The sequence below is a fragment of the Macaca thibetana genome, chromosome 4 (assembly GCF_024542745.1).
Source record: "Macaca thibetana thibetana isolate TM-01 chromosome 4, ASM2454274v1, whole genome shotgun sequence".
NCBI lineage: Eukaryota > Metazoa > Chordata > Mammalia > Primates > Cercopithecidae > Macaca > Macaca thibetana.
The window spans coordinates 151,533,829-151,678,007 of NC_065581.1; positions in this window are offsets into that span (position 1 = coordinate 151,533,829).

Below are 144,179 nucleotides of genomic sequence, written 5' to 3' on the forward strand. Positions count from 1 at the left end.
AGGGTAGCAGACTCACAGAGGTGCTAATCCTACTTGCTCCGGAATTGTGTCAGGGGCCTGATTTCTTGGAGATAGTTTACCTCCCTGCCTTACAGATATGTGATGTCAGGCAGGTGTTGAATGGGAGATCTGGACACCTTTCAGATAGCTTTTCCTCTTGGACCACTTGTTTTCAAGATCCCTGAGATACGCTGGGTGAGGTGCCTCATGCCTGTAATCTCAACACTTAGGGAAGTCGAGGAGATAGCTTGTGCTCAGGAGTTTGAGACCAGTCTGGGCAACGTGGCAAGATCCTGTTTATATATATATAAAAAAAAAAAATTAAAAAATTATGATGGTGTGTGCCTGTAGTCCCAGTTACTCAGGAGGTCGAACCAGGAGAATCACTTGATCCCAAGAATTCAAGGTTATAGGGGTTGGGGGCGGGGGGAACAATTTCACCCCTAATAGTGATCTTTCCAATCTCCTTTATATTACATGGTCTTAGACAATCACTCACATCTCCTAAAAGTATAGAAATCAATTCAATTCTGAAATTTTTCTACATGGAAGCAGCCAGAGTATTGATTTCCAAGGTGCTAAGAGGACATGGCCAGTCATTGGCAGCTCTCTGCAGTGACCAGACATACATATTCCTCACCCCACAAAGAGGCTAGAAAAATGTGACATTCTCCCTTGGGAAATCACAGAGCGGACAGGAGTCAGGAGTCACTACTGTTGAAGACAAACTGCGAAAATCTTCCCTGTGACAAATGCAATTCCAGGTTGGTTTTGACTTGCTGTGCAGGGGGAGAGGGCAGAAGGGTAAAGAGCAGTTTTCCCATCCACGGGAGAGTCATGGTCCCACCTGACCCTCGCCCTTTCAGCCCCACCTTAAACACACACAGCCAAGCAACTCTCAGTTGTGGAGCCGACACTAGCTTTTACATGCTTACCCTGGATTTTAGCAGTGAAATTGCTGGGTGTTTGTATAGTGTGTTATTTACTCTACAGCACTTTGTCTGTGTAGATTGCATATAAACCATCTAGTTGGTTTTCCTGCCAAATTCAGTGTGAGATAATTAAAATTAAAAAAAAAAAAAAAAGAAAGAAAGAAACCAAATGACAAAGTCTGAAGTTCTCATCCATAAAACAAAAAGGAAAAAACAAAAAACAAAAAGCCACAACTGATTGTATAAACTAAAAGATGTTCTATCTGTTGTAGAACATTTCTTCCTTTCTTTTTTTTTTTTTTTTTTTAAGAAAAAGTCTTGCTCTGTCACCCAGGCTGGAGTGTGGTGGCACCATCAGGGCTCACTGTAGCCTTGAGCTCCCTGGGATCTAGTGGTCCTCCCATCTCAGCCTCCCACTCCAGCTGAGACTACAGGTGTGAGCCACCATGCTCAACTAATTTTTTTATTTTTTGTGGAGATGGGATCTCCCTATGTTGCCCAGTCTAAACATTTCTAAAATAGCTTTTGAAACAAAATCAGAACAAGAAAATATATTTTTAATTACCAAGGAATTTTGCACAATTGATGGAATATAACTGCATAAAATCTTATGGTCATTTGATTTCATTAATGTTTCTTATCTATTTACCACATTACCTTACACCACAATCTATCAACTTGAACAATTAACAATGATCTAAGATTGTATATAGTACAATTAGGTAAAAAGAAGTTTTAAATGTATTTGACTGGTGAATTTTCAACTTTAAAATTTTTACCATAAAATCTACGTAAAACTCTGTGTCAAGAATTCCATATTTCCCCGGCCCCTCCTACAAATAAGACCATGTCAGTCTTCTACCTGACATGCTTCTTTAACTTACTTCTTTTTCCAAATTGCATTCCATGAGTTTGTTTTCATTTAAGCTCTGCACAATCTGTAATCCGGCTTGATCTATTTTATTTCTTAGTTTTTTTTCCTCATGTCTGCTTTTGGGAATTTTTTCCTTTTTATATATTATTTTCTTCATGCTTTATTTTTATATTACTTCTATAAAAGACAGCTGTAATTTATATGTCCCGTAGTCTCTTTTTCAGATCTTTTCAATGCTAATCCCCTGAACAGTTCTCTGCAGCTCTGCTTTGCTTGCTAGACACTCTAGCCTTTGTCTAACCTAGATTGTGTAAGCTCCTCAGGGCAAAGTTCTTGTCACTCGGTGCTTTGTAATGTGTTCTAGGTACTTCTTACCAGACTTTGAGTAATCATAACATGCAATCTGGTATAATCAGATTGTGAATGATAGTATATCCTGCAGATAACATTCTATAGCTAGGTTAGGGTGTGGCCACACGTAGCACCGATGGCCTGAGGTAGAGAAAATAATTAAGCATAGGTAAAGTTAGAAATAAGTTTATTTGGCCAGGTGCAGTGGCTCACGCCTGTAATCCTAGCACTTTGGGAGGACGAGGTGGGCAGATTGCCTGAGCTCAAGAGTTTGAAAGCAGCCTGGGCAACACGGCAAAACCCTGTCTCTCCTAAAAATACAAAAAACTAGCTTGGCATGATGGCACGTACCTGTAATTCCAGCTGCTGGGGAGGCTGAAGCAGGAGAATCGCTTGAACCCAGGAGGTGGTGGCTGCAGTGAGCCAAGATGGTGCCACTTCACTCCAGTCTGGGTGACAGAGTGAGACTCTGTCTCCACACACAAACAAACCACCAATGAAACAAAACAAAACAAATCAAAAAAGAGAAAGAAATAAGTTTATTAAAAAGGTACAGGAACTCAAACCTCTTGCCATGGGCCTATTAGTGTCAAAGAGAAGTTTCAGGCAAACTCTTGAGCCCTGGAGAAGACTTAACACTGTCAAAGGTGTGCAGTATAGGCTAAACAAACAAACAAAAAATAAATAAATAAGAAAGCCTCTTTCTGCTCATCTGGGCCTTGCTGGAAACTGTAAAAGAAAAACTATCCTGCCTGGTGTGGTGGCTCATGCCTGTAATCCCAGTACTTTGGGAGGCTGATGGGGGCGGATTACCTGACGTCGGGAGTTCAGGATCAGCCTGACCAACATGGAGAAACCCAGTCTCTACCAAAAATACAAAATTAGCCTGACGTGGTGGTGCATGCCTGTAATCCCAGCTACTCAGGAGGCTAAGGCAGGAGAATCGCTTGAACCCAGGAGGCGTAGATTGTGGTGAGCCCAGATCGCGCCATTGCGCTTATGAGCAATGAGAATGAAACTCTGTCCTAAAAAACAAAACAAAACAAAACAACAACGAAACAACAACAACAAAAAGAAAAGCTATTCCTTGGGTACAGAAAGTCAATAAATGTTGAAAAACATAGTGGTAATACACTGCCCCACTTGGAAACTGATCTGACTAGTCTGTGGTCCAAATGAACTTCTTTCCCCTCTCTATGCAGTTATGGCTATAATCGCCGTGTCTCCTAGGAGCCTGGAACGTGACCAGTCAGAATCAGAAATTCAGAAGCATTCCTCTCATCTAGTGTCAGGTCATTTCTGGTCACTTCCTCACAGACTTTATTAAGTCTAGTGAACAGCTATGCCCCAAATCCTTATTAGGTATCTGGGGATCAATATTTGTAAATATCCAAAGAAGCCATCTTCATTCCCCCTCAAAAAAAAAAAACAAAACTAAGATGGATGAATATAAAATAGTCAAAAATTTAGAAAAGTAAAGAGAAGAAATTTAAAAATTAATAATGTTTATAGGAGGAAAAAAGCCCTCGCATGGAGGTTACTTATGGGACTCAAGGGACCTGTGGCTTCTGGAAAGTCACTTTCTCTGTGCTGTTGCTGCAGTCACTCCCTGTGGAGTGTGGATCAATATCAAATCCCCACAGCTCCGAGGGAGCCCTGAGGTTAAAAGAGCTGTTCCTGCACCGAGGCTCTGATGCCAAAGCAAAGCTATGTGCTCGTTGTTTGGCTGTGAAGGGCTCCTGAATTTCAGTCTCTCCTGGGGGTTTCATGCTCACAAGGAGTTAAAGGGGTGACAACACAGGGTCCGGAGGGGCTGTCACCTGGGCTGACTTGGGTGCAGAAGTTAGTGACCCCTCACAGAACAATGTGAAATGGGTGGGAGGGTGTTCGCAGCTCTGCCGAGTTCTGGGGAGGTAAAGGTGGCAAAATGAAGGACGTTAACTTTTCAGCTTTCCTGGCAAGCTTTCTGAGAGGACAGGGTTAGATGAGATGCATCAGGCCTGTCTGGCACATCTCCATGATGCTAGCTCTTGAAGGGCTTTGGTCCACTTTTCAAGATAGCCTAAAATAAAATAACATAAAATAAAAACAAAGGCCAGAACACTGTGGGAAAATGTTATACTTTTTGGTGGTTCAAGAAAAGGTGAGAAGCTAGCTTTAATATCTTTGGGACAAAATGAGCATGTTTCAGTATGAACATTAAAATAAGGATTAAAACCGAGGAAACACTGATTTAATATCTTTCCTATTTATTGTCTTTCTATGAAGCCACTTTTTTTTTTTTTTTTTTTTTTTTTTTAGGAATCTTACTCTGTCACCCAGACTGGAGTGCAGTGGTGCAATCTTGGCTCACTGCAGTCTCTGCCTCCTGGGTTCAAGTAATTCTCCTGCCTCAGCCTCTCGAGTGGTTGGGATTACAGGCATGTGCCACCATGCCTGGCTAATTTTTGTATTTTTAGTAGAGAAGGGGTTTTGCCATGTTGGCCAGACTGGTCTCAAACTCCTGGCCTCGAGCGATCTGCCTGCCTCGGCCTCCCAAAGTCCTGGGATTACAGGTGTGAGTCACTGTGCCCGGCCTTACCTATTGTTTAAAAAGATCTATAAAAATAAATAAATAAATAAATAAATAAGAGGATCCTTAATAAACTAATAAGGAGAACATCAAGAATGTCAGAAAAACAGAACAGTTTTCTCTCACTATAGTCTTTGTCCTCTCATATCAAATGTTGCTAGTTTAAAAATTTTTTCTTGGTGGCTTTATATTATTGTTTGTTACATACTGTAATTTATTTCTTGTAAAACAAACCAAAAAAATGCACGACTAAGTTGCTATTACTTTATGTCTTTGAAGTGAAGTCTAAGCAATTGTATTTTAAAATTCTGAAACATAAGTATTAAAATTGAGATTAAAGCCGCTGATCTCATGTGACATTAGGTTTGAAGTGTTGAAGTGATACTTATGTGCAGGATTGTCACCTGTGAACTAAAGGTACATGTAGACGTTGATGAATACTGTGTAAATGTGCATATACATACACATGCAGTATCATACATTTTCTTCTTTATCTACTTAACTTTTTTTGTTTTTTGAGGTAGGATCTCACTCTGTTGTCCATTCTTGATGTTCTCCTTATCATATATAGCACTGAGTCAGAAACAATGATGGAATTACTAATCCCACGTAATGTTTCAGAGCATGAATTCACTGGTTAGTTTATTAAGGATTTTTAAATTATTATTATTATACTTTAAGTTCTAGGGTACATGTGCACAACATGCAGGTTTGTTACATATGTATACATGTGCCATGTTGGTGTGCTGCACCCATTAACTCGTCATTTACATTAGGTATATCTCCTAACGCTATCACTGCCCCCCTCTCCCCACAATAGGACCCAGTGTGTGATGATCCCCTTCCTGTGTCCAAGTGATCTCATTGTTCAATTCCCACCTATGAGTGAGAACATGTGGTGTTTGGTTTTCTGTTCTTGTGATAGTTTGCTGAGAATGATGGTTTCCAGCTGCATCCATGTGCCTACAAAGGACATGAACTCATCCTTTTTTTTTTTTGAGACGGAGTCTTGCTCTGTCACCCAGGCTGGAGTGCAGTGGCCGGATCTCAGCTCACTGCAAGCTCCGCCTCCCGGGTTTACGCCATTCTCCTGCCTCAGCCTCCCGAGTAGCTGGGACTACAGGCGCCCGCCACTGCGCCCGGCTAGTTTTTTGTATTTTTAGTAGAGACGGGGTTTCACCGTGTTAGCCAGGATGGTATCGATCTCCTGACCTCGTGATCCACCCGCCTCGGCCTCCCAAAGTGCTGGGATTACAGGCTTGAGCCACCGCGCCCGGCCGAACTCATCCTTTTTTATGGCTGCATAGTATTCCGTGGTGTATTTGTGCCACATTTTCTTAATCCAGTCTGTCACTGATGGACATTTGGGTTGATTCCAAGTCTTTGCTATTGTGAATAGTGCCGCAGTAAACACACATGTGCATGTGTCTTTATAGCAGCATGACTTATAATCCTTTGGCTATCTCCCCAGTAATAGGATGGCTGGGTCAAATGGTATTTCTAGTTCTAGATCCTTGAGGAATCGCCACACTGTTTTTTACAATGGTTGAACTAGTTTACAGTCCCACCGACAGTGTAAAAGTGTTCCTATTTATCCACATCCTCTCCAGCATCTGTTGTTTCCTGACTTTTTAATGATTGCCATTCTAACTGGTGTGAGATGGTAGCTCATTGTGGTTTTGATTTGCATTTCTCTGATGGCCAGTGATGATGAGCATTTTTTCATGTGTCTGTTGGCTGTATGAATGTCTTCTTTTGAGAAGTGTCTGTTCATATCCTTTACCCACTTTTTGATGGGGTGGTTTGTTGTTTCTTGTAAATTTGATTGAGTTGTTTATAGGTTCTGGATATTAGCCCTTTGTCAGATGAGTAGATTGCAAAAATTTTCTCCCATTCTGTAGGTTGCCTCTTCACTCTGAAGGTAGTTTCTTTTGCTGTGCAGAAGCTTTTTAGTTTAATTAGATCCCATTTGTTAATTTTGGCTTTTGTTGCCATTGCTTTTGGTGTTTTAGACATGAAGTCTTTGCCCATGCCTATGTCCTGAATGGTATTACCTAGGTTTTTTTCTAGGGTTTTTATGGTTTTAGGTCTAATATTTAAGTCTCTAATCCATCTTGAATTAATTTTCGTATAAGGAGTAAGGAAAGGATCCAGTTTCAGCTTTCTACTTATGGCTAGCCAATTTTCCCAGCACCATTTATTAAATAGGGAATCCTTTCCCCATTTCTTGTTTTTCTCAGGTTTGTCAAAGATCAGATGGCTGTAGATGTGTGGTATTATTTCTGAGGGCTCTGTTCTGTTCCATTGGTCTATATCTCTGTTTTGGTACCGGTACCATGCTGTTTTGGTTACTGTAACCTTGTAGTATAGTTTGAAGTCAGGTAGCATGATGCCTCCAGCTTTGTTCTTTTGGCTTATGATTGTCTTGGCAATGTGGGGTCTTTTTTGGTTCCATATGAACTTTAAAGCAGTTTTTTCCAATTCTGTGAAGAAAGTCATTGGTAGCTTGATGGGGATGGCATTGAATCTATAGATTACCTTGGGCAGTATTGCCATTTTCACAATATTGATTCTTCCTATCCATGAGCATGGTATGTTCTTCCATTTGTTTGTGTCCTCTTTTATTTCATTGAGCAGTGGTTTGTAGTTCTCCTTGAAGGGTTCCTTTTAAACAATAGGGACCTTTTAAATGTTAGGTAAGGCCCGGTGCAGTGACTCGCACCCGTAATGCCAGCACTTTGGGAGGCCAAGTAGGCAGATCACTTGAGGTTGGAGTGCAGTGGTATGATCTCAGTTCACTGCAACCTCTGCCTCCTGGGTTCAAGTGATCCTCCTGCCTCAGCCCCCTAAGTAGCTGGGACCACAGGTCCATGTCAAAACACCCAGCTAATTTTTTTTTTTTTTTTTTTTTTTAGAGATAGGATTTTCCATGTTTCCCAGGCTGGTCTCAAACTCCTGGACTCAAGCAATCCTCCTGCCTCAGTCTCCTAAATTGCTGGGATTACAGATGTGAGCCACCATGCTGGTCCTCCATTTTTTCTTAATTCTCTCCACATGCATGTTGTGAACCTGACCACATGTTCCTTTCTTGGGATTCCATGGAATACAAAGTATGTAAGAATTCAGGAGGAAAATTTTTGGTCTTACATTTGATGATGGATCCTTGGGGAAAACCCAGTACTTTTGACATATCTGGAGTCCCTCAGTTGTACAGAACCAGCAAAATTCCCAGATTACCTTTAAAATTAATGTTAAGATTTCTTTTCCCCCTCTCAACTCAGCTATTCCTAACTTGGGGAAGAACTGAGAAGAGAAGGCCTATGTCAAGATCTTACCTAGGGGTCAAGATGCCATAAATCTATGCTTCACCAGGCCTACTCCAGTAGGAAACCTTCTTTGACTAAGTTCACCCCTTGGAAATAACTTGTTCTTTTTCATCCCTTCAGCACATATAAACAGTTTCAACTTGGATCTGCCTTTTTTGACATAGTCATTTTTTAACTATCACGAGGTGGTTTTGTCTCCACGACTCCCCTAAAATTGTCCTTTTCATGGTTACAATCATCCATTTTCTTGTCATAAATCCAACAAACATCTGTCAGTCAATATCTTGTCTGTCCACAAGTCATCCATATTGTTGATCACTCACTCAATCCCCTTGTCTTCTGTTTAACATTCAGTGTTTGTTTACCTCTTATCCCCATGGGTTTTCCTCGCTCTTCAACTCTTCTATGCAAAGTAGCCTCCCAAACCTGTTCTGTATTCAAAATTTGCTATCTTAATTAGTGACAGGCCCCATCTGCCCAGGAGGTATGATGTTATTGCCTGAAAGATAAGGTAATTAGACATAGCTACCTCCAAACCCTGTCTTTGCCATTTTGTGTACTCTTGTAAAAATGATTTCTCTGACTGTAAGCTTCTTCATCTACAGTTGAAGTAATAATAACTATGTCATGGGTTTATTATAAAGATTTAAAAAGGTCATGAATATATACAACGAGCATAATACCTAGTGCATAGGATGTATTTAATAAGCGTTGGGTTCCTTTGTCTTAATTTTTTCCCAATTGCTTCAGTCAGGAGCTTGGAGTCATCATAGGCTCTTCTCTATCTACCACTGAACTCATTGAGTTTCACAAAGTGTTCACAAAGTGCTGCTGATTCAACTTTCCAAAATGTTCTAAAAGTCGTGATATACCAATTCTCATGGTCTCAATATTCATTGACTGGATCATTGCCACCTTTTTCCTGGTCTGGTTAAATAAGCCCCTACAGCCAGGCACGGTGGCTCATGCCTGTAATCCCAGCACTTTGGGAGGCCGAGGCAGGCGGATCACCTGAGGTCAGAAGTTCGAGACCAGCCTGACCAACATGGAGAAACCTCGTCTCTACTAAAAATACAAAATTAGCTGGGCGTGGGGGCACATGCCTGTAATCCCAGCTACTCGGGAGGCTGAGGCAGGAGAATCGCTTGAACCCGGTAGGTGGAGGTTGCAGTGAGCCGAGATTGCGCCACTGCACTCCAGCCTGGGGAAGAAGAGCAAAACTCCATCTCAAAAAAAAAAAAAAAAAAAAAAAAAAAAAAAGCAAATTTGATTTTGACTGAACCCAGTGTAAAGGCTTCAGTGGCTCCCTGCAGAGGTCGCAGTCAAGTCTATCTCCATAGCATGGTGGATGGAATATTTCCTGTCTGGGTTCTACACTGTATCTTCAGACTTAACTCCTGCTACTCTCCACCACTAATCATACCTGGATTTTCTTGAAAGACCCTTACTCTCTATACCTTACCACATATGATTCTCATGCCTTAAACTCTTCTTTCCATTCCCCTCTTCTGATTCAATCGCTTAACCCCTGGACTTCCTTCAAAGTCATCTCAGGCTTTGTCTCCTCCAGGGAGTTTCCTGATGAGCCAGCCTGGTTAAAATGCCCTTCCTTACTCTGTGCTTCCCATCACTGTGTGCGTATTGTGCTCATAACATGGATTACATACTCTTTTTTTTTTTTTTTTTTTTTTTGCATTAATGATCTAGCTTTCCCACTAGACTGGAAGCCCCTTGGGAATGTGTTATATCTTCTGGATATAACCTATTTTATTTATACTATCTCTCAGTGCATGTATGTTGAAGGAATGGAATGTTAAATAATTCATTAGATTGAAATGGATAATGTTCAAGAGCTATGATTGACAAAAGAAGAAAACCCAAATGTATTGAGATCAAAGTAACTCTTTCATCTGAGTGATGTTTTGTCTTAGCTGAGATATTACTTCTTTTTTCCTTCTTTTCTTTCTTTCATTAAGTCTTTGTTTCAAATCCCTTTTTTCTATCATATTAAAAGGAGGCTTCTAGACAAAGGCCTTCTTTGGGTGGTTACTGGCCTCACCCGGACAAGTTCCCACCTTATCTTTCATATCCCTTTTGTAGTATAGACAAATAAAACTGATGGCGAACACTGTTGTGAGCCAAAGAACACAGTGCAGTTGGAAATACTTGCCTCATGTAGCCAGAGCTGTGTTTATTGTTGTTCTAGATAACAGATGTGAATGCACTACAGAATGGAAGATAGGGTCCTCTGAACATACTGCCTTCTTTCTCACATCCACACCTTTGGTCCTTCTGAGACCTCTGTATGGACTACGCTTCCCCTTTCTCTGCTTTGTGAGCTCCTCTTCATCTTTAAAATTTTCACTCCTCTAGGAAACCCTTTTTCATTGGCCCCCACAAGGGAAGTTGCTTTCTCTTCTGAGGAGCACACTTTGGCTATAACTCACAGAGGTATCTACCACCCTGCATAATAGCTGTCTCTTTGCCGTCTTATTAGGTTGTGAACTCAATAGCCTGTGATTATTTCACAATTGAATTCTCAGCACTAAGTTCAAGTTAAACCTGGCACATGTAGTTATTCAAATGTTTGTTGAATAAGTATTGAATGAATGTGAAGATTTGTCCCTAGTCTGAGATAATGTAATATTTGTAATCATTGAGTCAGATGATAATGTCCTAAGCAGATCAATTTGGTAACATTAAGAAAAATGGTAGACCGGGCGCGGTGGCTCACACCTGTAATCCCAGCACTTTGGGAGATCATGAGGTCAGGAGATCGAGACCAGCCTGGCCAACATGGTGAAATCCTGTCTCTACTAAAAATACAAAAATTAGCGGGCATGGTGGTTCACGCCTGTAATCCTAGCTACTCAGGAGGCTGAGGCAGGAGAACTGCTTGAACCCATGAGGTGGAGGTTGCAGTGAGCTGAGATTGCACCACTGCACTCCAGTCTGGGGGATAGAGTAAGACTCCACTTCAGGAAAAAAAAAAAAAAAAAAAAAAAAAAAAAAAAAAAAAAAAAAAAGAAAGCAAGCAAAGCAAAGCAAAGCGAAGAAATATGGCTATGGCTGGGTGCGGTGTCTCACGCCTGTAATCCTAACACTTTGGGAGGCCAAGGTGGGCAGATCGCTTGAGGACAGGAGTTTGAGATCAGCCTGGCCAACATGGTGAAATCCTGTCTCTACTAAAAATACAAAAATTACCCAGGCAAAGTGGCATATGCCTGTAATCCTAGCTACCCAGGAGGCTGAGGCAGGAGAATCACTTGAACCCAGGAGGTGGAGGTTGCAGTGAGCTGAGATCATGACACTGCACTCCAGCCTGGGCGACAGAGGGAGACTGTCACAAAACAACAACAATGATAACAACAACAAAAATAAACAAAAAACTAAGATTCTGTGTGTTTACCCAAAGTGTGTATGTATGTGTATATACACATATATATACATATATATATATTTACACACACGTATCTGTATATAGTTTGTTTTTTATAATTTCAGCTTTTATTTTAGATTCAAGGGGTACATGTCAGGTTTGTTACATGAATGTATTGTGTGACACTGAGGTTTGGGGTGTGAATGACCTTGTCACCCAGTTAGTGAGCATAGTACCCAACAGGTAGTTTCTTCAGCCCATGCTCCCCTCCCATTCTGCCCCATCTAAGACTCTCTCCCCAGCGTCTATTGTTCATATCTTTATGTTCATGTGTACACCCCTGCCCCCCCTTTTTTGGAAATAGGGTCTCTCTATATTGCTTAGGCCAATTTCAGACTCTTGGGTTCAAGGAATTCTCCCATCTTAGCCTCCTGAGTAGCTGGAACTAGACGCATGTGCCACTGCATCTGACATCCAAAGTGTAGTGAGTATAATTGTTTAAAAGTCTGGATAAGCCAGATAAGCACTTTGACTGAAATGTGTTAGCTCTATAGAACAGGTTGGAGGTATGGAATGGTATAGTCACTGAGGATGGGACCTTGGAATCAATACGCCTATATTCAAATTCTATACTAGTTTTGTCACTTAATGAGATTTTAACCTCTCTTGCCTACTTCTATAATCTGTAAAATGAGCACAATAATGCCTACCACACAGTTAATTAAAAACTCAGAATATGGGCCAGGCGCGGTAGCTCACACCTGTAATCCCAACACTTTAGGAGGTACAGGTAAGTGGATCACGAGGTCAGGAGTTGGAGACCAGCCTGGCCAATATGGTGAAACCCCATCTCTACTAAAAATGCAAAAATTAACCGGGCATGGTGGCGTGCACCTGTAGTCCCAGCTACTCAGGAGGCTGAAGCAGGAGAATTGCTTGAACCTGGGAGGCAGAGGTTGCAGTGAGCCGAGATTGCGCCACTGCACTCCAGCCTGGGTGACAAAGCGAGACTCCATTCCACTCCCCGTCCCCTCAAAAAAATCAGAATATGTCAGCAAAACTCTCTGCAGATATTAAACAATAAATAAATAGTTCCCATTATTTAGTAGGCAATGTGTTTGTGAAGTTCATCTTTGTTATAATACTGTAGTGTGATTTTGGTCTGAATGTTTTGTTTTGTAATTTTCCCTAGTGTATCCCTGGTTTGTAGGTGCTGAGATCTGACCTTATTCTTTCTGACATGGAGCCCCACAGGGGCCATTTAAAATGAGAATACAATTGACATTTTAAAATCCAGGCTTTTACACTATCTTCTTCCCTTTTAATCCACTTCTCTCCCGGCTTTCTTCCTATTGCAAGACTTTTATCATAGTATTTGAAGTTGGGGACAGGAGAGTGAATAGATGACCATAACTCTGCACAGAAGCCATTACAACCTTACATACACATGCAAATATTTCTATGTGAGGACATCTGCTCAGCAACTGCCTGTCCAACCCTGGACTAGTGTCACCTTTGTTATTGATTCTTGTAGCCAAGGATAATGATCTCAAAAGCAATTATGTAACTCTCCTCATTTTTCCTTTACAAACCTTTGTCTTCCATTACCTCCCTAATATACTCATAGCTGACTATGGCGCACACATTCCCATTGAAAGGCCCTATTTCCAAATATTTGTGTGTGTGTATACACATATATATCTACATATACACATACATATTTATTTAGAATTCCTCTCTGTTATTTATATTGACAAAGGCATAGTATTTAGAGAAGTTGATACAGAAAACTAGGTAGACAGTTGAACAAGAATATCAATTCAAAGGCATTCTGCGTAGGAGCAAAATTATCTGAAGTAACATGATAAAAACTGGGAAAGGCAGAGCTGAGAAATAAGGTTAAAGGAGAACAGAATTTTGTGTTTGGAGAGATTCCCTAATCCATGGGTCAAAATCACAGGAAGGTAGCATGGAATAGTGGAAAGGGCAGAGGCTTTGAGACCAGACAGGGTGTATGACCCTGAAGCAACCAGTCTCACCCCTTTGAACCCCATTTGCTACATCTATAAAATGAGGATACTAGTGATCACCTTATTGGTTTGTTCGGATGATTGAGGAAGCAAATGTGCCTAAAGTATCCAGCGCTTCCCAAGTACCCAACCTTCACCTTTGACTATGGGAAGGGAGGGAACCATTAGGTAGCGAAATCCAACAGAGCTCAGGGTGAAAGCAGGCTTTTCATCCGCATAATCTCCAGTCCAGTCATTTCTTTTGACTCAGGGTTGTTTTCAAGAGATAAAATGAAAAATCAGATGAAGCATTGTTAATGTTTAAGACAGAAGGTGTCAACAAGTTTAGAATTTGCATTTGTTAAGAACCACTAAGAGAAGAATTGGTTCTAATTGGGTGCTGCTGATCTCATTCTCTGATCTGATTCCTGGTTCTAATTGAGGTCAGAAGGGCAACTATGCGGATCTAGAGAAAACATTGCCTCAGAATACACCTGTTCTTTCCTTAGAGGCCTTGTGTCCACTTTTTCTGATGCAGTGAGAAACTCTAGTTTGTCTATTTTGAAGAAACCACAAAGTTTGCAATACTCAGATTCCCTTCATGTGCAGGAATGACCACAGACACTTAGTCATGAGTATTTAATCAAAGCATACTGAACATATGTTGAGAATACGGTTGAGGACTTTGGACATATAAATAAGTGACAATACTTGTATAAAATAGCATTATATGAATGATAATGTAAAATTCAGTTGTTACTGATTTTATTTAATGGCGTATAACTCCTTTCTTGGAAATCAATTCAATTTCCTTCAACCTAATTGAGGACACTTTACTGAGGTGCTTAATTCTTGACTAACTTTAGTGTTCAGCTAGGTGCATGCTGAAAAAGACAAAATAAAACTGATAATAAACAGTAATGGCACTCTCTATACATGTACATAAAGCAGAAATGTCTTACTGCTTTTTCATTAGTCACTCATCTTTGTAACTGTAGGAAATACTGAGGACTACGTGTAGAAAGAGGAAGTGGATATTGATAACTCAGAAATGATCTCAATTCTTGAGAAACAAATGTTTGCTTGTTTCTTGCTTGTATTTTTAGAGGCACTTGCCAGACTATTAACTGGGGTCTTTAGAGGAACTGTCTCATATGAGAGAAACAATAAAATGGGAACAGTTAATGATCAAAATTCAGCAGAGTTCTTTTAATTTATTCTTTTTCATTGAGTCCTACAGAAGGCATGATAGTGAATCAAGGGAAAAATATTTTTAAAATGTGTTCCTCACACCTTTTCCTTAAACAAATGGTTGTTTTGGCTATTTTTGCACCTTGACTTTCTTCCCACTCTTCTCTAGATTCATATGTTTGAGTACTGGAAATCTGTCTGCTTTTTGTCGTCTTTCTAGCATGATATAACTCTTGTAAGGCAACATTGTTTTTATCTGAAATAATTTACTTACATAAAAAATATTTGAGGTATAGTTATTAGAATAAACTGCTTTAACCCAATTGTGGAGAGAATCTTAGACTATGAGTCTAAACATCTGTGCTGGAGTCTTGACTCAGCCTCTATTTTGTGATCTTGGGAAACTGACTTATCCTCTTTGAACCTCAGGTTTCATATCCATAAAATAAGATGATGACACTTCACAATCATGATGAGGACTAAATGAGATAATGCACAAAAGCAGAACTGCTTGCAAATCCAATTGTAAAAGTTTTAGATTTTTTTCCTTCCAGAGTGCAGGGATAGTCTCAATAATCTTTTTAATCCTCAGCAAGTAGCAATGAGCAGGTCCACAGTAGGCCCACAAAAATCTGTGTTGAAGGAGTTACTGATATTTTCACGGGTGCTTGTGTTTATATGAAGGCTTCCTAACCCATCTGTGAGCTCCTTAGGAACCAAGGTTGGACTTGCATATTTCTTCCAAATCCTGACTCTATGCCTGGCATATAGACAACAGTTGCCTCCTGAGAATTCCAGAATGAGCTGGGCGTGGTGACTCACGCCTGTAATCCCAGCACTTCGGGAGGCTGAGAAAGGCAGAGCACGAGGTCAAGAATTCGAGACCAGTCTGGCCAACATAGTGAAACCCCATCTCTATTAAAAATACAAAAAATTAGCCGGGTGTGGTGGTGTGCACCTGGTTTTAATCCCAGCTACTTGGGAGGCTAAGGCAGGAGAATCGCGTGAACCTGGGAGGCAGAGGATGCAGTGAGCTGAGATTGCACCATTGTACTCCAGCCCGGCAACAGTGTGAGACTCCATCTAAAAAAAAAAAAAAAAAAAAAAAAAAAAAATTACAGAATGAAAAACTGTGACCCATGTTGGCAGCATGCTCTGCTTCTGAGGGAAGTAAAATAATCTGCTCTATCATATATATTTGGCCATTCTTTGTTTGTAGCTTGGTCAGTGAACACAGAGGTCTTGAAACTTCTTTAATGACATGGAAACCTAGACAAGCATTCATAAAAAAGAATCATACATGATATTGGGAATAATAAATACTCCCACAGAGATCACAGATGTTCTTCAATAAATTTATAAAACTGTGTCCAGAATAAAACCATATTCTCTAACAGCAGTCATTAGAATGACTAAAAACTAAAAACAAACAAACAAACAAAAAACAAATAATTGGATGACATCATTGATTGTGGATAAACACACTAGTGGCATTTGCCTAGCTGCATTTTCCAGTTACGTAAAAGACATATGAGTCAGGGTCATGGCACAGGAGAAAACTGTGCTGTATTCTTAAACCAAGCCCTACAGAGGTCACCTCATTAATTTCTCTGTTGATCTAAAGTCCAGAGCAAGGGTAGAGATGCAGATTCTAATTCTTTTTCTGCCAGCAATTTATAAAGTGAAAAAAAGCAAGCCATTAACCCCTATAGTTTCCTAAACTCTAACATGGGTGTTACAATGTTCGCCATACCTATCTCTCAGGGTGGCTGTAAGAATTAAATGAGGAGGAAATATATGAAAGTATTTGGAAAACCAACATAAAACTCTCTTTACCCAGACGTTTTGCAATGATTCTGGATATAGCTGTTGCCATTTACAAGCTGCTATGTATTCTTTCATAATCTTCGGTTAGGACATTCCAACAACTGACATGCCTTCAACTTCAGTTGCTATGTTTTCTTCCTTAATAACCACATTGTTTCAGTGGTAAAAGTCTGTTATGAAAACTACCTGTTCATCTTCTTGTGAAAGTTGGAGCTTGGCTGTTGAAAACTATGGTAATAATGTTTATTTTATTTTACTATTTTATTTTTTATTTATTTTGAGATGGAGTCTTGTAAGGCCCACAGAAATCTGTGTTGAAAGAATTAGGCTGTCCCCAGGCTGGAGTGCAGGGGCGTGATCTTGGCTCACTGCTACCTCCACCTCCTGGGTTCAAGAGGCTCTCTTGCCTCAGCCTCCAGAGTAGCTGGGACTATAGGCGCCTGCCACCATCCCCAGCTAATTTTTGTATTTTTAGTAGAGATGGGGTTTCACCATGTTGGCCAGGATGGTTTTGATCTCTCGACCTTGTGATCCGCCTGCCTTAGCCCCCCGAAGTGCTGGGATTACAGGCGTGAGCCACCGTGCCCAGCCATTTTTTTTTTTTTTTTTGTAGCCCTTATTTAAAGTTTTCATTCTCCTAGTAAAGAAAGCATCTGTCTTGTTCATTACTTTTTTCTTATCTTCTGTCACAGGGCTGCTCACATAACACATGCCTAGTCAATAGTTCTTAAACAAACGAATGAAAACTATATTGTTAAGTGATTTTTCCAAAGGAGTTTGGTATTTGGAAGTTTCTTTGAAACTGCAAGTTTCTTTGGAAAGTCAACAATTTAGAAGAAGAATGTTTTAGAGGATGTAATCCAGTCATGAGAGAAATATTCAAACTAGTAGGTTAAGAACATGCACATGAATTGCTGATTTGACGGATACCACCTGAACTGACGTTGCTGGTGGCTCTGTTGTGGGCAGGCCAACAAGGCCTGGAGTTGAAACTGAGATCAGATGGCACAATGGCTCATAAGTGAAGTTGTTTGGGGACATGTGAGCTCACAAAATTTACTGGTTTTTTTTTTTTTTCTCCTCTGTTCCTTTCTAAAGAATGACATTTTCATAAGATTTTCAGAAATGTGGTTGTATGTTAAGTGGAGGGTTTTTGAAGTATGAGTCTTCATTTATTCAACAATATTTGAGTGCCTCATGAAAAGGAGTCACGCTACATATTCATGGTCAAAGGTAACTCAGACATGTTTTCTGCCTTTGTCATCTTATTGTAAACATGTGATGCAGATAAACAAAAGCAACCTTCGTGACAAGGACAATGGGGGCACATAATATTGTCCTCTTACGGAGCTAGGATAAGAGAGAGTGTCAAAATAGGCCTTCTAGAAGAGATAATGTCTAAGCAGAAAAGGGAGAAAAAAGATTGCCAGGTGTCATGAAAAGTGGACAGAGAGGCTGGTTCATGCAGGGGCGTGGGGGTGGGTGGAGTGAGAATTATTCCTGTAAGAGTCACCTGGACTAGGCCATACAGGGCCTTGAAAGCAGTTTCACAAAGACTGGATTTCACTGGACAGCCAGTGAGACTATAGATGTATACCACCACACTTGCCCACCTTCCCTGCTTTTAGAACCTAGGAGGTAGGTGCCCAACATGGAAAGAGCCTGGACTTTGGAGTCACTGAAAACTTGATTTGAATTTCACTTCTACCAGAATAAGCTGTGTGAATTTGGGCAAGTTATTTAACTTCTTTGACCCTCAGTCTCCTTATTTGCAAAAGAGGTGTAATAATGCCTATCTCACAGGGCAATTGAGAAGATGATATAAAAAATGACCAATACACACTAAGAACTCAGAAATGGCAGCTACAGCCAGGCGCAGTGACTCCCAGCCTGTAATTCCAGCACTTTGGGATGCTTAGGCAGGCAGATCACTTGAGGTCAGGAGTTCGAGGCCAGCCTGGCCAACATGGTGAAACCCTGTGTCTACAAAAAATACAAAAAAATTAACCAGATGTAGCGGCGTGTGCCTGTGTCCCAGCTACTTGGGAGGCTGAGGTGGGAGGATCTCTTAAGCTCAGGAGGTGGAGGTTGCAATGAGCCCTGTTCATACCTCTGCACTCCAGCCTAGGTGATAGAGTGAGACCCTGTCTTAAAAAAAAAAAAAAAAAAAAAAAAAGACTACTGTTCTAAATATATTCTGCATTTTCTTTTTGAAACGACTTTTTTATTTTTATTTTAAAACTTGTTATAGAGGTGGAGTCTTGTTATATTGCCCAGCCTGGCCCTGAGTTCCTGGCCTCAAGTGATCCTTCCTCTTCTACCTCCCAAAGTGCTGGTATTACAGTCATGAAACCAGCACCCCTGGCTTAAATTTCCTGCAGACAGCCTGTTCTTGACATATTTCTCTGACTCTTCCAGATAAAGGCTGTGCTTCTTCAGTATCTCTTTGCTTACTCACCACGCTCACCTGTACTTCCCGCCTCCATTCCTGATTCGAATGCCTTTCTTATTCCACCTGTGGGAACTCTAACTCACCTTCAGATTTTTACCTCATCTGTGGACTTCCCTGAAGACATCTGGTGACACTTCTATCAGCCTTCTCTGAATTGTTGCTGTACCTCTTGTATAAATCATTTATTGAGCATTATCTTACATTGTTGTTTTCAAATTTTCTTATATTATTCTTATGAAACAAGAGGTAGGCTCCATTTGGGCAAAGGCGACACTTTGAGAGCATAATGGGTGCCTGACAAATATTTATTCATTGTTTAATTTAATGAATTAAAGTGTATAAATTAAAAAAAATTCATCAAGCACCCATTATTCTCTCGAGAGTAATTAATATAAATTTATTAATTTATGAATTGATGATTCCATTTACAGCTGTGTGTGTCTTTGAGTAACAGTGACATTGTGCTGACTCTGTCTTTTAACTAATCCAGGCGTTGTCAATTAAAAAAATCAGTTTTTACAACTAACATATGTCCATCAATTGCACTCACGGTTGCCTAGTATCATTGGTTCGTCTTTGTCAAAAGATACAAATTCACTATTGAAGTCAATATCAGGAGAAGCAGTTTCATTCAGGCAGAGGTTTCAAAGCCAGCTGGATGCCAGGTACCAAGACATCATTCAGGCTGCTCTGCGCTTTGTATGATTCAGATGTTTAAGTAATTGAAATAACTGGATTTTCACATGGTTGGTTTTGTTATTTAAACTGTATTATTGTGTGACTTGTAGAGACAGTATACTCCCTCAACTGTTTTACTTCTGGATTGATATTGTTTAAAGAATGAATTGATATTCTAATAAATTGAACTAGGCTAAATATACTGGGTCTGTTAACAGACGTAAATTTCTTAAAATTGTAGATCTTCCATAAGATTCTGTTGTTTAGCTAGCCATCACACATTTCTTAAAACTTTTAATAAGACTTACTTCCCTTTTTATGGGAAATGGGGACATTTGAGCCTATTCGTACAATATTTTTTATACGCCAAGAAAACTTTCAGTCTTCCCAGACAGCACAATTTGTATAGTCATAAAATGATTCCATTTTGGCTACAAAAGTTTGGTTACAATAACAGGAGGTGGTTTTCTTTAACTCAGTCTGGTTTTTTTTTTTTTTTTTTTTTGAGATGGAGTTTCTCTCTTGTTGCCCAGGTTGGAGTGCAATGGCATGACCTCGGCTCACTGCAACCTCCACCTCCCGGGTTCAAGCGATTCTCCTGCCTCAGTCTCCCGAGTAGCAGGGATAACAGGCATGCACCACCGCACCTGGCTAAATTTGTATTTTTAGTAGAGATGGGGTTTCTCCATGTTGGTCAGACTGGTCTTGAACTCCCGACCTCAGGTGATCCGCCACCTCGGCCTCCCAACGTGCTGGGATTACAGGTGTGAGCCGCCGCGCCTGGCAACTCAGTCTGTTTTTACTTGTGCTCTTGAAAGGAGTTTGTTGTTTTCTTCCCCCAAGTTTTGATGTTGTTTTGATTGATGTATTTTCAGAAATCACAAATAAATTAGTTCCCAGAGGTTGAGGGAAGCCCTCTTAGCAGCATTCAGAGAATGCATGTCTTGCTTTCCACATGCCAGTGCTGTGGCAGGTGGATGTTTGAGTCACCAGGTGACCTCCTTGGAGCCAGCACCTCCTAGCTGTGGACCTTACTACACTCTTTTTTTTTTTTTTTTTTTTTTTTTTTTTTTTTTTTTTTTTTGAGACGGAGTCTCACGCTGTTGCCCAGGCTGGAGTGCAGTGGCGCGATCTCGGCTCACTGCAAGCTCCGCCTCCCGGGTTCCCGCCATTCTCCTGCCTCAGCCTCCTGAGTAGCTGGGACTACAGGCGCCCGCCACCGCGCCCGGCTAATTTTTTGTATTTTTAGTAGAGACGGGGTTTCACTGTGGTCTCGATCTCCTGACCTTGTGATCCGCCCGCCTCGGCCTCCCAAAGTGCTGGGATTACAGGCTTGAGCCACCGCGCCCGGCCCACTCTTTTTTTTTTTTTTTCTTCCTTTCTTTTGTTTTTTGAGATGGAGTCTTGCTCTGTTGCCCAGGCTGGAGTGCAGCAGCTTGAGCTTGGCTCCTTGCAACCTCTGCTTCCTGGATTCAAGCGATTCTCCTGCCTCAGCCTCCAGAGTAGCTGGGATTACAGGCACATGCTACCACACCTAGCTAATTTTTTTTGGTATTTTTAGTAGAGACGAGGTTTTTCCATATGGGCCAGGCTGGTCTCAAACTCCTGACCTCAGGTGATCTACTCACCTTGGCCTCCCAAAGTGCTGGCATTACAGGCGTGAGCCACCGTGCCCAGCCGACCTTACTGCACTCTTGCTCTCTGTATCGAGGAAGTCTGCAATATTCTGCACACAAGAACCTGATGTTGAAACATACAAATTGTGTTTGACTTTTTTCCTATACCCACCTAAATTTAAATTCCACCAAATTTAGTTAAAAAAAAAAAAAAAGCAAACAAATATGATGGTTTTAAGCCAGTCATGTTCATTAATTTTATCTAAGTGATAGTCATAAATAATCAGTTTGACTAAAGTTATCATGGTTCAACCAGTTTTTGTTTTTTTTTTTGTGAGTCTCATCCTGTTGCCCAGGCTGGAGTGCAATGACATAATCTTGGCTCACTGCAACCTCTGCCTCCCAAATTCAAGGGATTCTCCTGCCTCAGCCTCCTGAATAGCTGGGATTACAGGCGTGCACCACAATGCCCTGCTAATTTTTGTGTTTTTAGTAGAGACAGGGTTTCACCATGTTGGCCAGGCTGGTCTCAAACGCTTGACCTCAGGTGATCCACCCGCCTCGGCCTCCCATAGTGCTGGGATTACAGGCGCGAGTCACTGCGCCCGGCCTTTTTTTTTCTTTTTTTTTTGAGATAGTCTCGCACCGTCGCCCATGTTGGAGTGCAGTGGGCAAACTCTGCTTCCCAGCTTCAAGCCATTCTTGTGTCTCAGCCTCCCAAGTAGCTGGGATTACAGGCATGTGCCACCATGCCTGGCTATCTTTTGTATTTTTAGTAGAGAATTGGTTTCACCACATTGGCCAGGATGGTCTTGAACTCCTGGTCTCAAGTGATCCACCCACTTGGCTTCCCGGAGTGTTGGGATTACAGGCGTGAGTCACTGCACCTGGCCATGACTTCACTTTCATGTTGATGTTAATACCAGGAACTAATAAGGTTGCGTTTGCATACCTCTTGGGGACTTCAATTTTCATGCTGAAAACTGTTCTTCTAACACTTAAATTGTGGTGAGCACTTTAAATTATGTGAGCAGTTTAACTTTTAAAAATTCCCTAAAATGCTTTGGTATTGAACTTAGACTCAAATAAGACATACTGGGCAGAGAGAAAATTGGAATACTTTGAAATTTAAAATAATCAAAATTTACTGAACAAATATACTTTAATATAAGGTCAAATAACAGAGGAAAGGTAATACTTTATTTTCTTAGTGATTATTTGAAGATTGTTCATTTCTTCTTTCCCTTGCCCTCCTTTGCCTTTTCTACATCACTTTCCATGAAAAAAGTAATTTACTTCTTGGAACAATCAATTATGTATGCTTTTTCAGCTAAGGATTGAAACAAGGGCATTCTTATGCCAAAATTATTTTTTTTTCCTTTCTTTTGCCTACCTGTCTCAAGTCACCCAAGCCGTAATGCAGTGGTACAAGCTCAGCTCACTGCAACCTCTGCCTCCCGGGTTCAAGTGATTCTCCTGCCGGGATTACAGGCATGCAACACCATGCCCAGCTGATTTTTGTATTTTTAGTAGAGACATGGTTTCACTATGTTGGCCAGGCTGGTCTCTAACTTCTGACCTCAAGTGATCTCCCCGCTGTGGCCTCCCAAAGTGCTGAGATTACAGGCGTGAGCCACAGTGCCTGGTCTTTTATTTTGAGATGGAGTTTTGCTCTTGTTGCCTAGGTTGGAGTGCAATGGCACAATCTCGCCTCACCGCAATCTCTGCCTCCCAGATTCAAGCAATTCTCCTGCCTCAGCCTCCCAAGTACCTGGGATTAGAGGCATGCGCCATCATGCCCAGCTAATTTTGTATTTTTAGTAAAGACGGAGTTTCTTCATGTACGTCAGACTGGTCTCGAACTCTCGACCTCAAGTGATCTGCCTATCTCGGCCTCCCAAAGTGCTGGGATTACAGGTATGAGCCACTGTGCCTGGCCACTTCCATATATTTTCTTTCTTATTTCAGTAATTTTGGGTTTTTCTCACTCAATCCCCCTCCCTATTTGACAATAGCCTGTCCACGTATTTTTCATTATCCTTATCATTATCTACATCTTCATAACCACTTATTGATACCTATGTACCAGGCATGGTTTTAGGCCCTCTCTCTGTGGCATGTGTGATTCTTACAGCAGCCTACAAGGTTTCACAGATTAGGAAATTGAAGCTAAGATAGGGTGGTAGGCAGAATAATGGCTCCCAAAGATCGTCACACTCTACCCTCCAAAACCTGTGAATATGTTACCTTACCTGGCAAAAAGGACTTTGCAGTTGTGATTGATGTTCAAAGTTTGAGACAAGGAGATTGTCCCAGATTCTTTGGGTGGGCCCAGTCTAATCACATTAAATGGAGAGAATATTTCCTGGCTAAGTTATAGTGCAATGTGAAAATGAAGGAAGATGGCTGGCTTTGAAGCCAGAGGAAGGGGCCACAGCAAAAATGCACGCAGCCTCTAGAAACTATAAAAGGCAAGGAAACATGGCCAGGTACAGCAGCTCATTCCTGTAATCCCAGGGCTTGGGAGGCCCGGGTTGGAGTTCGAAATCAGCCTAGGCAAAATGGTGAGACGCCTGTCTCTACAAAAGCATTAAAAAATAGCTAGGTGTGGTGGCATGTCCCTGTAGTCCCAGCTACTAGGGAGGTTGAGACGAGAGGATTGTTTGAGACTGGGAGTTCCAGGTTACAGTGAACTGTGATCACACCACTGAACTCCAGCCCCGTCGCTAAAAAAGAAATAAGAAACAAAAAGAAATTGAGTCAAAATGTCATTTGCTGATTGAATTATGTGGCTTTCTTCTATGCCATGCTGCACTCTTAGTAGTATCTAGAAGAGAATTGATGTTTCTCTCAGCATTCAATGAATCTAAGCAAGTTCTCTTCTTGATTCTTCTTTCAGTCTCTGGGCTACTAATTCATCTTTGCTCTGCATCTATATCTAGCACAGTGTGTCTGCTTCTCAATAGAACCCACATTATGAATGACAGTGGAAAAATTATCAGTCTATGTGAATGTCCTGTAGTCCTCCATTAACAGTGAGTTTGAAAAGCAAAAGATGAAAACTGAAAAACATAAGCAGATCCTATGACACCTATGTGGTATTTGCTAACTATAAAAAGACCTTTGGTTCTATGTAGTTACAAGAAAAGCCATATTCTATTCTATTATGACCAGCTTGAGGTTAAAATGCAAGTTAAATTAGTATCCAATTTGTTTCACAAGGCTGTAGCTAAATTTCATACCCATGCACCATCTTCCACTCTTACCGTTTCACTGTCTCTCTCTATTGTTCTATTTACGGAACAAAAAACAAAGAAGGTGATTTGTAAATGTTGACTAAACAAAGGACATTTGAGAAAGGATTCCAAGAACTCTCTGTACTTTCATTACCCTTACACTGAAGTGGTCTTCTAAAGAAGCAAGTAATGTAGCTGAAAACATTTCTTCAGCCTACATGCCTTGAGAGATTGGTTTGCTGTAAGCTGAAATTCAAGACAGAAAATGCAGTGAAGTAGTGGAATGCAGAAAAGGATTAGATGACTGAAGTTATTGTTAAAATAGTACTGAACATCTTGTTTTGCACAAATATTTATGGAATAAAATATCTTATTTTCCACTATAGGCATCCCTGAAAATTATATATGAAGGCTGAATAAATGCTTTGAGATAAAGGATTAACAGAGACATAAATATCAAATAGTTTTTCTTCTCTAAGAAAAAAGATTGCTAAATACTGGGATGGAATACTTAAGGAAATTATGAACTACCTCTTCACTTAAGTGTTCTTTTAAAACAAGATATGTTCTTTAATCATCAGTGATTATTAAAGTAAGGCCAATTCTGAATTTTGGAGAATGGCCTGGTTGAGTTCTCAAGATTTTATTTCTGTATCATTATTCCATGATCACTTGTGCGGTACTACAATTGGATAGCGAGCTATCCTGACCTTGAGAACTAAGAAGGTTGTCTTCTTCATATATAAAGGCATCTTCCTATCAGCATAAGCCTTTAAAAAGAGCAACATTTTTTTTTTAAGTCAACCAGTTTATTTAAAAAATAATTTCTGGTCCCAATAATTCATTACGTAAGACCTGTCATCTAAACTTTTCTGATGTTAGCTGGTCACTTTTTCCAATTTATGATATCAACACACGAAACATGATGCCAGGCAAGAGATTTGCCATGGTTTTCGGGTGAGAGTGGAGGTTACAGCAGTGGCGATGATGATCTTCTCTTGGTTTTGCCAGCCTTTGTAAACTCTGTAGCAAAAGTTTAGACTTAAGATTGACCTGAGGACTCTTTAACCCTTGACCCATTTGTAATTTAACCCTTGATCCATTTGTAATTTAACATTTTAGAGCTGGAGCAAAGAGAAAGCAACATAGAAGTAAATATTTGGATTAGTCCAAAACCACTTTTATTCTCAGATAACTCTGAATACATTTATTCACCTTGAATAAATGCCTGTTGTCATTATGTATTTTAACTTGAAAATAATTATTTATTATCTATTTTTAAATCAAACTACATATCTTCTTTCCTATACAAGGTTGAGGTTTGGGTGTCTTCACTTTCTTTCGATCTATAATTAACTTTAATAAATATAGTATATACTCAGAGACAAATGTATTCTATTTCTGGGCACTTGAATGGCAGCAACTTCCTCTTTTAAAACAAAAGAGTTGATTTCTTTTCAAAACACTTCATGGTGCCAGTTCTACTGCATTCCCATTGTGCTGACTTTTTGCTACTAGGGTTGATGAGCCAATAAATGATGCATCTATACAGATTAGGCTAATATGTTCTACTACTGCTCTCTTCTCACCTGTTAAGTAGGAAGACCTTGGTGTATATATGTCTTGTTTTGGCTTCCCTGTTTACATTCTTCTGCTAACCACATCCTGATTATTCTTTGGATAGTCACCCTTGTCCTAACTGATGTTGTTCTTCGCATAGAGCAGATTTCACTTCCTGGTGTCAGGAAGGGCCTGTGTCTCAGATGGGGGCATCCTGTGTGGTTCATCTGCCTGGCTGTAGTGATTGTTCCAGCAAAGGTTATGTGATCCAAGATATCAAATGTGTCTGCTCTAAGCTATTTGCTGCTATAATTGGGAGATATCCTTCTTGCTGGTTGTTAAGCCAGCAGGACATAAGCCTAAAACCTCTGAGAACAATCTTGCTACCATAAAGATGAGACTGCTATAAAATAAAGCCCCAAGTCTGTTAGAGCTGAGGATGAAGGCAATTCCTAATGAAACTATCAGAGAACATGTATCCAGACATAAATTTTCACTGGACTTCTGAGTTATATGAACCAAAAATTGTCTTATTTCCCATGTCTCTTTGAGTAGCATTTCTCTCACTTGCAACTGAGTTAAGTATTATTTGATAATTAAAAGGTAATGAATCGCAGAGGTATTTTAGGGTATCACAAAGATCCCAAAGTAGATCAGAAATCAAACAGTTTCCTTGTTTATTTCAGGAAATAGGCTAGGCGCAGTGGCTCATAGCTGTAATCCCAGTATTTTGAGAAGCCAAGGCGGGTGTTTCACCTGAGGTCAGGAGTTTGAGACCAGCCTGAACAATATTGTGAAACCCCATTTCTACTAAAATTAAAAAAAAAAAAAAAAAAAAAAAAATTGGCTGGGCATGGTGGCCTGCACCTATAGTCCCAGCTACTTGGGAGGCTGAGACAGGAAAATTGCTTGAACCCAGGAGGTGGAGGTTGCAGTGAGCCAAGATCATGCCACTGCACTCCAGCCTGGGTGACAGAGTGAGAACCCATCTCAAAAAAAAAAAAAAAAAAAAAAAAAAAATTCAGGAAATAGACTCTGGTATAGTGTCAAGAACGTTATACTACTCTTGTACCCACAGCAGACATTGCTAATCAGTTGAGCTCTGAGTCCTGCATGGAGCCTCATCGTCATGATTCAAGAAGTTGGAACAGCATATACAATGATGCCATCGTGGTTCTAGTGTCTTCCCGGTCAGAAAGAAAGAGGCACAACTTAGGAAACAGTCGCCTGTACCACCAAGGTGCCACTTGTTTGCACCAAGTGGTCAACCCAGTCTGATCTCACAGACTGTGGAAGACCCTAAAACTTTCTCCTCCCAAATCTCCCTCTGCTGCTTCTGTGCTCTCTGACTTCTGAAATTTTATTTATTTATTTATTTATTTATTTATTTATTTATTTATTTTTTTGAGACGGAGTCTCGCTCTGTCACCCAAGCTGGAGTGCAGTGGCCGGATCTCAGCTCACTGCAAGCTCCGCCTCCCGGGTTCACACCATTCTCCTGCCTCAGCCTCCTGAGTAGTTGGGACTACAGGCGCCCGCCACCGCGCCCGGCTAGTTTTTTGTATTTTTTAGTAGAGACGGGGTTTCACCGTGTTAGCCAGGATGATCTCGATCTCCTGACCTCGTGATCTGCCCGTCTCTGCCTCCCAAAGTGCTGGGATTACAGGCTTGAGCCACCGCGCCCGGCCGACTTCTGAAATTTTAAATCAGGGCTTGCATTCATTGTCTTTACATCTTGGTGGCTGTTTATAATACATGCATAGAGCTTTTTTTATTTCTTTTGCAGGAAACTTGAGAAGCTGTGACTTCCTTTGGGGAAAAGATCTAGAGAAAATGAAATGGCTGGCTTTTATTTCTCATTTTGTCATTTTTCTTCGGTTGAACTTACTAAATACACTTAAAATTAAAGTGTAAAAAGTTGAATTATTATTATTATTTTTTATTTTTTTTGAGCTGAAGTCTCGCTGTCACCCAGGCTGGAGTGCAGTGGTGTGATCTTGGCCCACTGCAGCCTCTGCCTCCCAGGTTCAAGTGATTCTCTGCCTCAGCCTCCTGAATAGCTGGCATTCCAGGTGTGCACGACCACAACTGACCAATTTTTGTATTTTTAGTAGAGATGGGGTTTTGCCATGTTGGCCAGGCTGGTTTCAAACTCCTGTCCTCAAGTGATCTACCTGCCTCTGCCTCCCAAAGTGCTGGGATTACAGGTGTGAGCCACTGCGCCAGGCCAATAAGTTTAATTTTTAAACTTTATGAATGAAGTCTTTTTTGCCAGCTTTACTGAGGTATACTTGACAAATAAAAACCATGTATATTTAAGATGTGCAACATGATCTATTTCAATATACATGCACATTGTGAAATGATTACCTAAGTAACATATCCATCAGCTCACACAGCTTTTTATATGTGTGCTGAAAACATTTAATATGTACACTCTTAGCAATCTTAAGTATACAATATAGTATTCCAACTATAGCAGTATGACTGTATAGTAATACAACTGTAGTCACCATACTCCATATTAGATTTCCAGAACTTACTCATCCTGCATAACTGAAGTGTTGTACTCTTTAACCAAGATCTCCCCATTTACTTCACCTCTTGGACTGTGACAATTACCATTCTACTCTCTGCTTCTGTGAATTTGACTGCTTTAGATTTCTTTCTTTTTTTTTTTTTTTTTTTTTTTTTTTGAGAGGGAGTCTCTCTCTGTCACCCAGGCTGGAGTGCAGTGGCATGATTTCAGCTCACTGCAACCTCCGCCTCCCTGGGTTCAGAGATTCTCCTGCCTCAGCCTCCCAAGTGGCTGGGATTACAGGCACACATCACCATGCCCGGCTAATTTTTGTATTTTTAGTAGAAATGGGGTTTCACCATATTGACCAGGCTTGTCTCGAACTCCTGACCTTGTGATCCGCCCGCCCTGTCAGCCTCCCAAAGTGCTGGGATTACAGGTGTGAGCCACCGTGCCTGGCCTAGATTTCATATATAAGTGAATCATGCAGTATTTGTCTTTTTGTGCCTGACTTAGCATAATGTCTTCCAGATTCACCCATATTGTTGCAAATAACAGGATTTCCTTCTTTTTTTACGGTGGATAAGATTTCACTAAATACACACACACACACTTTATTTATTAATTGGTAAACACGGGTTGATTGCATATCTTGTCTATTGTGAATAATGCTGCAATGAACATGGAAGTCTACCTATCTCCATGAGACACTAATTTAACTTTCTTTGGGTATATATCCCGAAGTGGAATTGCTGGATTATATAGTAGCATTATTTTCGATGTGTTAAGGAAACTTCATACTATTTTCTGTAGTGACTGTACCAATTTATATTCCCGCCAAAGGTGTACAAGGGTTTTCTTTTTTTCCACATCCTTACCAACACTTGATATCTCTTGTCTTTTTGTAATAGCCATTTTAACAGGTGTCAAGTACGGATATCTCATTGTGGTTTTGATTTGCATTTCCTTGATGATTGGTGATGCTGAGCGTTTCTCCACATATCTGTTTGCTATCTGTATGTCTTCTTTTGAGAAATACCTATTCAGATCGTTTGCCCACTTAAAAATTGGGTTATTTGGTTTTCTTTTTTGCTCTCCAATTGCTTGAGTTCCTTATATATTTCAGATATTGACCCTTCACCAGATGTATCCTCTGCAAATACTTTTTCCCATTCCATAGGTTGTCTGTTCATTCTGTTGATGGTTTCCCTTGCTGTGGAGAAACTTTTTAGTTTGATGCAATCCCATTTGTCTATTTTTTTTTTTCTGTTGCCTGAATTTTGGGGGCTATATCCAAAAAATCATTGCCCAGACCAATGTCAAGAAGATTTTCCTGGGTGTTTTTGTCTGGTAGTTTTACAGTTTCAGGTCTTATGTTTAGTCTTTAATCCATTTTGAGTTGATTTTTGTATATGGTGTGAGATAAGATTCAATTTTATTCTTTTGCATGTGGATACACAATTTTCCCAGCACCATTTATTGAAGAGACTATCCTTTCCCTATTGTGAGTTCTTGGCACCTTTGTCAAAGATTAACTGACCATAAATACGTAGATTAATTTCTGAGCTCTCTATTCTGTTCTGTCTGTTCTGGTCATTGTTATCTCCTTCCTTCTGTTAACTTTGGGCTTAGTTCATTCTTCTTTTTCTAGTTCCTTGAGTTGTCAAGTTAGATTGTTTATTTGAAACCATTTTTTTTTCTTAATGTAAGCTTTTATTACCATAAATTTCTATCTTAGAACTGCTTTTACTGAATTCCATAAATTTTGGCATGTTGTATTTCCATTTATTTGTCTCAAGATATTTCTTGCTTTCCCTTTTGATTTCTTCTTTGATCCATGGTTGTTCATGAGTGTGCTGTTTAATTTCCACATATTTGTGAATTTTTCAAGTTTCATTCTGTTATTGATTTCTAGTTCCATACCATTGTGCACTGTGGGCAGAAAAGATACTTGACATGATTTCAATTTTCTTAAATTTGTTAACATTTGTTTTGAAACCAAACATATGATCTCTACTGGAAAATGTTCTACGTGCACTTAAAAAGAATGTGTAGGCCGGGCGCGGTGGCTCAAGCCTGTAATCCCAGCACTTTGGGAGGCCGAGACGGGCGGATCACGAGGTCAGGAGATCGAGACCATCCTGGCTAACACGGTGAAACCCCGTCTCTATTAAAAAAATACAAAAAATTAGCCGGGCGTGGCGGCAGGTGCCTGTAGTCCCAGCTACTCGGGAGGCTGAGGCAGGAGAATGGCGTAAACCCGGGAGGCGGAGTTTGCAGTGAGCTGAGAGCCGGCCACTGCACTCCAGCCTGGGCGACAGAGCAAGACTCCGTCTCAAAAAAAAAAAAAAAAAAAAAAAAAAAAAAAAAAAGAATGTGTATTCTAGGCTAGTTGCAGTGGCACATGGCAGGACTTTGGGAGGATAAGGAGGGCAGATTGCTTGAGCTTGGGAGTTCGAGACCAGCCTGGGAAATACGGTGAAACCCCATCTCTATTAAAAAAATTTAAAAAATTAGCTGGGCATGGTGACGTGTGCCTGTAGTTCCAGCTGCTCCGGATATTGAGGTGGGAAGATTGTTTGAGCCCAGAAGGTCGAGGCTGCAGTGAGCCAAAATCTGCTATTGCACTTCAGCCAGGGTGACAGAGTGAGACCTTGTCTCAAAAAAAAAAAAAAAAAAAAAAAAAGAGAACATGTATTCTGTTACTGTTAGACTTGTTAGATGGAATGTTCTATACATGTTTGTTAGGTCCATTTGGTCTGTAATGTTCAAATTTGCTGTTTCCTAGTCGATTTTCTGCCTGTATCATCTACCTATTGTTGAAAGTTGGGTATTAAAGTTTGCTGCTCTTACTGTATGCCATCTATTTCTTCTTTCAGTTCTATTAATATTTACTTTATATTTAGGTGCTTCCATGAATTTTTTTTTTAATTAAAAAAAGACAAGTAGATAATCTATGTTCTTATTTGTATCTCTTTGTATTAAAAAGCCTAATACATTGCCAGGCACGGTGGCTCATGCCTGTAATCCCAGCACTTTGGGAGGTTGAGGAGGGAGGAGGGAGGATTGCTTGAGCCAGGAGTTTGAGACCAGCTTGGGCAACATGGTGAAATCCCATCTCTACAAAAAAAAAAAGTCTAATAAATGTTTTAGTTTCTATATGCATATAATATACTCATTCATTTATTTTTATTTTTCATTTTTTTAGGAACAGGCAAACAATGTCTCCCTTTGTTGCCTAGGCTGGAGTGTAGTGGTGCAGTGGTTGCTCACTGCAGACTTGAACTCCTGGGCTCCAGTGATCCTCCCGCCTTGTTCTCCCAAAGCACTGGGATTATAAGTGTGAGCCATTGTACCTGGCCTCCTTCATTTATTCAACAAGTGTCTGAGCCTGTACTTTATACTGGGCCCCGCTCCAGGTTATGAGGCACAGCCATGAGCGTGGCAGTCTGTGTGTTCAAGAGGCTTACATGCCAATGTCTATACTCTTGAGCTTTTATAGAATGTCACCTAGATTTTCTCATTTTATCTTTGCCACATGCTTAGAAGATGTTTTTATTTTACTAATGAGGAAGCTGTAAATGTCGAGGTGCTAAGTCCTTTGACCCAGTCACACAGTAGTAAGTGGAAGAGGTGGAATTTGAGTAGCGGCAGTCTGACTCTAGAGCTTACAGATGGCGTCAGGACACATAAATGTCTCACAGTATCTGGGACAAAGACTCTCATTAATACTTGTTAATGCATAAATGTCTTTGGGAAAAGCATAATTTCAGTTGTTATTCAATCACTTTAATTTGGCCAAAGACTGTGACAGCAGATTTTTCTTTCTTTTCCTTGAGACAGAGTCTCGCTCTGTTGCCCAGGCTGGAGTGCAGTGGTGCGATCTCTGTTTACTGCAACCTCCGCCTCCTGGGTTCAAGCGATTCTCCTGCCTCTGTCTCCTGAGTAGCTGGGACTACAGGTGCCGGCCACCGTGCCCAGCTAATTTTTGTACCTTTTGGTAGAGACAGCGTTTCGCCATGTTGGCCAGGCTGGTCTCAAACTCCTGACCTCAGGTGATCCACCCGCCTTGTCTTCCCAAAGTGCTGGGATTACAGGTGTGAGTCACCATGCCTGGCCAGAGAGCAGATTTTTCTGAGCATAGAAAGCAAAGAGCGGCCGGGCGCGGTGGCTCAAGCCTGTAATCCCAGCACTTTGGGAGGCCGAGGCGGGCGGATCACGAGGTCAGGAGATCGAGACCATCCTGGCTAACACCGTGAAACCCCGTCTCTACTAAAAATACAAAAAACTAGCCGGGCGAGGTGGCGGGCGCCTGTAGTCCCAGCTACTCCGGAGGCTGAGGCAGGAGAATGGCGTAAACCCGGGAGGCGGAGCTTGCAGTGAGCTGAGATCCGGCCACTGCACTCCAGCCCGGGCTACAGAGCAAGACTCCGTCTCAAAAAAAAAAAAAAAAAAAAAAAAAAAAAAAAAAAAGAAAGCAAAGAGCAAGAGGACTAGAACCAGGGTAGTGGTGACTGGTGGAGGGAAGAGGAAGGAGGATGAAGCAGCCACCTCACTGAAGGGAGTGGTGATGTAGCCAACACCAGTTCAGCACATTTTTGGTGTCTGCTACCTTGGCCATTGGCATGAAACACACATTATATAGTTTAATCTTCACCACAGCTCAGTCTGGCTCCAAAGTCCATATTCTCGGAGCTTACTTCCAGCTCCATCACGATTTTGTCTGAACTTACTTCTAGCAGGCCCCGAAGTGAGAATATGAGAATTCAGAGTCATAACATCCAGAGAGTCCATGCCCTCTCTGGGAAGAGCATCAAATAAAAAGGATACCTGCTTTGAAACTTCATTTGTTTATTTTTAATTTTTTTGAGACAGGGTTTCACTCTGTCATCTAGGCTGGAGTACGGTGGTGCAATCATGGTTCACTGTAGCCTTGACCTCCCTGGCTCAAGCAATACTCCCACCTTAGCCTCCTGAGTAGCTGGGACTACAGGCACACGGCACCATGCCCAGCTCATTTTGATTTTTTTTTTTTTTGTAGAGATGAGGTCTTGTCATGTTGCCCAGGCTGATCTCAAACTCCTGGCCTCAAGCAGTCCTCCCACCTCAGCCTCCCAAAGTGCTAAGATTACAGGCATGAGCCACCATGCTCAGCCTGAAATGTTAGTATTATTTGATGATGGCGTTCTGGGTGCAAAATTGTGGTGAGCTCCAAGTCTGGATTCTGTCTTTTCTCTATGACAATAGCAGAGAATTAGGTCTGCTGCCTGAAAAAGTACCTCCTAATTACAGAGGCTAATGGGGAACAGAGGAGGACTCCCTTGAATCAAGGCTTCCTGGATACGCTCAGCCCTCAGAAATCAGAAGCAATTTTTTGGTTTGTTTCTGATTTAATGTTGGGTATAAGCACGTGTGTGTGTGAGTGCGTGTGCGCGCACATTATGTGCTCTATATGGTATTTCATTATGTGAACTATATGGTATTTCAGGGAAATTGTTCCCTAGGGAAGTATTAGTTCCCTCCTGGGCTGAAAAGTCTATTGCCAAGCTGTTTCTTAGACAGTAGCATAAGGAACCAGACAATCTCTATTTAAGCAGTTGTTTTCTCTTGATCTCAGGTCAGATGTAGAAAAGTTCTTCTGCAACTATTTTTGAATTACCAGGACAAGAATTCCAGGCATATCCAGGCCATCCTTAAAAGCCTAATTCCACTTTTAGTTATAATAGTTGCGTATGAGACTAAACATGACCTCACTTAACTATTAATTCTATCAGAAAGGAGTCTAGTGTCCACAATGATTATTTTCAAGTGGATTACTTTAGAAATTGGGTTTTCATGGATTTTTAGCAGGAAATATACAACCTTTTGTCTGAACCACAAATTATAACTCTGTATTAATTATCTGCTACTATAACAAATCACTCCAAAACCTTAGAGATTAAAGCAATAAACATTTATTATTTCAATTATCTGTGTCGGGAATCCAGGAGTGCCTTCTCTGGGTGATTCTGGCTCAAGGACTCTCACAGTCTGAGATTGAGGTCCTGGCCAGTGCTGCCGTCATCTCAAGGCTCAGCTGGTGGAGGATCTCCTTTCAAGCTCATTTCTGTAACTGTTGAGAGGCTTTAGGAGATCTGCTTCCAAGTTCACTGACATGGGTCTCTCAATAGGGAAGCCTTAGGAAGGACAACTGGCTTCCCCCAGATCCTAGAGAGAGCAAGGGAGAGCCCTGAGGCAGAAGCAGCAGACATTTTACAACCTGCTCCGAGAAGTGGCACCCCATTCATTCTACTATATTCTAGAAGCAAGTTTCTAGGTTCCGCCTGCACTGAAGGGGATGGACTGCCCAAGGGGTGAATACCAGGAGAGACGAGGGGAGAACATCTTAGGGTCTGCCTACCACAAGCCCCTTACAGAAACCTGCCTGTCTGTGGATATTCTTGTTCACCAAATACAGGCATTTAGGTTCATTCTATTAAATAGTTGGTGAGGGCTGGGCATGGTGGCTCAAACCTGTAATCCCAGCACTTTGGGAGGCTGACGGGGGTATATTGCTTGAGGCCAGGGGTTTGAGACCAGTCTGGCCAACATGATGAAACCCTGTTTCTACTAAAAATACAAAAAATTAGCCAGGTGTGGTGGCACATGCCTGTAATCCTAGCTACTCGGGAGGTTGAGGCATGAGAAATCTTTTGAACCCAAGAGGCAGAGATTGCAGTGAGCCAAGATTATGCCACTGTACTCCAGCCTGGGCAACACAGCAAGACCCTATCTCAAAAATAAAAAGAAGTTGGTGAGACTGAAAAAATGCTGTTAGTAATGTAAAGCAGAGCTAACTTGTATTTTTACTAAACAGACAAAAGTAAACAATGGGAGGTGTGTGCGAGAGACCCAAATTCTGAGAAATTTGCTTCTGAGAGCATAAAGATAGCAGAGCCATTTCAATTAAATCAGCACTTTTTGATACCTACTGTCTTAGTTCGTTTGGACTGTGATAACAACATACCTTAGACTGGGTGATGTATAAACAATGGAAACTGATTACTCACAGGCTGGAGGCTGGGAAGTCAAATATCAGGGTGCCAGCAGATTTCGTGTCTGGAAAGAGCCCGTTCCTCATAGATGGTGCCTTCCCTGGGTTTTTAAATGGAAAAAGGGGCAAACAAGTTTCCTCAGGCCTCTTTTCTAAGGGAATTTACCCATTCATGAGGGTGAGGCCCTCGGAACTTTTCACCTCCCAAAAGGCTCCTTCTCTTACATTGAGGATTACATTTTAACATATGAATTTTGGGGAGCACAAACATTCAGACCATGCTACAGCTACTTCTATGTGTACTGCAGGCTCTGCTCAGTTTGAAGTCTTCTGATCTCCCCTCACAGAAAAAGTGCATTGTTTTATTAGGAAAGCAAGGCATATAGGAAATGATATAATAGTATAAACCTTTACGTTAATATAAAGCACTCTTGCTAGTATGAAGGCATAGTGCTCTAGAATGGAGCCAGCAAACTTCTACTGATTTTTTTTTTTTCTTTTTAGACGGAATCTCGCTGTTGTTGGCCCAGGCTGGAGTGCAATGGCGTGATCTCGGCTCACTGCAACCTCCGCCTCCCAGGTTCCAGCAATTCTCCTGCCTCAGCCTCCTGAGTTACTGAGGTTACCCGCCACCATGCCTGACTAATTTTTATATTTTTAGTAGAGATGGGGTTTCACCATGTTGGCCAGGCTGGTCTCAAACTCCTGACCTCAGGTGGTCCACTCGCCTCGGCCTCCCAAAGTGCTGGGATTACAGGCATGAGCCAACGCGCCCAGTTGATTTTTTTTTTTTAGAGACAGGATCTTGCTCTGTCACCCAGGTTGGGATTCAGTGGTGTGACCATGGCTCACTGCAGCCTTGGCCTCCTGGGCTCAAGCGCTCTTCTCACCTTAGCCTCCCGAGTAGCTAGTACCACATGTGTATACCACCACGCCAGGCTAGCTCTTTTTTTTTTTTTTTTTGAACGATGGGGGTCTCACTATGTTGCCCAAGTTGGTCTTAAAATTCTGGGCTCAAGTGATCCTCCTGCCTCCGCCTCCCAAAGTACTGGATATATAGGCGTGAGCCACCAAGAGCAGCCAGACATTTTCTGTAAAAGTGGAAGCCACATAGGATATACTTTTGGTTGTGTGACCACATATGTTCTCTGTTACATATTACTCATTTTTTTTCTTGTACAACTTTTTGAAAGTGTAAAAACCATGACAGTGCATGGCCTGGTACTCTTCTGCGGACTACTCGTTAGGTAGCGCAGCTCTAGGAAGTCAGACAGACCCTGAGAAATAGCCATGTGTTGTCTTACAGAGAAGCTGAGACTGAGATGGTCCGTGGGTGTGAGCACATGCACACACCTGTGTGTGAAACTGATGTTCTGGAGTCAGGTGCCTATTTAGGGAGTTATTGAAATAAGGTGAGTTAGGTTAAACATTGAACTCTTTTGAATAAAAAGAGAGGAGTTTGGGTTGGGTGTGGTGGCTCATGCCTATAATACTAGCCCTTTGGGAGGCCAAGGCAGGAAGATCTCTTCAGCCCAGGAGTTTGAGACCAGCCTGGGCAATATAACGAGACTCCATCTCGATAAAAATTTTAAAAATTGTATTTCACTTTTTAAAAAGAGAGAGGGGTTGACTTGAAATCTGTAGGCAGTGAGGGATGACTGTAGGTTTTTGAGCAAGGTAGTTATCAACATGATGAAAACAGTGTTGTTTTAGGAATATTAATCAAAGGCAGTGCATAGGGTTTCTAGGTTGTTGGTGTAGCATTCTTGGGCATTAGGTGGGTGGGTAGTGAGTGAGGACACTGGAAATGTAGAGGGTGGCCATATTATGAAGCTAAGGAGTTATAAAAAGTTTTTTTTTTTTTTTTTTTTTTTTGAGACGGAGTCTTGCTCTGTTGCCCAGGCTGGAGTGCAGTGGCCGGATCTCAGGTCACTGCAAGCTCCGCCTCCCGGGTTCACGCCATTCTCCTGCCTCAGCCTCCCGAGTAGCTGGGACTACAGGCGCCCGCCACCTCGCCCGGCTAGATTTTTGTAGTTTTTAGTAGAGACGGGGTTTCACCGTGTTAGCCAGGATGGTCTTGATCTCCTGACCTCGTGATCCGCCCGTCTCGGCCTCCCAAAGTGCTGGGATTACAGGCTTGAGCCACCGCGCCCGGCAAAAAGTTTTTTTAAAGTAGAGCCTATCTTGACCCATTAAGATGAATGAAGAGAATTTTAATCCAGGTATAGTGCAATAATGAGGGCCTGGACTGGGCTGGCAGCCAGGGCTCTATTCATGTTGTTTATTCAGGGTTGGCTTATTAAATAATTAAATGGCTCCAAATGGCGATAAATGAATACTTCAGACCTGGAGATAGTTGAGTGTCTTGTCTTAGACTGACTTGCGTGTGAGTAATAATGCATATCCGTAAGTTGTATATTATATACATGATAGTGTTTGGGGCTGGTGATCTTTATATGCCAGCCCCAAAGATATAAAATATTTTTTATATCTTCTAATATTCAAAAAGGCCCCCAGGACAATCCTCTTTTGGTGCTTAGATCTATTATGCAAATGCCATTTTATAACTAGATTTTATCCCTTTGATTAACAGACTGCCTCCTAGACTAGTTAGAATCTATAGACCTCAAGATATGAACTAGATGATGTAATTTAGTTATGATCCAGAAATTCAAATTTATGTGAAAATGTTTGAAATACAAGATTATGATTGACTTGTAGTAATATGATTTGGAAAAATTGGTCCATAACTTGGGTTTGGAAAAACAGCTCCTTGCTTTTCTAGTAACCATTAAAGAAGTTTCTTGGAGTTCTCTTTTCCAGTCTGTGTGGTACCTAATGCACTGGAGCCCACTGGCAGCAATGCTCAGACATGGCCTTCCCAGCTCCTCCAGGGGCCCCTCCTTCCACTAGGTTCTCCATCCATCTTTCCTGTATTCGTGGGAGCTGTCATTTCCTACTCTTTTCTAGAGAGGGAACAGTCTCCAGAAACATTCTCTTTCACTTCTTCTGAGTTTAAGAGTGCCTGGGCTGGTGCATTAAAGCCAACTATTTCTGTGCACACCTGCTGAGTTTTTGTACTCAGCATGACAGCCAATTTGTTTAGAACAGTAGTTCTTAAAGTGTGATCTCCAGACCAGCAGCATCAACATCACCTGAGGACTTGCGAGCGCTGCAAATTCCGGGGCCCCATACCAGATCAACCAAATCAGAAGCTGTGAAGATGAGGCTCAGTTATCTGTGTTTTAACATGCTTTCCTGATGATTTGTATGCCTGCTAGTTTGATCATCACTGAGCAAGAGGAAAACTTCCTTCTGAGTGTTCCATCTTTGAACCTGAGATTTAGTCTTAAACCAGATCTCTGCATTTGTTGTAGCAAGAAATAAAGCAATGCATAAAGGAGTCAGTTATGAGCAATGTCAAAGACAGACTGAAAGGATGATTGGGTATAATAATGAGGGAATCTGCTCACTGGGAATTCCTACTCAAAGCTGTTTGGGGATACTTCCAACACAAGCTTTTGCATGCCATACGGGAATATTTTGCACATTGGAAAAGAATGCGCATCTGATAAGCAATAATGCGTTTACTTATCAACAAACACAATCTGTAGTTCCCAAGGCGCATGCAGTCAGCTGTAGCTGGTCAGCCTTGCCTGGTCCAGGGACACCAAGAGGAGGGGTGCCTGTACCTGGATGGGCTGGCCTGGCGGGAAGCCCTGGGCACCCTAGCGGACCCATGTTTGTTTCGGTTTGCTGATGGCACTCCCCCTTCCCCTTCCTATGTCGTAGTGCTTTTGAGAATAGGCTGTTTAAAATGAGATATTGGCCAAATCCAAATGCAGGGAGAAAAAAATATCTCGCCTCTTTCTCCAAAAAAATGTTATTGAGGCAGATTTTCCCAGAATCTAAGCTGTTCTTTGGCTGCAAATGTACCTTTGGAAGACACCCGGTGGGGTCTCCAGGCACAGAAAGTAAACCAGCTGGGTGTGCTCCATACGACAGACAGATTTCCACCGCTTGAAAAATCATACTTTTGTAAATCAAATTGCATTTTAAATTCAGCAGAGAAATTGCCATCTAAAAGGAATTACCCGGCAGATCTTTTGCCAAGAATGTAATTCTTTCAGTTTTTATTTCTAAAAAAAAAAAAAAAAAAAAAAAAAAGATTTCCATGTGCAATAAAATTCAGTTCAGTAGAATTTTCAAGTAATTGGGGGATTCTTGTTATTTATCTTCCTCCCTCCCTCCCTCCCTTCCTTCCTTCTTTCCTTCCTCCCCTCCATTTTCTTCATTCCTTCCTTTTCTTTCTCTCTTGACAAAGGCTTAGCTGAAAACAAATTCTGTTCCCAATGCATAAAATTGATTTTTAAAAGTAGTGGACAGTGGAAATCATCACATTGTTTTTGATGATTAAAGATTTTGCAGCACATTTATATTAGCTGGATAATGATAAACAGAGATTAGGTTGAATTTGTGCTGAAGCTAAAAGGAGACATTGAAAGTGTATAATTACTGAAATATTAAATTAAACTCCTAGTTTTAGCTCTTTTCACTTAGTATTATACTTAAAAATTCAGCAGAGAAGAATGTTGCTTTACTTAGAAACTTTTGCTGGTTGGGTCCCGCAAAGTTTAACTCCAACAAGTTTACCTAATGAGAGTATATCTATATTTAGAAACACTAATAAATAGGAAGTGAACTTAGTTAAAACATCTGTAGATTTAACATGTAATCATGTTCTCACTACAAAGCAAACAAACAAACAAACAAACAGCTCTTTAAGCCAGATTGCCTTTGCTTTAAACATTTTATGTTGTTTAGATAAAAGGAGAAGTGGCTCACAAGCACGCTCTGTTCAAACATGTGACTCAGGGCAGCCCTCTGTGGATGGATGGGATGGGAAGGAAAGACAAGTTCACAGCCTAGTTCACTCACGTACACTGGGATCAATTTAAATTCGGCAAAGTTTATTATACACTTACTGTAACTATGACTTCCTCACTCGTGGTGCCACTGAGGATACACAAATAAAAAAGAGACAGCCTGAGCCTTCAGAGAGCTCACAGAGTAAGGTGGGAAGACTCCTCTGAGATGCTTGGGTGGGGTAGACATGTGTGGAGTCCTACCCAGAGAGAGGCATCCTCAAAGCTGTGTAGGTGGTAGAGGGTGTTGTTGATGCTACTGAGGAACACTATGAGATGCTGATATATTTTATTTCACCACAAAAAGTAGACTTGATCTTACAAACAGAAAGTACGATTGCTTAAATATATATTGTACTGTAAAATCACAACTGTGAACACCCAGGCCAAAAAATAACTCCTCACCGTTGAGCTAAACAGGATCGATTGTTTCTCCATTTTCCTGCTATTGTTAATATACCGCTAGTTAATTAACTGGTTCATGTTGTCATCTGCTAGCACGTGTCACCAGACAAGCAGTAACAGGTGCCAAAAGTCTATGGAAAATGAAGACTTGAGAACATTCTATTCACTAATTTAATTTTAAAGCATGATTTGGGAAATGATGATGTTTCCACAATTTCTATAGCAGGTTAGTGACCCCAAGGGTTCTGTTGGAAGGGTATGGGAGCATTGGGGGTGGAGAGGGAGCAAGCATTGATGTCCAGAAGGACTTATTGCCATTCCAGTCAAAGCTGGAAGCCCCTCCAGCAAACTCCCCCTCTGCTCTTTGGGGTGGGGCAGGGATAGAAGTTCCTACATGATAGGGACTGCACCTGCTTAGCTTTATACCTACCCTTGGCATTATTAATATTGCTTTAGAAAGTAGCTGCTCAGTGGCCAGGCATGGTGGCTCACACTTGTAATCCTAGCACATTGGGAGGCCAAGACAGGTGGATCACTTGGGGCCAGGAGTTTGAGACCAGCCTGGCCAACATGGCAAAACCCCCTCTCTACTGAAAATATAAAAATCAGCCAGGCCTGGTGGTGCATGCTTGTAGTCCCAGCTACTCAGGAGGCTGAGGCAGGAGAATTGCTTCAGCCTGGGAGGCGGAAGCTGCAGTGAGCCAAGATCCCGCCACTGCACTCCAGCCTGGGGGACAGAGCAAATTTTCATCTCAAAAAAAAAAAAAAAAAAAAAAAAAAAAAAAAGAGAGAGAGAGAGAGAGAAAGTAGCTGCTCAAGCTAGAAGCTAGAGTTGGGAACAGATTTCTCTCTAAAAATAATGTTATAATGACTATTAGGCTTAAATGAAGTGGTGTTAAAATAATAGCTAAAAAAGATAAGAATGGGTTAAATAGGTTTGTGGGTTGATCTTGGAAGTTCTCCCCCTATTTCCGACATTATTTATATGGAGTAGTACTTTCTTACCTTTAAGAATTCAATTAGCAAATATTTCTCACAGACTAACATGTGCCAAGCACTTTCTAGACACTCTGGGTTTCAGTTTCCTCTTCTGCTAAATGGGGATAAAAAGTGTTCTTAATTCAATAGGGTTGTTATGAAGATTAAATGATTTATAATACATCAACTGCTTTGGTGGGTGCCTGACATATAGAAAGTGCTTAAGAAATATTAGCTAGTCATTCTGAGTATTATTGTACACCAATATGATACAGACACAACTACAAACAACTTTCTAGAACAGAAAATCCTGGTGGCCTGGACCGTGTTGTTCGAGTTTCTTGGTGTTCTGGTCTTTAAGGGAGCAGCTGCTCTCCTGCAGTTGGGGCTGGAGTACTTGATGAGCAGTTGTTATTGTCAGTGTGGTTTGTCTGGTAAGCAGAACCCTTTCCACTTTTTCCGAGGCTGGAAGACAGCAGGGCAGGGAAGTGGTAGAGACCCACCAGTGGCCTTGCCTCCTGGGAATTTGCAACCCCAGCCCCCTGCATGTTTACTTTAGGAGCTAGGGAAGGGCTGAGGCCCAAAGATGGGAGGGCTGCTGACCTGTGCACCTATTTTCAGGGGCTCCTAGCTTTGTGAACAGGTGGGTCTCTTACCTCCTGGGCAAACTGAACAAAGGCAAAGACTGACAATTTGATATAAAGTCTTTGTGGCCTAATCCAGAGGAAGCAGGGAAGAGGAAACATTTGACTTCTTTCCTTTTCAAAATATGTCAAAGTCTTGCAGTTAGCTTCTTCATTTATGAAGTTTCAGAATTGTTAGATACCCTAAAGTAAACAGACCAGCTTCTGAAGCTGCCAAAAACTGGGATGAAATTTTTACATGCTTCCTGCTACTAAGCCCTGCATTGCTCAAATTAGTCCCAAGTGGATTGAGGGGCGAAAGAACTACACTTTCACGCTTTCGAAAAATTCGGTAAAATAAAGCTTATTAATGCCTAAGTAAATAGTGAGGTGCACAGCTCTGAAATGTTTATGACAACTGTGACCAGGGTAAATAGAAACTGTCTTTTGTACAAAAAAAATGAGAGACCGTCCTCCATAAGTGATATTCACTTCACCAGTTGGAGGCCACTTTTACCTTATTTGTCATATGAAGGACAAATATGAAAATAATGAAATGAGCCCCTCACCTTTCAGGGGCCCTGTGTTCATTTTGGATAGGGTTTCCCTATATGCCCACTGTTTGTCTTACCTCATGATAGAATGATTTGCATTCATTCAACAACCTCTTTGTGTTTTCTGTCTTCCCTAGTTTACCCATAAGAACTGGCAAACAGAAAGTGTAGGGGAAAAAAGAGTATTTAACTTAACTGCTGAGATCACGCTTTCTGTATTAGTTCTGTTTCAGTGTCAAACGTCTCAAAAGACTATAGGATGAAAATAGAGAACTTTGATGCCTCGATGGCAGCAGAGTATTCATAGGGTTCTGGAGCAAGAATCTCAGTAGAAAAAGACGGAGGCACATGGGGCACACTCCAGTGGAATCTTCCTTCCACTGGCTAGATTCAGTGTTCAGCAAGAACAGGTCAGCTGTCATGGTAAAGTGACTATTGGATATATTTGGGAAGTGCTTGAACTCTGTGAGATACTCAACAGAGCAGATTAAGGAAGAAGTCCAATGACCTCTACTCAAGATTGATGACCTGCCTTGAGTTGAAATGATTGAGAATGAGATTGAGAGGCTGTATTGTGCCATAGATTCACTGTGCATTTGGGATCTGTCTCATTCTAATCCTAGCTGTGCAACACTGGGCAAGCTGCTTAACCTTTCTGACCTCATTTTCCTCACTGTACAATGAAGATATATATATATATACACACACACACATACTGATACATATATAGGTGATACATATATAAGCTGCTTGTAAAATAAAATTATAAACACGTAAAGGCCTCACACCAGTGCATGGAACATTTCAAATACCCAATAACCGTTGGTAATATCCTTCATAGTTTTACCGATATTTCAAAAATAAGAATTAACATGAATATGAATGAACAAGAATAAGAATTAACATGAAACATGAAACAACAATTTTTTTTTTTCGAGACGAAGTTTCCCTCTTGTGGCCCAGGCTGAAGTGCAATGGCACGATCTCGGCTTGCTGCAACCTTCGCCTCCCAGGTTCAAGCAATTCTCCTGCCTCAGCCTCCCGAGTAGCTGGGATTACAGGTGTGCACCACCACGCCTGGCTAATTTTGTATTTTTGGTAGAGACAGGGTTTCTCCATGTTGATCAGGCTGGTCTCAAACTCCCAACCTCTGGTGATCCACCCACTTTGGCCTCCCAAAGTGCTGGGATGACAGGTGTGAGCCATCATGCCTGATGAAACAGCAATTTTAAGAACAGGGAAGGAAGGAAATAAGTATATTTTTTCTCTATTAAGATGTAAAATTAAGATGACTAATAACGTCGTACATGGAAATCATTTAAGATTTTGATTGGTATCCTTTAAGGAAAATGCCTGTTACTTTTACTTTCTTAAAATACAGTTTCACACATCAAGGTCGTTTTATTTTCAAGAGTCTAAGGAAATGAGGAAATTAGAAAGGAAATAGCATATGAGCGTGACTGTATTATAAAACAAGTAGCAATCATGAGTGTGCGAATGCATTTACCTTCTTAGTTTTTGTGGATATATGAAGATTTTATGAATACAAAATAAAAAACTCAATATCCTTACTATTTAATTCTTTGACGTAAAGAAAGATATTGTTATAATTAAGCTATAATTTTCAGTGATATTATATTCCTTTTTAAATGTTAAAGCTAGATGGCTAATTATGTTATAACATTTATTTTTTAACTCTAGCATTGGCAAAGTGCTTTTAAGATATTTTGAAACACTTTTATGAGCTCCAGAATAATTGATCCCCAGAATAATTTTGTAAGATAGTCAGAGCAGATATAGTACTATTTTTTACATTCTACAAGTGGCAAACAAGCAAACGAGGTTGAATGACACAGTAGGTGGTGGCTGGATTGACATTCAAAAATCCTTAGGTTTAGAACTTAAATTTCTTTGGTTATTTGCAGTCTAAATCAGATAGTTTAGATTGATCCACCCAGCAATCTTTCATGGGAGACAGAATATTTTTGTAAATCTCCATTTTAATCTTTAATCTCTATCAGTGACTCTTCTCACCAAATCATAGTGCCTCAGTATCAGTGTTATGTATACATTGTATTTGTTTGGAAAATGATGTCTTAATCTTCGATTTGATTATGTGGCAACTGTATACTCTTTCTTTCTTTCTTTCTCTCTCTCTCTCTCCTTCCTTCTCCTTCCTTCTTTCCTTCCTTCCTTCCTTCCTTCCTTCCTTCCTTCCTTCCTTCCTTCCTTCCTTCCTTCCTTCCTTCCTTCCTCCCTCCCTCCCTCCCTCCCTCCCTCCCTTCCTTCCTTCCTTCCGTTCTCTCTCTCTCTCTCTTTCTTCTTCTTTTTTTTTTTTTTTTTTGACATAGTCTTGCTCTGTTGCCCAGGCTTGAGTGCAGTGGCGCAATCTCAGAGCAAATCTCAAAGTTTGCTCACTGCAAACTTTGCCTCCCAGGTTCAAGCGATTCTTGTGCCTCAGCTTCCCAAGTAGCTGGGATTACAGGCACCCACCAACATGCACAGCTAAATTTTGTATTTTTGCTAGAGATGGGGTTTCCCCATGTTGACCAGGCTGGTCTTGAACTCCTGACCTCAAGCTATCCACCCACCTCAGCCTCCCAAGTGCTGGGATTACAGGTGTGAGCCACCACACCTGGCCAACTGTATACCATTTCTAACAAACACTTCTTACTGTCAAATTGCAGCCAGACCCCAAAAGTGTCAAATTTACTGACTAGCTGAGTACATACTACAAACTCCAAACCCACATTTGGGTGAAAACTGAAATTTTCAGTCATCCAGATATTTGTAAACACTAGGTGGTACAAATAGATTTACTTTAATTTTTATCTAAACATATACTTTTATGTGTATGTGATGTGAGTGAAACGTTTCTGAGTGCCCTGTCGTGAGTCTGTTTGTTTGGGAGGTTTCCCTATGCTTAAGTTCTTTTTGAGGGAGCTTTCCTTTACTCTTCGGAGCCTGGCGACGCTTGGGACCTGCTGTAGGACGCATCCATCTGCTGGTCCCTAGTGGGGTCCCAGCTGGCATGACTTTCACAGGTTCCTAGAGAGAACCCATCCACAGAATGTGTGGAAAACTGTGGTGGGAGAAAAAGTCCAAAATCAAGGCAGCAGCTTTCTTGCCCAAGGCAGACTAAAGATAAGACTTTTAAAAAATTTTCTTGTGGCAGGGCGCGGTGGCTCAAGCCTGTAATCCCAGCACTTTGGGAGGCTGAGGCGGGCGGATCACGAGGTTTGATCGAGACCATCCTGGCTAACACGGTGAAACTCCGTCTCTACTAAAAATACAAAAAACTAAAAACTAGCCGGGCGAGGTTGTGGGCGCCTGTAGGCGCCCAGCTACTGGGAGGCTGAGGCGGGCGGATGAGGAGGAGAATGGCGTGAACCCGGGAGGTGGAGCTTGCAGTGAGCCGAGATCGCGCCACAGCACTCCAGCCTGGGCAACAGCGCGAGACTCCATCTCAAAAACAAACAAACAAACAAACAAACAAACAAAGAATATTCTTGTAAGTTTGTCATTCAGAAATAAAGGGTAATCACCTCTTATATTTATGCTACTTCAGAAATACTTCTCCCTTCTTACACCTACCTTGCCTAAATCAGTTGAGTTACTTAAGTGATGGAAATTAAATGTGGAAACTGGAATAAACATTTAAAAGAGTTTGGGAGATCTTACAGCCTCCTTGCCTCGAGGTAAATATGAAAATAGTCAGCCCTTCAGCCTTTGGCGATGTCTGGCTTTTTATGAACACCTGTTACTTTATGGCCTGTGACAATTACTTTGAGGTTGGTTACCTTGTATTGTGTCATTTCTGTGCTTACGTTTTTTATGCACATGACTTACTTTCTGAATTGAGGAATAGGACACTTTTTTTTTTTTTTTTTGAGACGGAGTTTCGTCCTGTCGCCCAGGCTGGAGTGCAATGGCACTATCTCGGCTTACTGCAACCTCCGCCTCCCAGGTTCAAGCGATTCTCCTGCCTCAGCCTCCCGAGTGTCTGGGACTACAGGCGCGTGCCTCCATGCCCAGCTAATTTTTGTATTTTTAGTAGAGACAGAGTTTCACCATTTTGGCCAGGCTGGTCTCGAACTCCTGACCTCGTGATCCACCTGCCTCGGCCTTCCCAAGTGCTGGGATTACAGGTGTGAGCCACCGCGCCTGGCCAGGACACATTTTATAGTTGTCTATCTTTTTGGGTTCTTGCATATTTAACCTGGCAATTATGCAGAGGAGATACTCAACTCAGTGGTTACTACCGATAATAATTGCAAATTCCGTCTTGGAGTTCCTAATACTTACTACCCCACAGGGTCGAACGAAGGTGGCATATCACATTTCTAAAAAGACATTTATGATTTTAGTACATTGACACATGAGTGTATAAACATGATTGAGCTGTAAAAGAGGAGTCAGAAATTATTTTTAAAAATCCATTCATGTTAAATATCAAAGAGTTATATTATTTCCCAGCTCGAGAGTTCCAGTGAGGTTCATCAGTAACTTACATCCCAAACTGAGTTCAATCATGAAAGATAGTTGGATTTTTTTTCTTTGTTGTTAGTTCACTACACTTTGGCCAGATACTTAGAATAAGAAACTTTTTGTGGGAGTTAAGATAAATTGCATAGATGCACTATTTTTTCATTTGGAAGAAAAGATGGAGAGTTCTATTACTCAAAAGACCAAGAAGCACTGAGGCCAAGAGATCCACACAAACTTCACTCAGTAGCCTAAGTAAATAGTACCTTACTTATTTCTCAAAACAAGCCGTAATTGTTTTGTATATAATCACAAATACTTTCCATGCTTGTGTGATAATCACACATAGGAAGTTGCTTTAGCTACCAGCACCAAATACAGTACTTTTAACAGCTCTTTACATCCACCTCTCTTGTGTCCCTCTCCAAATTCTCGATTTGCCTCCATCTTTATGGGAGAGGCAGCTTGACTTGTGTCAGCTAATAGTTCATTGAAAGCGGCCAATCTGGGAAGCAGCAAGTGAGAAGGTCCTACAGAAAGTGGAGATTCTCCCTGCATGGGTTAAACTTTGAATCAAGCTATGCAACATTTATTCTCTTTTTCGTTGCTCAGGCAAAAAGAGGGATTTGGCTGCACGAAATCTTGTGTGTGTGTGTGTGTGTGTGTGTGTGTGTGTGTGTGTGTAGCATATGAAATCAGCAAAATAGCAGCACAGACAGTTCCAGGAATTTTTTTATTTTTTATTTTTTATTAAGAGACAGGGTCTTGCTGTGTTGCCCAGGCTGAGTGCAGTGGTGTGATCATGGCTCATGGCAGTCTCAGCCTCCTGAGCTCAAGATATTATCTTGCTTCAGCCTCCCAAGTCACTGGGACTGCAGGCACATACCACCACACCCAGCTTATTTTATAAAATTGTTTTTGTAGAGATAGGGTCTGGCTATGTTGCATGAGCTGGTCTCAAACTCATGGCCTTAAGTGATCCTCCTACCTTGGCCTCCCAAAGTGCTGGGATTACAGGTGTGAGGTATTGTATGTGGCTAGTTCCAGGGATTTTTAAAGACTATAGCAACAAAGTGGCCAATAGACTTAATTACTATATTTGGATAATATGGGCCAACTTTCTCTCGAACTGTATAGATAGTATATATATATATATATATTTTTTTTTTTTGAACAATTGTCTTATTTTGCCAAGGCAGTTTGTCTACACAACGCATACAATCTTAGCAAATCTAAGGAATGCTACATATCAGGATACTATCTGTTTCCCTGTTGTGTTCATAATGGCATTTAGGAATAGTTTTATGGATTTTGAATTTTGAGATATGTTTGCATACTCTACATACCCTGAAAACAACTTCATCACACGTATAAACACAGTGTGTTTTGAAGGACATTGGAATTTCTGCCTTTCCTAATATATCTCTGCTAAACCTCACATCACCTTGGGTGGAAATTCCTTTCATTAGTGACCAGTCTAATTCCTCAGATACCAATTTGCTGAGTGCACTGCTGTATAATTTAAATGGTCTCAGATTCACTTCCTCATTTGTAAATTAAGGAGGTCGTATAGACCCTGCTTTCTGTGATCTGATTTTCTGTGGTCCCTGCCTTCTCTCTCCCAACTAGAGAAGTTTTGTGTTTCGTGTTTTCCTGTATTCAACTTGCAAAGTGTTACAGATAATTGTAATTATACTGCAATCAAAATGTCAACTTCTAATCTTAGGAGAACAGATTCTAATTGATTAGGATTGCTCCTAAGCACTTTCTTATCAAGAAATTTTTCTCTATGCAAATCTCTGATAACCTTTCTCCTGTTGTACACAGAAGTTCTTAGCCTCCACTTGAACTTCTTTGCTCCTTTTACATCTTCATTACATTCTATGCTTCCACTAGGCAAGCTAAAGTCTACCAAAGTCTAGTTGATACAGCAACGCAGTTCTTCTCTCAAGAGAGCAGAAACTTGGCTGAAAAGTTTGGAAAGCAACAGCAGTATACATTTATACAAGTGCTCAACTGATAGTTTTAAAGACAGCATTGAGATCTCATTGGAAATAACTGCTGAATTAAGGATGGTACCTTACTTGGGATTAACTCAAAATCATCTGTTTCTAAATTGTCACTTCTAAAAGTGTCACTTCTAAAAGTCTTTTTCTAAAAAAGACTAAACTTGGCACTTTTTGCCTGGATTGTGTACAGTCACACATTCTAAAAGTGAATCATATCTACCCCTCACCCAGAGTCACCTTCCCTTAACCCCACAGACTTTATCTTCCCCTCCCTGTCCCTGCCACACCTCTGCCACAAAAAGTGAAGCACAAAGTGGAGTTTTGATGATTTCTTGGACTGTCTCTAATATATATTTCATAATATGTAGTTTCATTCTGATTAATAAAGAAAGTGCACAATTGGGAGGAGGGCTTCTTCTGGAAATCCCGACAGATTATACTAATATTTATAGCCGTTATAAGGAAGGAAGCAGGAGCGGGAGAGGGACAAAAGGAGGAAATGTTTTTTGTTTTTCGTTTTTTTTTTCTTTTTGCAATCATTCTCAACTTAGATAGTGATTTGAAGCTTTCTCTCTCCAAACTCTTTGTCTGGGTGTCCATTTTATTACTTTTCTAAGCTCATGCTTCAACTGATCAGAGCTTTCTCGAGGCTTACCTTTCATTGAGCCTGGAACTTGTGTATTTGTATGAAAGCCAAGTTCTGAGTAAACCTGAGGCTATTTAAAATTTCGGGTGGAAATTATGTGCTCTTCAAGACTAAACTTGGCACTTTTTGCCTGGATTGTATACAGTCACACATTGCTTGACAGCGATACATTCTAAGAAATGAATCTTCATGTGAGTGTCATAGGGTGAACTTACACAAACCTACATGGTATGGTCTACTACACACCGAGCCTATATGGCATAACCTATTGCTTCTACACTATGAACCCACACAGCATGTTACTGGATTGAATTCTGCAGACAATTGTTACACAATGGTAAGGTTTGTGTATCTAAATATAGAAAAGGTACAGTAAATGTATGGCATAAAGAAAAAAAATGGCCAATATGGTAACTCACACCTGTAATCCCAGCAGTTTGGGAGGCCAAGGTGAGAGGATCGATTGAGGCCAGGAGTTCAAGACCAGCCTGGGCAACATAGCCATATCCCATTTCTACAAATAAAAACCGAAAAATATAAATACATTAATTAAAGATTAAAAAATGTTACATTTGTATAGGGCACTTACCGTGAGTGAAGCTTGCAGACCTGGAGCAGCTCTGGATGAGTTAGTGAGTGAGTGTGAAGGCCAAGGACACCACAGCACACTACTATAGATTTTATAAACGCTGTACACTTAGGGTACGTTACATTTACCAAGAAAAGTATTTCTCCAAAACTAAATTAACCTTAGTTTACTGTAACTACTTTACTTTACACATCTTTATTGTTTTTAACTTTTTGACTTTCGTGCCCACAGTGGTGGGCAGAAAAGCTAGGCTTTTGCTAAAACGCCTCCTCTAAAACTGAGTATCTCTCTCTTATATAAATATGTGCCTACCAGCTCAAGATAATGTAAGAAAGTAGAAAATATATTACCATACCTTACAAAAGATTAGCCAGGCATGGTGAAAGGCACCTGTAATCCCAGCTACTCAGGAAGCTGAGCCAGGAGAATTGCTTGAACTGAGGAGGTGGAGGTTGCAGTGAGTGGTGCCATTGCACTCCAGCTTGGGCAACAAGAGTGAAACTCCGTCAAACAAAACAAAACAAAACAAAACAAAACAATACAAAACACCAGAAGGAAGGAAGGAAAGAAAGACAGACAGATACAGACAGACAGAAAGAAAGAAAATATATTACCATACTCAATCTGCTCCAGCTTAAAAAAGAAGTGAGACCTGGGCCAGGCACCGTGGCTCACGCCTGTAATCCCAGCACTCTGAGAGGCCGAGGCGGGCAGATCACAAGGTCAGAAGCTGGAGACTATCCTGGTTAACACAGTGAAATCCCATCTCTACTAAAATATACAAAAAATTAGCTGGGTTTGGTGGTGGCGCCTGTAGTCCCAGCTACTCAGAAGGCTGAGGCAGGAGAAGGGTGTGAACCCGGAAGGTTGAGCTTTCAGTGAGCCGAGATCGCACCACTGCACTCCAGCCCAGGCGACAGGGTGAGACTCCATCTCAAAAAAAAAAAAAAAAAAAAAAAAGAAGTGAGACCTGATAAAATTGAGGTCATCGCTGTATGAACTACTAGTAGACTTTAGCTTGCCTAGTGGAAGCATAGAGTGTAATGTAAAGGCATAAAAGAAGAAATAACTTTCTATCTAGTGAGGATTTCTTCTCTGCTTTCCACTAGAAGTGTGGTTGTGCATCTACTTTTTGGTATTTTGCTAATTTGTTTCTCTTTACTATTTCTCCTGAATTTAGAAAACCATTGAGGAAATACCCTTAAGGGCGTATTAACAAATAGGACAGAGAGCTTTACACTAAAAATCCATGTGTTGACCTCTTTCTACAGAGACTGAGGAAGAGGATGAACTGGTTATGGAGCTTATCACCACTTGTGACCTTTGACTTAGACAGGTGATCTGTTGTGATTTCTAGATATCAGGGAAATAAAACACAGATCCTTGTGACATTCTCATTATTATTCTTAATTCCAGTGGATGTCTGTAACATTGATTCAGTTGTTTCAGTTCAGCCTGTTACAGATATGTAGTTGATGCGCCCAGACCAACATCAATAACCTGTATTTTCTGAGGCTGTAGAACTGTTATGTTTGCAGAAAGAAAGCACATTCCTCCCTATTTTGTCAGCATGATCAAACACCGAAGATGTGTATCTGTGGAAAATTGTTCTGAGAAAATTGAGGATATCATCTTACCAACACTATTATTAAAAAGATGAGAGGAAGAAACAGAAAAGCTTTTCCTAGATTTTTTCAATCTCCTAAAAACAATAGAACTTTAAACTCCCCACAAATGATTATTTTAGCTACCCTAATGGCTTATGAAGATTACACAACTTTGAACAGTTTCACTCACTGAGACAGTTGAAAAAATAAAATGAACTGGGTGATAGTAAGGTTGCGGTAATTTGCATTTGACTGTGGGACTTTGTCGTGAATGTATGGTGTGTGTGTGTGTGTGTGAGAGAGAGAGAGAAAAAGAGAGAGAGAGGAAATGAGAGAGGTGACTCTTGGGTTCAGACTTGAGCAATTGGCTGGGTGTGATACCCTGTATTGAGATAAGCTCCAGAGTGAACCCATGTGGAAGATGAGGGCGCGACTTCTGTTTGGGGTCTATATTGAGTTTGAGGTACTTAGAGATATGGGTCTGAAGTCCATAGAAGAGACTGAGATTAAAGATTTGGGGGATTTTGGAATCCTAGGAATAAAGAAAATAATCCAGAGAATGTATGTAAAGCAAGAAATGCTAACACTTACTCTCTAAGGGAGAAGATAGGAAGGGAAACTTGTAAAGGAGACTGCACAGGAACCATCAGAAAGGTTAGTAGTAAACCCGCAGACTAGGGAGCAAGAGAAACCATAAAAAGATTATTTTGAAGAGTGATCTGCAGTGTCAAATACTGAAGAAAAAAACCACTGAGAAAATGACTAAAAATACCCAATGCATTTAGTCTTTTATAGACTATGGTGGTCTTCCTGCAAGAAATTTTGGTAGAATCATGACAGAGAAACCTCTAGACTATGATGGACTTAGGAGGATGACTGGGAAGTGAGGCAACAAAGTAGGTACAGTCAAGTTTTTCAAGAAGTTCAATTATGAAGAGTAGAAGTGCTATAGGGCATGAGACAGAAAGGATTTGGAAAAAAAGGAGGTCTCCCCCAATTCCTCACCATTAGATTTGAGCTTGTTTAACTACTGATCAGAAGAAGTAAGAAAGAGAGAAAGTTGAACATATAGAGGGAAGGATTAATTAGAGATCAGTGTCCTTGAGAACATTGGGACAGGAATTTATAGTACACGTTGAGGGACTGGCTTTAGATAAAAATGATGGATATTATTATTTTTTCCTTATGAGAAGAGAAAAGGAGAGTTGAAAAAGAAAATAGATTTGGTACTCAGAAGTTGACAAGTTCCCTTATTATGACTTCCATTTCTTAGTGGAGTAGGAAGAAGGGTTATCTGATGAAAGTGAAAGGTAAAGTGTAGCTGTCAGAGACGTGAGGGGAGGGGAGAGAATTTAAAGCAATTGTGGAAAATGGGAGCATGCTAGGTAATCACGGTAGAATTACAGCCAGATTGGAGAGCCCAGCTGAGACTACCAATCACAGATTTATGATACCAAATTGCCCAATTATTATTTCTCTCTTGCATCATGCAACACTGAACCAGACCTGATTAAGTTACATGGAAAAAGCAAACAGTTAGGTTCATCTAGGGCTGGGGTTTTGCCATGTATATGCTCTGTAAAGATAACGGGAAAGAGGAATTTAGAGTATTGGTAAAAGAGGAGTAAGAAGGTTCAACTATGAACCTAAGCAGCATAATTATGGAAGTGAATATAGGAAGGAGTTGTTGAGAAAAGAACAAATGAAAGAGGACTGGAGGTCCTGATAAAGTTCAAACACTCATTCTAGATATAATATGCTTTTGATAGACACTCAGTTGATAGTGTGGAAACACAGTTGACGAGTGCCAAATTCAAACACCAAAGCTCACTGGTCCCCTGCCCATATATTCCATTCCTCCATTACCAACACCTGTATTCCAACTGAAAAGGTCAATTTATGAAATCTTTCAAAATATGCCACCCTACCTCTATGCCTTGTGTCCCACTGATATCCTGTCTCAAAGTTTATCCATTTCTTTTTTTTTTTTTGACTTTTCAAATGTTATCCATCATTTAAAGCTTAGTTCTCACCATATTCATGAAATTTCCAGCTGAAGAAATCAAGGAGAATAAATCTCCTGAAATTTATTGAGTACCTATTATATGCCGGGAAATGTAAATGTACTTGTACTTTTCACATGCAGTTCTAATTCAGTTCAGGTATTGAAGCTATCTTCTTCCTTTTGAAAGTGAGGTATCTTTATTGTCTTTGGTACTATGTAGCATTCCTTTTTGCTTACTTGTATTGGGAGATTTTTATGTCTATGTCTTGACCTCATTCTCAATGGCAATTTTTTGATGGCTTAATTATGCATTTTCCATAGCACATTTCAGAATATATTGCACATGGTAGGCATAAATTCTTGCTTAACTATGAACAAGAAAATATAGATCACAGAGTAAGGAATACGGAAAAAGGAAAAGAAATGTAACTGCCAATCATCATGTTTTGTAAATTCATGATAAATGCTGAGGATCGGGAAAAATGGAGAAATATTGTCCCAGTGTCCCAAAATAATTAATATTCCTTTTAAAAGTAAGTAGCTTGCTACTCTACTCAGACCTGATATACTTTTTTTAGTTGTTGTTTAAATTTCTTTTATTTATTTTAGAATGAGACAGTGAGGCCAGGTGTAGTGGCTCATGCCTGTAATTCTAGCACTTTGGGAGGTTGAGGCAGGCGAATCACTTGAGCTCAGGAGTTTGAGACCAGCCTGGGCAACATGGTGAAACCCTATCTCTACAAAAAATACAAAAATTAGTCAGGTGTGGTGGTATGTGCCTGTAGTCCCAGCTACTTGGGAGGCTGAGGCAGGAAGATCGTTTGAACCTGGGAGGTCAAGGCTGCAGTGAGCTGAGATCACACCACTGCACTTCAGCCTGGGTGACAAAGTGAGATCCTATCTCAAAAATAAATAGATAAATAGAATAAATAAAATGATACAGGGTCTTGCTATATTGCCCAGGCTGGTCTTAAACTCCTGGGCTCAAGTGATCCTTCTGTCTTAGCCTCTCAGTTAGCTGGTTTTATAAGCAAATGTGATACAGTTGTAATGAGTAGAGACAAAGATTGATTTTTATTGGTTGTGTTTCTATATATTTACATGGGCTGATAATTCAATAAAATATAATTCACTATTTGGCTTAATTTTGAAAAATTAATACTATATATTTTGAGTAGCTTTATATTAGAAGTTTATGTATTATTTAGAAAAATGATATTTCAATTAAAGTTAGCTACAAATTTCTTAAAAAGACCTGACCCAAATAAAAAATAGTGGTGTTTATAAGTCAGCCACGAATGCCAGTAGTTTAAATTTTAGCAGCAGCAGCATAGTAATTTGTTGGAGTTAAAGCACTGGAATTGGCTCATTAAATAAGTTTTGTAGCATCTAATTAAGAAACAGCTAGGAAATTCTGTTCAATAAACCATCAAAGCGTGTTCCTCTTCCTTTTCCAAATTCTGCTCTTTCTCCATTTTTAAGAGGTTCATAAGAATTTTATGTACATACGTTAAACTTCATTTAAAGGCTTTGCCAACATGATGTTCACTTCATAGACAAATTAAATCAAGTACAGACAAGCTATACATGTCTGAGGTACTGTAGATAGTTTCTGCTGGATCTAGTAACAGAGTTAGAGTTTCTTATTTGCAAATGTAGTAACTGAGAACACTGTATGACATATTTGTAGGTGAAAACTATCAAGCTTGTTATACAAAGATAAATGTATCTCTTGTACAATATTCATCACCCTCTGCATAGATATCATAATTTTCAACCTCAATTCAATTTACTAAAAGAATGTTCATTTTAATGAAGTTTTACAAGCTATTTCAGTATTTAAATGTTTAGTAGTCTCTTGCCATGGAAAAAGGAGAAGCTTTCTCAATTTTTCAATCACAAATTTATAGTGACAGATACACCATTGAGACGACAAAGGCTAGGCCATTTCGTAATTTACATGAATATATAATACCTAGATCCCTACATATGCCATAAGGGTAGTCTACAGAAGCTACCAGAACATAATAGTACCTTGTACTCGTAAAACAATTACTACAACATGTTTTCATATAATGTATTTTACTTCTTATGTGTAAATATATTTTTCCTTATTACAATAAAAATACCTACACAATATAAGAAAATTGGAAAACAGACACATAAATAGAAGAAAAATAAAACAACATTACTTTGAGTCAAACCCTTTGGACCTCTTGGTGAGTATAATTCCATACTCCCACCCTTTTTCTTTCTCTGTGTGTGTGTGTGTCATTATATATACAAATTTGTGATTTGTTTGTATATTTAATAACTACATTTTGTACATCAAGTACCAATGGCTACATTCTTTATTTTTACATTTTTTTTATAGCTGTGTGGTACTCTACTATGTAGGTATATTCTAATTTATTTACCCAAATCCTATTATTAGACACTTTGTTATTTCTAATATTTGGTTATCACAAATAGTACATTGGTAAACATCCTTTTATTTACATATTTCTGCACTTTCTTAATTATTTCCTCAGGCTAAATTTCCAGAAAAGGAATAACTAGGCCATAGGTGTGTACATTTTTATGTTTCATAATTACTGCCAAAAAGTACTGTAATCTATACTCTGACTAATGGCATATGAGAATTCTCTTTTCCCTCACTAACAAAAATTAAATGATTAGTTTTCATTGTCTCATTCCGATTCTTACAATAATTCTATGAGATAGACAGAGCAGATTAGGAGAAATGCTAATAGTCACACCTCCAGAAAGTAACAAGACTGGGAGTCAAGTTTCCTGACTTGCCTTACTACATACTTTTCTATCACATACTTCTTGCCATTATACTGTCAATGGTGGCAATTCCAAGTGAACTGTCAGGAAAGAACCTAGACCAGGAATTCTTATACAAGCCACGGCCTGACTCATGTCTGTGTTGCTGGCAGTGCCCTGGCCTCCAGCCATGGGACTGTGGGTGGCACAATTCTTGTATTCTGAGAAAAAGGCAGTGTTGGCACACTGCTTGTCCAGGCCAGTGCTTAAGCCAATGGAGATGGGAGGAGGTAAGGAAGTTGGAGTCAGAGGCAGTCGAGGGTGAGCAAATTATAGACCTTGTAAGAACACGTCCTTAAAACTTTTCAATTCTTGCTCTGTATTATAAGTAAAATAATTCAGGCTATCTATCTTACTGAATATTTTAAAGATGAGTCTGTTTTTATTATTTTTTAATTGTTCGATTCCTTTATATCATTTAATTGGTAGAATTCTGTTTTTATTTTTACTTGTACAAAACACACAGAGTCAAGTTCCCCTAAGTCAAAACAGAAGAGAAAGTGAAGAAAAAATTCCCTTTTGAATAGAAAAACAAGAGTTTTTTTCTTTCTTTTTTTGCATATCCTATGGTTTAATAAATTTTATTCAAGTACTTAAAAAATTGAAAAGAAATAGCATTGAGTGCAATCATATAGGTGTTTGCAAAGTTCTGAAAACTATTTGGCTATAGTATTGTGTAAGAAAACTGTCATGCAAAAGTGAAAGCAATATTTTTTAAGGGTAAATAAACCAGGTATAGTAGCAGACACCATAGGTCACTAGGATGAAACAGTTATAGGTTCTGTTTCAGGAACATTCGTCTTGTAGAGGTAAGAGGACTGCTTCAAGAATCTTCCTGACCACTAACGTTCGTTGGGTCACTCTCTTCTCTGCTTGAACATCACTGTTTCCCCCCCTTCATTAAATCTGCTTCATAAATTGAAGTAATTCATTTATTCGTCTGTTGTACCAACTAGACCATAAACCCCTTGAAGGCAAGGATTATGCCCTACTCCTTACAAGAGGCTATGTGAAAGGCGGACCATAGAAACTTAACAGACAGAATATAATTATACTATAGGAAATTTGTTCCATTTTATCATTCAGGGGCAGTGATATGGTTTGGCTCTGTGTCCCCATCCAAATCTCATGTGGAATTTTAATCCCCATATGTCACGGGAGGGACCTGGTGGGAGATGATTAGATCATGGAAGATTTCCCCCATGCTATTCTCATGATAGTGAGTGAGTTCTCACAAGATCTGATGGTTTAAAAGTGTGGTGCTTCCCTTCTCTCTCTCTCCTGCCACCATGTAAGACATGCCTTGCTTCCCTTTCGCCTTCTACCGTGATTGTAAGTTTCCTGAGCCCTCCCTAGCCATGCAGAACTGTGAGTCAATTAAACCTATTTTCTTAATAATTCACCCAGTCTCAGGCAGTTCTTCATAACAGTGTGAAAATGGACTAATACAGGTAGAAATTATTTTTTATCATATTCATTGTCTTTCAAAAATATTGGAATATACTTTTCAAATTGATTAAGGTAAGTTGATATAACATATAATCAATTCCAGGTTTTTATTAATTTTGTAAACTTAGGCAAATCACTTAATTTGTGGCTTCAATTTTTCTCATCTGTGAAGTAAGAGTGTTAGACCAGACCAATAATTCTCAACTGATATTGAGGAGACCTACCCTGATATTCAGGGACAGGATAGAATACATTAGAATCTTCATTAGAGTATTTGTGGTTTGAAAAAATTTATTCAATGTAATTATATAATTTTATAGTTAGGAAGAAAAAAGAAAGGTACTATTAATGTAATATTAAACTGTAGAAAGAAAGATCCTGGAAAATGTTGGCTCCTGGGTTTCTCAGAGGTTGAAGGCTAAACCATTCCAGGAGGTTGTGTAAAATCTTTGGGGTAGCTGGGGTAGGGGCTCTGACTTACTCTCTTTTATGTCATTCAATGAACTAAATAAAGGTGAAAGACACTGCATTAATTCTAGGAAGCTCCTATCACCTAACATTTCATCATGACTCACATATACCTGGTTTTTCTTTGGATATATTGGAGGAACTCAGTAACCCCTTTTTTTTTTTTTTTTTTTTTTTTTTTTTTTCTGAGTTGGAGTTTTGCTCTTGTTGCCCAGGCTGGAGTGCAATGGCATGATCTCAGCTCACCGCAACACCCGCTTCCCAGGTTCAAGCTATTCTCCTGCCTCAGCCACTCGAGTAGTTGGGGTTACAGGCATGCGCCACCACGCCAGGCTAATTTTGTAATTTTAGTAGAGAGATGGGGTTTCTCCATGTTAGTCGGGCTGGTCTTGAACTCTTGATCTCAGGAGATCCTCCTGCATCAGCCTCCCGAAGTGCTGGGATTACAAGCGTGAGCCACCGTGCCTGGCCTCAGTAACCTTTTTATTGTTTCTTTAAATTTGTCTTATTTTGAAGAATGGCAGAACTATAAATCTCATTAATATTAGGCTCAGAAACACCACGAAGGTAAGTAAACCAGACATTGTAAGTTATCCAAGTGTCTCCATGTAGACATGTTGTTACTTCATTTACCTGCCCACATGATCAAAGAGAGGCTGACAGTTTAGTTTAGGTGTGGCTTAGAAGACTCTTTGAGAGAACTGAAACTCAGCCCAGCATGTTTGGGTGACTCAGTGCTCTATTTTTAAGGAACTAGAGGCTTTGTTCTCATGGAGCTTGGGGTCTTCATGTGAAGGAGGTTTTTTAAAGCATTAATTAACTATTTGCTGTTTGGCATCTCAAAGATTTCCCCATACAATAAAATGCTTCCAAGTCACAACCCTCATATTTACATATATTTCTGGTATGAATATCCACAAACATAACAAAAGTATAAAGTGGTTTGAAATACCTAATTAAAAAAAAAGTATATATATATATATTTTGAGATGGATTCTCGCTCTTTCCCCCATGCTGGAGTGCAGTGGCGTGATCTTGGCTCACAGCAACCTCCACCTCCTGGGTTCAAATGATTCTCCTGCCTCAGCCTCCTGAGTAGCTGGGATTACAGGCAGGTGACACCACACCTGGCTAATTTTTATATTTTTAGTGGAGACAGGGTTTTGCCATATTGGCCAGGCTGGTCTCGAACCCCTGACCTCAGGTGATCTGCCAGCTTGGCCTCCCAAAGTGCTAGGATTACAGACATGAGCCACCGCACCCGGCCAAGATACCAAGTTAAAATTTTAAAAACAAGGTAACAATGGAAGCATTAGCCCATTTCAGGGGTTGATGCACAAGTTAATTCTTGCTCTCTCCTCTTCTCTGTGGCTCTCCTCAGCTGATTAGTGGCAGAGGCAGCTGTGTTATTTATATTCTGTGGCTGTCAGAGGTCTGCTCCGTGCTCCTCAACCCATGTGGTACCCCGATGACTTGGCCACAGTCCAGTTGTCACAGGATTCCACAGCAGCCTGATCCTCCTTGCGCCAGTGGCAAGCCAGCCTGGGCTCCTTTACCCCTCCACTTCGCTTGTGTGTACCACAGATGTGCAGAAGCAGAACCTCTTTTTCTGTCTTGTATTTTAAGCTCTAATTCCAAACTACTACACAGCTCAAGACTAAGTAGGGCATTGTTAAATTTTGGATAGTGGTCTACAGATTTTGAATGGCATTCAAAAAATACACTTTTAGCCCTAAATCTTGAAGTATCTCTGTCAGTCTGGGTCCTCTAAAAAGCAGGTGTCAAAATGGGATTAGATGGGCAAGAGATTTCTTGGGAAAAACGGACAGGGAACATGAGGAGGTGGGGATGGCCTTCAGCCCCTGATGCGGGTCTGAGAAAGGAGAGCAAGAAGGAAGGACCGAGTTGGGAGGAGCCTCAGACCTCAGCGCAGTTCTGAGAATGTCCCTGGCAGGCCAGTGCAGATCCCTGGGCTCCAAGACCTGAAGCTTCTCATTAGAGGAGTTCTGTGTCAGGCAGAGGTGGCCTGGTCCTACTCTCTCCACTGCACTATGCGATTATCTGGGAGCAGCCTGTGGAAAGTAGCTTGAACACTGCAATCAGCTTAAAGGTGGGACATCAGAAGGCTGTCAGTCAGCTCTCTTCCCTGCTGTGGGTTCTCTGGAAGGAAGATTTGAAAGGTGTACTTCCATGGTCACCACAGTACCCACAGGTATACCCTTATATCCTAGGACCCTCCACAGGTATACCCTTATATCCTAGGACCCTAGGCCTCACTCCCTCTGCTCTTTACTCCCCTCTCTAGACCAACCCATGGCAAAGTGTAAAAGGAGGTGACTCATCCCCTTCCTAGACACTCAGTCCCCACAGAGCAAGTTTGGATAGGGAAGTTACACCTCTGAAGGCTCACCTCTGTTTGCCACTATTTCCTAGCCAATAAAACCGTTGCTTATTACATCCTAATTCCACAAACATTGCAGTGCTGAAATTCCCAGCACCAAGTTAAATATAGAGGACTCAAGATGACACCTAAATGTGCTCATATCCTATAGAGGGTTATGCACACTTTATCAGAAATTTTAATAATGTGATAAGAAGAGAAATAGACTGGATAGGAAAAGGACTCTCCCGACCAGTCTGGGAAAAGTCTGAGCAGAGTTTTCAGGGGCAAATGCAACTTACTCAGACAAAAAAGGCAGTCAGCGGCAAGTCTAGGCAGAAGCCAGGAGGTGTTAGGAACAGACTATAAGAAATGGTTGTTCTGGAGGAAAAAGGGTAAAACTTATGAGGTAAGCAGTATACAAATTTATGCTTGGGAATTTCTTTTTTCTTTTTCCTTCCTATTCAAAGGTCAATGCTTGGAAACTTGTACGTAGTTTTGTCAATAGTGTCTCATGTTCATTTTCTGAGTGCGAAGAGGATTTGGGTAGGCAAGACTAGAGAACAGCAGGAAGCCATTGCCTATTAAATTTTTTATTTCTAGCCATTCACTGATGTATTGGTAAGAGGACAGGAGTCCTGGGGAAAGATTGCCTCATTTACACTCCAAAGACTTGGGTTCTGATCTCCATGTCATGGCTTATGATAGTGTGAGCCAGTTATGTAACTCTAGAAATGGACGTTTCTGCTGTTTATAAACTGGAAATAATGATACATGTCCTGACTCCTACTGGGTTTGTTGCAAATGAATCAATTGAAATAAGACAAGACTTTCTGAGAGCACTTTGCCAACTTTCAGAAGTGTAAAAATTAAGGGACTGCTCCCATGTGCTGTTCAGGAAATAACAGGCACCTGGGAAAACCCATGAAGTAAGGTTTTGTAAGAAGTTGCTCTGCTCCCCGGGAGAAAATGCCGAGCTCAACACTGCCAAGAGGAACAAGTCTGGGAAATTACCACATGAGGTAAAGCAAATGGGGCTTTTCGTTTTGTTTTTGGATACCACAATTTCTTACATGTCGTTCTTATTGTTTACCCTTCCTCACCAGTGGTGGTTTTGAAATGAAAGGAGGTTGGGTTAGAGAGTATTAATAAAGCAAGGGAGATGGCTAAAATTTACTTGATGTAAAAATAAGCCGAATCACTTTAGTGTGGGGAGAATCAAATGCTACACATTCATTATGTGGAAAACAAATTCAACTTTGCGGTGAATCAGAAAACTTTTCGACTTTCATGGAACACTGTCGGCTCCCCATCCTCTCACACTCTCTGGGAGAAATAGTAGTACATTATCAGATAAATGTAACTTGCCCTAATGCTTCTCTGCTGAAAGATTTCTAAAAATCCCTCCTCTCTTATTAGCTGTACTTTGTTGATGGTTTGTTGGACTCCCTATGAGAAGACCAATGAGAATATTATCAATATACTCAATACTGATGAGAACCAGAGGCCATAAGCATTCTTATCAACATGTGTGTAAGGTCATGGAAAGTCTCCATGTCAACAGTCCTGCTAAAGCGGCCACTCCTGGAGTAGCAGTAATCTTCTACATTAATTGTCTATTCTCTAAGCATTTTTTAATAGAGAAATCAGCAGGAATATTTACATGAGTTCACCCAACTGGTTGATACATATAAGGAAATTGCTGATAGCAATGTTAATTACTTTTTCTTGAATACTCATTCACAGGACAGGTTGATCTTTGCCATTTTACACAAACAAACAAAAAATGAAATGACATCTTTTGGCCTATCATATAGCCTGTAAAAGATGTTTTGAAAAATAATTTTCAAAAGAAGTGGGTGGCTGACACTAGAGATTGACTCGCTTAATATAAACAACAATCACTTCTGGCTTCTCTTATTGAATTTTAGAGTACGGAAAGCTAGCAATGTAATTCTTCCAAAGCTCTTGCAGTTTGAATGTGAGGAGTAAACTGGGCTCTGTCATGCAAAGGCAAATATTAATTTTCTATTGCTGCACGCTCAGATTAAGCAACTTACAATAACATCATTGTTTGGCTCACAGTTTCTGCAAATCAGGAGTATGGGCATGGATTAACTGATCCTCTGCTCAAGCTCTCGCAACACTTAAATCAAGATATTGGCCAGGGATGAGCCGGGTGCCGTGGCTCATGGCTGTAATCCCAGCACTTTGGGAGGCCAAGGTGAGCGGATCACGAGGTCAGGAGTTTGAGACCAGCCTGGCCAACATGGTGAAATCCCATCTCTACTAAAAATACAAAAAATTAGCTGGGCGTTGTGGTGGGCACCTGTAATCCCAGCTACTCAGGAGGCTGAGGCAGGAGAATTGCTTGAACCCGGGAGGCGGAGATTGCAGTGAGCTGAGATCACACCATTGCACTCCAGCGCAGGCGACAGTGTGAGACTCCATCTCAAAAAAACAAAAACAAAAACAAAAACAAAAGATGTTGGCTGGGGCTACAGTCTTATCAGTATCATTTTCCAGGGTTTTTGGTTGTTGGCAGAATTCCGTTTCTGCGATTGTAGGACTGAAGTCTTTGCTTTCTTGCTGGCTATCAATCAGGGATCATTCCCAGCTCCTAGAGGCTTCTTGCCATTTTCTGCTACGTGGCTCTCCCCCACAACATGGCAGTTTTCTCCCTTAAAGCCAACAGGAAAGTGGCGTTGGCTTCGAATCTCTGTTTTGTTTTAACCGCTCACCTGATTAGGTCAGGCTCACCCAAAATAATCTCACTCTTGATTCATTCACAGCCAACTAACTGGACACCTTAATTATATTTTCAAAATCCTTTTTTGCCATATAGTAGAATGTGATTATGGGAGTGACATCCCACTGTATTCACATGTCCTGCTCACATTCGAGGAGAGGGTACTGTAAAGGGTATATATGTCAGGGAGCAGGAATCTTGGGGAGCATCTCAGAGCTCTGACTACTACAATGTGCTGCTTGAAGCAGAAGTGAGCAAGGTGAGGTAGTGTACACACGTGGGGAAATTGTGGCTTTGAGCAAGCACAGTGGCATGCGTAGTGCTTCCAGGGGTGCTTTAGTGGAGTTTTCACTTCTGTTTTCTGGTGCCATGTGAGCCAAAAAGTCAGCAGCAACCGCAGAGGTGTTTTTGGTAGGAAAATTGATGTGGTTGGGCATTTTTCCTGGGTTTTCCTTGGTAGCATTCAAGACTAGTTTTTTGGTCTTCAATTAAATGGTATAAATTGGTTATAAAAAATACCCTTCTGCTTAAACGATCTATAGCGAATACGTTTATATGCAATATACATCCCTTATTGCTACAACAAGATCATCAACTGGACCTCTTTTTCTATCTCCAATAAAGTGGGTAATTCTGCATTGTTTCTGTAAATTCATAGAACTTTAGAGCAGGAAGAAAACTTCTGCTTCTAGAAAGAGGTTTTTTGAACTATATTCTATAGAAACTTATAGCTCAAGTTATAATAATAGGCTTTTATTGGGGTGGGGGAGTATTCAGTAGCCATGCTAACTTGGGGTGCATTATACATGCGTAGAACTTACAATAGTACCCATTAGCGTATTAAAGACTCAGAGATCCTACAGAGAAAGAAATAACAAAAAAACTAAACTCAACTATCTAGGCTGGGTGCAGTGGCTCATGCCTGTAGTTCCAGCACTTTGGGAGGCCAAGGCGGGTGGGTCACTTGAGGTCAGGAGTTCGAGACCAGCCTGGCCAACATGGTGAAACCCCCTGTCTCTACCAAAAATACAAATTTAGCTGAGCATGGTAGCACGTGCCTGTAATCCCAGCTACTCAGGAGGCTGAGGCAGGAGAATCGCTTGAACCTGGGAGGCAGAGGTTGCAGTGAGCCGAGATCATGCCACTGTTCTCCAGTCTGGGTAACAGAGTAAGACTCTATCTAAAAAAAAAAAAAAAAAAATCTATTAGACTCTTCTCATTCCAACCAAGGCTTCCCAAAGTAAAGTGCAGATAACAAAATCTACTGGTTGGTTAGTGGTAAAGTGAAGGCTTTAAACCATGCTAACTAGACTTCCTGACTCCCAGGACCATAAAGCTTGTTTATTACTCCCTACATTTGCCTGAGAAGTGAGCTTCAATGAACACAAACACAGCCTCAGGAGGAAGCACACCATATTGATATAACTAGTTCTGGCAAATCTATCCATGATATATCCATGAGACCTGTCTTATCTCTTTGAGGAACTTGCAATCCCATATATGTTCACCCACACACCACTCAACAGAAGGTAACTGCCCAGAGAGTAGGCCAAGGGGGATGTTCTCTTGCCTCAGTTACTCACGAGTGCCCTACCTAGGTACCAAGGCCAAGGGCCCCCTGACCTCAGGAAAATGGGACTTGTGAAGTTAGGCCCCAGGACATTTTGCTAACTGTAGTGCAATTATTTTCCATGTAAACATTGTAGGTTTAGGATTTGATAGAAAATAAATTGCTCTAAAATAAGTCCAAAATTTAAAAAAAAAAAAAGTATTAAGGTCACCGTAGAAGGCAATAGAAATGGAGTCCATAATAGAAACCTAATTCCTGAATCAGAATGCCTGTGAGCACATGCCCCCTGCATTCCATAATGTAAATCACATCACACACATCTGACCAAGAGAGAAGAGCTTCCAGGAGATGCATATTTTCAGCATGAAAACAAGGAGCCGTTGGTGTGATAAGCATAGCTTATGGTCAGGGGGCTGGCCTGATACACTTCGGCTTTTATTGTTCCCCAAGGCCACATGGTTGCATCTTGCAGAGGCCAGGGGTGAACATGGACGTGCCCAAGCAGTTTTAGACCTCGAGGCTCCCCTTTGCTGTTCTTGGAAGGAACTTCAACTGAATAAAGATTCTAGGCTCCACCACATTTTTATTACTGGGAAAACAATTTCCCCTTCAGGGCAGACAGGTACAATCACAAGTTAGACTTCTGCTGGTCTCCTCCCTGCTCTGCAGATTTCTCGTCCTTTCTTTGGGAGATGCATTTCTAAAAGGACTGGTACACTGGTTAGAAACGAAAACAAAAACCCTGCAAACAGTCCTCACGGCAATGTTTTGTAGCCACTCAGACCAGTAAAAGAAATGAAATCTTGGTCAGGCGTGGTGGCCCATGCCTGTTATCTCAACACTTTGAGAGGCCGAGGTGAGCAGATCACCTGAGGATAGGAGTTCGAGACCAGCCTGGCCAACGTGGCGAAATCCCATTTCTACTAAAAATACAAAAATTAGCCTGGTATGGTGGCTGGCGCCTGCTATCCTAGCTACTCAGGAGGCTGAGGCAGGGAGAATTGCTGGAACCAGGGAGGATTGCGCCACAGCATTCCAGCCTGGGCAACACAGCAAGACTCTTGTCTCAAAAAAAAAAAAAAAAAAAAAGAAATGAAATTGTAAACAAACCAGCCACTACGTTAGTCATAAAGGGACTCGAACCACAACACACACCTACTACAATTCTATGGGAAAAGTTTCCACATACGTGCAATTCTCTGAGGTTTGTGGTATTTCCCAGGGCTCCAACTGAGGAGTGACTACAGCCATACCCTATGAAAGGCTCTCAGGCTTTGTGGAGTTGCATTTATTGCTCTTAAATAGTTAGGAAAAGATAATTTAGGAGTTTTGGTAACGGCAGAAAGCAGTTTTGTTTTATTCTTACATGCCTTAGTCTGTTGAACAGACCATTTTCTGGCTTTTTGTTTCAGCTATTGAGCCTTGACTCAGAGGCTTTCAAAGCTATCAGGCCATTTGAAGTTGGTTGTAGGGATACTCTTGAGGACTACAAATAATAATAATAAAAATAAAATAAATAAATAAATAAATCTTGCTTTTTTGAAAACTTGGTAATGTAAGCCTCCAAGAAATGGGACCTATTTCAGCTTTTAACTCTTCTGTGATATGTTTAGAGAGGAACAAAATAATTGGTAAAATACTTTCCAAGCCCTAAATATTGGCTTGTTATTTATCAAAACATAAAATCAGATTGTAAATGATATTTTCCTTTATTATTAATCCTCAAAACTCGGCTGAAACTATATTTAGTCTGTAATTGATGAAATGCTATGAATATTTAAAGCACAAAGGTTTAAAACATAGTCAATTTTGCTTTGTTAGATTGTATACAACCAGTAGACACACACTAGATTTGTAGACACATATTTTTCTGTTTAGCTGGTATGTCTGATATATACAGCAGGAAAGCCCAGAAAACTGAAAGTGTAAGTCGCCCACTGCCTGTAAAATGCTTCTTTTTTCAGTATTAGACAAAAATTCACCAGCAAGTGTCTGGTACCTACTCCTCATTCTAGTAAGACATGAGGCTCCACTAGTTACAATATTCTTTTTTTCTTTTTTTGAGACGGAGTCTGGCTCTGTCGCCCAGGCTGGAGTGCAGTGGCGAGATCTTGGCTCACTGCAAGCTCCGCCTCCCGGGTTCACGCCATTCTCCTGCCTCAGCCTCTCGAGTAGCTGGGACTACAGGCGCCCGCCACCATGACCGGCTAATTTTTTGTATTTTTAGTAGAGACGGAGTTTCACCATGTTAGCCAGGATGGTCTCGATCTCCTGACCTCGTGATCTGCCTGCCTCAGCCTCCCAAAGTGCTGGGATTACAGGCGTGAGTCACCACGTGGGGCCTTACAATATTCTTTATTAGAAGAAATGTGGGTTTATGTTTCCCTGGGAATTATTTGTGCTAAATTTATTTTTAAAAATGATTTTTTTTTCAAGAGTAATGTTTCCAGACTTGGGGTAGTATAGGATGAGTACATTTCCACTCCTTCTCTTTCTTTCATCTAATGGCCTAAATTAATTTCAATCTACCAAAACCAAAATGAAGTTACTCTCTTTAAAATCCTGATTCATAATGATCTAAAGAATGAAAGAAAGATGTGTTGGGGGTTCCCAGAAGAATGTCCGGGTATTTTCCGTGTTATTACTGCATACCAGGGTCTCCAGTTCAAATTCTGGGAAGGAAACAAGAGGTGTTGATGGTGTGGATAAAAGTCCTCAATTATTTTTCCCCTTTCGTCAGTCTGTAACTTTAAATGTCTTCCTGGACCAAAGCAGGAATGGGTGCTTAGGATTTCAAATGAGCACTCAAACAATTTTATCTGGCCCAGTAATGGACATGTTTGTGATAAGTGAATGAGGAGAGCTGATAGCTCCATTTCAAAGGAGCCGGCAGAAGGCCAAGAGAGTCAGCTCTTAGGAACTTCGAGGGAAATACTCATAAAGCTTGCTGATAGCCCTCCATGGTTGCCTTGAGCCTGGACTTTGAACTCTTCACTGCTGTTCTAACAGGTAAAGCCCCAGATGCAAATATTTGGTTTGACTCTTTCTTACTGTAAACACTGCAGCCCTCAGGATGATGTGATCTATAGAATTTGCAGCTGTTTGCACAGACGTTATCAAAACAATTTCAAATCTACTTTCTTGTTATTTTTCAAGAATTACTAGCTTAGCTGGTATTTTGGGGAAGAGTTTTGGTAAGGATAGGTGAGTAAGGAGGTTAGGGAAGAAAAATGACAACAATACGTGGGGATCCCAGGACTCTGTATACACATTCAGAAACAAGGTCAAAGAGAGCGTGGAGCAATCATCCAATAAATCCAAATTCCATATCAGCCCAGGAAAGGTAAATATTAATGAGCTCAAGGCGGGAACATCAAAGCTCACCTCCATCCAACTTTGGTTGTTCCTCTTCTTTGCTTTTTGTCAATGGCCATGCGTTATGTTTCTTGACCACCTTCCTTGTTGCATTTTACTGTACCCTATTTGTATTTGCTGGTTTCCTTTTTTTAAGTAGACCTTTTCCCCCCTTTTCAATGTAAATCTTTCCTCCCCCTATGGATTTTCAGCATCTTCAGGGCGGTCCCATTTGGTGTGAGAGCAGAGTTCAGCAAGTGGAAAGGATGAACTGTAGAATCAGCCCAGCTGCTTTCAAATTCTGGGTCTTTCACTTACTAGCTATGAGAATGTTGGAAAGTTAATGAACTTCTCTGAGTCTCTGTTTATCGCTCAGAGATAGTCATACCTACTTTGCAGTTTTGTTTTAGACATTAAATGAGTGCATATGAGGCTCACAGCTCAGATCCAGTTCCTTAAATACATTTCTTTCCTTTCTTTTATTTATTTGATATCCCCTTACCCCAGAACCCTCTGCTCCCACTTAATATATATACTTAGTTAATTATAAATCTATATACTTTTAGCGAGTAGATTAGAAGGTTTAGAAATGATGTGATATCAGCTTGCATCCTTTTGGAGAGACTCAGTGCTTAAAAAGCCCCAGCCATCTTTCCCGGATCAGGAAGTTGTGATTTCTTGCTGACTGTTTCTCAAGATATTTCCTTTAGCTCCCCCAACTGTTGTTTGTTGTTGTTGTGGTGGTTTTGTTTTTGTTTTTGTTTTTTGAGACAGAATCTCGCCCTGTGGCCTAGGCTGGAGTGCAAAGGTGTGATCTCAGCTTACTGCAACCTCTGCCTCCTGGGTTCAAGTGATTCTCCTGCCTCAGCCTCCTGAGTAGCTGGGCTTACAGGTGTCTGCCACCACATCCAGCTAATTTTTTGTATCTTTAGTAGAGACAGGGTTTCACCATGTTGGCCAGGCTGGTCTCGAACTCCTGACGACGTGATCTGTCTGCCTCTGCCTCTCAAAGTGCTGAGATTACAGGCGTGAGCCACTGCGCCCAGCCTTAGCTCCCCTCTTTATGGGTATGTTTACATCAAGAAATAGGTTTGTTGAGAGACAATAGTAAAGTGAGGAGTGGAGAAAGAAGACAAAGAGGAAAAAGCCTGGCAAAATATCAATGAAAATAGAAAGCAAAGTCCTAAAAAGCACACCAAATGGAATACACTTAAAATAACACAATTTCATTTAGCGATGTGATTCTCATAGCATAGAACCCAGGTCGAAAACTTGGGCAAACATTGTCAAGTCTAGTGTGCACTTGGGAATTGAAGAGTATCTGCAGATGTAGATTCGCAGTGATCAGAAAGCTGAGGGATAGGCCAGAAAGTTTAATAAATATTCTTAATTAGTCCTGTGAACTAAAAATATGTACCCACATGACTGAGTCAGGAGTGTAAAGGACTTGTTGGAACAGAAGTTAATAAGCAGCATGGAGAAGCAATGTTTTTGAGTTAATGACTGAAATCTAGAGATAGAGTCTTATTTAGAAGATTTGTATATAATATGTGTTTATATTCTATATATTTTAATAATGCTATGTGTGTATATAGGTACTGTAATCCTCTTTGTATCAGCTCTATATGTTACTCAGTTTTTATTTTCTTTCAAAGATATTTTTTCCAATTAAAACACCACAAATAACCTTTCTTTTTTTTTTAGATGGAGGCTCACTCTTGTCACCCAGACTGGAGTGCAGTGGTGCAATCTTGGCGCACTGCAACCTCCGCCTCCCGGGTTCAAGCGATTTTGCTGCCCCAGTCTTCTGAGTAGCTGGGATTACAGGTGCCCGCCACCATGCCCCGCTAATTTTTTGTATTTTTAGTAGAGATGGGTTTCACCATGTTAATCAGGATGGTCTCAAACTCTTCACCTCAAGTGATCCACCTGCCTTGGCCTCCCAAAGTGCTGGGATTACAGGTGTGAGCCACCGCACCTGGCCCCTTTTTTTTATTTTTAATTTTTTTTAGAGATGGGGTCTTACTTTGTTGCCCAGGCTGGAATGCTGCAGTGGTATGGTCATAGCTCACTGCAACCTCCAATTCCTGGACTCAAGGGATCCTCCCACCTCAGCCTCCTGAGTAGCTAGAACTACAGTTGCATGCCACCACCCCCAGCTAATTTTTAAATTGTTTCGTAGAGATGGGTTCTTGTTAGATTACCCAGACTAGTCTTGAACTCATGACCTCAAGTGATCCTCCTCCCTCGCCCTCCCAAAGCACTGCAATTACAGACATGAGCCACTGTGCCCAGCCCATAAACATCTTTTCATTAAAATAAAAAAAAAACTTCAATAGTTAATTTTCCTAAAAATTTGGGAAAAAACATTGGAAATATATCCAACCTGTTCACTGAAAACTCCTGAGGACTGAATGAATACACTGCCCATTAGATCATTTTCTCTTCTCTTGTTCCCACTGGTCCTTGCTTACTAACCCTGTTAATTTTAAGTGTTGGGAATATAGAGTCGGAGATGGAAGGAAGGAGTATTAAGATCCTTAAAAAAGAAGAAAAGACATAGGCCCATCAAACATGGTAACAGCCAGGTGCCTATTACTATGGACTTTTGTCCCCAGAAATGGTTGCTAAGCTGCATTTCCAAGGAAGTCATGAGGTATTTTGGCTCACATTAATCTGGCCAAGGAATCAAGTGCTAGTTGCTCAGGTAGGAGACCAGACAGACACCTCACAGACTTCTACAGGGATCTACTTCTCAAGGATACTGCTTGTCAAATAACCAGCATGAATATTTCCCTCAGTGAAACCCTTCCTAACTATTCCACAATTTGGCATTTCCTCTTCTGTGATTATGTGCTAATCCTAACTTTTATGTTAGGATTATGTGCTTCCCAAGCAATTTGTATATTTGTCCATTGAAACACTTACTATATTGCAGTGATTACCTGTATAATGTCAGCTCCCTACAACACGATACCTGGCTCATATTGGGAATTGACTAGATGAGTAAATAATCTAAAGAAAATACCTTTTTGAGTAGCCAACTTTGATTACTCTAGGATGTAAGAGATCTCCCAGTCAACCCAGGCTATCAATAGCAACTGGATGCCTATTGTTTGTTCTTTAGAGCAAGTCTATTAAGTGCTCCCATTGTCGTTTGCTTCTGCTTTTTATGATTTGCCATTTTATCAAGGTGCTCTTGACCTGGAATTTCTCTAAAATATATTTCATTAATGTGAGAAGAAATGAGATCATTGCCTACGAGGTCCTGAATTTTTAGGATAAATTTATGAAATGTAAATTCTGTACAATAAATTTATATTAGAGGTAATATTTTGATACTTATGTCCCTAATAGTAGTTGGAAAAGTATTTTTCAATAGTCTTTTAAGGCTGTTTAGATATTGATGGAACATAAGAAGAAGAAAATGCCACACTAAATGCTTAGTAATTGAGTATGCATTCTACTTGTGTCCTAACTTAGACCATGCTATGGAACAAAATAGACAACTATTCTGTATTATTTAAATTTGCTTCTTATTTTTTTTTAATTCTTTTTTTTTTTTGAGACGGAGTCTCGCTCTGTCACCCAGGCTGGAGTGCAGTGGCCGGATCTCGGCTCACAGCAAGCTCCGCCTCCCGGGTTCACGCCATTCTCCTGCCTTAGCCTCCCGAGTAACTGGGACTACAGGCGCCCGCCACCTCGCCCGGCTAGTTTTTTTTTTTTGTATTTTTTAGTAGAGACGGGGTTTCACCATGTTAGCCAGGATGGTCTCGATCTCCTGACCTCGTGATCCGCCCGTCTCGACCTCCCAAAGTGCTGGGATTACAGGCTTGAGCCACCGCGCCCGGCCTAAATTTGCTTCCTATTTTAGTGTTTAAAGAATAACTTTACATATGCATTTAAACTTTTTTTTTTTTTTTTTGAAATGGAGCCTTGTTCTGTCACCCAGGCTGGAGTGCAGTGGTGCGATCTTGGCTCAATGCAATTTCTGCCCCCCAGATTCAAGTGATTCTCATGCCACAGCCTCCCGAGTAGCTGGGATTACAGGCATGCACCACCACACCGAGCTAATTTTTGTGTTTTTAGTAGAGACAGGGTTTTACATGTTAGCCAGGTTGGTCTTGAACTCTTGACCTCAGGTGATCTGCCTGCCTCGGCCTCCTAAAGTGGTAGGATTACAGGCACGAGCCACCACACCCGGCCTTAAACATTTTTTGTTATTAAAAAAATTCAACCATCTTTATGTATTACTTCCTTTTTTTTGAACTATAATATATATAGTAAAAATTATACAATTTATGTCTTAATTATGTGTTATATTTCAAAAATTTTATCCTAACTTCTAAATAATATCCTAAGCTCTTTGAAGAAAGGAATAAAATTGTACCTCTTTTGAATCCTATACTTTTCCTAGGACTTAATAAGTACTGTTTGACTGATAAGCAATGGCTTCCATTTACTGAGTCCCATGCTATACACTGTGTGTGTATGTTAGAGTGTATGTATTATATGTATCATATGCAACTATATATATATGTGTGTGTGTATGTATGTGTATATAGTTGGTATATGTATAGTATCATTTAATCCCCATGACCACCTGATGAGAATATATTCTGTCTTCATTTTACAGGTCAGGAAAACAAGGCTTCTAGAGGAAATATAGCTCAGATAATGTATTTAAGAAGCAGCATTTGAACTCATGTCTATTTTGGGTCCAAAGTGTTAATTTTTCAGCCAGTACACAATCTCGTAGTCCTCTCATTTCTTTCTTCTTTCTTAAGAATTAATTAGTTGCTGACTCTTTGGGGAAGGTAGAAAAGTCTAAAATGGCATATAACATTTTGACCTGGTGTGTTCTGGAAATTAAGACTGAAATGTGTCCCTTTAGAGGAGAACTGACATCTGTTTAATGGCTTCAGGAGAAAAGAGGTAGATCTTGTTATATTCCTATCTCTATTTCTGTGCAGCTGAAATTGATCAGGACAAGTTTAAAAAATGTATTTATCTTGCAGGAAAGCAAATAGAAGGGATGGATCTAGAGATTCACATTGATGGATAGCCATGGGCCCTGTTCCTGAGCCTGCTCTCCTTATGGGCATTGGGAGTATTTGAAAATAGCTCTTGTATCTGGATTAATCTGTAGTGGTACTACCCCAGCCTGGTTCTGCAGGGAGGTGACCATGTAAGCACTCCCCACCATCAGGAAATTTATTTTGATTATGGTATGAAAATGAATGCCAACAGTTGTCTTTTGTGTTTTTATTAGGAGCTCTGCCTAGGTGCAGACTCTGAATAATAAGTGAATATTAAATAATATGCTTAACAAACTTTTGAATATTTAAGCACTTAAAAATCAGTGGCCAGACATTAAGAATCAGTAGTTGCCTGTCCAGGTTATAACATGGGCTAAAACAGAAGAGAAAAAAATAATTCTAAGCTGCTTTTATAGTAATTTGGGAAATAAAATTAAAAAGTCTAAAGCTGGGCACAATGGCACACCTGTAATCCCAGCTATTCTGGAGGCAGAGGCGGGAGGATTGCTTGGCCCTAGGAGTTTAAGACCAGCCTGGACCTGGGCAACATAGTAAGAACCCATCTCGGCATGAGTGTGGTGGCTCGCGCTTGTAATCCTGGCACTTTGGGAGGCCAAGGTGGGTGGATCAGTTGAGGTCAGGAGTTTGAGACCAGCCTGGCCAATATAGTGAAACTCTGTCTTTACTGAAAATACAAAAATTAACTCGGTGTGATGGCAGGCACCTGTAATCCTAGCTACTTGGGAGGCTGAGGCAGGAGAATCTCTTGAACCCGGGAGGCGGAGGTTACAGTGAGCTGAGATTGCACCACTGCACTCCAGTCTGGGCAACGAGAGAGACTCTGTCTCGAAAAAAAAGAAAAAAAGAACCTGTCAAAAAAAAAAAAAAAAAAAAAAAAGAAAGCGAGAGCGAGAGCGAGAGCAAGAAAGAGAGAGAGAGAGAGAGAGAGAGAGAGACAAGAAAAAACGTCTATACCCAAGGTTCATGTTTGTTTTTTTTCCTGTGTCTTTTTATCTTTAATCTAACAAATGACTAAATAGGTTTGTCTAGAGGCAATGACAAGATGGGGAGTAAGAAAGAAGCGTAGAAAAGCTGGTATGTAATCAACTAAAGGGAAAACAAAAAGGAAAGTATAATAAACAAGCTGAACTACACACATGTAGAGCAATAAAACTGCATCGAAGTTATGTTAATATTGAAAGAACCAATGAAATCAAAATTGTAGATGAAACGTGTTTGCTTAAGTCTGGAAGCTAATGTACCATTAATTAAGATGCAAATAATCTGACATGCTTTCTGAGCTCTAGCAAAACTCTTCCATTTTTATTTATTTAGTTTTTGAGACAGGATCTCTCTGTATTGCCCAGGCTGGAGTGTAGTGGGGTGATCATAGCTCACTGCAGCCTTGAACTTCTGGGTTCAAGCTATCCTTCCACCTCAGCCTCCCATGTAGCTGGGATGACAGGTACGTACCATCACAGCTGGTTAATGTTTAAACGGTTTTGTAGAGACATAGTCTTGTTATCTTTCCGTGTTGCCCAGACTGGTGTCAAACTCCTGGCTTCAAGTGATCTTCTCACATTGGCCTCCCTAAGTGCTGGGATTATAGGTGTGAGCCACTCTGCCCAGCCAGACCTGTTAATTTTGTATCCATTTTAGATCCAGTTTAGTTTAATAAACATTAGTTGAGCTCCTGCTCTTTTCCAGACGTGGCCAGAGGCTGATGACCTCATGTAAGCTGTGGAAGAATTCCAGTGTAACTGGGGAGATACTAAGAAAGCAGGTCCTTTCAGTGTAATAAAACAGGATGCAATAAGATGAAATGTTGTTACAGAAATGATTTCTAATTAAAAAAAACTTGTTTCAAACCAATTTAAAACTATGTAAATGGCCAGATGCAGGATGAGCTAGGATTCTGGAAACAGATACATATAGTTCTGAGTCCTGCCTCTGCCTTTGTGTGACTGAGCAAATTACTTTATTTGTAAAAGACTCATGTATAAAATACGGGCTTTAAAAATACATACATCATACAGTTATTTGGAAACTCAGCCACTGTTACATGTTAATTATTATTATAGTTATTATTGAACTAGTACTATTTTACCATGATTACACAAAGCCATGGAAAATAATTACATCCAGGAAGATCATAGAATGCCTTGACTTTATATACCATGGTTTTATCAAATATATATTTAGTCTTCCAAAATATACAAATGTTTGGCCTTAGCAGGAAAAAAAGCTTGTGTTTTTCTTTTTCCACTCAGATGTTTTGACATCATATAGACTCTAATGTTTATGTTTTGTTGTCAAGATGCAATTAGAACCTTCCAAATTACCATCTACGGTGTTCAAAGCTATTTATGCTCACATTAGATTTGACACCACACGTTTATTAGTCACTTCAGTGCTGTTACGATTTTTGTATCATACAACATTTGATGCCAAAGCCTTTATAGCAGATGTGTTCAATAAGAAAAAACTTTTCAAGAAATTTTCATCTATATTAGTTATCTCCCATAAATGTACTTCTTCTTGGTACACTTAATCTCTGTCTCCTTCAGCGTCTACCATCAAAACACCTTTGGCAAGGTCATCTCTCCTGCCCTGGAGACATTGCCCTACCCTGCTGATTCTGTAAGGAATTTGGTATTACAGTGTCTGGCCCTGTCCTCAGGCTCGCTGGTCACCTCTTCTCTCCGACTTTGGACCTGTCTTAGCATTCCTTAAATCCATCCAGGTATGGCTGGCTCTTCCTTGGTCCCAGCTGACTCAGTCCCAAGATTCTTCCCCAACATTGCCTCTGGCCTCAGAACCAGCATCTTTGCTCTTACTTTTTTCACTCCTAACCAGGCATTCTTCTTGCATCAGTCTTTGTTTCTAAGAATTTCTCATTTAGTGTTCATTCTCATGTTCTATGGGAAATACACCCATATCTTCAAAACTTGTTAACTCCATTTGGTTCTCTCCAATTTTGTAAAGACTCATTTTGTCTGAGAAAGCCCTACAGCCTCCCTTGTCCCTTAGATATGATTCATCAATGGAATCTCCCTGCTTTTCCTGGTTGAAGTGCTACAGTCTAATGTAACCCCACTGGGAATTTTCATAACTTCTTGTCAACTCTGAGGTTTACAAAATTGTTGAGCTCACTTCCTCATTTCAGTGATTGTGGAACTAACCCAACATAGAACCAAAATTTAGGGTGGCTGTCATTAGAATGATTTCTAAACAAAAGTGTGAATGATGTTGCTTGCCTGTCAGAGAATTTATTCACCACTTCCCCCTACCCCAGCATTACCCCTTTAGAAATCAATAGGCTTTCCAAACAGGTTCTCCCTTTCGTCCTTCCTTCTCTGCCACACCCCCATCACCAACATTTTAGATCCTCTTAGCACATTTATTAGTCCATGAAGCGTCTTCCTGAAGGTCACACTAAGTGTTAACAGTGATTTAGTGAGTTTCCCCAACCCACTTGTAGTCTTTAGAAAAGCAAACAAATACACTTTTAAATGGGAAGTGAATTGAGTGGGGAGTGTTCGCCCTTCAAGTAGGGGAATTTTGTGATTTTGGGCATGTAGGTGGAGAGTGAGTGTGAGAGGTTTAGTGCTTTCCTGTACCCATCTAACACCGGGACCCAGGCCCATATTTGTTTCACTGATTGTGCCAGACGTTTTATGTGTTCTTCCAACAGTACCAGTACTGAGTAATAGTACTCAAGTTTATCCAGAAACTCGAGTTTTTACCATGTCCAAGTAAAAGAACTATCATCTCTGTTCAACCTTGTCTCTCTTCTATGGAATTTTCCCCACGTTGCATAACTGTCTTGGAGGGAGACGTGTTCTCTCCCCTTTTATATAACCTTGTTCTCTTCTAGAGAAACGGCTCTGTGTTAAAGATACTTGAGGGAAAATGACATTACTGAGGAGACGATATTTTGTTGTCCCTTCAAAGCCAATGGGCAGTGATTCAAAAAGCATTTAGGGAAATAGAAGTAACTCTTAGTAAGCTAACCAAACAGTGGCCTGAACTCTTTTACCTTGTGACTTCTTATGAGTGCTTAGTTTAGTCGCCTGAAGATCAATCTTGAAATTAACAGGCTATTTAGGATTATAACAAGATTATTTAGAGACTCAAAGATTCCAGAGTTCCTTTAGTAGATGACTTCTATCATGCCAACTAACTAAAAGGTCAGTGGTCCCAAAGTGGGGTGCACATGATCTATTGAGGTACAGGAAAAGGGAATAATAAAAATATATAAATGTATCATTATTAATAAATGCCATCTTTAAAAAGATGTATTTTTATGAATGATTTATATTATTCACAATATATTAATAACAATTATGTCATTCATAAATAAAAACAGATATATGGTGGTACATGCTCAAATTTTACTTAAACTAGTAAGAAGGAGGGCTCAAATACAGTGAAAATCTACTGATTAGGGAACACTTTGGCTGTAATACCCTCTTCCCTCTAATGTATGCATTATAATAAAGACAGGTTCTAATATCTCCTCCTAAAACTGGGAGGAATTTTAAACATTCTCCCTTCTATACCATCAGAACAATGTAGTTTTACTTTCACTACCTTTAAAAACATTAAGGAAAGTAGAGAACAATATTCAGATTAGTTATAAGGTCAATTTTCCTATCTCCTTCTATAAGTTTCTAGGATTTTGTATATTTGGTGTGTAATATATTAAATATGTTGTATTTTTCTATGCTTTTAATCACAAAAAGATCCTTGCTTAAAACAAACATTTTCTAAAGACATCAAAGGTCATGTAGAAAAACATAATATAAAAAGTATTTGCAAGTTGGGCGTGGTAGCTCCCCACCCACCTACAGTTGGCTCCTTTGTCTGTAATCCTAGCACTTTGGGAGGCAGAGGTGGAAGGATCGCTGCTCCTCACCCACCTACAGGTGTCTCCCATGCTTGTAATCTCAGCACTTTGGGAGGCAGAGGTGGGAGGATCACTTGAGCCCAGGAGTTCGAGACCAGCCTGAGTAACTTAGCGAGACCCTGACTCTACAATAATTTAAAAAATTAGCTGGGCGTGGCGGCCCATGCCTGTAGTCCTAGCTATTTGGTCTTGAACTCCTGGCTTCAAGCAGTCCTCCCACCTCAGACTCCCAAAGTGCTGGGATTACAGGCATGAGCCACCATACCTGGCCTATCCTACCTATTTAGGAGGCCAAGGTGGGAGGATTGCTTGAGCCTGAAAGGTCGAGGCTGCAGTGAACCATTATTGTGCCACTGCACTCTAGCCTGCATGGCAGAGCAAGATCTTATCTCAAAAAAAAAAAAAAAATTTACAGTTGTGTGCCATAGCTTATTAGCAACAGAAGAGAAATTATAGCACAATATTGCTGATACCACAAGGGAACACATATTTGTGGTGTCTGTCTTTCATGTGTTTTTATTTTAGGAAATGAATGCTGATGTTAGGCAACTTAACCCCTTCCTTGTGACTTTTGCTCCTGTTTGCAAGCTGGGTATCTCTTACACAGGCATTAACAAGTAGGCTGACTGTCGAGACAAGCCCAGAGATAGCATTGTTTGTATTTGCTGATAAATGACTCTGGGACTGTGAAGACTCAGAACCAAGGAGTGACTCAGAAAGTCAGGGGCCCATGTCATTCTGCTCTGGGCTCAGACGTGTAGTGCAGCAGCACCAGGACTTGACAGCCCTACAGCTCGATCAGCTTTCTGTTTTCATTGCTTTATGATGCCATGAGTGGAACTATTGGCAAATCAGAGTTCACACCCCAGCTTCTCAGTCTTTCCCCTAATTCTTGCTCTATCAGAGGTCGAGGACAACAGTATAATGATTCATAGGCCCTACTTCCTGGCAAGTAATCATTTTCCCACGGTGAGTAATGATTTATACTGAGAGGGGTAAAGAATGGTGATTTGCTTTTTTCTGTGTGGCCTTTCTGCTGACAGAGGGTTGGCTAGGAATGCCTTTTTTTCCTTTTGTAAGGTCATCTAGAAAATGTTTTAAAGCATTTTAATGTTTTAAACGTAAGCTCTTTAAATATATATATTATTCGTAGAGAACTGGAATAATCCCCTCATATACTTTGTTAAAAAACAAAGACAGTTTTGAAATTTCCTTTTTTATGTTGGCATGTGAGGACTCAGTGTGCCTCATAGAAGTCAAGAGCTGTAGAGGCCCACTACAACCCCACTTTTTAGATGGGAACACAGAGACCCAGAGAAGTTAATTGAGTTGTTCCTTTCCACAGAACTGGTTAGTGACAGAGACAGATTGAGGCTTAAATGAGCTCATCATAGGCTATGATTTTATCTAACATTAGGTTTACTTGTACCATGTCATAAGGGGAAATCTAGGTTTAAAGAAGTCTGTGACTTTCACAGTGAACCACATAAATTAATGACAGAAAGGTCAAGGCAGAAGCATGGTAATTGGTATTGGATGGACCTTGGCTTGAATCGTGGCCCTGGAACTGCGTGATGTTGGCTAATTTATCTGAGTATGTTTTCTCACTTTACAGATGAGAATGGGGATAATAATGTCAATTTCATATCATCTGATGTAAGAAAAAGAGATAAGGCATGCAAGGCTCCTGCCACATGGTAGGCTTTCGATAAACAGAAGCTCTAATTATTTTTTAAAACTAAGCAACACCTGTCCTTGCTCTCTGGGGTTCCTTTTCAAAGCAGCCCTAGTTATACTCCGCACTATCTTAGAACTTTGCTTTGTCAGACTCAACAGCTAGTTTTCTCAAGCCACTACTGAAATTTTTCCCTTAGTACTTTGCGTCTGAGTTGTCTCATTTCCTGGAAGCCCTGTCACAGGCCAGTACGCTGTTACAGAACATGATCTGAAACCTCACTGGCAAGGGAAGTTCCCTTCAAATGAGGCATTTTTTTCCCTTCTGGAGTTTCACACTTCTCTTTCAGATCATGCAGGCAACCCCTCAACCCGAGGACACAGATGAAGGTCCTGCCCCGACAGTCCTGTGGACTGTGTGGGTGTAGTGGGGAGGCTGAGGGTCTGGGCACATTTGCCCCATATGTCGTCACTCCCACCATTTCTGCCTCTGTACCTCCATGTCCTTTCAGCTACCCTATAAATGGCCTTTTTTTTTTTTTTTTTTTTCCTCTTCCCTTTGGTCTCCCCCTCCCACCTCATCAGGACCAACTCTTGAAACATCCATTGGAAATTTAGAGGAGTCTGTGATATGTGAGGGATTATTGGAGCTTTGCATTTCTGTGTGTTCTCACTTCCTTTAGAGCTCGCAGGGATTTCCTAAGCAGCCTCTTCGGTGCCCAGTGGCCAACACTGCCTCCCTCCCCCTGTGATGGGGAATTGCCATCTAGGTGCAGGTGGTTCTTCTTTTACTTCTTCTTTTCTAAAAAACACAGTTGCAAAAATATGCACCTTATGTTCAGGTCTAGCAACGAAAAAAGTTGCTCTAGTGATTTTTGTAGTGTTTTTTCTGTAACTGAAATGCTATTTACATATCATGATAAAATATAGTCCATTTCATTAAATAGGCTCCTTCCTTTAATCCAAATGTGTGTGTGTGTGTGTGTGTGTGTGTGTGTGTGTAGTTTAGTGCCATACTTTCTAGATATTTTGTCACCAGGGAATTTCCCACTTCAGTATACATTGTAACATAAGTGAACAGTCTGCAATATATTTTTTTTGAGACAGAGTCTTACTATGCTGCCTAGGCTGCAATATTTTTTAAACATTAATATTTAAATAGAGATTTGTACTAAGTGTTTTGAAAATCCTTTAAATCACATTAAATATCATAAATGAGATTTTTCATGAGAAAATATAGCCTCAATACCATCCTTTTATTTTAATGATTGGTTTTGCTTTCATATATTAACTTTCATTTTTTATTCTTGTATTATAATTTCATTAGGGTGGGGTTTAAAATTTGTGCTATCAAAGTGAAACTAGCTATTGCCTCACATTTACTGCTTTTCTGATTTTGTGTGCACTGTCCTCTGTAAACTATAATGGACCAAGTAACTACGAAACCAACATCTTCTTCCCTATAGATTGGTCCCCTGGGAAGCCCCCGGATCAAGCTCCAATTCTGGCAGTTTCAAGAACAATAGAAAAAGTTCCAGCATGGCTTATTTTACTCATTCCACAAATACGTATTCAGAGTGTACCAAATATTGAATGCTACTATGTTGATTGGGGACACAGGATGTATAATCATTACGACATATTGAAGATGGAGGGAAAACACATGGCGGAAACTATTTTGGTGCTTTTGTGATTCTGTAAGGGGCTCAGAGTCAATTAGAGGAAAACATGGTCTCTGTTTTTGGGTTCTGAAGGTTGGAAGAAGTGGATGTGGAAATAAAGTAAAATGAGGGGGCATGGTAAACTGTGGCCTGGTGGTGGGGTGGAGTTTGTATTTCAGGATACATAAAGTAATGAGCCTTATGATTGGCTGGATTGGATAGCTTAGTATCTGGGACAATAAACTAGGAGTTTTGCTTACTTGTTGGTGAGTGGGGGAGGTGGGTAGGGGAGATTTAAACTGAATTAGCAGGATTGATTCTCACTGAAAAGGAGACAAAGACAGTTCTAACAGATTTCAGGAAAACAGAACTTTATTGCTTATGTAACCAAAAAGTCCCAGGCTGGAATTGACCTCAATTTTGGCTGAAATTAAGTCTTCCAACAAAAGTTCTATAAGTTTGCCTTTCTTCGGCTTTCAACTTAGCTTTCTTCCTTATTCTATTTTAGGCAGGCTTCCTCATATGATGGCAAAGATGGCTATAAACATTTATGGCTTAAATTCTACAAGTTTTGAAGCTTTGTTGGGAAGTATATGTCTTTTTTTGCTTTGTTTGGCCCAGCTTGGCTAGTCTCAATCCATATGGTTTGGATGAGGGCTAATCCTGGAGGCAGGTTTGGATGAGGGCTAATCCTGGAGGCAGGCCCTTATACAAACCATATCGATTGAGAATGGCAAATGGGACTTCTCCAAGGGGAAGGAATGTGTTGTGTTATCAGGAGAGGCACGCTGGGTAGGTGAAAACCAAGAATGACCACAATACAGATCTCTTTGAGGATCCGTTGAAGAAATGGACCTTCTCTCTTTAGAAAAGTGCTCTTGGCTGGATGTGGGGCTCGTGATCCCTAGCACATTGGGAGGCCAAGGCAGGAGGATCACTTGAGCCCAGGAGCTTGGGACAATCCTGGGCAACATAGCAAAACCTGACCTTTATTGAAAAGATTTAAAAAAAAATAGCCAGGGGTGGTGGCACACTCCTACAGTCCTGGCTACTTAGGAGACTAAGACAGGAGCATCACTTGAGCCCAGGAGTTCAAGGATGTGGTGAGCTATAATTGTGCTACTGCATTCTTATCTGGCCAATAGAGTGAGACCCTGTCTCAAAAAATAATAATTATTATAAAATAAAACATAAAGCACATATAAACATAACATTATTCTGCTCACAATTTCCGAAGTTCACAGACCTTCTGAAGTTATATATATCCATACCCTAGAGTTCCATAGATTCTAGCTCAAAAACTCTGCTCTGTAATATGGAATAATTGTGGATAAGCATTGTGACTTTTTGGTCATATCTCCCACACCCACTGGAAAGACTTACATGTATTAAGCCCTTAATACATTTAGTGATTACATGAATGAATGAACCAAGTAACATTTTTTTGTGTGTGTGTGATCCAGTATACTGGTATTATGCTCATGTTTTACATATGTTTCCTTATTCATTCTTCTAACATTATTTTATGAATAAAGAAAGAGAAGCTAAGCTAGGGAATAAAGTGAGCTGAAAACCTAGAATTGACAAACCTGGAAAGGAGATGAGAGCAGCTGTGAAGTTCAAGGGCAGAAAGTCTATAGGAGCAGGGCGTTAGCCTGGGGTGTCAGAGAATGTTGTGGGATTCACTGTTGTGGCTCAGCTGATCCTAGTTCACAGCCTCAGCCAGGGAGGCCATCACCTCCGAGGCCTCAGGCCACTATGTGGCTGCTAACCCCTATGTAGTTCTTGTCAGTGGCAAAAACATTTTACCATTTTCTCCCTATCATAGCCCCTTAAAATAATACTTTAGTCTCATATTTTTAGTTTCTACTTCAGAACCTGCACTTGAGCTAAAACTGTATTGTTGTGGTTGAGATTTATTTTCAACTCAATTATTGGATTCACTCATGGGATAATTAGAAGCCCCATAGATAGTTGCTCAAGTTAGTTTAAACTCACCACTGGAAGATCCCAGCATTGTCAAGGTTGTACTTCTGAAAAATATGATGAAAACTAGATGTAAGTGGCTGGAGAGAAGCAAATTGAACAGCAGATAAAAGAGAATGTCTTCAATCTTATGGCATATCAAGTATTGGGTCAGCAGAAGAAAGTGTTTGAAACAATTACCATGAAGTCACCAAGTTTGGCAGATTTGAGAGATCACATGTTTAAAGAGAGATTTTTGTTCTGTTTTCTTGCCTCAGGGCCCTTGTGAATTGATGAATATGAAGGCACTAAGAAAGCAGAAATAGAACTGAGAAGAATGAAATAACTGTCTCTACCTTTCTCGAATTGTCTAATTTGGAAGGAATGAAAGACAGCTAATAAGCAACTCTCTGCAAGAAGACATATGGCTTAGATTCCGCTGAGCTATTAATGATTGATTCCATGCATATATATTAACTGCTGGTATATGTATATACAATACATGTGCTTCTGCAAGAATCATAGACTTGATGCATTTTTAAATATTTCTTAAGGACTTACTACTGAGTGTCAGTATGAGAGGATCGTTTACTTCCTTTTCCCATTAATTTTGACAGCCTGGATTGAGCAACTTTCTTCTTACCTAGTATTGTTTTAGGAGGTGCATTAGCTTTTTCTTTGTCTCTATGTTTGTGTGTGTGTAGCTTTATTAACCATATTGTTTGGGCTTTTGATAAAGCAGAGATTCTGATATGGTATACATTTTGAACTAAGCATTCATTGAATAAATGAATGGGGATGTATGTTTAAGACACTGTGCTAACCAAGGGTGAGAAGGGGTGTGTAATGGTAGATGAGCAAGGTGAGATAAGATATTAAAAGACACCTGCTGAGAATGTTATTTTATATGGCAGAAAGATGTTTGCAGATGCAGTTAAGGACCTTGAGATGGGGTACGTTATCTTGGCAGGTCCAATGTATACATCAGGGTCCTTCTGAAAGGGAGGCAGGAGAACAGAATGAGTAGTGAGAAGAGTGAATGGACAATATTGAGGACATGCTTAGGGACCCAAAGAAGCTTGCTATGGTAGGGCTTGGTGGACTCTGCACTGGTGAGAAAGGCTAGGCCATGCTGCGGAAGCAAACAAATCTGAGTTGTAAAGTGACAGAGTTTCTCTCTTGCTCATGCCAAGTCTGCTAAATGGCTGAGTGATTCTCAAGGGCAGCCCTCACTCATGTGATGAGTCTGCTGTGTGTGCTTTCCTGGTAGCCAGGCAGGTCAGGAGAATGTTAGAAATGAAACCCTTCCTTCTGGTGGCCGAAAGAAGTCACATGGCTACAACTGTTAATAATTTGAAGGTGGTAGGACAATATAATATTCCCTTGTCCTAAAAGAGGGAAGCTAGAAATATTGGTAAGTAGCACATATATCTTCTCCATGATCTCAACTTTGTTGGGTAGAGAGGCATTTTAAATAACTTTGGAATTTACATATATTCCTTAAATATCTAGTGATAACTCCATGTCTAAATCCAGGGTACCCACTTTCTTCCTTAAAGATGTTTGAAAGTCCTGCATTCTCTCAGTATTGTTACAGAGCCACATTTCAGTTGAATTGTTAGTGCTGAGAAAAGCATTATTTATGTTATTTTTATGTTAGGTTTTTTTAGAGACGGAGTTTTGCTATGTTGCCCCGGCTGATCTTGTACTCCTGGGCTCAAGTGCTCCTCCTATTTCAGCCACCCGAGTAGCTGGTATTACAGGTTCACACTGTAATGAAAAAGCATTACGATTAACCTAGTGAATTGATTTTTAATAATGCGTTATTTGATTTTCAAGGGCTTACAAAACCACTTCCAGAGAGCTAGACACAATGAATACAAGCAAGCTAATAATGAAAGTGAGAAACCACATGCTGCTGAATTGAGTATGTAGCAACATTTGTAAAGAAATGGCAAATCATATCTAATTATTTCATTGTGCTTACCTTTCCTCAGTCAGAAAGCCTTCGGCATCTGGTTCATTTCTATAGACATTCCGTGGTGATTTGATATCAATTAATATCTACCTGCAGCAAAACGTTGACAGTGTTTCTAAATTCACAAGCCCAACATTTTGCAGTATTGGGCGTAAGTGAAGGAGCTTTTCAGGTTGCTGCTAAAGCAAGTCAAAAAGATGCGAAGTAGATGTGAAACCTTCATATTTGGTACTTCTATAGCAGATTGTCTTATCTCCTAGAAGAGAAGCCAGGAGACAGACTAATCCATTTCTCTAATCCCTGTGTTGTTCGCTGAGGCTCCCAAAGCTCTGGGAAGGAATTTACTCGCAGTTCTCTAGAGATGGAGGCAGGGAGCTTGAGTGTGAGTCCAGTGGAGACTCTCTTTGGAATTTCATCTGATCGGAGGGTCACTGTCCATTTCTCTTCTCAGCAGGCCTAGGAAAACACCAGGACCAACACCCTGGAGGGAGCCAGCTTCAGAATTATTTAGGGCTTGGTTAATTAATGAAGGTGTGAATCTAGGGCTTATACAGTAGTTAACTAAGAAATATGTATTTGTTTTATAAAAGATGAAATTTATGGAACCGTATATCAAAAATTGCTATTATTTTATAATATAATGTGTCAATCTAAGTTCTTTCCATACATTATTTCGTTTAACGCACACACAAAAATGCAGATGAGGCCAGGTGCAGTGGCTCACGCCTGTAATTCCAGCACTTTGGGAGGCTGACGGAGGTGGATCACCTGATGTCAGGAGTTCGAGACTAGCCTGGCCAACATGGTGAAAACCCATCTCCACTAAAAATACAAAAATTAGCCGGGCATGGTGGCATGCACTTGTAATCCCAGCTACTTGGGAAGCTGAGGCAGGAGAATCAATTGAACCCAGGAGGGGGAGGTTGCAGTGAGCCGAGATCGCACCACTGCACTCCAGCCTGGGCAACAGAGCGAGAATCCGTCTCAAAAAAAAAAAAACTGCAGATGAAGATGAAGGCCCTGCCTTGACTGTCCTGTGAACAGTATGCAGTGGGGAGGCTGAAGGTCTGGCCCCTTTGCTTCTCGTGTCTTCACCACCAACACTTCTGCCCCTAAGTCTCTGTGTAGTCTAAGGGATTGTTATTAGTTATTTCCCATTTTATGGGTAAGGAAACTGAAATCCAGAGAAATGGAGTGAGTTGGTCAAGTGTACACAGCTCATTTCTTACCGTAGTATTTGCTGTTCACACACTGTGCATATGACCCTTTAATAGGCTAATCTAAAAGATTAATCTAAAAGATTAGATAGATTCAATGCCACTATAGCCTGGTGTTATACATATCGCTATCTTCCTGTTGAAGAGGAAGGTTCTTAAATTCTGAGACATTTGATAACATGCCTGAGTTATGTGTAAAAGCTTAGATTTAAATTTGGGCCTCCTGACTTGAATCTTGCATTTGACCATACCACATCTGCACCTAGCAGGTGGAGGAATCAGAATGCCCAAGACCTAGATAACTCTAAATAAGGCCCAGTCTGAGTCGTGCTTCATGGTTAGGTTCGTAAGTTCAGTGCTAAAAAGGTTGATTTTTCCTGTTTTTCTGGGGTCTGTTTGCTGGATTTAAGATACGCTGTCTCCAGAAATATGACAAAACAATTGTTTTGCTTGCTCATTTTTTGTTTTGTTTTGTTTTTCCTTGTTACAAGGTAACTAGTATCCCTAGCACACCAGAAATAATTGGTACTGATGTTGCTGACAAAAGGAACCCGCTAAAAGTGACCTTTAAATGCCTTTTGGTGGAGTGATTATTTAATTTAGGCAATTTGTTTTCTCAGAAAGGAATTAAAAGGTTCTATAGGCTTTGCTAGCTAAGATCTTTAGTTTTAATCACCTCCTTGAAAACATTCTCCTTAATCTATTCTGAGTAAGATGATGGGTTTCTTTGTACTTTGGCCTTTAAATTTATTTATTTATTTTTAGACAAGCTCTGTCACCCAGGTTGGAGTATATTGTCACAATCATAGCTCACTATAAACTTAAACTCCAGGGTTCAGCCATGGAACACAGGTGATCTTGACTCAGCCTTTTGAGTAGCTGGGACTACAGGCCCACCACACTGTCTAATTACTTATTTATTTATTTTTTGTAGAGATGAGGTCTTGCTATGTTGCCCAGGCTGGCCTCAAACTCCTGGCCTCAAGATATTTCCCCCTGCCTTGGCCTCTCAAAGCGGTAGGATTACAGATGGTTCTTTAATTTTGAAATTCACAGATTAAGGTGGTTACTAACCAATGAATAGACCACTCTTGTTCTTATCTTACTCAGAATCTACTTGGAGAAAGTCAAACACAAAATCCCTTTGAATTTAATGGTCATTCCAGGTGGTTTGAACTGCCAAATAAGAAACAGGTCCTCTTCAATGTACAGTCTGCCAAGTATGAGGTCTGAATGACCATCATTATTATGTATTTAATGCGCATAGAAAATCTATCTGCAGCCTTCCAGAGTGTACCAGAAGTTTGGAATGCACATTATTATTGGCTCCATCTCAAACCAGTCATAAATCAAAGAAAAGAGCAGTTCCAGGGGAAGCATCATAGAGGCTTTTAGGCCCCCACGCTGTGTGAACCTGGTGAGAAAGGGAAGTCTGCTCTCACTGGACACTGGAACTGTTCGTCTCTGTTTCTGCTGTACTGTCCCTGTCTCTACCTCACTCAATAAGGAAATCATCTTTGCTTGATAACTAAAACAACCAAAAAGGCTGAGAAAGGGGAAAACCCACATCTGGATTTAAATACAAGGTAAGAAATGTTTTTCTCTTTAGGATATCCCACTCACTTTAGGAAAGTGATTTCATGTGATATATTATTCAAGACTCTCATCAGCAAATACTTTCTGAATGTATACTGTGTTCTAGGTATTGGGCCAGCTGCTGGGGATTAAACTTTGAACAAAGCAGATAGAATCTATGTCCTCATGGGAGTGGCTAATATGACAGTCAGAAGAAAAATAGCCTAGGCTAATCCAGCAAATGATTTGGTGAATGCTATCAAAGAGAGAATACACATGCTCTGCGAATACCAAGGAGGAACCTAACACCTAACCTGTACCTGGGAGCTGGAAAAGGTTTCTTGGAAGAGACAGAGACTAAAATGAAGAATAAGCATTAAGACAAAGCTGGGATGGGGTCAGAAAAAGTGTGATAGGCCAACGCAACAGCATGAGCCAAGACTCAAAAATAAGAGAGAGCGTGGCACGTTTGATGTAGGAAAGACATTTAGATGGGATAGAAAGAAGGCTAGTGTTGGGGCTGGATGAGGTTGCATAAAAGTTTGTAAGTCAAGTTAAGGAATTGATCAAATTTATATTTTAGAATGATCACTCTGACCTCAGCATTACATAACCTGAAAGGGTTAAACCCATACATCTGTAGAGAGACCTGTTAGAATAAGACTGCAGTAGTATGGTGAGAGACACTGGTGCCTAACTAGCCTGGTGATCATAGAGATAAAGGGATATACGGGAGAAGTAGAGCCGGCAGCCATTGATAACTGGTGGTTAGCCAGGTCAAGGGGACAGTGTCTGCTTTAGGTAATTGGCTTAATGATCATTTTCAAAGATCAGGAACACAGGAAGATGATTCGGGTTTGCGTCATGTAGGGTTCGAGGTGTCTATGGGACACTATATGCAGAAGTCCAGTAGGCAATTAGTTCTGTGGGCCTAGCACTCAGAGGAGAGTGCTAGTCTAAAGACAGAAAATTGGCAGTCACCAGCATGTAGATGGTAATGGATGGTATGATCTGGGGTGATTGCTGAGGCAGGAACATGGGCACAATTCTGAGGAGTGCAAGCAGCCAAGGGATGGGGCACAGCAGGAGCCTGCAAAGAGACCAGAAAACAAGAAATAGGGGGAAAGCCATGGAACACTGTGATTCTACAGAATCACGGAATTGAAGACAAACAGTGTGTAACTAAGTACAGGCCCCTTTATTAATATATATATATACACACACACATAGTATATATATACTAATATATATACACACACACACACATAGTTACATATAAATTTATATATAAATATATGTACATAAAAATTATTATATAAATCATATATATATATAATTTTTTATTTTTTTATTATTATTTTTGAGACAGAGTCTCCCTCTGTGACCCAGGCTGAAGTGCAGTGGTCTGATCTCAGCTTACCACAACCTCTGCCTCCCAGGTTCAAGCAATTCTCCTGCCTCAGCCTTCCAAATATCTGGGATTACAGGCGTGCACCACCATGCCTGGCTAAGTTTTTGTATTTTTAGTAGAGACAGGATTTTGCCATGCTGGCCAGGCTGGTCTCGAACTCCTGACCTCAGGTGATCTGTCCACCTCGGCCTCCCAAAGTGCTGGGATTACAGGCGTGAGCCACCGCGCCTGGCCTCATGTATTTTACTATAACAAATCAGTGTAGGTCAAAAGAAGTTAGAAATGGAAGCTAATGGAAATAAAGAATAGGCTTTTCTGTTAGTATCTATAGGGGTGTGTGTGTGTGTGTGTGTGTGTGTGTGTGTGTGTGTGTTATTTAGGGAAAGAAACAGGGAACTTGGGGCATATAATATTTTTGTTCCCTTAGCTTAGGCATATATGGTATATTTAGTCACTTAATACATTTTTTATGTAGAAGTTATGTATAGAGCATTTTTCCTAGGCCAGTGGGGGATTAAACAAGAAATATAAGAAGTATCTGCCCTGTGGAAGCTTGTCATCTAGTTAGGGGTATCACAAGTGCACAGGGTTCACCAGTAGCAGAGAAGCATGTGATGAGTACCCAGAGCTTATATTGAGAATAAGGTATACAAGAATTTAGAGGAGGCCGATGTTGATTTTCACCAACAGTATGGGACAGAGAGACAAGACATAGGGTTGGACATCTAGTTCTGTGCACTGACTAGAATTTTGCAGGTTTAGGAGTGTTTGAAAACTACAAGGAAGATAGAATCTTGATGTTGTTCTCCAACATGCCCTTTCTTGAACTCACCAGGGTAATGCTGCATCTTTTCAGAAATGCCTCTAGCTTCTCAAAGCAACATTCATCCTGGAGAAGAACAATTAGTCTTTGTCTTTCATTAGTAAAAGATTTAACAGCTCAAAAGGAAAAGCTAGTGGTGACTTTTCAATCACCCCTTCTACCTCCCAGGTTTTTCTGAGAAGTCCCCAAATTTCTTGTGGGAGAACACTCAATATATTTAGCAACAAGTTCCTCCTTGCCTTGAAGTATGCCAGAAACAAACTTTGAAAGCTCATGGAAAATACAGAGAACTTGTGGGTTTTGTTACTTGGCAACTGAGATCTGAGCTGTTAAAATAAGACATTTGCATTATTTTATAATTCTAAAACTGCAGTGCATGTTATTTTCTTTTCTAGAAGGGTAACAAAAAATTATTGTAGCTTGATTGTTTCAAAATCTCACACTATTAGGCTGACTTTCCTGTTCTGTTGTGTTGTGATCACACAGAGTGGATACTTCCTGGACTGCAGGTAAAGCAGCAAGTCTAACTAGAGTTCCCAGAAACGTCACTAGAGAGCTAAGCAAATATCCAGAGGATCAGAATAATTTTGATCAGGGAATTAGGAAAACTCCCTTGCATTTAGTGGAGGTGGAAGAGAATCCTGGAGAGACAGAGATGTGACATCAGGCTGCGATGATAGGAGAGACTCTTGCACCTGCTCCAGTCTTGTTCCAATCCTACCTTCCCTCTTGCTGCTTGTCCCCACCTCCTTAGCTGCTGCCCCTTCACTTCTGAGGTTGCCTCTGACCCTATCTCCAATGTAGAAGAAAGTATCAGTGTGACACCCATATTTCCCAAACTACACCTTGGGAATAGTGCTCTGACAAGAGTGAATGAATTGTGAGGAAAGTGGATAGAATAGTTTACATAAGTTTGTGGAGAAAATGGGATGGAGGCTAGCTTTCTTTATGAATCAGACTTGGCAGGGCCAGGTGGGGTGGCTTATGCCTGTAACTCCAGCATTTTGAGAAGCTGAGGCGGTGGATTACCTGAGGTCAGGAGATTGAGGCCAGCCTGGTGAACATGGTGAAACCCCATCTCCACTAAAAATACAAAAATTAGCTGGGCATTGTGGTGGGCACCTGTAGTCCCAACTACTTGGGTGGCTGAGGCAGGAGAATTGTCCAGACCCGGGAGGCAGAGATTGCAGTGAGCTGAGACCATACCACTGCATTCCAGCCTGGGTGACGGAGCAAGACTCTATCTCAAAAAAAAAAAAAAAAAAAAAAAAAAAAAAAAAAAAAAAAAAAAAAAAAAAAAAGGAAGAAGAAGAAGAAGAAAATGAATCAGACGTGGCACAATGATTGATTTTGGGTCATCTGAAACTCAAATGTGTATGTATTAGGTGTTTTGGGCACTTCTGGACCCAACAGTGCATCTTATTCCATCCCAGGGTTGTTATACAAGGGGGCTCATTCGTCAGAGTTTAGAAAGCGAAGAAGCTAAATAATGACATTGGGATTTTGGTATTATATGCTCGATGATAAGGAAATGCTGTATTCTGCCTTTATTGAGTACATAATAAAAAGTGTTTTCTTCTAAATTACCTTACGATGATCCTATAGCAAATTCAAGAGGATGTACTTTTACGATATTGACACATGGGCTAGAGTGTAAGCTTTATTGTTATGTTCACTGATGCAGCTCTAAGAATGGTTTTTGGAACATAATGGGTTGGAAATAAATATTTGTCAAATAAATGACTTAACTGAGTATACTATGTATATAGATAGTATAAAATTGAGTTATTTTTCTGATATTTTATGAGGTTTAATTCTCACTCAAGTAAATGGACTATTTTTCTAGATGAAGGTTTCAGATTATGGCCATTTGTAAATCACAAATTCTGCAACATTAGATATGGGTTATAAACTTTTCTTATCTGTTATCGGTTCAACAAAATGTTTTCTAAGGATTCTTTTCATTTTAAAAGCCACAGATCTTTGAATGTAGGTTATTTCTCAAGCCTCTTTCACTTATAACATTCCATAACTCTTACAAAAACATACAAAAGAAGAATACTTCTATTGGCTACTTGATACTTTAGGATAAGGTTTTAGAAAACTCTGGAAAAGCAATACCAACTCATCTTTGATGGTTATCCAGACCATCACCACATATAAGAGAAATGTTCATTGTTGACCTCTGAAAAGCTGATTGTTCAGATGCCTCATTAATGAGGAGCTATCATTTATTAATCACCTTCCAGACACTGATAGCACTATGCCAGTGGCAGTGAGAATGTAGTTGAGAAGACAGACAAAAACCAGTAACTAATAATTACAAATTGTGGAAAATGATATAAAAGCCCAGGGTCCACATTACCAGGACAAAAAGTAGCTGGGTTCAGGTAGAAGGTGAGTTATTTTAGACAGGGAGACCAGGGAAGATCTTTCTGAAAAGGTCTCACCTGAAAGATGAGAAGGAACCAGCCATATAAAGAGCAAGGGATAAACATTTCAAGCAGAGGACACAGTGTGAGCAAATGAATCCAATTTCAGAGCTTCTTGCATTTACAGATGAAATGATATGACCCCCAGGATTTACTTTAAAATAATTCAATGGGAGGCAGGGAGAGGGGTGTATAGGGATATAGATAAACAGGCAGTGATGACTCTTGAAGCTACATGATGGGTACATAAACATTTATTATGCTATACTCTCTTCTTGCATATGTTTGTAATTTTCCATAATAAAATCTTTTTCAAAAAGCTTTTGGAACTTTGTTTGTGGGCATAATCATCATCTAATTTAGTTAGTAGTTTTAGAAATATTACCCTCTTTCGCTACTCACCATCTTAAGAATATCAGAACTGATGTTCCGGGGAGACTAGTACTTGGAACATTGAGAGGGGAACTCAGTGGAATCTATACCCTCATGCAGACTAATCTCTGTTCTAGACATGTATTTGCATACATTTTTATAAAGTGATAAAGAAAGAGTACTTACCGAAGTTTGACCAAGGTCGATTTTTGAAAAAATCAACCTTATTGAAATATAATGTACATGCAATAAAATTCACATATTTTAAATATTCAAGTTTATGACACTGTAGAACATCACCCAGATCAAGATGTAGAATAATTTTGACCTCCCCAGAAAGCTTCCTTAGACCACTTGTGATCAATTACCTTTCTCCTCTACTTAGGAAACTGCTGATCTGATTTTTATTGTAGATTAACTCTGCCTTATCTTTCTTTTTTCTTTTCTTTTCTTTTCTTTTCTTTTCTTTTCTTTTCTTTTCTTTTCTTTTCTTTTCTTTTCTTTTCTTTCTTTTTTTCTTTTCTTTTCTTTCTTTTTCTTTCTTTCTTTCTTTCTTTCTTTCTTTCTTTCTTTCTTTCTTTCTTTCTTTCTTTCTTTCCTTTCTTTTTTTTTTTTTTTTTTTTTTTTTTTTTTCAGAGTCTTGCTCTTGTTGCCCAGGCTTGAGTGCAATAGTGAGATCTCAGTTCAAGTGATTCTCCTACCTCAGCCTCCCGAGTAGCGGGGATTACAGGTGCCAGCCACTACACCTGGCTAATTTTTATGTTTTTGCAGAGATATGGTTTCACCACATTGGCCAGGCTGGTCTCGAACTCCTGACCTCAGGTGATCTGCCCACCTTGGCCTCTCAAAATGCTGGGATTATCAGGCATGAGCCACAACACCCAGCCGACTTTGCCTGTTTTATAATTTCACACAGTAAAATCATGCACTGTGCATTTCTTTGTATTGTCTTCTTTCACTCAACGTAATATCTATGTGATTCAATCCTGTGGTGATGTGTCATTTTTTAAAAAGTTATTAAGATATTTTACCATACCTTAATTTGTTTATTCACCTGGTGAACATTGCATTGATGATAGGTTTGGGCCATTATGAATAAAGCTGCTATGAAAGTTGATGCACAAGTCTTTTGTGTACACATGTGTTTTTATTTCTCTTGAGTAAACACCTGGGAGGGGGATTGCTGGGTTTTATGCTTAAGTATGTTTTTGACTTTCTCAGAAACTGCTAAACTGCTTTTCAAAGTAGTTGTACCATTTTACACTCTCACCAGCAATGCATGAAAATTCCCATTTCTTCACATCCTTGGCAACATTTGATATTGCCAATCTTTAATTTTAGTTATTCTAGGGAGTATAGAGTAATATCACATTGATTGTAATTTATATTCCCAAAATGACTAATGTTTAACATCTTGGATATTCACATGTCTTTGTGAAGAGTCTACTAAAATCTTTTGCCCTTTTAAATAAATTGTATTAATTGCCTTCCTATTGAGTTGGATATGTGCTTTATAGTTTCTGGATATACTCCTGTATCAGTTAAGGTGTTGCAAATATTTTGTTCCAGTCCACTTTTTCATTTTTTATTTTTTGAAGACAGCAGAAGGATTTACTTTTGAAAAAGTCCAATTTAAGCACTTTGAAATTTTTAATAAAAAATTATTTTCAGTGATTTTTCCTTTTTTATCTAAAAAATCTTTGCATACCATAGGGTCATTATACATGTTTGGATCTATTTCAGAACTTTCTATTCTATTCCACCATCTCGATTGCTATAGCTTCATAGTTAGATTTTAAAATCAAGTAGTGTAAGTTGTCTTTTTAAACATTGTTTTTCCCCCTTAGATTCTTTTCTTTTTAATTTAATTTAAAATAAGCTTGTGAATTTCTTTTAAAAAATCTTGCCAGGATTTTGATTGGGATTACATCAAATCTGTAGAGTAATTTGCTAGGAATGGAGAACAATACTAAGTCTTCCAATCCATAAATGTAGTATTATCTCCATTTTTCAACTCTTTAAAAATTTCCCTAGCAATGTCTTACAGATTTCTGTGTAAAACTCTTGCACAATTTTTGTCTAAATTTATTTCTAAATTTGTGTGTCTTTTGAGACCATCGTACGTGGCATTCTTTTGAAATTTTACTTTCCAATTTTTAAATTTAGTTTCCAGAGGGTCATTTCTGATTATTATGTTGAGATTATCTAGCACCTTTGCCAACTTAAACCATATCACTACCAGTTTCATGAATTATCTATCACAAAAAAGACACAATTAAATCGACTCTATACTGCAGCTGAAAATGGAGGCACCTCAAGCTGAAATCATTTGCATCATACCATACAATGTGCACAGCGCCTCCCAGACTTTTTGCCATGCCTCTTTCCTTAGATGGAAGAGAAGTGGATAGATGTCACCATGTTCTTAACACTTCTTGGAAATGGGAAGGGGATACTTTTCTCTTCTATGCTGAGAATGTTCCTAAAAGGGAGCATAACCTGAGGATGGTTGCGGGAGAAAAGAAGCAAAATCCCTCGCTGTGATGGCTCAGGGAATGCATACTGAATGTCCTGCGCTGAGTTTTTTACAAGAGTCACATGCACTAGAGCCCAGTCTGGGCACTTTCTGCTACTTTCCCAGAAATATCTTAATTCTCTAGGTTTAAGACAAAGCTTTGTGACTTAGTAGTTGAGGAAGTTTGTGTAATTTGAGGGCACTCAAAATGTTGTTTCATTTTTCCCTTGTAAAATAAATAGGATAATAATCCTTGCTTGGATTACTTTATGGAACTTTTTCTGAGGATTAATGCCAAGACGTGTAAAAGCCCTTTGTAAATAGCAAATCTTTAATTAAACATTAAATATCAATATAGTTGTCACCCTTTTGGAATGGCTATACAGATACATTGCCTCTTTTTTTTTTTTTTTTTTTAAAGGAGGCCAGTACTTTATCTATTAGGTGACTGTGGCTTTTGTTTTTGTACAGGAATAATGAGAGAAAGGGACATTAATATATATTGAATGTCTGCTGTGTCAGGCACCTTACATATATTGATTGCTTCTTTTAATCTTTACTACAACCACATGAGGCTGTCATAGAGATTCTGAGGTAAGAATCATTATCATTCCTTTGTAAATAAGAAACTGAGGCTCAGAGAGACTGAGTAATTTGCTCAAGGTTCCTCAGTTGTTAATTGCCTGACTCTAAAACTTTGCATTTCCACAGAACAAATTGTCTAATTGAGAAACTGATGAGCATTGGAAATAAGCCTGCTAGGGGAACAGAGGGATACCTGAATAGGGAATGCAAGACAGTTCAGAACTCAAACTCAGGACACTGGATTTGCTGCCCACTGCTCCTTGTGTGATCACCCTTGGGCACCACATCCATGTAGAGTCTGCTAAGAGGTGAGGCAGGTCAAAGCTGAAACCACACATCTCAGATTATGATCGAGGTGTTTTTATAGACCTTGTTTATTTACAGCGTCTATACTAAAATTTATTTTTGGAAGGGGCAGTCAAATAATGTTCCTTAGGTGCCTTCACAGGCTACACCAGCAATAGATGCCGCGGAAGAAGTGCATGATGTAGCTCCTGAGCTCAAGATGCTTTTCCACTGGATATGGATACAGGACATATCTCCAAGCAGATCATTCAGGATAATGCCCAGTAATCGCAGGCAGTGCCATATGGATGCATAGCAAGTTACGCTCCAGGAAGCAGAGGAAGCAGAGGGCACGAGGCATGGGCTTCTGTGTGTGGCTGGAATCTCATCTGGGTTTTGAATTCATAAATACGGTTCAAGGGCCGGGCGCGGTGGCTCAAGCCTGTAATCCCAGCACTTTGGGAGGCCGAGGCGGGTGGATCACGAGGTCAGGAGATCGAGACTATCCTGGCTAACATGGTGAAACCCCGTCTCTACTAAAAATACAAAAAACTAGCCGGGCGTGGTGGCGGGCGCCTGTAGTCTCAGCTACATGGGAGGCTGAGGCGGGAGAATGGCGTAAACCCGGGAGGCGGAGCTTGCAGTGAGCCGAGATCGTGCCACTGCACTCCAGCCTGGGCGACACAGCGAGACTCCGTCTCAAAAAAAAAAAAAAATAAATAAATAAAATAAAATAAATAAATAAATAAATACGGTTCAAGGAGGAAGCAGGGAGGGTATAGCTCTTGATAGGAAGTGATGGGATGGCGATAGGAATACATGTTCGTTGTTTGAAGTACCACATGAAGGGCACGTGGCTGTGAAACCAACTTTGTAAAGATGATTACAGTGAGAGAAGTCTACCATGGCTGACTCCATCTTGCTTCTAGCCTCACAGGCTGGCTACCCTCACTCACTCTTGGGCATAGGCCCAGCTAACCATGGGAGTCATTTGATTTATAGTTTAACTTTGAAACAAGAAGTCCCTCCCTAAAACGGACCCCTTTCTTGTTCAGGAGCTGAAATTGCCTTTGTAAGACTAATGAAAGGCCACAAGATTAGGATTATGGGAGAGGCCTGGACTCTGCTAAAATGTAGGTGTAGTAAATGATAAATAGACATTAATCTCCAGTTGGCTTTTCTATAATCTCTTCCTGCTCAGGGGTCAGGTGGCCAGAGGCACAAGATTTGTGACTTCCCCAAATTCTCCTATAGATAACATCACTATTGTAGAACCTGAGATTAGTCTTTTGAGATGTTTTTCAGGCTTTTGCATTCTGGCAACTCACTGACCCCACCCAGAGCCACGACTCATGACTCAACCTGTCCTGTGGCCCCCACACAGAGGCTAACTCAGTGCACAAGAACCATTTTCCACACTCCTATGTTGTCGTTCCCAACCAGTCAGCAGCACCCACCCCTGACTCCCCTGCCTGCCCAATTATCCATAAAACTCTAGCCTCTGAGTTCTTGGGGAGGCTGGTTTGAGCAATTACTCCCATCCTTCCACTCAACTAGCCCTGCCGTTATTAAACTCTTTCTCTACTGAAATATGTCTGTCTCAGTGAATTGATTTTATCTGGGCAGTGGGCAACAATTAGCCATTGGGTGATTATAGCTGGAGAAATGCCTACCTTGTGGCAGTTAAACATGGGGTTTGGAGGGAGACTACCTACATCTAACCACCACTGACCACCACTGTCTTTGAGATTCTGGTCAACTTATTAACACTTTGTGCACACATGTGCACACGCGTGAACACACACACAGAGACACATTTTCTCATGTGTGAAATGGGGGCCATAATGTTGGATCTCCCAGTGTTGCAGGAAGGACTCATTGTAACAGAACATGAAAACATTTAACATGCTGCCTAATGTATAACAAACACTGAATAAAATTACCACTGTTTTCATTCGTAATCGTCTTAGATACCTAGCTAAGGCAAAAATTTACTTGACTTCTTGTCCATTATCTTTCAAACTTACTTGGGCTTGTAACCATCCTCGCTTCCTTCCCCCCTTTTCAAAGTGTTATTTCCTTTTCAAAGTTAATCCTTTCACTTGATCATCATTCCATCCAATATTGTCTTCCTCCTCTCTTTGTCAGTATCTTGATATTTGGGGTTTTATGTCATATCTCCTTCTGCTATTTATTTAAACATTTTTCTTTGAAGGAAGAGGTAGATAAATATAAATATTCCTTCTTGTCTCACATACTTACTATTGTAGAGATAGAAAGAATTTTTTCCCTTTCTTAAATTGAGAAAAGACCCCTTTGTTTTAAGATTTTTACACAGTGCAAGGTAGGTAGCAGCTAGTGACATATTATGAGTGCATATGTGTACATCCAGCTTTTAGTCTGAAAATTTGGAAATCCTAACTCACATTTAGACAATTTCTAAAATGTGTGCTCTTCAATTAGACAATGTAGCCCAAATGGGAAAAGCAACAGAAAAAAAAAAAAAAAAAAGGACTCATAAAAATATCAATGCTGGCCGATTGCAGTGGCTCACACCTGTAATTCCAGCACTTTGGGAGGCTGAGGTGAGAGAACTGCCTGAGCCCAGGAGTCTGAGATTAGCCTGGGCAACATGGTGAGATCCTGTCTCTATTTATTTAAAAAAAAAAAATCAGTGCTAAGGAAGATTGCTGGTCTGTATTCAAAATGCCGATCACCACTTTTAAATAGAAAAGAAAAAGTACATTTTAAAAATGCATATTTTAAAAGTCCTGTCAAATAAATAAACACAAATGTGTAATTTAAAGTTCTGATGTGAAAGAATAATTTAGAGTTTTCCTAGCAATAAGAGCTTTGTTAAACAGTCGTGTGGCCAGTGGTGCCTAAGCCCTCTGCCATCTCAGCTGCCTGCCAGTGTCACTGAATCTCTGCCATTTCAGACGCACTGTGGACGTGGTGTTCACTCAAATGGTGCTCAGGGAAAAATAATACACAAGTTGTGTATGGAGAAAAGCCCAAGTTCTTCTTCTTCTTTTTTTAATAAGCTGCCAAATCTTGCTGCTGGTTTTTACATTAACAGAGGAATGTGATATTAATATTTAGCTCACTCTGCAGAAATATGTATTTAAATGGGAGAAATTTCAGTATGCAGTCTCCAGAGCAAGATTTCTGTCTCTCTGTATCTTTTTATACACACACACACACACACACACACACACACACACACATACACACACGAAGAATGTTTTCCAGCTCACATGGCTCACAGCCCTCAATGAAATGCAAAGACTAACACATGGCCAGCAGAAGGAGGAGATCTAGCAGAATGGCAGTGTTTACAGCTACAGGGGATGCCCAGTGTGCATGAGGGCTTTGTGAGCCCTGTTGGAGATGGAAGTCCCACATGGACAGCTGCAGCATCAAATAATCCTCGTGACCTAGATTCAGCTATAGATTGTGGACTGCTTTGGCCTGTGCTGCTATCACTACGCCAGTAGCCTGCTTGCAGTTTCATAGGCTGCCTGGCAAACAGCGTTGACCCATTTCACCATGACAACCTAGGCTGCTCTACTAAAGGCTGTGCATAAGGAAACATTCACTGTTGGCATTTTAAAGATTCCACAATTAAATTTACTCAGAGTTTTTGAAAAGCACATTTAGAAGATCAAACTAAAAGCTGATTTTTTTTTTTTTTTTTTTTTTTTGACAGTGGTAGAAGAGATGGAGAAGAGAAATGTGGAAAAGTTCCTGTTAGCCTTTTCCATGTTCTCAACTATCAGGAAAACTATTCATTTCATGTTTTACTCAGCCAAGAGCATTGTAATAAATACGTTACTAACCAAAATAAATTGATAGAAAATAAGTAAGCTAAAAGGCTAATGGATTAACTTCTACTGCCATATATATTCTGGTCTATTAAAACAGAATATATAGAATAAAATAATTTAAAATCTTATGATAAATTAATGGAAGTGTTTAGAGGTGGATTTATTACAGCTTTGGCTCAACCTTGAACTCTACAGAATGAAGTTTCATTGGAGAACTAGAATAGTATGCCCCTTGGGGCAAAAGTGGGTCTGTACTTTGATAAAGGAATTCTATTTAGTAAGCGCAATTTAGGAAAATCAGGACCTGGTATGGGCATGCGATCACATTAAAATGCAGCCTCTACTTTTTTGACAAAAACCACAGTGCAGAATTGAAAGTATTTGCAGGTCTTTAAACTGAAATTCCTTGGATCATTCTTAGCAACACTTTTTTGCTGTTGTTAAATTAGCTCAGGAAGTTAACTCTTAGAATTTCCTGAGTGATCCTGTCTATTGCCTACACAGAGACAGCAAAGTCAAAAGAGGCCAAAGGATTGCTCCACATGATGCACAGTCTATTCTTACTGATGGATTCTGTCCTTGGGCCATAAGAGTCTTTACTTGGGAATTATAAAATCACACAGAGCCTGTACTTTTTGAGGAGATAAACTGGAAGAGCAGTGTGTTAGTCTGTTCCCACACTGCCAATGCAGACATAACAGAGACTGGGTAATTTACAAAGGAAAGAGGTATAATTGATTCACAGTTCAGCATGACTAGGGAGGCCTCAGGAAACTTACAATCATGGTGGAAGGGGAAGCAAACATGTCCTTCTTCACATGACAGCAGCAAGGAGAAGTATAGAGCGAAGGGGATGAAAAACCCCTGATAAAACCATCAGATCTCATGAGAATTCACTCATTATCACAAGAACAGCATGGAAGTAACTCCCTCCATGATTCAATTACCTCCCACCAAGTCCCTCCCATGACACATGGGGATTATGGGAGCTACAAGTCAAGATGAGATTTGGGCAGGGCCACATCCAAACCATATCATGCAGCCATAGCATGACATTATGGGAATCAACCCAGTGCAAAGTATGGAAATATAAAAATAAAACTAAAGCATATCGTTTAAAAATAAATCAGCCATTCACTCTTTTTTACCAGAGATTTCAGAAACTGTTTTTTCTCTCTTACTCAGCATTTTCTTTCAGATGCTAAAAAAATTTTTATTCCTTCTGCAATGACTTAGCCTCCTTTCCAGATCCTTCTTGTCTCAAAGCCTTCCAGGAACAATGTCTATCCTGTGTTAAAGAACTGGCTTCTGGCCGGGCACGGTGGCTCATGCCTGTAATCCCAACATTTTGGGAGGCCGAGGCAGGCAGATCACATGAGGTCGGGAGTTTAAGACCAGTCTGACCAACATGGTGAAACCCTGTCTCTACTAAAAATACAAAAATTAGCTGGGTGTGGTGGTGCACGCCTGTAATCCCAGCTACTCGGAAGGCTGAGGCAGGAAAATCGCTTCAACCCGGGAGGCGGAGGTTGCAGTGAGCTGAGATTGCACCACTGCACTCCAGCCTGGGAGACAGAGCAAGACTTTGTCTCAAAAAGAAGAAAAAGAACTGGCTTCCTTTTGGAGAAGCTTCTAACTATCTTTGCAGCTGTGTATGCCTGCCACTTTTCATGCTAGGGTCAGCTGTGAATAATTTATTAGATTAAGCATCTAAGCATCTAACATATTGCTGAAAATTAGATCAGGAATTAGAAAACAAATATTTATAAACAGTAGTAGGTATGGAATCTATCATTCAACTCTCAAAACAAAGATAAAAATCAATTATCCAATACACCAGAAAGACAGTAATAGTTTTTCATGGCCAAACACAGATTTGTAAATAGGATAACCATACATTCTAGTTTACCTGTCTGCCTGTAGACCTGATATAATTATAAATAATGCCCCCTTTTGTATACTCATTTACATGATAAATTGCATGGTTTTCCTAATCATACTTTCAGTGTTTGAAACACCTTCCTTTAGTGCCTTTCCACAGTTAAATTTACTGTGCATGAATGGCTTTATCAGCAAGAGGGCTATCCTTAAGAAGCTGAGGTCACCATCTCTTGGCAGAAGTTCCACCACTTCCACAGTATGGGATGATAAATTTGAACTGATTACTGAGTGAATAAATTAATGAAACCAGTAAACATCAAAGTAAAGCTATAATAAAAGGAATGTATCGGGGGTGACAATAGTCAAAGCTGGGAAGTAGGCAAGGTTTAGATTGGTGTCTAGGTCTCTCCAGGATAATGTTATATACCCTTCTTTCCTCATTAATATGCTGTCTTCTAAACTTGGCTCTCTTTATCCCACTCCTCCCCATCCTCCTCTTCCCTTTCCAAGGTTTTGGGTTTTCAAATCCTCCACTAGCACCAACATACATATGACTGATAAAAGCTTTAAAATTTGTTTGTTTGCATTTTTGCAATTTGTAATTTTAAAAGGAGTAAAGACTTGAAAGTCTAAATGAAACCTTCCTTGGTACAATTTCTGGCATCCATTCATAAAATCACACACTCAACCTCTTCATTTATCCTTCTTCCTGTGTCACCAGCAGCTGATGGTACTTGGGTATCCAAGAAGTCAACAGATTGCTCTAGGGGATTCCCTAGTATAAGTAACCTGACACACAAGGTAAAAACTGCCTTTTGGTTCTGCTTTTCATCCCTTGGTCTATGAACATGAAACTATGTTATTTATGTGCTTCTAAAAATGGCATTTATGGGAAAGCACACATAGAACCAAAGTTTGTATTATTTCATACTTAGAAGACAGGAAATATTTTAGGTCTGTGTAATGTCAGGTCTTTTGATGTAAAAGAACAATGTATCTATGGCATATTTAAGTCATTTCCTTAATTAAATTGGCATTCAACTGGCAGTCTAGTGTTATGATAATTACTTTTTATTGTGTGAGGAATAAAGCCTTACAGTATCAATAAATTCTGAAGGATTGTTTCCCATATAACATTTTATATATAGGATAGGTCATTTTATTAGATCATTCAAAATCCTTCCAATGGTTGTGATATGGTCTCCCTTCCACCCTTGAATCACTAATTTATTAACTTTTATGGTTTGCCTTGCCAGGGCATTCAAAGACTGGTGTAAACATTATCTTTGTAAATGCTTTCAGATTTCCAGCTCCGAACTCCTGCATAGCATTAATGGAATTCATTATCCAGACATGCACTATCTTGCAGATAGAATCATTTTTGTTAATTGATCATGAGTCCATTGATGCTTATAACTACCAGGCATTTAATAATATAAATTACCAGTTCATTTCTAGAATACTAGAGCATCCACTGATGGTAAAGATTCACTTGTTTTACCTACAAAAGCATGGTGTTGGGTTGACAGTATTTAGTTCTAATGCAGGTAGGATACATACAAGCATCTATTCTTAATAAAAAGTTATCATCTTCCGTTTGAAATTTTCATAAGAAATCGTTTATTACTTGTTTTGCTTATATTCTATGTTGGCCATTTTACTGACAGATAATTTCTTTTAAAAATTACTTTTTTAAAATCATAGCTCTGCATTTATGTTTATTGGTTTCATTAATTCATTCAATCAATGATTATTCAGGTAATGACATCTCCCTCCCCTAACGAGGCAATGTGTTAGGTACTGTGCCCTGCAAGATACGACTTCTGCTTTCCATTGAGTTTCAGTCTGGTGGGAGAGCTAAGACTTGTATTTGTACATATAATATTCCGGGCAGTGATGATATGCCATTGCTGTGGTGCAGACCCTGTGTTCCAGAAAATTTGAACAGAAGGATTCCAACTATGGTGGGGGTACTGTCTGGAGCTGAAGGATAGACTTCATTATGATAAAGATTGAAGGGCAGTGCTATGCAGTGTTGCAGAAGCTATAACATGGAGTCTAGAAAGACAGATTGTGATCAGAAAATACTTCAAAATAAATTGTATTTTGCATTCAACCTTGAAAAGTAGTAGCGCTTGAGACTGGAAGATTCATTAAGAGTCAGATTACTGGGCTAAGGGGTTTGGACTTAATTCCATAGACACTGAACTCAAAGATTTTGAGTAGGAGCTTGGCAACTTCTCAGTGCTTTAAGAAAATAGAGCTGGAGGGCAATCTGCAGGATAAACCAGAGGAGGGAGGGGCAAGAGGAGGAAGGTCAGTTGGGAAGTTATTGCAACACTCAAGGTGTGGTGTGATAAGAGTTGGAAATGAGGTGGGAGCCATATAAATAAAAGGGAGAGAAGATATATTACATGGAAGTGTTATTTATTTCCCCAGAGAATTAAGTTTGCATTGATTAGTGAAACAATAAAATTAGTCATGCTTATGTTAAGCCTTCCAGAAATATAAGAACTTATTTTGCAGAAATTTTGCCTAAGATTTACCTATGAGTGTTATGAAAAGGACTCAGTCAGTGACTTGAAAGACATATGTCAAATTATGTTTATCATAATCTTAAATCCAGTATGCTTTATTTTCCAACCCCCCACTGCCCATGATATCACCTGTCCAGTACTCATCAATCCCTCTGAGACTGATGACTCATTCTTGCTTGAAGATGCGGAAACTGCAGCCCAAAAGTTTAAGTATACAAAGTGACACAAAAGCCATATTCCCATTGCACCAGTTTTCTTTAGCAAGAGACAGGTCAGTATCCCTAACAGTGAAGTGGTTTAATCAGGGCAAACTTGTGATGACCAGGCTAATTTGGAGATAATTAAAGCTGAGCATATTTGGAGGACAGGGGCTTCTTCTTAACAAAAGATGGTCCTTGACTGCTGAAGCTGGCATGGATAATTCAGGAAATTTAGGAGAATGAGACTGGATTGTTGTCATGAATTATCTGACTTTTTTTTTTTTTGTCCAAATTAAGAAAAAAAAGATTTGCTTATTCTCTACTTTGTGTATGTCCCAATCCACTTGCATTGATTCACCAATGGTAAGAGGAATTCGAGACACTGGACGGAATATAGAGTTCAGTTGAATACAAGGTTTGGCAACATTACTGAATATATATCCCAGTAAATGACATCAGAGAGCATGATTTAGTTAAACAATTCTTATGAAAGTGCATTGGCTATGCATTATATATTTATGTGTCTACTTGGGATCATAGAATTTCAAATTTTTCATATGTAAATGATGAGGTAGAAACAAGAAGAGGGAAGGAAGTTAGAGATTTTACCTAAAAGCAGAATTTTCTAAGTATTTATGCTTAAACTATTTTTTTCCTTAAATTACTTAAACACTTACTCTTTAGTTGTTTGAAATGAAAATTATCCCTTTAGGGTTATATTTTATTACTCAGTTTTGTTCGTACACTGTTGCCCAAGAAGGCTGCACTGTAATGGGCTACGATTTACTCTTCTATCACAAACAAAAGAATTAAGGGACTTTGAAAGCTGACATGGGAGAAAAAGGAGGAAAAAAAGAAAATGTTTATACCTCCTCTTTTTGACATGGCTCCTTCAGAAATCGGATACTAAATATCTTCCTGCATCTGGAGGAGGGAAGAAAGAGACCATACAGGCAGTCTGTACATAATGTTGAAATAAAACCCTCTATTGTCCACCAAGACAATAGAACTAGTCTATAATAATGTAGTACAAGTAGAGCATAAATGACATAAGCCAGCAATGCAATCTTTGTTCCAGTGTAATCTTCCATATCAACCATCTACAATCTCCAGAGGTAAGAGAAAGGCCTTTCTTCCATTTCCCATAACTGGCCACCACTTCTCTCTCTCTCTGTCTCCTTGCTGCTTTCCCTTTGGGATGGCTAATCATGTTTGACAGCATAGGAACTGTCCTGAATCTTGGCCTAAACTGTTTGTATACATGAGAAAAATTAGTTAGCTTCATTGTCTGTTTCAAAATTTACAGGAGGTGTTTACTTTGGTGTGAAGAGATGTAGGAATACTGAGAAATAAGGTATGGGTGCCCACAGAAAAAGCACTGCTGTGGAAGATTTCATTTCAATTTCTATAAAAAAAAGTTGACATCTTTTCATAAGAATAGGAGATAAAGACACAAGTCATTACTAAAATAAAAAATATATATGTTGAAGAATAAAGCCAGAAGCACTGATTGGCACACCGAAGCTGACAACAGATTCACTACTACCTGCTACTATGTGAGGCACTGGTGGATCCTGCAATGATGAATCAGGCTGGCATACTTCTGTCTACATGGAGATTACATGCATAGTGGGCCTTCTGCTCAAACGAAAAGATGAGCATCTGAGAAATATTGCAACTCTTGGAATGTTTTCTGAGCCTAACCAAATTTGAGCTCCTAACATTGCATGAGTTTGTTCATTACTAATCTTGCTGAAATCTATGATTTTAGCTCATATGCAGAAGTCAAAAATAGTAAATTCTCAAGATATGTCATGTCTTTTTATAACAAAATTAACCTTTTGCCTAAGAGAAAATTCAATCTGTTAAAAATAGTTAATGAATGGAAGGTATTAGTCTGTAAAGATAAAGAGAAGATTATTAAGAATTGAAAAAGCAGGCCAGGAGCAGTGGCTCACATCTGTAATCCCATAACTTTGGGAGGCTAAAGTGGGTGGATTCCCTGAGCTCAGAAGTTCCAGACCAGCTTGACCAACGTGGTGAAACCCCATCTCTACTAAAAATACAAAAATTAGCCTGGTGTGGTGGTGCATACCTGTAGTCCCAGCTACTTGGGAGGCTGAGGCAGGAGAATCCCTTGAACCTAGGAGGTGGAGGTTTCAGTGAGCTGAGATCACTCCACTGCACTCCAGCCTGGGAGACAGAGTAAGACCTTGCCAAAGAGTTTCAAAACCAACCAAACCCAACCAAAACCAACCAAAACAGGAGGACAATTGTGTATTTAAAAACCTGAAAGGGCTCTGGAAGAAAAAAGTGTATGCTGTTGTCTTTGTTTTGCTTAAGAACAGGAGAGAAAGGAAAGAATTACAGCACTCATAACCCTCAACACGCTACTCTCCTCACACTGGAAAAGGCTGGTTAACATCTTTCTGGTGCACCTTTGGTTTTGACAGGTGTCTCAGTGTCTGTCATATAGACATGTGCAATAATACTATTGAATGAACAAACGTTCGCCTATTGCTGTAGGGGATATAACAGTGTCTTAGTTCTTTTGTGCTCCTATAACAGACTACCATAAACTGGGAAATTTATGGTAAATAGAAATTTATTTCTTACAATTCTGGAGGCTGGGAACTCTGACATCAAGTTATCGACATCTGGTAAGGGCCTTCATGCTGCATCATAACATGGTGAAAGGTATCACATAGCAAAAGGGGAAAAAAAGGAAGAAAGAGAGAGAAAGGGAGATGTAAAATGGGGCCAAACTCATTCTTTCATAGGGAATCCACTCCTGCAAAAACAAACAGACTTTCATGATAATGGCATTGATCCATTATGAGGGCAAAGCTCTCATGGCCTAATCACCTCTAAAAGGTTCCACTTTTTAATATTATTACAATGAAAATTAAATTTCAACATGGTTTGGGAAAGGACAAACATTCAAGTCATAGCAACCAGTGAACAAAAACAAAGACCTTGATCTCACTAACCTTATAAACCATAGTTGGAAACATATATTAGATACGTACATATTTTGGATTAAAAATATTAATAAGGAAAAAGGAAGCAGTTAAATGGAGAAAGTTATGGAACTGTAGAATTATGGAGTAGTTTTTATACAGAAATTTCATGAAAGATCTCTTTGGTCAGGGGATATTTAGTAGAAACCTGATGTGAGGGAACATGCTGGGCAAATATCTAGAAACAAGGTCTCTAGAGAGAAAGAATGGCAATTGCAAAGGCCTTGGGGCAAGCATGTGCCTGGTATTTTTATAGCTATGAGGTCAGTGTGCCTGAAACAGTAAGCAGTGGCAGAGTAGAAGGTCGTGAGACTGGAGAAGTGAAGAATGGATGAGTAGGCAAGTCATAGATGAATCTTTTAGGCAACATTAAAGAGTTTGAATTTTATTGCAAACAAGATGGGTGTATTAGTCTGTAATACTCTTAATTTATTAATAAAGAGTATTTATTATTTATTATATCAATACACTGCTGTAAAGAACTACCGGAGACTGGGTAATTTATAAAGAAAAGAGATTTAATTGACTCAGAGTTTCACAGGCTATACAGGAAGTATTGCTGGGGAGGCTTCAGGAAACTTACAATCATAATGGAAGGCAAAGAGGAAGCAGGAATATCTTACATGGCAGGAGAAGGAGGAAGAGTGCAAAGGGGAAGGTGCTACACAGAACAATCAGATCTCGTGAGAACTCACTATCACAAGAACGGCAAGGCGGAAGTTCAACCCCGTGATCCAACACCTCCCACCAGGCCTCTTCTCCAACATTGAGGATTACAATTCCACATGAGATTTAGGAGTGGAGACACAAATCCAAACCATATCAACAGGTAGTTTATTCAGGGTCATAAATGAAGCTGTGAGGACTACCTATTTCAGAAGTGATCTTGAACAAAGGGAAAACAAGTCTACATTTCACCAAGAAAGTTTAGGTAAAATGTGCAAAATAATGTTTGGATTTTTAGGCATTTAATCATTGGAAAAGTTTATTAAAGAGCAAGAATAAATCTCATTTCCTAGAGATCCTTAGAAAAACACCATGTTTATTTGACATAAAATGCCACCTAGAGAAAATAATCAATGTGCTTTTTTCCTCCAGCCACTTAAGCTAATCAACAATCAATTCGATTGACCATGTAATCAACTGATTTAGTAATTAAGACCACCAGGAAAGCTGGAATATATTCAACTCCTGTGTCTATTGTTTCATCAGTAGGCACTTCGCAGGGGAAATATCCATTTGACTGTCTCCAGGACAGTGATTCTGCCATTATTTGACCCATGAACAACTTCAGTAGGTCTTCAGTTATTTGTTCTAGAAAAAACATTTTTAATACATATTTTTTGAGAGAATATTGCTGGGGGCTGGTTAAGACATGAAGGCAACTTGGGATGGAACATGATTTGATATTCTCTCAAGCTGATATCTAAACAATGTTAATCCAATAGTCATCTAAGTGGAAATACAGAAAAATGGGTTGCCTTTTATTAAGTGTTATGTACAAACCAGGTTCTTACTAATTTGCTTTCAGTGTCCAGTACTATTATTCTGCTAAAAAATGTGGCAAAGCTTTCTCTATGCTTTGTGAGCTCTTCTTTTCTTTACTGTGTTCTTCTGCAATTTTCCAAAGCCTCAATTTGTTGAAGGCATACTAAACGTTTAAAATTTGAAAAATACAGTGTTTCCATAAAGAGCACAGTATTGGATGCTTTTCATGGTCAGAATTCAGCTATCTGTGATCATAATTTTCAGTTGATGGCCACCACTATTTCCCCCCAAAATACTCAATAGCAATGGGCTTGCCCTAGTGAAGAATATTTCCTCTATTTTTCTTAAGGGCACTAGGAATGAGATCAGTGCACACTGATTCCTGTAACATTTTGGTGACCTTTATAGATTAGTGAAAATTGCCCAGCTGGCTGGTTCTACTCTTTTGTATGTATGTATGTATGTATGTATGTATGTATGTATGTATGTATTTATTTATTTATTTTTAATCCTGCTTCTTCTATAATGACTCTACTCTTAACGTGGTCATATAAACATGTTGCAAACAACAATGCTGCCAAGAACTTGCCCAGGAGCCATGTAAGGACTTCACAGGCCAGCTAAGACTCAGGCAGGGTGGCCAGGGGCAGTTTGAAGAAGTGTGGGACTTGTGGTCTCAGACTCCTCCCCTACCTCCTTTATCATCCCCATGGAGATTGTAATGTTCTCTTCTCTTTCCTGCGAATCATTGCTTGAGAGGCTTATCTTATTCCCCTTGCAAAGCACAGTGCCTGCAAAAGTAAGGGATTCATATTTGTTTGTTGGTTTTTAGTTTGTTTGTTTTAAAGAATGATGATGGATGCTCTAGTTGCTTTTAAAGAGTTAAATGATGTTTGCACTTGCTAAGAGGTCACAGTCTCCAGATGGTAACCTTTTTCACAGGACTCAGGCTGAAGAGCCACACAGCCCTGCTCACTCTTTTCTTCCCTTCTCTTCCCAGACTCCTCTGACAGCATGTTTTGTTAAGATTGGGACCATTAACATAGATTCTTTCCAACAGCAAACCAAAATTTCATGTTGGCAAAGCGTGAACTCAGTTCTGGGAAGGAAAAGTGAAGGATGTCTTGCTCTAGTTCACCTCCAGGAATTTCTGGTAGATCCATAAGCTACATGAGACAAAGAACAGATAAAAATTCCCTATTGTCGTGGAGATCAGGGATACTTGTGTAATTCTAAACTACATATTTTTGGTTTTAAGCAGTCTATTTGTCTAAGTCTCTCCACACATGTTTTTCCCCCACCTCCCTGTCCATGGACCTGCCATTACACACTCAGTCCATGTGTCATCCAGCATTAAAAGCAATTTATTTATTCGTGCATCTTATCTGTGGTATGTGAGAAGTTCTGGATGAGATCAGGCAGAAGAGTGGTGCCAAAACATAACATCCGTGATTATAACATCAAGACTTTTAAAAAATACTGTTGTATGGTATCAGTGATAATTGGGCCTAATGATAATAAGAAATATTACATGGCAGTACAGATAGAGTATTCTATATGCAGAAAAGAATTTGGAAATGGGGTTGAGACAAGATGGTATGCATCTCTGGTTGGGATACGCTGGACAGAGAACTACCACACATTCATTCACAAGTATGGATGCTGGGTTCACACTTGGGCCTTGGATGTAGGAATTGCCCCTTTCTGGTATGCCTTTAGGGCAGCCTCGAAGCTAGTGAGAAAACAAGTCTCAAAAAAGCCATTCTGTTATCATCTAGCTGCTCAGCTTCAGACGGGTTTCTACTGGGTGGCTTCTGATGTCTTTTCAAGGTCACGGCCCTCAACTGCCTTTGCCCATCACTACTTCCCAGAAAAGCCGAGTCTCTCATTACTGCCCCAGACACTATTTTTCTGATGCAACGTGGAAGGTAGAGTGGGATGGTGGGAAGGAGAGGGCAAGAAGGAATCTCTCAGATTTTTTTTGAGACAGAGTCTCACTGTCACCCAGGCTGGAGTGCAGTGGCGCTATCTCAGCTCACCGCAACCTCCACCTCCCGAGTAGCTGGGATTACAGGCACCTGCCTCCATACCTTGCTAATTTTTGTATTTTTAGTAGAGACGAGGTTTCACCATGTTGGCCAGGCTAGTCTTGAACTCCTGACCTCAGGTGATCCACCCACCTGGGACTCCCAGAGTGCTAGAATTACAGGCATGAACTACCACATCCAGCCCCTCAGATTATATTTTGAAATCATTTTCACTGAAAGTTTTATTTAGACACTGATATATGCAATGGGAGCAACCAGATTTATTCATTTGGAGAGGAGGAGGCAGCACGGTAGCTCTGGAGGGAAATCCACCCCAGATGCTGCTGTTGAACTCGAAGACCTTACAATGGGGAGGGAGGTACAGGCTTCTCTGAAAAGCACATTTCCTGTTCATAAAAGCTTCCTTGTATTGAGTGCCTATCAGGAGTTATCTAATTTAATCTGCATAATCGTTCTGTCATGTAGCTATTATTATCTGTATTTTATATATTGGAAAACTGAGACGCAGAATTCTGAAATAACTTACCCAAGATCTCATAACTAGTAAGTGGAAGAACCAGTATTCAAACCAAGAGCGCTTTATGTTCAAAGTGCCTATTTTTTCCAGAAAATAAACTGCGTCTTAGCTCATACTACTTTGGAGGAAATGTTAGAATAATTTAATAAAACTGATTTTAAGCTTTGAGGCACAAAGAGAGTGATCTTTCCACGGTGTGCACAATTTGGATATCTTGGCCGTGGGTAGAGCTGTTGGTGATAAAAAAGAGGGTGCTGATTAATTCTTTCTCTGCCCCTCGAGAATCACCCTTGCCCTTCTGGGGAAATTGGGAGTGAGATAGTGTTGGTCACCGTTTTGTGGGGATGTATCCATAGCAAATGCAGAACCCTGAGGTTAGCCTGGCTGAGGGGTAACTCCTCTGGGATTCAGCCCAGAATCCCATGAATCCCATGAATAAATGATGTATTTATTCATTACATAAATACAAAAGTTTGAGCAAGTCCCCAAGTCTCTCCATATGGGGCCAGGGGTGATGGCCCAACCTGAGTCTGGAATCCCACCTGCCAGAGAGTGACACCTGGGACGTCGATGAGTACATTCTCTGTGCCAATGGCAAAGGCTGCACAGTGAGAGAAATAATCATTCTTCCCTAAGCAGTTGAAACCTGAGCTTTTCATTTCATGATACTAATCACCAAGTAAACAGCTCTTTTATGCTAACATCTGTGTGAGGGCTGCTTCCCACACCAGCCTCCTTCCGGCCCGCCTGTTCTCACTGAAATACCAGCAACATCATGGGGGCACTTAACCCTGAAGGTTATCCTTGGGCTCTCCCAGGGCCTATGACATGTTCAGAGAGGCTTGGTCTTAGGGACTTTTCATTTCCTCAAGGGGGTAAGTGACTCCTTTGGTGTGCAAGATGTGTGAGCTGCCTTGGCAGCTGCTGAGACCCATTCAGAGACCTCTGTGCCATTTGCCTGGATTCTGGAGTTTCATACTCCTGAAAGTGCCTGGTTAATTTGCTGGGAGAACTGACAGCTTGAGCATAACTCTTCGTTTGCTTTAACTTTCTTATTTGCCTATTATCAGCCAGTTCATGAAGCAGTTCACATACACTGTGCCAGATTTATAAAGTGTGAATTCAATTCTGTCCTTGGCCTTCTCTGCCCAACCCCCATCATTTCCTTATTGTAGTTTCTCTTAAAACACAGCCACGTTTCCCTTCTAAAACCCTTAGTAAATCCTGCCAGATTAATGAATGGGGGAAAAACGACAATCGCTTATACAATTTCATATGTAGGTTATGAGCAGTCCCTGTTCTCTGAGATCCTCCTTACTGTGTTCCTAAGAGTCCAGGGCAGTTATTATGCTCCAGGTTTTACAAGAGGAAAAACAGAGACCATTCCTTTTCTTTTTCACTGCCAAAGGGGCCGGGTGGGGCGGGAGATCCAACCCTGAAATTAAGTGAATTGAAAATGAAGTCAAAGGAACGAGGCCTTCCGTCTCTAAGCTCAACACTTTGTGATTTGCTTGATTACACTTCCCTCAGCCCCTCCCTCAAATCTCATAGGCACAGACTCATTACTCCATTAGGATTTGGCTGGGGAGGCCTAAAGGACAATGAGAACATACAAGAATCTGGCTGGGCTGCCAGAGTTAACAACTTCTCATGTGCAATAAAACCAGACAGCATTTTTGATGGACCACATTCTCATTGCATTCAAAGAGCTTTGGAAAGCTTCCATGGCTGCTAATTTCAAATAAGCAAACATCCCGGAGGGATGTGAGGCAAAGATGTGTCCTTTGGGCTCGCCCCTAACATTTGCAGGGCCCAAGGCAAGAGTACAAACGGAGGCCCACAAACCATATGCCTAAATACTTAAAAGTTATGATGCAAGCTTGAACATTCTTAAGTAAAACATAAAATATGTTCTACCCTCCCTTCATGACAAATGTATTTTCATTAACTATCTGGAGGCTGGGTTTGAATTTAGAGTTCCCTGACTCCTTGGAGTTTCATCCTGGAATTGGATGGCCAGGGAGATCGGGCCTCTCACTGCCTAGCCCATTACCCTAGGTCCTGGGTCTACCCCCATCTTTTCAGACCCTACCCCCATCCTACAATGCATGGGACCTCTCTAACTCCATCACAAGTGTCCAAGCTGCCTTAACACCCTCATCAACAGCCACCTCTGGGACATTCCTTAGCCTAAAGGCGTGCCTAGTCAGGTCCTAAGAAGTTGATTCTAGTTGATTGGGAAGGGAATTTTAGGGTCCTGGGAACTCAAAGCATGATTAAGGATGTGTTGGGGGTGGGGTGGGGGTATCTCTTTGGCCCCATGGACTCTTCTTTTCGTGAAGAGAAGTGCTGTTGAAAGAAGGCCAGGTTGCTCCCTTATAAGAAGCAGAGCAGCATCCTCTCTTGCTTGGATGTATGGATGGTACATACACAGTAGGTCTTTTATTTTTTAGTTTTTCGAGACAGAGTTTCACTCTTGTTGCCCAGATTGGAGTGCAATGGTGTGACCTCAGTGCACTGCCATCTCCGGTTCCCAGGTTGAGGTGATTTTCCTGCCTTAGCTTCTGAAGTAACTGGGATTACAGGAGCCTGCCACCACCCACGGCTAATTTTTTGTATTTTTAGTAGAGGCGGGGTTTAACCATGTTGTCTGGGCTGGTCTTGAACTCCTGACCTCAGGTGATCCACCCACCCTGGCCTCCCAAAGTGCTGGGATTAGAGGTGTGAGCCACCACACCTGGCCTACAGCAGGTCTTTTAAAGGGAAGGTTTAATCTAGAAAGTGGACACCTGTCACAATGTCTGCTGGTAGAGGAGCTGCAGGGCCAGGTACTTGCTTCATGCAGTGAATGAAAATAGATATCTAGCTGCAGTGATTCTATTCTGGATGGACAGTGACATTACTTGGGGAAAATTCCCCATGAATCTACATGGATAGATTCTGATTTATTTAGTTTAGGGTAGGGTCCCGGCACAAGTGTTTTCAAAATGCTCACTGGTGTGATGATTAATAGTGAGTGTCAACTTGATTGGATTGAAGGATACAAAGTATTGTTCCTGGTTGTGTCTGCCAGGGTGTTGCCAAAGGAGATTAACATTTGAGTCAGTGGGCGCCAGGCGCCGTGGCTCACGCCTGTAATCCCAGCACTCTGTGGGGCTGAGGCGGGCGGATCACGAGGTTAGGAGATCCAGACCATCCTGGCTAACACGGTGAAACTCCGTCTCTACTACTAAAAATACAAAAAAAAAAAAAAGAAAAAAAAAAAAAAAAGAAAAAATTAGCCACGCGCGGTGGTGGACTCCTGTAGTCCCAGCTACTCGGGAGGCTGAGGCAGGAGAATGGCGTGAACCCGGGAGGCGGAGCTTGCAGTGAGCGGAGATTGCGCCACTGAACTCCAGCATGGGCAACAGAGCGAGACTCCGTCTCGAGAGAAACAAACAAACAAACAAACATTTGAGTCAGTGGGCTGGGAAAGTCAGACCCACCTTAATCTGAGTGGCATAATCTAATCAGTTGTCACCGCAGCTAGAATATAAGCAGGCAGAAAAATGTAAAAAGGGAGACTGGAGGCCGGGCATGGTGGCTCATGCCAGTAATCCCAGCACTTTGGGAGGACAAGGCAGGCAGATCACCTGAGGTCAGGAGTTCAAGACCACCCTGGTCAACATGGTGAATACCTATCTCTACCAAAAAGTACAAAAAATTAGCTGGGCATAGTGGTGGGCACCTGTAATTCCAGCAATTTGGGAGACTGAAGCAGGAGAATCACTTGAACCAGGGAGGTGGACGTTGCAGTGAGCCGAGATCGCACCACTGCACTCCAGCCTGAGCAACAGAGCGAGACTCAATCTCAAAAAAAACGAGAGAGACTGGCCTAGCTTCCCAGCCTACATCTTTCTCCCGTGTTGGATGCTTCTTGTCCTCAAACACCGAACTTCAAGTTCTTCAGTTTTGGAACTCGGACTGGCTCTCCTTGCTCTCAGCCTTCAGATGGCCTATTTTGGGACCTTGTGGTCATGTGAGTTAATGCTTAATAAACTCCCCTTTATATCTATTCCATTAGTTTTGTACCACTAGAGAACCCTGACTAATACACTAGGTGATTCTATGTGCATCCAGGACTGAGAACCACTAGGCCCACCCTAATGTCTTTGCTTGTCATACACTACGGCATTAAACCTTTGTACCTACCTGCAAAGAACTCAAAGCCATTATGACCCCGGAAAGGTTCATTTCTGGAATAACATCTTCCACATTGTAACTAACAATTAAATCTGTGCTTAGAGCAGTAAAACTTGTCTGCAAAGGTTCTGCTAGTGGTAGGCAGAAATCTTTTTTTTTTTTTTTTTTTTTTTGAGACGGAGTCTCGCTGTGTCGCCCAGGCTGGAGTGCAGTGGCCGGATCTCAGCTCACTGCAAGCTCCGCCTCCCAGGTTTTTACGCCATTCTCCTGCCTCAGCCTCCCGAGTAGCCGGGACTACAGGCGCCCGCCACCTCGCCTGGCTAGTTTTTTGTATTTTTTAGTAGAGACGAGGTTTCACCGTGTTAGCCAGGATGGTCTCGAACTCCTGACCTCTTGATCCGCCCGTCTCGGCCTCCCAAAGTGCTGGGATTACAGGCTTGAGCCACCACGCCTGGCCTATAGGTAGGCAGAAATCTTAACTGGCATCTCCTTTGTGCTTCATGCAAGGTAAAACTCAAGATATTTAATATTTAACAATATTTATAACAATCAATCAATACAAACAGACTCCAACTATAAAATACAGGTCGGTGATGTGGTTTGGCTGTGTCCCCACCAAAACCTCATCTTGAATTGTAGCTCCCATAATTCCCGTGTGTTGTGGGAGGGACCCATTATGAGATAACTGAATCATGGTGGCAGTTTCCCCCATATTATTCTCGTGGTAGTGAATAAGTCCCATGAGGTCTGATGGTTTTATAAGAGGTTTCCCCTTTTGCTTGGATCTCTTATTTTCTCTTGTCTGCCACCATGTAAGACATACCATTTGCCTTCTGCCATGATTCTGAGGCCTCCCCAGTCATGTGAAACTATGGGTCCATTAAACCTGTTTCCTTTATAAATTACACAGTCTGGAGTATGTCTTTATTAGTACATGAAAACGGACTAAAACAGTTGGCTTTACCATTGCCTGATAAATTAATCTAGTTACTCTTCTCAGAAATCCCTTAAGATGTGCTCGTACCAGGTGACTTATAAGGTGGTGGGAGATCTGGGACTCAAACCCAGTTCTTTTGACTCCAAATCCTGAGTTCTGTCAACTCTACCAGGCAGCTTTGCATAGCATTTCCGGTTGGCACAAACTGAGTTCTTCAGTATAAAACATTGGCCTAAACCAGAAAACTTTAGAGAACTGTATTATCAGCCTCATTAAAAAAAAAAAAAAAAAAAAAAAAAATACCACCCTCAAAATGAATGACCCGGTCTAAATCCATAGAAATACAAAGGGGAAAACAACAGTTCAAAGCCTCTAGTTGAATAACAATTGTTTCTGGGACTAAGAAGTGGCTGTTTCATTCTGAACTTGATACATATATTATGACATTTACTTAGCGTGTAAGCCATCGCTAAGGGATAGCAATGGCTTACACTCAAGGCCTGCACATGCAGGATCTGTGACTGTAAGCTTGTAGGTACACTGTGACCCATGTAAGTATAATACTTCGAAATCACAAAATCACAAGGCGGGGTGGGATCTTTCATGGTCATTAAGTCCACCTCTGCTTCTGGGAAAGTCTGCATTTAAGCCATCCCAGAGAGACAAAACTCCCCCATTTGGAATACAATTTCTTTCTCTCCTCAGCAGGGGAGCCTTCTATTCAAAGCCCAGGTCAAGACCTACCTTCCTGGCGAAGTAATTCATTGCGGATCTCTCCTCAGCAGGGCAGATTCAGGTTCTGGGGAATGGAATTTTATACAATTTGAGGGGTTTTCTTTATGATAAAGAATACAAAATCAGGTACAAAAGTGGATATTTATTTAGCATGAGAAAATGAAGCACAATAAATTACTGGAGTCTTTGAGCTTCAGGTCTTTTTCATATAAGACCTCTGGCAAATTTCCAGACATGCTTGCTTAGAATGCTTCCTGACTGCAGCCTGACTTTCCTGTTACACCTCTGAAAGTCCTCAAAGCCTAGCAGATTCCAACATGCTCAAGGCCTGGTAAATCTGCTTCTGCTCTTCAGCAAACATGTATGGGGATTATTTATTTGTTGGTTTACCTATTTAGGTGCTTCATCATTTTAAAAGAATTTGAAGCAGAGACACTCTCGCTCTTTACACTCCTGCAATGTAGCACACGTGGATTTGGCACACACCAGACTGTCATACTGCTCCTCACTTCTGCTGTTTCTCACTTCTCCTGCTCCAACAGCACTTGTAACCTGGCAAAGCTCCATTCATTCTTTAATACTTTTCTAAATGTTTCTAGACCAATTATTCTCAACTGGGGGCCATTTTGTCGCCCAGAAGACATTTAGTAATATAGGGAGACATTTTTGAGTTGAGTACCCTTCCTCTGTGAGTTGGGTACCCTTCCTCTGTGCTCCCAGAGCCAAATACACAGATTCTGTCTTTGCATTCAACATATTGATTATAACCATCTATACAGATGGTTGTATGTGTCTATTTCTCCCTTGGGATGGGGAGTCTTACAAAAAGCCACTTTTGTATTTTAGCAAACTTAGTATCCCTAGAACCTAAGAGGGAGCACACAGGAGGTGATCTGTCATGGTCATTGAAAAGACAGAACACTTCTACTTTTATCCAAACCATACAGTCCAGCATGTTTACCATATATTGTCTTGTTTTAAAATATTTCACTTGTGTAAATACTATCTCGTGAGAAAGACTATAAATTCATGTGGAAAAATATCATGTCTTTCTTAAACTTTTTCTCGATTTTCCCACAATACTTTTGCAGTACTAAGAATGTAATAGAGACTCAATGATTATTTGTAAATTACCGATTGGTTTCTTGCAAATCTCTATAAAGTGTTAAGTAATAGATGGATCAAGATAGGGTGGAGTAAATCAAGGAAGGTTTCTGATGGAGGTGTGCTCAAAACTGATTTTTGAAGCAAAAGAAGGAATATTTTAGAAAAGAGGGATTCCACATGGGAGACAGAAAATTAGAGGTAGGTATTTAGTGATGTTCTGTAATTTAAGAAAAATCTGAGTCTATGACGAATATTTTTGTGAGATTTAATCCACTAAGTACAGGAACATCTTGAGGTTTGTTGAATACACTTTTTTTTTTTTTTTGGTAAGAGTTTCAAAGCCAATGTTGTGGTTTTAAAGTAATTAGAGTAGTATCTGATTGTCAGGGGTTACGCTTCCAAGTGTATCAATATATAGAACAACCTGATGGACAAGTGATTGCTATAAACTGAAATTACAAAAATGTTTTAAGGTCCTGAAAAATTTCCAAATAGCAGTGCTCTTTCTGTGTGCATAGGCCCTTTTGTGTGTAACAGAATCACTTAGGGGCTCACCCATGATGGAGAGGTTTTAGATTTTCTTTTGTTTTTTCTTTTTTTAAGTTTTTGATTTTGAAAAAATAGAGACAAGGTCTCACTATGTTGTTGAGACTGGTCTCGAACTCCTGAGCTCAAACAGTCCTCCCACCTTGGTCCCCTAAAGTGCTGGGATTACAGGCATGAGCCACCACACCCAGTCATGGGTTTTAGATTTTCACATTCATGACTCCCATTCATTTCTCTTGACAAGGTGACTGGGAGGGTGATGAGATGCCGTCAGATGAGAATAAGCACCCTTTACATAGCACCTTTTTCCCAGATGCTTTGTAGGTGAGAATCACAAGAATATGGAGGCTACAGAGAACTAATAGTTTTAAGAATTACACGAACACTTGCACATCTGTTTCACACTTTGTGGAAGGGTAACTCACGCCTTGTGGAATAGTAACAAGCAGGTAGGAGACACGCATGGCATTTTAGAAATTCCTTATGCCAATCCCAGTTAAGCCCAAATCCCACGCTTTGCTTCTGCTACTGCATACAGGGGTTTGCAGGATATCAAAGAACTCAGGGATGTTGGTGGGTAGTAGGGAGGAGACATCCCTGAGGCTTGAGGCTTCCATTAGTTAGACAAAGGCTAACTCTCTGCCTTATCACTTTCTTATTGATTTTTCTGGTGGATAAGAATGCATTTATTTTTCAGTTTGCCCTCTAGGCTGTGTGTTGAGTAATTATAGTGTGTTACCTCTATCATCTGATAGCTAGTGGGCCTGTCATCTTTTTTCTCCCTGTGCATAAAGCACACTGTGGATCACATGATAGGAACTAAGTAAATATATCTTGATTGATTGATTTGTGTTTTTTAAAGTGCTTCCTCTCAATACAATTGAGCCTCTGCTATGTCTCCTTATCACTGGCCCATTCTAACTTGTCCAAGACTTCACACTGCATAGATACTAGGTAAAATTTTGGCTGGAGGACTTTGTGTGTGTGTGTGTGTGTGTGTGTGTGTGTGTGTGTAGTATGTAGTCTCACTCTCTTGCCCAGGCTGGAGTGCAGTGGTGTGATCTCAGCTCACTGCAACCTCCACCTCCCTGGTTCAAGTGATTCTCCTGCCTCAGCCTCCCATGTAGCTGGGATTACAGGCGCCTGACACCAGGCCCGGCTAATTTTTGTATTTTTAGTAGAGTTGGGGTTTCACCATGTTGGCCAGGCTGGTCGCGGACTCCTGACTTCAAGTGATCTGCTCTCCTTTGCCTCTGGAATTGCTGGGATTACAAGCATGAGCCACCACACCCGGCCTGAAGGACATTTTTTTTTTTTTTTGAGACGGAGTCTTGCTCTGTCACCCAGGCTGGAGTGCAGTGGCGCGATCTCGGTACACTGCAAGCTCCACCTCCCGGGTTCATGCCATTCTTCTGCCTCAGCCTCCTGAGTAGCTGGGACTACAGGCGCCCACCACCTCTCCCGGCTAATTTTTTTTTGTATTTTTAGTAGAGACGGGGTTTCACCGTGGTCTCGATCTCCTGACCTCGTGATCCGCCTGCCTCCGCCTCCCAAAGTGCTGAGATTACAGGCGTGAGCCACTGCGACCCGCTCTGAAGGACATTTTAACGTTATTTCCTTTTCATGGTAATAGACACACCTCTATTACTCTCATTAGTTTAGATAATTACAGAAGCTGGTTATTAGAAGCCCTGATTTAACTTAAGTTATATTTTATTTCAAACATGGAGTAGTAAAGGCCTCCACGGAGTAAACATGGAGGAGTGGATTATAGGTAGCTACTGATTTTTATCCACCAGCCCCTGAAAGCTTTCTCATCTTTCTCCCTGTGTAACAGACATTGCACCTCCAAACATCTAAGTAGGCAGTAACAAGAACTGGCCAAGTATTTCCCTGGCCATGGAGATGCAGTTAAAATTTGGGCCTATGAGCCAAACAAAGCCAGTTAGATTCCTTCTCTGTTTTAGCTACATGGGAACCAGGAGAAAGGAATAACCTGCTTCTGATGGGGTTACTAAACAAAGGGGATGTAAATCTAGAACTTCCTTCAGCCACTTTCGTGGGCTGCTCAGAGGGAACCCTCATTGTATTCCAGCGTAAGGGAGCTCAACTACAAAAGTAGGGCTGAGAGATGAAGGGATGACAGATGGGAAAGAAGAAGGAAAAAAAGGATCAAATATTGGACACTCAACATTTATGCATTTATCCTCAGATTTAGCCATGCTTTAAGCCAGTGCCTCCCTTGAATTTTCATTTTCAGAGTCAGTAACTATCCTCCTCCTTTGTTTTCTTGCTTATTCATTTAAATTGGTTGTTTGCCACTAACCACCAAAGGAATTCTGATTAACATCATCTGTGGACTATGTAGGTGGCTTATCCAAACCAACGTGGTCACATTTGGACAGGAATATATTTCACTATATTTTGTTCCATAAAAGAACTTTCACAATTGAGTGTAGTAAGTCCTCAAATTGAAGAAGTGATTAACTTTTGTTATTATGATTGTTTGACTATTAAATCTATCAATCATGTAATGCTCTTAACAGCACATGGCTCTAATTATTTGCTGACTATCATCATTATCATCATCGCCATCATCATCATCATCACCATCATACTAGGTGTTCACTAAAGGTTATTGAGATGGGGACTAGGTTGAGAAATTTCCTGGAAGCCAGATAGTGTTACATTTATATGCTGTGCAAGAATATTTTTGCAGGTGCTACAACGGGTTTTGTCTATATGACTGTAGAATACGGAGTATAGTGTGCTTCATGAGATTTTTGTTGTGTTTGTTGTTTTAAGAAATTCTTCTCTCGGCCAGGCGTGGTGACTCACACCTGTAATTCTAGCACTTTGGAAGGCTGAAACTGGAGGATCACTTGAGCTCAGAAGTCTGAGACCAGCCTATGCAACATAGTGAGACCCTTGTCTCAATAAACAACAACAACAACGACACAAAAAAAAAAAAAAAAAAAAAAAAAAAAAAAAAAAGGGGAAGTCTCCTCTCTATTTGGCAACATTCTTAGAGCCTTTTCAAGCTAGTTACATAAGTGTATTTGGAAGGAGTTGGCAACATTTATTTTTACACAGAAAACCAATGCATTACTTTGACCATATATACACAAGGTGAGACAAAAGGTAGCTTATAAATATGGGCTAAGACAACTTCAGAAACCAAACACAAGCCTATTTTTTTTCATGAGTTGTAGTTCAGATAACCTATAAGATCACTTTAAAGAAAAACAATTTTCTGTCACTTATGAACTAAAAATTTTAAAGAAATTTAGAAGTGAGAATTAATGAGAATTGATGAGAACATGAGAATTGATTATTGAAATTAATCCCAACTTAAGCAAAAGTTGTCATAATACGTTGAGAAGCACACATGTCTGTCCTCTGACTGATGAGGCAATTAAAACCAATTTTGGTGAATAAGGTCAATTATAACAGGGTAGGAGACTACAGTTGCCAAAATCTGGGGAAGCTTAGTAAAAAGACAGAAACTGAGAAAATTCTAACTCTTTAAAAATCAGCCATTTTTGCCCAAGAGGATGCAAGTTGAAAACGTCTTTGTTTTTTCACTCACAATTTTATTTCTGTTCTCACACCCCACCCTCCTTTACATGAATATTAAGGACTAAGGCTTTAGCAACAGGCTTTTGGTTGTGGGGGAGCGAGGGGTAAAGGGAAAAGTGTTGTGTATGGCTTTTCATATGCTAATAAGTTGATTCCATGACAACCATTGAAAAAAGAAGGGCTGGAAACAAAAGCTGCAGCCAGAGAGAGGATCAGGGCTCTTTCAGGGACGCTGTAAGAATAACAGCCAAGACTCCCTCCTCTGAAAGGTATCTGATGGCCGCTTGTCAAAGGGCTTTGTTTTAATAGTGCAGAGTCAGTATATAATTAATGCAGACTTTTATGAATCCAAATTTTACCCTCAACGTTGCTTCTATTTTAAAAAGTAGTGAATAAGAATCTGAAACCAAGAGGATGTGTCAAATCACTGCTCTCATTCAGGACCTGGAAGTGAGTCCATCCAGGGTAGGTTCGTAGACTTTCAGTTCCAATGATCATACACTTCAGTTTTAAGTAAAAAGGTCAAGGACTTTTATCCTTGAGTCTAAGAAGGTGTTTAGAGATGGTTTAGAGGAAGTGCAATGGGAAAGGCTTGCTCTCCTCTTCAGGCAGCATTTGAACAGCATAACATGTTATTTCCAGTGACATGTTGAAATTGTCCAGGATGCAGACAAGAGCAAGCTGTAGAATGCTGATGGCATCCTGGATTTCCCTGACCTATGAAAGAAATCACGACTGGCTGCTTATCTTTCCAGAAATATAAAGTGACATCTTCATGCCAGATACCCTAATGTCTAGTACAGCTAAATTTTTACTTGAGCTTTAGTAGTCACACATATGAATTAGCTGTTGTATCATGCTAACACAATGCATTCCTTCTAGCTGGTTCTTAAATACCATAAAGTATTGCATTCAGTTGTAATCTGACTTTACTACTATTCTGTCCAGCCCTGTTTTTCTCTCATGTGCATTCCCTGTCTTTGATTGAATTATATTAAATTCCTCTTTTTTGTCCCCTTTAAGTAGCTGCCAAAAACTTGACATGAGTAACTTGTGATACAGTGTTTTCTCTGTTTGGATGGACACAAGAGCTTTCATCACAATGGAATGCTTATGGAATTACATATTTCAAAGGACACTAACACGAAAATACAACTTCATTCAGAGTCAGGTTACAATGATGAATAGTAATGCAACAATGATCACTAAAAGAATTTGCAATTTGCTTTTAAAGTATTGGCTTTGGTCTTCAGTGATTATAAAATGTAATTCATGTTTTGTTCTTATAAACTTTATGAACTTAAATGAATCTTGCTTTCATGCTATTTGTGACTGTAGTAGTGTTGTTTGATGAAAAGAAAAGAGATATTGTAGTTATGATGAATCAGAATTTAAGATCTGACCAATATTGTTACCAAGATTATATACTAAAATTTGCTGGTTTTCTTAAAATAATCTTATTTTTCAAATGCATATTTTACTCAATATCTGCAGTATGGAATTTATCATCTTCCAATATTTGGTAAAAATCATTGAACCATTTGTTCACTCAACAAATTTTTAATAAGTGCTTATTGTGGACTAGAACTGGTATGAATTATATAGATACAAGCGTAATGATATGACTGCTTTTTTCTTGAAAAATATAGTTTAGTGAATGAATAATTATCTTAACAAATAATTATAGCTTTTGTCTTTTTTTTTTTTTTTTTTTCTGAGACAAAGTCTTGTTCTGTCACCCAGGCTGGAGTGCAGTGGCTGAACTTGGCTCACTGCAACCTCTGCCTCCCGGGTTCAAGCGATTCTCCTGCCTCAGCCTCCCGAGTAATTGGGATTACAGGCACCCGCCACCATGCTCGGCTAATTTTTGTATTTTTAGTAGAGATGGGGTTTCACTATGTTGGCCAGGTTGGTCTCAAACTCCTGACCTCGTGATCCACCCTCCTTGGCCTTCCAAAGTGCTGAGATTACAGGCATGAGCCACTGGGCCTGGCCAGCTTTGGTCATTTTTCATATCTTATCTCATCCAAAATTAAGATTTACTGTGGCTTAAGTAGATACATATCATAAAATATAAAAATAAAATAAATGAAAATAAATAGGTGAAATAAAATCAAAACAGGAAAATAAAATAAAGTAAAAGTAGGAATAGGTTGAGCTCCAGACACTGGTCAGAAAATTCTGTATTGTTGCCAGAAGTGAATCACAAATGTAACCCTGATTTGCTCCAATGGGTATTTACAAATTTAATCTTTTACATAAGAGCCAAACCAACCAGAGGCTCATGATAAGCAAAGCTTTTATTTGTATCAGGATGTAAGAGAAATTTCTCTCCTAGACCTGTGAAAAGTGTATTCAGTGAGATGCAGTGGTACATTCTCAACAACATAACTAAAATAAATGCAATAAAAGTCTCTATAAATATTTTGTGTACTATTCCTCAGTGCAAACCAGGACAAACTAAAATTTAAAGTGCTTACAATAGCCACAGATCACTAAGGAAAGGAAATTAGCCCATAGTTGGCTGGCCTACAAGCAGCTGTGCTCTGTACCCTATAGCTTCCCTTCTAACACACAAACACACACACGCACACACACACACTTGCACACACACACACACTTGTGCAGATAACTAGTGTCCCAATTACAAACATTATGGCCACAGCTAATTGGCCTGGGGATAGGAGGGGCATTTGACTGAAGAGTAACTGGTGTTTACAGACTGGCTAGTGGCCTACAAGGCCATTTGACAAAAGGGCTTTGCTTAGAAAGCATGACTGAAGTTGAGAGAAAACAACTGGATGTTTCCTTTCAGGGTGTTTGAAGACAAGAGGTACAAAGCGGAGGCAATTATTTGGAAGCGTGGGCAGGAACTGAAGGGCCAGGGAGAAAAGTTAGGTTGCAGAGGCCAAGAGGCCGCTGAGACAATACATAGGCACAAAGGGAAAAGGACACACAGAGGTGATGATTTTGTTGGGCTAGCAATGGTGTAATCCATAAGCCCTGCTGCTGAGCTGAGGTTTGAGACAGCTGATCACGGGGACTGTGGCAATTTCTGAATGACATAGCAGGTTTCCCTGGAACCTCACTCTATTGTGGTTCTGCTCTTCCTGCAAGACGTGGGTTTGTGCTTATGACTTGAACTAACCTGACAGAATCACTGATTTTTGTCATTGTCAGAAGAAGTCAAGTGTCTGATGGCACAACCTAATGTGTAATTCAGCAAAAAAAAAAATCCTTCAGGAGTCAGACAATCTAGTACACATAGGCAGCCTCTGAAGGTCTGGCTCCGTCCAAGATAAAATTTATAGTATATATGAGGTATTTTTCCCAGAGTCCAGAAACCCAAAGCTTGGTACCATAAAGAAGAACTTCCATGGTGTTTATCTATAAACATTTGAAAGTACTGTGGGCAATGATTGTCCCCCATGGCCATAACAAATTTCCATTACGTCCACATAGAACATCTTGCCTGGTATGGCATTCTTAGAAACAACCAACAGAGTATTGGAGTTCATCTTCTCAAAATAATGGCCTCAGTTTTAGTAATAATGTAAATATTAGGGTGTGTTACTTATTGGAGTACATCTTGGTCATCACATTGATCCAACTGGGAGAGGAATGGAACATTTTCCAGGCCCTATCGTTGAGGAATCAGACCATAGGACCAGGATGAGCTCTGGGCCAGTGAAATTGGATCAAGTTTCTCAAGTTGTCCTGCCCTGCTTCTCTGATTAAAGATCAAAACCAATGCTTGGTGAGAGAATAACTCCTAGATGTAAATGTCAGAACTACTTTGGGATCTTATCTCCATGTTAGTTGGGATTTATTTTGAATGCAATCTTACTTAATTTATTGTTTGGCCAATTGTACATTTCAAAGTATATTTCAAAGTTAAGTTTAGACCTTTATTAATTTTCTGATTCAAAAATTCTGTACAAAAATGACTCATTTCACTACATGATGGTATTATTTACTTGTATCTAGTGCAAAATGGGAATAACAATAACCATCTGTTGGATAAAATTGATTTTGTGAATATAAGTATTCTCAAGTCTGATTTTATTATCTTTTCTTATTTTGTTTCTTCTTGGATCTTGCTGAGCCAAAGTAATTGACTTCCAGAAGTAATTAAGATTTCTAATTTACTAGCAAGATATCGAGGGGCAAAAGTTAACAAAACAGTTCATTTTTAATATTACTAATTTAGAGGAGATTTTCTATTTTTTAAAGAGATTGTTACACTAAAAGCAGTAAAGCCATCAAAAGGTGCTGCCTTTCAGTTCCCCGATTAAATATTTTTCCATCATCCGTGTCTCCATAGTAGATGGAATACTGAGGTTCATATCAAAAGAATTCTCTGGTTCTTCAAGTACGTACTAAGAGTGTACTGTTGGGCAAACTTCTTGTATTTTAAAAAATCTTGACTTTGCCTGTTCCATTTCTCTGCAAAATGGAATGTTATCTGCTACTTAGACAATGTTTCTAAAAAGAATGAAATAAAATAAACTCCACTAATACACTGCCATAGTTCCTGACATAGTAGGTGTTTAATAATTATTTTTCTTTGCTGAACTTTGGAAAGTTGAATAAAAACAGAGCATTGCCAGTGCTAACTAGGATTCAAGTAAGTCATTCTAATTAGAGACTGAGGGATTTATTTCTGGTTATTGTAGAATGATCTCTCCCTTGAGACGACTTCTCTAGTTTAACAAGTTTAATGTTTTGAATAAAATGTGGAACTCTACATTTAAAATTCCAACTATGGTTTGTCCTTTTACTTTGGGTCGTCTCTATGGATGGAAAGTGAAGGGGAAAATTGAGGCAGCTGTATGAATAATTCCTGCCAAACCAATAGAGACTATAATTGTGTGGGTTGTTATCAGTGAAAGTGGTCTGTAGCTTAAACTATCTAGATAATTGCCTCAATTCTTGCTCTGTTTTGCGTACAAATACATAAACTTAGTATTGGAGAAATGTGAGGAATAGTATTCTGGCCAAATTTCAATTCCAAATTATTCATTAATGAGCTTCCTTGTTTCATTGGGTTAACACCTTCATGGAGCTACCTTATTCCTTTTTCTACCATTTGCTGTACCTTGTTGGAGAAGGAGGTGATATAATATTCATCATCCAAATACATACTTTTTAATGCTGAGTTTTGAAACAAAAGATGACTAGTGTTTTAAAAATAATTCCCAAGGGACCAAACTGTTTACATTTCTCTAAGAAGCTAAGTATATTCTACGTGTTGAGAGGACTTTGAGATCTTCATTCCTGGGTTTCATGAAACTCAACATAATATTCAAAAGGAAGAAAAGGAAGGAAGGAATGAAGGAAGGAAGGAAGGGAAAGAAAGAAAGAAAGAAAGAAAGAAAGAAAGAAAGAAAGAAAGAAAGAAAGAAAGAAAGAAAGAATCATTCAGAAATTAGAAACTAATACATCTAGAGAACCCAAATGTTAGATTGGTAGTTCAATCGTTTGTTTTGTAGGAGATATCTGCCAAAAATAAGGATATCTCAGGAGATTAGGCTCTGTGGCAGATTCTAAATAGATATATTCTAAAGTTTTTATATGATGTAGATGCCTAACATAGGAAGGCAGTTGGATGTACAGAGAAAATGTTTGTTTTATTGGAACAAACCTTGTACTATAACTCATAAAACCTTGAGTTCTCCACTGGCAAGTGGTGGGACTTTGGAAATGACACTTCTCCAAAAGCGCTGTGAGAGAGGGCTCTGGAGTCAGACTGGAGCCTACTTGCCTGGGTTTGAATCCCAGCTCTTCAGCTTACTCGTTGTCTTTCAGCAACTTACCTAAACACTTTCCACCTCAGTTTCCTCATCTGTTAAATGGGGCAATAATAGGACCAATCTCATAGATTGGTTTTGAGTGCTTGTTATGATCAGGCATCATTTTACATGCTTATATATATAATTTACATGCGTATTTTATATACATATAAAGTGATATATATATCAATAGTAGTATCAATCTCATAGATTTCTTTTGAGTTTATATAAACTCTCCCTCCTCCCACCCTTAACCCTCAAGTAAATCCCGGTGTCTATTGTTCCTTTCTTTGTGTTCACCAGTTCTCATAATTTAGTTCCCACTTGTAAGTGAGAACACCTGAATAATGGTTTACATTGCTGTTGATAACTGTGCTAGTTAGTGTAGACTAAACAGGTATAACCGATAGACTCAAAATATAATGCGGCCAAACCACAATTGAAGTTGGCTTTTCACTCGCTCCAGATTACGATGTGGCTCAACCACAATTGAAATTGATGTTTCACTCAGTCCAGGTTGGATGTTCCCACGTTCCAGGTATGGAAGTAGCAGAAGGACTCTTTTCTTATATAAACTCACAGCAAATCTATGAAATTGGTCCTATTATATATATAATAATATATATTTATATATATAATATATATAATACACATATAAATTATATATACATAAAAGCATTTAAAATGATGCCTGATCCATAGACATTCTCTCTACCCCCAAAAGTCATCTGATAGTGTATAGAAAACAATAATGTTAGCATAAGACGTATAATGCCATGAAGGGGGATGATGCGACAATTGGCCCTATTTGGACAGACTGGCACCTTTTAGGAAGAACTACATTGAAACATCTATTGAAAAACATCATTTCATTTTGACCATTTGTCAGAGAAAAGTTTCTAGCAGTGTAAAGTAATACACTGCAAAGAAAACAAGCAAAAGGTGAGAGAAGAAAAGTGAAGACAGGGGAGGCCTGGTATAATTGTCTGCATATGAGTTATAGGTACCTCGTTTCCCCCTCAATGTTGCTATGTTCTCAATCCTCATCAGGATAAGAAAACATTCTCCTGCAGGTCCATTTATTTGAAAACATTTATTGGTGCTGAGAACTATGAGGCCAGGGTATAGGTATAAGTTGTAAAAAAATTAAGGAAAAAAAATAGGCTGGCTGTGGTGGCTTACCCCTGTAATCCCAGAACTTTGCGAAGCCGAGGTGGTGGATCACTTGAGGCCAGGAGGTCAAGACCAGCTTGGCCAACATGGTGAAACCCTGTCCCTACTAAAAATACAAAAATTAGCCGGGCATTGTGGCACACATACTTCCAGCTACTTGGGAGGCTAAGGCAGGAGAAACGCTTGAACCTGGGAGAAAGAGGTTGCAGTGAGCCAAGATGGCGCCACTGTACTCCAGCCTGGGCAACAGAGTGAGACCTTGTCTCAAAAAATAAATAAATATAAAAATAAAATGAATAAATACAAAATAGAGTTGTCAAGAAAATAAAAATGGTGAGAATAGAGATATAATAAATTTGGACACACACACACACACACACACACACACACTTTTGCACCTGCACAAAAATGAAAGATAAAGAAAAAGCTAAAAATAAAAGCTAAAGATTAGGGAAAAATAAAGGAAGAAAAAAGATAAAATAGGGTCAGGTAAAATGGAAAAAAGGAGAGAAAGAAGCAACGATTTATCGTTTTCTTCTTTAAAAAGGACTATGCAAAAACAGAGATTCAGAAGGAAGAAAAAGAATTTAAAAAATTCCCTGCATTTTCTGAATGGAGAAATGAAACTAAAAAGATCCTTAAAGACAGGTTCCAAGGCATGGGCTCAAAGGACAGAATCCTGCCCTGCATACTGGTAATAAGCTAGTATGATGGTAATAGTTTTTTTTCCTGCTCCTCTCTGTCCTCCTACCCTCAACCCTCAAGTAGACCCCAGTATTTGTTATTACTTTCCTTGTGCTCGTGAGTTCTTACCATTTAGCTCTCAATTATAATTGAGAACACCTGCATAATATTTTAAATTGATGTTGGTAGCTGTACTACTTAGTGTAGGCTAAACAGGTATAACCAATAGACTCAAAATACATTGTGGCTAAACCACAATTGAAGTTGATGTTTCACTCAGTCCAGATTGCATGTTCCTATGTTCCAGGTAGGGAGGTAACAGGAGGACTCTTTTCATGCAGTTTTCCAGGGACCTGGGATGAAGGCAATTCTATCATCCTCCATTTGTGCCTTACATGGATACGTGGAACACCTGATTATCAACATCTCAGGCAGTGGAAGGGGAAAAGAGCACATGAGGTTTCATACTCTAGGCCTGGAAATAGAACACATTAATCACTTCTTCATACTTGCAATTGGCTGGAACCTAGTCATGTGGCCCTAACTAAATGCAGAGGAGCTTGCAAAATGTGGTCTAGTTGTGTGCTTGAGAAGAAGAGGAGGAAGTATTTGATAGCTTTGTGACCAAGAAGAGGAGAATATACTTTGATAGATGGTGAGTAGTCTCTGACACAGTTGCTGACACTTAAAACCAACAGATTTCTCTCTCTCTCAGATACACACACACACACACACACACACACACACACACACACCAGTTTCTAGCTCCAAAGCGGGGGGAAATGAGTGAAGTAAAAAAGGGAAAGGAAGGAAGGAAGGGAGGGAGGGAGGGAGGGAGGGAAAAGAGAGAGAGAGAGAAAGAAAGAAAGAAAGAAAGAAAGAAAGAAAGAAAGAAAGAAAGAAAGAAAGAAAGAAAGAAAGAAAGAAAGAAAGAAAGAGAAAAGAAAGGAAGGAGAAAGGAAGAAAGGAAGAAAGAAAGAGAAAGAAAAGAAAGAAAGGAAGGAAGCAAGGGGAAGGAAAGGGAGGAAGGGGAAAGAAAGAAAGGGAGAGAGAAAGAGAGAGAGAAAGAGAAGAAAGAAAGAAAAGAAAGAAAAAGAAAAGAAAAAGGAAGGAAGGAAGGAAGGAAAGAAGGAAGGAAGGAAGGAAGGAAGGAAGGAAGGAAGGAAGGAAGGAAGGAAGGAAACGGGCATGGTAATCCCAGCACTTTGGGAGGCCGAGGCAGGTGGATCACCTGAGGTCAGGAGTTTGAGACCAGCCTGACCAATATGGTGAAACCCCGTCTCTACTAAAAATACAAAAATTAGCCAGGCATGGTGGCATGAACCTGTAATCCCAGCTATTTGGGAGGCTGAGACAGGAGAATCGCTTGAACCCGGGAGGTGGAGGTTGCAGTGAGCCGAAATTGTGCCACTGTACTCCAGTCTGGGCAACAAGAGTGAAACTCTGTCGAAAGAAAGAAAGAAAGAAAGAAAGAAAAGAAAGAAAAGAAAGAAAAGAAAGAAAAGAAAAGAAAGAAAAGAAAGAAAAAAGAAAGAAAAGAAAGAAAGAAAGAAAGAAAGAAAGAAAGAAAGAAAGAAAGAAAGAAAGAAAGAAGGAAGGAAGGAAGGAAGGAAGGAAGGAAGGAAGGAAGGAAGGAAAGGAAAGGAAAGGAGGAGGGAAGGAAGGGGAAAGGGAAAGATCTGGAAATTTTAGCTTCATTCCACATCGAATCTACTGATTAGACTTCAGATTACTGTTTTTTTTTTTTTTTTTTTTTGAGACGGAGTCTCGCTCTGTCGCCCAGGCTGGAGTGCAGTGGCCGGATCTCAGCTCACTGCAAGCTCCGCCTCCCGGGTTCACGCCATTCTCCTGCCTCAGCCTCCCGAGTAGCTGGGACTATAGGTGCCCGCCACCTCGCCCGGCTAGTTTTTTTGTATTTTTTAGTAGAGACGGGGTTTCACCGTTAGCCAGGATGGTCTCGATCTCCTGACCTCGTGATCCGCCCGTCTCGGCCTCCCAAAGTGCTGGGATTACAGGCGTGAGCCACCGCGCCCGGCCAGATTACTGTTCTTTTATAAATCTCGTATATAATATCACCCCTATAGTGTTAAATTTTGTTCAGTAAAGGAATGTATATAATGAAAATTATATATCATAAAATTATATGTATACACACATATATGTGTATATACACATATATATGTAATTTTTTAGAGTTGGGGTCTGGCTTTGTCACCCCCAAGCTGGAGTGCAGTTGACTCAATTATAGCTCACTGCAGCCTCAGACTCCTGGCCTCAAACAGTGATCCCATCTCAGCCTCATACTACTACAGGTACAGCTTTATTTCTTTTTAGTAATGAAGTCTTGCTATGTTGCACAGGCTGGGCTCGAACTCCTGGCCTCAAGCAATCATCCCAACTCAGCATTCCAAAGTCCTGGGATTACAGGCATGAGCCACTGCACCCAACTAAAGGAGGAATTTATAGAAGCTTGTGAAACATTCTGAGGGAATAATCTTTTAAGTTTTGGTGATTCCACTCCCCTCCCTCCCATCATTCACAATTGTTTTTTCATTTGTTTTCTTTTTCTTTTTGAGATGAAGCCTCACTGTATCGCCCAGGCTGGAGTGCAGTGGTGTGATCATGGGTCACTGCAGCCTTGCACTCCTGGGCTGAAACAACCCTTCTGCGTTGGCTTCCCAAAGTGCTGGGATTGCAGGCATGAGCCAGTGTGCCCAGCCTCCAGTTGTCTTAATCACACTTGATTTTTTTTTTTTTTTTTTTTTTGAGAGGGAGTCTCGCTCTGTCGCCCAGAGTGGAGTGCAGTGGCGCGATCTCGGCTCACTGCAGCTCCGCCTCCCGGGTTCACGCCATTCTCCTGCCTCAGCCTCCGGAGTAGCTGGGACTACAGGCGCCCGCCACCAAGCCCGGCTAATTTCTTTTTGTATTTTTAGTAGAGACGGGGTTTCACCGTGTTAGCCAGGATGGTCTCGATCTCCTGACCTCGTGATCCGCCCGCCTCGGCCTCCCAAAGTGCTGGGATTACAGGCTTGAGCCACCGCGCCCGGCCAATCACACTTGATTTTGAGTGACTTGCCTTTACTGAATTGTTCCAAAGTATTCAAGTTAGTATTCATAGAAACAGTAACTTCCTTTTATCTTGTACTCATATTTCACTGGGTGAAATAATATTTTGAAAAATCATGTAATTAGAATAACAAATATATTTGAAATAAGTAAGTCTGAAGACAAACACAACTGACTCTCGTAATTAAATTAATTACAGGCTAAGTTATTGTAATAAAGAAAGTTCAATACAGAGATACTTTAATATGGTAGAAATTTGTTTTCACATAGCAGTCCAAAATCAGGTGAGTAGTCTAGGGTGGGTAAAAAGTAACCCCTGTGTGTTTTTCCTCCTTTAAAGTTAGAGGCTAGCTATGCCATGTCTGCATTTCAATCCAAGAAAGAGGAGAGGAGGAAAGAGAGAGTCAAATAAAAACAGCATTGTATTTGAGGAGATGACCCTGACATTGTCCTGAATTATTACTGTTCACATTCTACTGGCTCAAACCTATTCATATAGCTTTACATAGCTGCAAAATGGCTGGAAAAATAAAGTCCATAGCTGGCCATGTATCCAGATAAATATGGAACTTCACCTAAAGGAAGAAGGGAGAAATTACTTCTAAGCACAAGCAGTCTGATCCCATAAACAAAGAAAGTAATTAATGGAGATAGAAATGAGTCCTGTATGATACTATATCAGTTAGCTTTTGCTGTGTAACAAGCCATCCCAGACTTAGTTGCTTAAAACAACAATTACACATTGTGATCCTGTGGGTTAGTTGAGCAGTTCTTATCTTGCTGTGTTAACTGCACCTGCATGATCTAGGAATTCTCACTAGAATTTCTCATTTTTAATCTACATGATTTGTTTTCTTCTTTTAGGCTAGTCCAGGTGTCTTTTCACAGATGTATCAGAGTTTCATAAAGCAGCAAGTGTAAGTTCCTAATGCATAAGCAATTTTCAGGCTGCTGCTTGCAAACATTTGCTAAAGTCCTGTTGGATAAGGCATGTCTCGTGGCCATCTCCAGATTCAAGGAATGGAAAGATAGGCACCACCTCATGGTAGGAAAGCAGCAGTGTCCAATTGCAAAGAGGAGTACGCATAAAAAAGGGAGGAATTTGTGGCTACTTTTGAAATATACCACAACCTCAATTTTTTTTTTTTTTTTTTTTTTTTTTTTTTGGTGTCGCCCGCTGGAGTGCAGTGGCGGATCTCAGTGCAAGCTCCGCCAATTGCAAAGAGGAGTACGTTAAAAAAGGGAGCCCGAATTTGTGGCTGCTTTTGTATTTTATACCACAGCGGGGTTTAAGTTAAACAATCTATCCTAACTTATCCGCCCGGGTTCCCAGAGTGCTGGGATTACAGGCTTGAGCCACCGCGCCCGGCCGGGTTCAATTTTTAATACAGAAAAGGGAGAGTGTTGATTATTCAGGTTAGTCTGCTAAATGCAATTCCATCAATACAGCTTCTATCTATGTATTATGAGACTTGATTCTTGAAGGAAAAATAGCTGCTTACTTTTGCCCCTACTTAAAAATAAGAAAAGATTTCCTGGATAGAAAGATTTCTCTCTAAGAAGAATTTTTTAGAAAGGGAAAACCACAACAAAAAGGTTGATAAATTGAAATTGAATACACTGGAATTAAAACTATCTCCTTAGAAGATATAAATAACATAAAAAGCTAACCACAAATTGACTGCTTATGCAGCATGAATAACCAAATAGGTTTGGTACTCGGAATAATTTTTTAAACTTCTGGAAATCAATAAAAAAATATAAACAACTCAGTGGAAAATTGAAAATAACTACAGGGTCATTTTTTAGAAGAGGAAACTTGAAGGGCAATTGGCCTATAAAAAGAATCTCAGCCGTAGTTGACATTAAGGAAGTGCAAGTACAAATCTCTATCAGATACCATCAGACTCAAAAGATGGGCAAAAATGAAAAAGCCAGACACTAATGAATGCTGTCCAGTGGGTAGAAAAAGAGAATAACTGTGACTCAGAAATTAATTTACTGATTGGCTGTTATTGCTCTTAGAGTCACCAGTTCAAATTTATGCTTTGCCTCTAATTCCAACTTCAACATGGCAGTGGCCATCTTTCTCCTACCACCCTATAATACTTTTAAAAACACCTAGGCCAGTAAGGTGACTCACGGCTGTAATCCCAGCACTTTGGGAGGTCGAGGCAGGTGGATCACTTGAGGTCAGGAGCTCGAGACCACCCTGGTCAACACGGTGAAACCCCGTCTCTACCAAAAATACAAAAATTAGCTGGGTATGGTGGTGGGTGCCTGTAATCTCACCTACTTGGGAGGCTGAGGCAGGAGAATCACTTGAACCCGGGAGGTGGAGGTTGCAGTGAGCTGAGATCGCGCTACTGCACTCCAGCCTGGGGGACAGAGCAAGACCCCTTTTCAAAAGAAAACTAAAAATTAAAACGTAAAATAAAATAAAAATACCTAGACTCTATGCTCAAGAGAATGTGGTTGCAGAAGGAGAAAGGAATCCAGCTTATTCACTGCCAGTTCTGCCATTGAAGTCATAATTTTTAGTCTTATGATCTACATTATTACGGTACAATTAACAAAGACCATCTTTTTTCTTCAATGAGTACCAGCTCCAACAAGGCAATGACATAGGAACAAAAATATTAGCATAAGGGACAAGAGATAGATACATTTGGTGGATAGGAGGAGTTGGAGTGGAAGGTGAATAGTGGGGGATGGGCCCTTTCCTTAAAGGTAGCTCAGTAACTGTTTCTTGAATAAATGAATAAAGGGCCAGTGAGAATTCTTAGAGTATACTGTGATGGGAAGAAGACGCAAAAGAAAACTGAGAAATGAAAACATAGGAAGTAGAAAAGTAAGCAAATCAATTCTTAGAAACCAGAATAAGATTGATCAAATGGTTTTTGTTGCCAATTTTTTTTGAACTTTAGTTGAGTGTAACTCCACTAATGGGGTGTGCCAACCTTCTGATGGGACCCATATTCATGACCTAATGAAACAACATTGCAAACGGAAAGGCAGTTCACAGTGTTTGCCAAGGGAAAGGGAAATTCTAGGCACACCAATTTGGATGCCTTTCAAGTTCAATGCGTGTGTTTACTTTGGAAGTCCGAACACTTGAACAATTAAGAGAACACTCCTCTGATTCAGCCTGCTTTTATCAAATACTAGTGAAATAAATGGTTACATGACTTTAAAATACTAGTTATTTATTTGTTTATTTATTTATTTATTTTTAAACGGGAAAGGGGAACTAAAGAAATCTGGATTAAAGAATAATTCATTCTTTAAACATTTATTGTCCAACAAACATTTATTGTCAATTTCCATAGAGATACTCTGATGGCTTATATGAATACAAAGAGTATTTAAACACATTCCCTGATTCCTAGTAGCCTAGCATCTAATGGAGATAAAAAGTAATATAGATTACGTAGTCTAGTGTGAAGATAAAGGAACTCAAGAGGGTAACAAAACAGCAAAAACAAACAAAAACCACAGGAATGTGCTATGGTAAGATCTATCAAATCTTATTAGTAGTTGTAAAATAGAAATGGACTTGAAGAAGTTAGAGTGTTATAATGATTGGCAATTGGTTTTAAGAATTAGAACAAAAAAGATGTTAATGGAACTGCCTATGTAACAACTCTGGATAAAAACTGTGTAGAATTCTAAGGTTGTAGGGACAATATCTTCCTAGAGCAGGGTAGCGGAAAGAAAAAAGGATCATAGCAAAGTCTATTTTCTCATGCCACCTTATTGAAGTAGGATCCTGAAAATGGAGACAGTTGGAAATGGAGAGAGGAGGAAGAAAGAGTAGCCTATAGCTACCAAGGAAGAGTTTACAATAACTTATCCTTATTGGTATCAGGAATAACAAGGGTAGTGATTTCCTGGAAAAACAGCAAAGTCCAAGTATGTACATAGATGGAAGGGTCAAGAGAACTGGTAGGCAGAATAAAATGCAGACAAAAAGTGAGAGTGAGACAGGTAGGGAGAGAACAATAAACATTAGTAGAAATTTTATTTAAATTTGAACTCTAAAGTCAGTGGGCATGTTGTTTGGTTTGCTAGTGTAATGATTATACCTACTTATGATTAATATGCAAATAAATACCTTTTATAATTTAACCTTTGAAAGTTGAAATTGGGGCTGGGTGCAGTGGCTCTCACCTGTAATCCTAGCACTTTGAGAGGCTGAGGTGGGTGGATTGACTGAGCTCAGGAGTTCGAGACCAGCCTGGGTAACACAGTGAGACCCCATCTCTACTAAAAACACAAGAAATTAATTGGGCATGGTGGCGGGTGCCTGTAATCCCAGAGACTTGGGAGGCTGAGGCAGGAGGATTGTTTGAACCTGGGAAGCAGAGCTGAGATCACGGAGCTTGTGAGACACTGGCTCAAAAACAAACAAACAAACAAACAAACAAAAAAAAACACACAAAGAAACCTGGGTGCGGTGGCTCACACCTATAATCCCAGCACTTTGGGAGGATGAGGTGGGCTGATCACTTGAGGTCAAGAGTTCAAGATCAGCCTGGCCATCATGGTAAAACCTGGTCTCTATTAAAAATACAAAAATTAGCAAGGCATGGTGGCAGGTACCTGTAATCCCAGTTACTTGGGAGGCTGAGTCAGGAGAATCGCTTGAACCCAGGAGGCAGAGGCTGCAGTGAGTTGAGATCTTGCCACTGCACTCCAGCCTGGGTGACAGAGTGAGACTCTGTTTCAAAAAACAGAAACAAAAACAAAACAAAAGCTGAAACTGGAATGTGGCAGAAAGTACTTCAGGCTAAATGTTATTCATATGTAAGGAATTATTATTATATGCCTTTTGTAAAGGGTTTTATTCCCGAAGTGTAGAGCAGGAAAAATCCAACCAAACAAAAATTGATCTTTTGAAAAGTGAGGAAAGTACTTATTCATTCATTCCATACAGATTTATTAAATGTTTGTGAAGTATGTATTATTTGGGATTAGAAAACTAGTATAATATTATGTTACTTTAATTCTTTGTAAGCGTTTTCTTTTATTTTTGAGTTGAAGTTTTGCTCTTTTTGCCCAGACTGGAGTGCAGTGGCATGACCTGGGCTGACTGCAACCTCTGCCTCCCAGGTTAAAGCAATTCTCCTGCCTCAGCCTCCCGAGTAGGTGGGATTACAGGCGTGCGTCACCACGCCTGGCTAATTTTTATGTTATCAGTAGAGACAAGGTTTCACTATATTGGCCAGGCTGGTCTTGAACTCCTAACCTCAGGTGATCTGCCTGCCTCACCTCTCAAAGTGCTGGGATTACAGGTGTGAGCCACTGTGCCCGGCATGTAAGCATTTGCATCTTCCATTTGTTTTCACTTTGCACCTTACACTTTCTGTGAGGACAAGGATGTACAATTTATTAGTAGCATTATTTAAGACAGGATTTCCCAGCCCCCTGGCCATGGACTGGTAGTGGTCAGTGGCCTGTTAGGAACCTGGCTGCACAGCAGGAGTGAGTGGCGGTGGCGAGCATTACCCCCTGAGCTTGGCCTCCTGTCAATCAATAGGCTGGCATTAGATTCTCGAGCCCTATTGTGAATTGCACATGCGAGGATCTAGGCTGCATGCTCCGATGAGAACCTAATGCCTGATGATCGGAGCTGGAAGTTTCATCCTGAAATTATCCCCATCCCCTGCCCTCAACACTAGCTATGGAAAAATTGTCATCCACGAAACTAGTCCCTTGTGCTAAAAAGATTGGAGACCACTGATCTAAGAGATCTGTGTAATTTTCAGTGAAACCCTAACCAATTACATTAGATAAAAATAAAACAAGAATTGTAACCTTCCATGTGCATGTGGCAATCATGTTACCTCATACTTTTAAACCTTTGGGGCCCTAGAGTGGTAGCAAGTAGACCCTGTTTCTTCTTTTTTTTTAGCCATTTTCTTTCTTTCTTTTTTTTTTTAATTGAGAAAACCCCAGTGTAATCAGAGAAACAATGTTTCCAGTTACAATATACCACTCTCCTCAGTCTCCTTTGAAATTAGAGTTGTCGTATAACCTAGAGTTTATCAGTGAGATGTAAGAAGACATCTACATATAGCCCATAATAGGGCTATATGTAGCCCATAAAAAGGGCTGACTCCTTTTTATGTCTGTTGCCCTTTGCTCATCTCCTGCTTTTTCTCTGGGGACATGGCCGTGATGCAGCAGCCATCTTGTAAGCACTAGGTTGTGATGGAACCTGAGCTGTGGCAGAGTGAAGAACAGCCATATGGATCTGGGATGGGATCCATCCAGGATGGATCTACGTGGGATCCTGATGCCACCGTAATTGTAGCCCTTCAATTTCAAGACTTCCTTGTTATGTGGGGAAACTATACCCCTATTTGGCTTGGCTACTGTGGTCAGGTTTCTGTTTCATGGAATTTAAGGGAGTCAAGGACAAAACAATAATCTTAGAAGAAAAACTAAGGATTAAAAAAACTGAAAAACATGGGACAAAGTGCAAAAACCACAGAAAAGTATCTTAACTCTCAAATTCATTTCAACTTCTATGAAGTAGTAAAACAGTTCTATCTAATGTGGTATAGCTCATGCAACAGGCACAGCATTTCATGATTCTGGATATACATTTTTTTCATATTTTTATGCCTTTGACTTTGGGTGTTTTACAATTGCTGTTGGCTAGGTGGCAGTCATATTGTGGATGTTATTGTTTGCATAGGTGCATACAAACTTGCAGAAAGAGTGTCAGTGGCTCAGGAAAAAAATAATAGACACAATAATAGAGTGAGAAATGCTGCCGTACCAATGATCTTGATGGCATAATTGATGATGATGTTATATAGAAAAACACAGATATTAACAATTATTCTATATGACATGTTTTAGTAGAGTTGAACTCGAAATATGAGAAAGCTTTCCAAATGCCTTACCCTATTTATTTTGCTTGTTTTCCTTTTTATATATGCATAAGCCATATATAATTCCAAATAAACCTAAATGGGCTCCTTTAATACATATAACATTAAAATTCTAAGTGATAAAAAATGATATCACAATTTAATTGGCAGCGTCTTAATCTTTCTTAGTGGTATGTAAAATAATGATGTGTTTTACAAGATATGATATTCCAGATTTGATGAAATACCATAAAGCTCCCTTCTGCCACGAGTAAATGTCAGCCTTCTTTTTCACAGCATGATGTTGTAATAGAACACAGGCCTTGGGGAAGGAGGCCAAGGAATCTACCCCAAAGTCATGTTTTATGGATTCTGTGCAAAATGCCTGGTAGAGTGTCTGGCAGTTATGTTGCCTTAGGGACACATCCTATAAATTGCTCCCATAGGTAGCTATGAACTCTCATCTGAATCTGCATAGGCAAGCCAGATCATACACTTGGCAGATACACAAAATATATATTTGTAGAATAAATTAATTTCTACAAATTCCAGTTAGCTTCATCTACCCTGTAGGTTTGTTTGGGATTTTAAGTATTTCTTTCAGTATAATGTTTTAATGTAATTTATTTACACTTTTCTCTTTCAAAACTTTTATATTTCAAATAAATTTCAGGTACCATGATGAGTTCTCTTCTATAAAGGCCGGTTCTTATATACCTATTTTAAAATAGAAGAATCTGAGGTTTCAAGAGATTAAGTAAATTGCCTAAAGTCACAGAGCTGTAAGTGGCATAATTGGAATTAAAGTTCACATTTACCTGTTTTAAAAGTTCATGTTCTTTATAGTATATGTAAATTAAAGTAAGCTCCTCATTTCCCCAATCACTCCCAAAACAAGATACTGGAAACACAGCGTAAGGTGCTAACAGAAGCAGCCAACTATCGCTACCAAACTGTGCAAAGTTCAACTATAAAAAATATAAGTAAAAAACTAACCAGTTTATATCAAGTTGGCATTATTCAGAAAAAAAGAAAAAGCTATAATGGGATAAAATTTTCTAAATAACAAACAGAAAATAAAGAAGCAGCAATTACAAATGACAAAATATTCTTTCCTAATTTTATCTTTAACATGAAGACAAGGGCAAAAATGGTCACTTGATTGCCAAGATACTTTTTAAAAGAAATAAGACTTTATAAAAGAATTCAACAGGACAGATCTTGTTTTTTACATTTAGTAAATTTCTTCGTTAAGAGCCTAATTTCTCATGCACTATCAACTTAAATGTGAAGATGTAGAATCGTTGGCCATACCTAGCAACAGAATTGGGTATGACAAAGACTTGTTTTAATCTGATTGACTAGAATTTATTAAAGTGATCCCTGCAATTTATGATGTATGATAGTCATAGGTAAATGCCTAAACTAGTCTTTGAAAAATGGTTTCATTTGAGACTCACAAACTGATTTTCTACATATGAAAATCTGTCTAAGGAACAAGAAATTCATTCTTAGGGTTTTGACAAAAACATAAGAAATGCTCTTTTTTTTTTTTTTTTTTTTTTTTTTTTTTTTTTTTTGGAGACAGACTCTGTCAGCTCACTGCAAACTCCACCTGCAGGGTTCAAGTGATTCTCCTGCCTCAGCCTCCCAAAATGCTGCAATTACAGGCGTGAGCCACTGCAAGTAGCATACTTTATATATTTCAACCTAATACATTGTAATGGTTTATTGGCCAAAGACACAAAATGCAACTTGGGTCTGAAATAAAATATTAAATTGCCTATGAGAAGATCAATATTGAATGAAAGTGACTCTGTCAAGATTCCCAAAGTGGCTCCCTGGGCCAGCAGCATCAGCATCACTTGGAAACTTGTGAGAAATGCAGACTTTGGAGCCTGGCTGCAAACTCACTGAATCAGACATTTTGAGATATAGCCCCCAAATCTGTGTTTTAATAAGCCCTCAGGTGATTTTGATGTAGGCTAACATTTAAGAATCACTGGAGTATGTTTTCCAGCATAAACTTTGTATGTCCTCAATACCATTGAAAATGAAAGTGAGTTGTATTGGACTTGTACTTATTTTTTGTGCGAGCTGATGTAGAAAACACAACAGCAGCATAATCATTCCATTTTACCCATTTACAGCATTTCATTTCACAAGAAATACTGGATATAATAAAGCTATATGAAAAAAATCTATAGTAAGATCATCTTTAATGGAGGAGTTCTAGATCCAGTCTATTCATGGATAGACAAGGATGTTCATTTTCAACCCTGATGACATTGTAAGAGCTTCTAGCCAATTAAATAAGAAAAATAAATTTTAAAAAAGTGATAGCGATATAACCTTAAAT